The sequence below is a fragment of the Callithrix jacchus genome, chromosome 12, assembly GCF_049354715.1.
Source record: "Callithrix jacchus isolate 240 chromosome 12, calJac240_pri, whole genome shotgun sequence".
In the NCBI taxonomy this organism is placed as follows: domain Eukaryota; kingdom Metazoa; phylum Chordata; class Mammalia; order Primates; family Cebidae; genus Callithrix; species Callithrix jacchus.
In genome coordinates, this window is record NC_133513.1 from 61,613,643 (window position 1) to 61,719,230 (window position 105,588).

At 41.7% G+C, this 105,588-nt stretch overlaps 2 protein-coding genes, 1 non-coding gene and 1 pseudogene across 13 annotated transcripts; 2 read left to right on the forward strand and 2 right to left on the reverse strand.

The window, feature by feature from the left end:
• Positions 1–9,473: 9,473 nt before the first annotated feature.
• On the reverse strand, positions 9,474–90,389 carry CCAR1 (cell division cycle and apoptosis regulator 1). 11 transcript variants are annotated; one of them, XM_035268201.3, is made up of 25 exons: positions 90,342–90,389; positions 89,003–89,124; positions 67,314–67,486; positions 66,519–66,560; positions 62,716–62,748; positions 60,862–61,055; positions 57,950–58,064; positions 57,659–57,851; positions 53,790–53,919; positions 53,065–53,226; positions 49,940–50,165; positions 49,199–49,312; positions 48,486–48,652; positions 47,543–47,753; positions 46,649–46,732; positions 41,850–42,035; positions 37,723–37,914; positions 32,707–32,946; positions 30,675–30,786; positions 14,699–14,781; positions 13,918–14,064; positions 12,556–12,676; positions 12,276–12,461; positions 10,925–11,130; positions 9,474–9,821 (listed from the first exon to the last, which is right to left on the reverse strand). In XM_035268201.3, exons 2-25 carry the CDS (start codon positions 89,073–89,075, stop codon positions 9,762–9,764), a joined length of 3,450 nt encoding a protein of 1,149 aa, XP_035124092.2. In that variant the 5' UTR covers positions 89,076–89,124; positions 90,342–90,389; the 3' UTR covers positions 9,474–9,761. The 11 variants fall into 11 exon arrangements, with proteins under 11 accessions (XP_035124092.2, XP_002756348.3, XP_078201877.1 ...); XM_002756302.7 differs by having other exon boundaries at positions 66,519–66,563; XM_078345751.1 differs by having other exon boundaries at positions 90,313–90,389.
• Positions 48,784–48,850, reverse strand: LOC118146588 (small nucleolar RNA SNORD98). Its single transcript, XR_004732439.1, has one exon. It is a non-coding gene; the product is annotated as a small nucleolar RNA SNORD98 (small nucleolar RNA).
• On the forward strand, positions 83,297–83,898 carry LOC100390666 (UPF0729 protein C18orf32 homolog). Its single transcript, XM_009009824.5, has one exon. The coding sequence runs from the start codon at positions 83,356–83,358 to the stop codon at positions 83,584–83,586; it is 231 nt and encodes a 76-aa protein (XP_009008072.1). The 5' UTR covers positions 83,297–83,355; the 3' UTR covers positions 83,587–83,898.
• A 9,286-nt stretch (positions 90,390–99,675) lies between the features above and the next one.
• On the forward strand, positions 99,676–100,321 carry LOC108587809 (small ribosomal subunit protein uS14 pseudogene; annotated as a pseudogene).
• Positions 100,322–105,588: the final 5,267 nt, after the last annotated feature.

Genomic DNA, 105,588 nt, shown 5'->3' on the forward strand with positions numbered 1-105,588 from the left:
GACCAGCCTGACTAACATGGTGAAACCCCGGTCTCTACCAAAAATATAAAAATTAGCTGGGCATGGCGTCACACACCTGTAATCCCAACTACTAAGGAGGCTGAGGCAGGATAATTGCTTGAACCCAGGAGGCAGAGGTTGCAGTGAGCCAAGATCATGCCACTGCACTCCAGCCTGGGCAATACAGCAAGACTCCATCTCAAAAAAAAAAAAAAGACTTGTGGGAAAATAGGGCTCCCTTCTTTGGTACATAGTAAAGGTATTTATGAGAATGAGAGTAGAAGGAACTTTGACAAAATTTTTGCCTGAGAAAATAAGGCATATGGAAATTTCTGGGTGTGCCACGACATTCAGCTGATATGCAGTTTCAAAAGATCATACCAACTTTAAGAAATATTTCCCATCCCCCCTCCCCAAAAATAAGTATTTCCCATCCTGCATATTCCTAAAGAAGGTAAAATTAAATGACATATTTGGCCAGGTACAGTGGCTCATGCCTGTAATTCTAGCACTTTGGGAGGCACAGGCAGATTGACCACTTGAGTATAGGAGCTCAAGACCAGCCTGGGCAAGAGGGTGAAATTCCATCTCTACCAAGAGTGCTGGGATTATAGGCGTGAGCCACCACACCAGGTATAAACTCTTTTTTCAGAATGACCAGATCTCGCCTGTAATCCCAGCACTTTGGGAGGCCGAAGCGGGAGGATCACCTGAGGAATTCGAGACCAGCTTGGCCAACATGGTGAAACCCCATCTCTACTGAGAATACAAAAAGTAGCTGGGCATGATGGCAGGTGCCTATAATCCCAGCTACTGGGGAGGCTGAGGCAGGACAATCACTTGAACGCCAGAGGCAGAGGTTGCTGTGAGTCAAGATCGTGCCATTGCACTCCAGCTTATGCAACAGGAGTGAAACTCAATCTCAAAAAAAAAAAAAAGCTACTTTTAATCAAATTTTAATCAAATTTGCATTAATTAATTCATTCCTTCAATACATATTTTAGTGTCAATTATGGTTTATGCTATATATATATACACATATATATATATATATATTTTTTTTTTTTTTTGAGACAGGGTCTCACTTTGTTGCCCAGACTGGAGTGTGGTGGCATGATCATGGCTCACACACAGCCTCAGTTGCCCAGGCTCAAGTGATCCTGCCACTTCAGCCTCCTGAGTAGCTGGGACTACATGCATGTGCCACCACGCCTGGATAATTTTTGCATTTTTTTGTAAAGATGGGGCGTCACCATGCTTGAAGTCCTGAATTCAAGCATTCTGCATGCCTCAGCCTCCCAAAGTGCTGGGATTAGAGGTGTGAGCCACCATGCCCAGCCCCATGTCGAATTATCTATCCCTGAAGAAAAAGCCCTAATAGTGCAGTTAGTGTCTCCAAGGCAACTTACCCCTCTCTATTTAAAAAATCACACATTAGGCGGGGCATGGTGGCTCATGCCTGTAATCCAAGCACTTTGGAGGCCAAGGTGGGTGGATCACCTGAGGTCGGGAGTTGAAGACTAGCCTGACCAATATGGTGAAACACCATCTTAAAAAAAAAATTCACATACTAATTAGGGAAAACTGGTCTCTGAGAACACCTCAGTTAGGAGGTTCTCCAAATGTGTTCCCTTAGACCAGCAATAGCAGCAGCAGCACATGGGAACTTGTTAGGAATGCAATTCTGGCTGGGTGCGGTGGTTCACGTCTGTAATCTCAGCATTTTGGGAGGTCAAGGCAGGCAGATCACCTAAGGTCAGGAGTTCGAGACCAGCCTGGCCAATATGATGAAAGCCTGTCTCTGCTAAAAATACAAAAATTAGCCGGGCATGGTAGCAGGCCCCTGTAATCCCAGCTACTTGAGAGGCTGAGGCAGAATTCCTTGAACCCAGAAGGCAGAGGCTGCAGTGAGCCTAGATGGCGACATTGCACTCCAGCCTGGGTGACAGGAGACATGAGACTTCATCTCAAAAAAAAAAGGAATGCAAATTCTTAGGCCCTAACCCAGACCTGATTCAGATACAAACTCATTTGAGAACCTGCATTAGATTAGGCATAATGATCACTCCACCATTAATAAGGAGCTGACTCAGTGACTTGAGCAGTACCCCATCTTACTAGATGACATAATATGCTCTCTATACACACAAGAAAAACCAAGTGTATAATTTATGTCAAAACTACTCTGGGATTCTGAACTTAATCTTCATTCATGTCTAAGCCTGAGGCTGTTTTTTACTAGTGAACACAAAACCCAGGTCAATATTACCTAGAAGATAAATAGGCAGTAACCCTATGTTCCAGTTTGCCTCCTGGGTATATCTGGTGTTATGACATAATTATTCTTGGCACCTTTTTTTTCCTCTCAAAAGATTCCCAGTTTGACAATAAGTTATTGGCTACATGTTGGGAGGCCGAGTTGGGAGGATCACTAGATACAGGTCAAGCCTGCCATGAACCATGATTGTGCCACTGTACTCTAGCCCCGGCAACAGAGCAAGACCCTGATAGCTCTCTGCAGCCTCCACTCCACTTTTTTTTTTTTTGAGACAGAGTTTCACTCTTGTTACCCAGGCTGGAGTGCAATGGCACGATCTCGGCTCACCGCAACCTCCGACTCCTGGGTTCAGACAATTCTCCTGCCTCAGCCTAGTGGCTGGGATTACAGGCACGCGCCACCATGCCCAGCTAATTTTTTGTATTTTTAGTAGAGACGGGGTTTCACCATGTTGACCAGGATGGTCTCGATCTCTTGACCTCGTGATCCACGCGCCTTGGCCTCCCAAAGTGCTGGCATTACAGGCTTGAGCCACCGCGCCCAGCCCACTCCACTACACTTTTAAAAGGAGGTATCCAGCGATCCTCCCACCTCAGGCTCCAGAGTAGCACCTCAGCCACTGTGCCTGGCCCACCCATCCTATTAATAAAACATAAAATAGGGGCTTGGTGCAATGGCTCAAACCTGTAATCCCAGCACTTTGGGAGGCTGAGGCAGGCAAATTGCTTGAGCTCAGAAGTTCCAGACTAGCCTGGGCAACACAGGGTAACCCCGTCTCTACCAAAAATACAAAATTAGCCAGCCATGGGCCAGGTGTGGTGGCTCATGACTGTAATTCCAGCACTTTGGGAGGCCAAGGCAAGCGAAACACCTGAGCTCAGGGAGAGTTTGAGACCAGCCTGGGCAACATGGTGAAACCCAGTCTCTACTAAAATACAAAAAAATTAGCTAGGCATGGTGGCTCAGGCCTGTAATCCAAGCTACTCAGGAGGCTGAGGTGGGAGGATCACTTGAGCCCGGTGGAGGGGAGGTAGTTGCAGTGAACCGAGATTATGCCACTCACTGCACTCCAGCCTGGGTAACAGAGACAGATCCTGTCTTAAAAAAATAACAATTAGGAGCCAGGCGCAATGGCTCACGCCTGTAATCCCAGCACGTTGGGAGGCCGAGGCGCGTGGATCACGAGGTCAAGAGATTGAGACCATCCTGGTTAACATGGTGAAACCCCGTCTCTACTAAAAATACAAAAAATTAGCTGGGCATAGTGGCGCATGCCTGTAATCCCAGCTACTCTGGAGGCTGAGGCAGGAGAATTGCCTGAACCCAGGAGGCGGAGGTTGCGGTGAGCCGAGATCGTGCCATTTCACTCCAGCCTGGATAAATAAGAGCGAAACTCCGTCTCAAATAATAATAATAATAATAATAACAACAACAATTAAATAAAACAAGAGTAAATCACTCACAAATTTAGAGCTTTCTTTTATAAAAAGAAAAAATAAAAATTTAAAATAGGGCAGTAAAATGTATTAATACTGAATCATGAAAAAATTCTCACAGTTTCAATAAGCTTCATTTAACAAAAATAATTTGTGGGCTGGGTGCAGTGACTTATGTCTGTAATCCCAGCACTTTGGGAGGCCGAGGTGGGTGGATCACCTGAGGTCATGAGTTAGAGACCAGCCTGGCCAACACGGTGAAACCCCGTTTCTACTAAAAGTACCAAAATAGCTGGGTCTGGTGGTGCATGCCTGTAATACCAGCTACTTGGGAGGCTGAGGCAGGAGAATTGCTTGAACCTGGGAGGCAGAGGTTGTGGTGAGTCGAGATTGTGCCATTGCACTCCAGCCTGGGTAACAAGAGCAAAACTCCATCTCCACAACCAAAAAAAAAAAAAAAGAAAGAAATCTTTTTTTTTTTTTTTTTTGAGACACAGTCTTGCTCTGTGTCCCAGGCTGGAGTGCAACAGCAAGACCTTGGCTCACTTCAACCTCCACCTCCAATGCCCAAGCCATTCTCCTGCCTTAGCCTCCTAGGTAGCTGGAACTATAGGCATGCACCACCATGCCGGCTAATTTTTTTTCTTTTTAGTAGAGATAGAGTTTCACCATGCTGGCCAGGCTAGTCTCAAACTCCTGACCTCAAGTGATCTGCCCACGCTGGCCTCCCAAACTGCTGGGATTACAGCTGTGAGCCACTGTGCCTGGCCAGAAAAGGAAATTTTACTATTTGTCATACACAAACAGTATTACCTGATTTTATCAAGTGCTATAATGCCTGGTAGCCATGGATATCCATGAATAGATTCCCTAATACATTTACAATAAATTTCACCCATATCCTAAAGCAAACTCATTCATGTTTGACATACTCTATGGCCAGGTGCCGTGGCTCATGCCTATAATCCCAGCACTTTAGGAGGCCGAGGCGGACAGATCATGAGGTCAGGATATCAAGACCATCCTGGCGAACATGGTGAAACCCCATCTCTACTAAAAATACAAAAAAATTAGCTGGGCGTGGCAGTGCACGCCTGTAGTCCCACTTACTAGGGAGGCTGAGGTAGGAGAATTGCTTGAACCCAGCTGCAGTAAGCTGAGATCGTACCACGGTACTCCAACCTGGGCAAGAGAGGGAGACTTTGTCTCAAAAAAAAAAAAAAAAAAACAAAACTCAAGAGTAGAGAGTGCAGAAGTTGGCCAGGCACAGTGGCTCTCACCTGTAATTCCCGTACTTTGGGAGGCTGAGGCAAGCAGATGGCTTGAGCTCAGGAGTTCAAGACTAGCCTGAGCAACATGGTGAAACATTGATTGTCTCAATGAAAAATATAAAAATTAGTTGGGTGTGGTGGGCCATGCCTGTAGTCCCACGTACCTGGGAGCCTGAGATGGGAGATCACCTAGGAGGTAAAGGTTGCAGTGAGCCGAGATTGCACCACTCACTGCACTCCAGCCTGGGACATAGAGACTCCAAAAAAAAAAAAACAAAAAAGGTAGCAGAATTCTCTACTCCCTTAATAAAGACTGCTTCCTAAGTCAATGGAAGTCATTTCTAATTCCAAGTAGTTATACAACAGGCAAAATAAAAGAAAAACTAAAGAAAACAACAACAAAAAAAACAATAGGCAGCAGTTAGGAATCATGTACATATTGAAAAGTGTATTGAATATTATAGAAAATGCTGAGTAAAAAGTGTAAATGTAGCTTTTTAAAAAAATGTTTTTAGCATTACTTTTAGAAAAGAGTAATTTTCTCGGATTCAGGCTTTTTTTATTTTGAGATGGAGTCTCGCTGTCACTCATGCTGGAGTGCAGTGGCATGATCTTGGCTCACTGTAACCTCCACCACCTAGGTTCAAGCGATTCTCCTACTTCAGCCTCTCGAATAGCTGGGATTACAGGAGCCCACCACCACAGACAACTAATTTTTATATTTTTAATAGAGACAGGTTTTGGCATGTTGGCCAGGCTGGTCTCAAACTCCTGACCTCAGGTGATTCGCCTGCCTCCACCTCCTTAAGTGTTGAGATTATAGGTGAGAGCCATCACACCACATTTGTGTGTGTGTGTGTGTGTGTGTGTGTATTTTAAGACAGAATTTCACTCTTGTTGCCCAGGCTGGAGTGCAATGGGTGTGTTCTTGGCTCACTGTAACCTCTGCCTCCCGGGTTCAAGCAATTCTGCCTCAGCCTCCTGAGTAGCTGGCATTACAGGCGTGTGCCATCATACCCAGCTAATTTTTGTATTTTTAGTAGAGACAGGGTTTCTCCATGTTGGTCAGGCCGGTCTCAAACTCCCAACCTCAGATAATCTGCCTGCCTCGGCCTCCCAAAGTGCTAGGATTACAGGCACGATCCACCATGCCTGGCCAGAAATCCTATATTCTTATATTTCCTGCATTGGCCTACTACTATGACTAAACCAAGAATTAGAAATATAAAAGTAGGCATCCAGAACACTAAAAGGGTAGGAAAATTAGATGTTATGACAGATCTAGTTTATGATGTGATGAAATGTTTTGGCCTGGTCAATGCCAGATGAAAGAAGTAAAAAGAAACTATTTTTTACTTTGAATAAATACCCAAATTAGGAAAGGCAATTCTTCCCTTATATTCTCTAATATAAATTATTTCTTTTTCTTTTTTTGGAAACAGAGTTTCACTCTTGTTGCCCAGGCTGGAGTGCAATGGCACGATCTTGGCTCACTGCAATCTCTGCCTCCTGGGTTCAAGTGATTCGCCTGCCTCAGCCTCTTAAGTAGCTAGGATTACAGTCACCCGCCATCACGCCCGGCTAATTTTTTTTGTATTTTTAGTAGAGATGGGGTCCTGAACTCCTGACCTCAGGTGATCTACCCACCTTGGCCTCCCAAAGTGCTAGGATTACAGGTGTGAGCCACCGCACCTGGCCAAAATCTATTTTTCTTTTCTTTTCTTTTGAGACAGAGTCTAGCTCTCGCCCAGGCTGAAGTGCAGTGGCAGGATCATGGCTCACAGCAACCTCCGCCGCCCAGTTTCCAGCGATTCTCCTGCCTCAGCTTTCCGAGGAGCTGGGACTACAGGTGCATGCCACCATGTCTGGCTAATATTTGTATTTTGTAGTAGAGATGGGGTTTCATCACTTGGTCAGGCTGGTCTCAAACTCCTGACCTTGTGATCCACCCACCTCAGCCTCCCAAAGTGCTGGGATTATAGGCATGAGCCACTGTGTGCCACCAAAATCAATTTTTCTATAGGCAACTTACTTTTCTCCTTAGTCATCTCAATTTCTACTTCCAAAGATATAATTTCGTAAGGAATTTGCCTCTAAGTAACAATATAATAAAAAAGTTCAGTTTTTCTTTGTCTTCTCAATTTTACTCTGATTTAAATTTATCTGGAGAATAAAAGCCTCACAAATGTACTCTATATAATGTTTCTTATTAAAAACACACTCTTTTAAGGAATTCTATCATTACTGTCTTTTAGTTAAAAGTTTATCTTCAAGACTAATGCTTTTTTGTCCCTTGAAAAAAAGCACTTCGCAGGCCAGGCACAGTGGCTGACGCCTGTAATCCCAACATTTTGGGAGGCCATGCTGGGTGGATCACTTCAAGCTAAAAAGTTCAAGATCAACCTGGCCAACATGGTGAAACCCCATCTCTACTAAAAACACAAAAAACTTAGCTGGGTATGGTGGTACACGCCCGTATTCCCAGATACTCAGGAGGCTGAGGCACCAGAATTGTTTGAACTCGGGAGGTAAAGGTTGTAGTGAGCCAGGATGGCACCACTGCACTCCAGCCCAGGCAACAGAGCAAGACCCTATCTCAAAAAAAAGGAAGAAAAACATTTTGGACAACTGTTTCATCTCACCTTAAAGATGAAGGAAATATTTCTATCATAGCTATATAATAATTACAGATCAATCTCTAATCTGGTTTTGGAGAAGGTAAACAAGCCATATGACCAGAAACAGTAACTTAAGACAAAAACTGGTCTAAGAGAATTTAAGGTATTATAATCCATTTTTTAGTAAGAGCCATGTGAATTCTATTTAGCCTAAGTCACATATAACATGGCACTTTACATTTTCATATTCATCTATTTGGAACACCTAGCCATTACTCTAACAAAATTAAATAAAATAAACTCTAGGCCAGGTATAGTGCCTCATGCCTATAATCCCAGAACTTTGAGAGACCGAGGTGGGTGGATCACCTGAGGTCAGGAGTTTGAAACCAGCCAGGTCAACATGGCAAAACCTCATCCCTACTAAAAACACAAAATTAGCTGGGCATGGTGGTGGACACCTGTAATCCCAGCTACTTAGGAAGGTAAGACAGGGGAATCACTTGAACCCGGGAGGCAGAGGTTCAGTGAGCTGAGATCAAGCCACTGCATTCCAGCCTGGGCCACAGAGTAAGACTCCGTCTCAGAAAAACAAAACACTCTAATACAGCATATATTTACATGATAGTGAAATATTCTAGTAAGGGTTATTTAAATATAAAAACCTAATTATCTCTTATGGGTTCCATTAAGTTTTCACTGGTATAACTTGGAAGACAAAATGTCATTTAACCTTATATTCCTTTAGAGCAGGATTTCTGAAACTGGGCACTATTGACATTTTGGGTTGGATAATTCCTTGCTGAGGGGGTGGGCTGTCCTCTGCTACAAAGGATGTTTAGTGACATCTTGGCCTCTACCAACTAGATGCCAGCAGCACCCACCCACAATTGTAATACCAAAAAAACCTCACTAGACACTGCCAAATGTCTTCTGAGGGATAAATTCACCCTCTGTGGAGAACCACTCATATTTCCTACAGTTTTTACTCTACAGTTAAGTCAACTCATATATCCACTAAAATTGTGAAGGAAGTACACAGGTTAATTTAAAAAAATATCTTTAATTAAAGAAGACTTAAGGCATCATACTGATATCTACTGGCCTGGTACTAAACTGTACATTTGACATACACTGCATTTTTTTTTTTTAACCCTCAAAATTAAAAAGCAATATAGTGCTATTCTGGGAAAGTAGAAAAACTGAAAGCAGTAACATTGACATCAGGACAACTAATATTATGTAAAGTCTAACACATACAACAATAATACTAGTTCTCTATTGCTTCTCTTTTTCTGACATACTGTGTTTTGGAATTTTTTTTTTTTTTTTGAAACAGAGTTTCCCTCTTGTCTCCCAGGCTGGAGTGCAATTGCATGATACCAGCTCACTGCAATCTTCGCCTCCTGTTCCGTTCAAGTGATTTTCCTGCCTCAGCGCCTCCCAAGTAGCTGGGATTACAGGCACCCACCACCATGCCCAGCTAGTTTTTGCATTTTTAGTAGAGATGGGGTTTCACCATGATAGCAAGGCTGGTCTTGAACTCCTGACCTCAGGTGATCCACCCACCTTGGCCTCCCAAAGTGCTGGGATTACAGGTGTGAGTCACCGCACCCGGCCTAAACTGAATTTTTAATGAATGCTTTTAGAGACTGATCAAGAGGGGATTTTTTGGTGATAGAGTAAAAAAAAAAAAAAAAAAATTGCTTCAAAAAATTTGCAAAAATTAAGCATCATGCTATTTTATGATTTTGACTGCAATGTTAACAGATGAACTAAAAAATTTAAAACTTAATAATGATAATTCTATAAATAAAATTAAAGATTTCTAGGCATTTTAATAAAAGAAATTTGGTAATTAAATACTACAGTCAATTAAACTGATGAACTTTATTGGAGTTAAAACTATAACAAAGTTCATCCTAAAACACTTTGCAATGCAAAATTATTTCACTCAAGGAGTGTTTAATAATTTGAATGCTAGGAATTACAAGCAATTTTCAAAAGCAGAAACTCACATTCATAAAACTTTATACATCATTTGAACTAAAAGACATTTATACTACTAAAATCAAACATGCATCACCTTCAAACATTCTGATATGATTTTTATATATTACATTATTTAACACTATTCCTCATTACTACATGGATTTTATCATACACTTGCACCATTCTCCTTGGATTTTTGATCTTTGTCTTCATTTTTTACATTATCCTGTAAGACAATAGAGAAGGAAAAATACATTTTATTAGATTTTCTTAAATGTTACTTTGATATTAAGAGTACAATAGTATTCAGTTTGGTATATTTTTTTCTAGTGATAAAGAATGTATTAATTTTAATATCTTAAAATTAATGGTGACAAAGTGTTTCCCTTAATTCTGCCGACCAATAAATGGGGTCTCAAAAAGCAGTAAATGGGGCAGGTGTGGTGGCTCATGCCTATAATCTCAGCACTCTGAAAGGCCAAGATAAACAGGCTGCTTAGCCCAGAAATTGGAGATCAGCCTGGGCAAGATGGTGAAACCCCGTCTCTACAAAAAATTTAAAAATTAGCTGGGTGTGCTAGAGCACACTTGTAGTCCCGGCTACTCAGGAGGCTGAGGTGGGAGGATCACATGAGTCTGGGAGGCAGAGGTTGTAGTAAGCCAAGATAGAACCACTACAATCTAGCCCGGGCAAAAAAGCAAGACCCTGTCTCTAACAACAACAACAAAAAGAGAAGAGAAGTGAATGGTTTAGGTCAAACTTATACTCTGGATTGAAAAGAAATCTAAATGAAATTTTCTTCAAGTTTATACACTTAAATCATGTTGACATTCCAACTAAGTTTTTAGGAAAATAACATCTTTTGGGAATCACTTTTTTTTTTTTTAAGACAGGGTCTCACTCTGTTGCCCAGGCTAGATAGTGTAATGGCGTAATCTAGACTCACTTCAACCTCTGTTTTCTGGGTTCAAGTGATTCTCCTGCCTCAGCCTTCCAGGTAGCTAGGTTTACAGGTGCCTGCCACCATGTCTGGCTAATATTTTTGCATTTTTAGTAGAGACAGGGTTTTACCATGTTGGCCAGGCTGGTCTTGAACTCCTGACCTCAGGTGATCCACCCGCTTTGGCCTCCCACAGTGCTAGGATTACATGTGTGAGCCAGCGTGCCCAGCCTGGGAATCATTTTTGACTAATCTCAGGAAGGACAGAATGCCATCATTATTTGCTTTCAGAATAACCACTAAGAGCTTAGTAACATTAAAATACATTAAAAACACCAGAGTTAGATTTAAAAAACGATGAAAATGTTAAAAGTACAAAATTTCTCACCTTCTTGAGAACAGTGTGGATTTCATCCATTACTGTAGATAAGTTTCTGATTGTCTTATTCAGTTGGTTTTCAAATTGTAAATTCATGTTTTCTGAAATCTTTAAGCTTTCTTGTAATTGACTAAGGTCCTTTTTAACTTCTCTGAGTTCACCAGAGAGGCTTTTGTTGGAATTCTCCAAATTTAATATGGTTTTTTCATCTTCCTCTGTTTAAAAAAATCCAAAAATTAATACTTAAAGCTCCTTAAAATTTCCAATTTAACTTTGAAGTTAAAATATTTAAGCTGTGAAAATAAAAAGCTGATAAATTCCATAAAATGGCAATATTTCTCAATTTCATTAGTCATAAAGCACATTGCAATATTAATTTCATCTATTTATTTATTTATTTTTGAGACCAAGTCTAACTCTGTTGCACAGGCTTGAGTGAAGTGGCACAATCTCAGCTCACTGCAACCTCTGCCCTCCGTGTTCAAGTGATTCTTCTGCCTCAGCCTCCCATGTAGCTTGGATTCTAGGCACATGCCACTGCACCCAGCTAATTTTTGTGTTTTTAGTAAAGACAGGGTCTCACCATGTTGGTCAGAATGGTCTCAAACTTCTGACCTCGGGCAATCCGCCCACTCGGCCTCTAAAAGTGATAGTATTACAGGCGTGAGCCACCGTGCCTGGCCTGTTTCATTCAAATTAATTTTTAACTCGTATTATTTCAAAACCTGTGTGGTATTTTTAGATGACTGTATAAATTAGAGAACACAGACTGGTAAAAACTGAAAGTAGAAGATGATTAAAAGGATGCAACAGAATAACAATGAACCTGAGAAGAATGTACATGAAGACCTAAGATTCAGATAAAGCTAAGCAATTTTGTAACATGAACCAGAAATAAAAAGTAAAGTTCCTGGCAGGGTGCGGTGGCTCATGCCTGTAATGCCAGCACCATAGGAGGACAAGGCAGGTGATCACTTGAGGTCAGGACTTCGAGACTAGCCTGGCCAACAGGGCAAAACCCCATCTCTACTATAACTACAAAAAAATAACTAGGCCTGGTGGCACAAGCCTGTAATCTCAGCTACTTGGGAGGCTGACGTGGGAGAATCACTTGGACCCTGGAGGCAGTAGCTGCAGTAAGCCGAGATGCTCCACTGCACTCCAGCCTAGGCGACAGAGTGAGACCCTATCTCAAAATAAATAAAAAATTAAAAAATTTTAAAAAGCAAAGCTCCTTACAATCTCGATGAAAATATGTGATATACATATGCAAATGTGTATATAAGCATGTACATACATAAATATGTACATATCCCAGTAGGGTGCTAAAAGTATGAACATATCCAATGCTGACCCTTACCTGTTTTTTCTTCCAGTAACTGCAGCTTCTGTTCTACTTCAGCTCTTACTTTTTCGCTCTTTTCCAATTTTTGCAAGAGGCTTCCTACATCTACCATCGCACCATTGTACACGATGAGGCCAACATTTTGTTCCACATCCTTTGATTCCTGCTTTACTGTTGGTGTTGGAAGTAATAATCTGTTTCCTATAAAATGTACCATATTTTAGTAAGTTATTTTTCTTCTTTAATTACTAGTATATTTATTAAAAGGTAAAATCTTAAAATAATATGCTTAGACCTAGCATATCTTCCTGCAATGACTCAGACTCTTCACGGTTTTCATCATCTTTTGAGGTGTCTGTTAATTTCCGGTAAAAGCAAGATTCACGGAGCACTACTTTATTAAGAAGCTTCTTTACCTGTAATGCAAGCAAGTAAACAAAATAAAGAGATGAAAATACATTTTTTTATTCTCTTGGAATAGCTATGTTGTAATTTTCACTTTTTTTTTTTTTTTGAGACGGAGTCTTGCTCTATTGCCCAGGCTGGAGTGTGGTGTTGCGATCTTAGCTCACTACAACCTCCACCTCCCGGATTCAAGTGATTCTCCCGCCTCAGCCGCCAGAGTAGCTGGGATTACAGGCACCCACCATCATGCCCAGCTAATTTTTGTATTTTTGTAGAGACTGGGGTTTCATCATGTTGGACAGGCTGGTCTTGAACTCCTGACCTCAGGTGATCCACCTGTCTTGGCCTCCCAAAGTGTTGGGATTACAGGTGTGAGCCACCATGCCCGGCTGTAATTTTCACTTATGATGGTTATCCATGGAACTGAGTAAGATCCAAGTTACTTTTGAAAAACTGTTAAAAAGTATAACATTGATAAAAATATATGCACAAGAATGTTTATTACAGCATAGTTGGTAAATCCAAGAAATGAAAACCACCAGCAACAGAGACTAGGTAGGTCAATTATGGTACATGTATATAATGGGTACTATGCAGCTATAAAAAAAGCTATAAAAAGAATGAGGCAGGTCTCTATTTTCATGGTAGAATGTCTATAGTATACTGTGGAATGTAAAAAAAAAGCTAATCAAAATGATTCCATGTTTTGTTTCTAAAAATGGAACTGAACTGCTTACAAAAAGATCTAGAATTTTATATATTTTTAGTCCTAAGGAGCAGAAACAGATGGAGAGGGAGAGGAGAAGTGTTCTAAAATTGGCTTATGTTATATTGCTTTATTATTATTATTTTTGAGACAGAGTCTCGTACAGTCACCCAGGCTGGAGTGCAGTGGCGTGATCTTGGCTCACTGAAACACCCGCCTCCTGAGTTCAAGTGATTCTTCTGTCTCAGCTTCCCAAGTAGCTGGTATTACAGGCGCGTGCCACCACACTTGGCTAATTTTTGTATTTTTAGTAGAGACGGAATTTCACCATGTTGGCCAAACTGGAATTACTGGCCTCAAGTGATCTGCCCTCCTTGGCCATTCAAACTGCTGGGATTATAGGTGTGAGCCACCACACCTGGCTATTATATTGCTCTAATATATTAAAAAGTCAGTAGAGGTTCTATTAACTTTTCATTGGAAAAAGTAACCTTTTGAAAAGTTACTAAAAATGTTTTCATTTTAAATATTCACAAGATAGATTACCTGAGCCCGAGAAAGATGTAGTCCAAGAGTATAAAGTATTTCTTCCAAATCCTTTTCAAGAAGGTAACCACAATGACTTTGATCAAAATAAACAAAAGCCATTAACAGATCTCTGTTAATTGTTATCATTTGAGTCTTTTCTTTTTCCTAAGAAAATGCAGAAGTAGAACACATATATTCAATTTTTTCTTTTTTTGAGACGGAGTTTCGCTCTTGTTGTCCAGGCTAGAGTGCAATGGCATGATCTCGGCTCACTGTGACCTCCCTCTCCTGGGTTCAAATGATTCACATCCTGCCTTAGCCTCCAGAGTAACTGGGATTACAGGCATGCGCCACCATGCCTGGCTAATTTTATATTTTTAGTAGAGATGGGGTTTCACCATATTGGTCGGGCTGGTCCCGAACTGCTGACCTCAGGTCATCTGCCTGCCTCTGCCTTCCAAAGTGCTGGAATTATAGGTGTGAGCCATCACGCCCAGCATGGTATTCAAATTTTTTACCCCCCGAAAAGTGAGAAATGGAGACTGTGCATGTAATAGCAATAATCTAATAAGACATTTGCCTCATCCTAAATAAAATGAGTTAGTTTGGTATATGAATACGAGAGAAAGGAATCAGACATACTATTTATCTGACATAGCCACAAACACAAAAAACAACTGGCAAAAATTTTACTTAGTGGTAATATAGATGTATAGGACTAATAAACGTCATAACTGTGTTATGTTTAGATGATGTAAGACATCATCATATTATAAAGAATACAGTATTCAATAAATACCTTATCTTTAGAGGGCCTCTCCTTGCAGTATCTGTTGATATCTCTTTTGTCATCTCGTTTGGTCATTTCTTCCTCATCCCTATCTGTAAAAAATACATACAACAGTGGCAAGAAAGTCATTAATACACATGTTTTCAAGTTGGGCACGGTGGCCCATGACTGTCATCTCAGCTACTCAGGAGGTCAAAGCAGGAGGATAACTTAAGCCCAGGAGTTTGAGACTGTAGTGACCTATGACTGCACCACTGCATTCCAGCCTGGGTGACAGATCAAGACCCTTTTAAACAACAATAAAAATATGAAGAAAAATCTTATGATAAAACAGACATGAACCTTCATAACAAACTCAGTAAAAGAAGCCAGTCACAAATAAATCACTTATTATGTGATTCCATTTATATGAAATGTCCAGAATATCTACAGAAACAAAAAGCAGACTAATGGTTCCCTAGGACTGAAGAAGTTCAGGAGACGGGGAGTGACTTCTAATGAGTCTCTTTTGGGTTCTGGGTTTCTTTTGAGAGTGATAAAAATGTTCTAAAGTTAATCGTGGTGATGGTTGTACAACTCTGAATATAGTAAAAAAAACCACTGACATGTATACAGGTACAACTTGGAGTTATTAAAGGCTCTGGTTCCAGACCACCCCAATAAAGCAAGTATTGCAATAAAGCTGGTCAACAAACACATTTTTTGGTTTTCCAGTACACATAAAAGTTATGTTTACAGCCAGGCATGGTGGTTCATGCCTGTAATCCCAGTACCTTGAGAGGCTGAGGCAGGTAAAACACTTGGGCTCAGGAGTTTGAAACCAGCCAGTGCAACATGGCAAAACTCCATCTCAACAAAAAAATACAAAGATCAGCCAGGTATGGTAGCACACGCCTATAGTCTCAGTTGTTTGGAGGGCTGAGATGGGAGAATCACTTAAGCCTGGGATGTTGAGGCTTCAGTGATCCATGTTCACATTACTGTACCCTGGCCTGTCTCAAAAAAAAAAGTTATGTTCATTCTATACTCTAGTCTACTAAGTGTGCAATAGCATTATGCCTAAAAAGTACACACATTAAAAGATACTGTATTGCTAAAAGCACTAACAATCACCCCAGCCTTCGGAAAGTGGTAGGCTTTTTGCTAGTAAAGGGTCTTGCTTCAGCCTGAGCAACATGAGACCCCCAACTCTATAAAAATAATTTAAAATTAGAGTTAATCACTGGGTACGGTGGAGCACACCTATAATCCCAGCACTTTGGGAGGCTGAGGCGGGTAGATCACTTGAGGTAAGGAGTTCAAGACTAGCCTGGCCAACCTAGTGAAACTCAGTCTCTAGAAATACAAAAATTAGCTGTGTGTGGTGGCCTGTGCCTGTAGTCCCAGCTACTTGGGAGGCTGAGGCAGGAGAACCACTTGAACCCAGGAGGCAGAGGTTGCAGTGAGCTGAGATCACGCCATTGCACTCCAGCCTGGGTGACAAGAGCAAAACCGTATCGAAATAAAACAAAACACTTTCTGTGCTCATCCATAAGAAGCAAACAATCATCTGTTTAGTTTTACCCTGATATTGCAGCAGATCCATCCCATCTTCAGCCTGCATTTTTTTTTTTTTTTGAGACAGAGTTTCCCTCTTGTTACCCAGACTGGAGTGCTATGGCACAATCGCAATGCAACCTCCGCCATCCAGATTCAAGTGATTCTCCTGCCTCAGCCTCCCGAGTAGCTGGGATTACACACATGTGCCATTACGCCTGGCTAATTTTTTCTATTTTTAGTAGAGATGGGGTTTCTCCATGTTGGTCAGGCTGGTCTTGAACTCCTGACCTCAGGTGATCGGTCTGCCTTGGCCTCCCAAATTGTTGGAATTACAGGCCTGAGTCACCGCACCTGGCTTCAGGCTGCATTTCTAATTTTAGTTCTCTTGCTCTTTCTACCACAGCTGCAGTTATTCCCTCTACTGAATTCTTGAACCCTTCAAAGTCATCGATGAGAACTGAAATCGATTTTTTTTTTTTTTTGAGACAGTCTCACTCTGTCTCCAGGCTGAAATATAGTGGCATGATCTTGGCTCACTGTAATCTCTGTCTTCCGGGTTCAGGCAATTCAACTGCCTCAGCCTCCTGAGTACCTGGGACTACAGGCGTGCACCACCATATCCGGCTAATTTTTGCATTTTTAGAGACAGGGTTTCACCATCTTGGCCAGGCTGGTCTTGAACTCCGGGCCTTAAATTATCCGCCCGCCTCAGCCTCCCAAAGTGCTGGGATTTCAGGTGTGAGCCACTGCACAAGGCCAACAATTGAAATCAATATCATCCAAACTACTGTTTTTTTTTTTCCCTGAGATGGAGTTTTGCTCTTGCTGCCCAGGCTGGAGTGCAATGGCGCAATCTCGGCTCACTACAACCTCCACCTCCCAGGCTTAAGCGATTCTCCTGCCTCAGCCTTTCAAGTAGCTGGGTTTACAGGAGGAGCCCACTAGTATGCCTGGCTGATTTTTATGTTTTTTAGCAGAGACGGCGTTTCACCATGTTGGTCAGGCTAATCTCAAATTCCTGATTTTAGGTGATCTATCTGCCTCAACCTCCCAAAGTGCTGGGATTACAGGTGTGAGCAACCACGCCCAGCCCAAACTTCTGTTTTTTTGTGGTTTTGTTTGGGAGGGAGTCTGGCAGTTGCTAGACTGGAGTACAGTGGCAGAATCTAGGCTCACTGCAACCTCTGCTTCCTGGGTTCAAGCAATTGCCCCGCCTCAACCTCCCAAGTAGCTGGGACTACAGGTGTGTGCCACCACAACCAGCTAAATTTTGTATTTTTAATAGAGATGGGGTTTCACCATGTTGGCCAGGATGTTCTCTATCACCTGACCTCGTGATTCACTTGCCTCCTGAAGTGCTAGCATTACAGGCATGAGCCACCATACCCAGCACCAACTACGGTTAATGTTGATATTTTTACCTTCTTGTATGAATCACAAATGTTTCTAATGGCATCTAGAATGGTCAATCCTTTCCAGAAGGTTTTCAACTTACTTTCCCCAAACCCATCAGAGGAAATAATATATACTATGGTAGCAAGAGCCTTAGGAAATGCATTTCGTGGTTGGGTGTGGTGGCTCACACCTCTAATCCTAACACTTTGGGAGGCTGAGGCAGGAGGATCACTTGTGCCCAGGAGTTTACCACCAACCTGGGCAACACAGGAAGACCCTGTCTCTAAAAATAAAAAAAAACTAAATTTAAAAAGGAAATGTATTTCATAAAAAGTAGGATTTGAAAGCTGAGGCCAGGCACAGTGGCTCATACCTGTAATCCCAGTACTTTGGGAGTCCAAGGTGCTGGATCACTTGAGGTCAGGAGTTCAAGACCAGCCTGGCCAACATGGTAAAACCCTGCTTCTATTAAAAATACAAAAATTAGCTGGGCATGGCGATGCATGCCTGTAATCCCAGCTATCTGGATGAGGTGGGAGGATCACTTGAGGCCAGGAGGTCCAAGGCTAGACTAGACTGAGCCATGATCACGCCACTGCATTCCAGGGCAAGCCCGTCTTAAAAAAACTGGTGAGTTGAAATTACTTTTTGATCCAAGGGCTGCAGAATAGATGTTGCAGCCATGAAACATTAACCTCCTTTTACATTTCCATCAGAGCTCTGGGTGACTAGGTATGGTGTCAGTGAGAAGTAATATTTTCCTGAGAATCTCTTCTTCTGAGCAGTTGATCTCAACAGTGGGCCTAAAATATTTAGTAAAAACTTAGGTCACATGATAAGAGTGAAAAAAAAAAATCAGCCAAGCATTGCTTTAAGCAGGTGTGCTGTCATCCAGACTGTTGTTCAATTTCTAGAGCACAAGTACAACAGGTTTAGCATAATTCTTAAGGGGCTTAGGATTTTTGGAATGCTAAATAAATACTGGCTTCAGCTTAAAGTCACAAGCTGCATTAGCCCTAACAAGAGAGCCAACTTGGTCTTTGAAGCTGGGCAGTGACTGCTCCTCTCTTGCTATGAAAAGTCTTAGATGGCATCTTCACCCAATGGAAGATGGCTGTTTTGTCTCCATTGAAAATTTGTTTAGCATAGCCATTTTCATCAAGTATCTTAGCTTCGACATAAGCACTTGCTGTTTCAATGTGCCTTTCTTTTAACTGTCCCCCTCTAGAGTCAGGGTCTTGCTCTGTCAACCAGGCTTGAGTGCAGTGGCATTAAGCATAATCACTGCAGCCTTAAATGCCTGGGCTCAAGCAATCTTCCCACCTCAGCATCTACCTTGTACTTTTACCTTATGGAGATGGTTGCTTTCCTTAAACCTCATGAACTCACCACTGATAGCCTCAAATATTTCTCCACAGCTTCTTCACCTCTCTTAGCCTTCACAGTATTCAAGAGAGTCAGGGCCTTGTTCAGAATTAGGCTTTGCCTTAAGGGAACGCTGTGGCTGGTGTGACCTATTCTGACCCCTAAAACTTTCTCCTTATAGCAGTAAAGCTGTTTTATTTTCTTACCATTTGCATGTTTGCTGGAGTAGCATTTAATTTCCTTCAAGAACTTTTCCTTTGCATTCACAACATAGCTAACTAATGAAAAAACCTAGCTCTTGGCCTATCTCAATTTTCAACATGCCTTCTTCACTCACCTTAACTATTTTGATTTGAAGTTCACTTGAATACTTGAAGGCCATTTTAGGTTTCTTTTTTATTACCACTATTATTTTTGAGACAGAGACTTGCCCTGTTGCCCAGGCTAGAGTACAGTGACACAATCTTGACTCACTGCAGCCTCAACCTCATGGGCTCAACAAATCCTCTAGTACCTCAGCCTCTAAAAGTAGCTGGGACCACAGTGCATGCTACTACACCCGGGAACTAATTTCTCTTTTTGTAGAGATGGGGTATCACTATGTTGCTAATGCTGGTCTAAGTCCTGGCGTAAAGTGATCCTACCTCTTTAGCTTCCCAAAGTGCTGGTATTATAGGCATGAGCCACCGAGCCCAGTTCAAGGCTGCATAGGCTTGAGTGCAATGGTATAATCTCAGCTCACTGCAACATATGCCTCCCACGTTCAAGCGATTTTCCTGCCTCAGCCTCCTGAGTAGCTGAGATTACAGGCACCGACCACCACACCTGACTAATTTTTGTACTTAAGAGTAAAGATGGGGTTTCACCATGTTGGCCGGGCTAGTCTTGAACTCCTGACCTAAGGTGATCGGCCTCCCAAAGTGTTGGGATTACAGGCGTGAGTCACTGCACCTGTAACTGGTCTAATTTCTTTTCTTTTTTTTGAGACAGTCTCACTCTGTCACCCAGGCTGGAGTACAGCAGCATGACCTCAGCTCATTGCAACCTCCACTTCTTTGGTTCAAGCGATTCTCATGCCTTCAGCCTCCTGAGTAGCTGGGTTTACAAACATGCAACACCACAACCATCTATTTTTTTTCTATTTTTAGTAGAGCTGGGTTTTTGCCATGTTGGCCAAGTTGGTCTCAAACTCCTGACCTCAAGTGATATGCCCACCTTGGCCTCCCAAAGTGCTGGGATTCCAGGCCTGAGCCACCACGTCTGGCACAGTTGGCCTAATTTCAGTATTCTGTCTCAGGGAATAGGGAAGCCCAATAAGAGGGACAGAGATAGCGAGATGGCAGGTTGGTAGAGTGATCAGAACACAACAATATTTATAATTAAGCTCATCATCTTCTATGGGCACAGCTCAAGGTGCCCCAAAACATGTATAACAGTAATATCAAGACTGGGTGCAGTGGCTCACACCTGTAATCCCAGCACTTTGGCAGGCCAAGGTGGGCGGATCATAAATTCAAGACATTGAGACCATCCTGGCCAACATGATGAAACCTTGTCTCTACTAAAAATACAAAAATTAGCTGGGCATGTGGTGCGCCTGTAATCCCAGCTACTCAGGAGGCTGAAGCAGGAGAACTGCTTGAACCTGGGAATGGAGGCTGCAGTGAGCTGAGATTGTGCCACTGCATTCCAGCCTGGAGACAGAACGAGATTCCATCTCAAAAATAAATATATAAATAAATAGAAAATAGTAGTATCGAAGATCACTGATTGCAGATCACCAAAACAGAAATAATAAAGTTAGAAATACTGTAAGAATTACCAAAATATGACAGAAAGACAAAGTGGAACATGCTGTTGGAAAAGCGGTGCTAATAAGCTTGCTGGGCGTAAGGCACTATCTATGCAGCACAATAAAGTTCAGTGCAAAAAAAAAGCACACCTATACTTTAAAGGGCCTAATTGTATAGTATGTAAATTATATTTCAATAAAGGTGTTATTAAATAAAAAATTAAGCAAATGTTCTAATGGCTGGATGTGGTAGCTCATGACTATAATCCCATCATTTTGGGAGGCCAATGGCCACTCTGGGAGGGAAACAGGAGGATGGCTTAAGGCCAGGAGTTTGAGATCAGTCAGGGTGTAAGAATCGCTTGAACGCACAAGGTGGAGGTTACAAAAATACAAAAACATAGTTGAGTCCCCATCTCTATAAAAAATTCAAAAATTAGTCAGGTGTGGTGATACATGCCTGTTGTCTCTGCTACTCAGGGAACTAAGGTGGGAGGATCACTTGAGCCCGGGAATTCGAGGCTGCAATGAGCCATGAGCTTGCTACTGCACTCCAGCCATCAGCATGCTGCTGCCCAGACTGGGCAACAGACTGAGACTCTGTCTCAAAAAAGAAAGAATGAAAGGGAACTTGTCCTTGGAACCTAGTTATTTACTTACTTTTGATGACTGAAAATTGCTGTCACTTTCAAAACTATCTCATCCAAAACTTGTATTTTTGAAATAACTTAAAATATTCAAGTAGTATTTGTTCAACACAGAAAATAAATAAATCCCACCACACAAAATGACAAGTAGTGATCATGTCCTATTTTGTTCCCCACATATACACACTTATCAACATTAAGTTTATTTACAGGAACATGCTGCCTACAAAAACCCTTTAAAAAAATCTTTTTCCATGACAATAAACTTCTCCAACTTTTCTTCAATGGGTGCACAGAATTTTAACTGCATGACTATATTACCAAAGTGCAATTTAATAATTTTCTATTCCTATTCAGATTGATTCCAAATTTTTGTTTTATAATAAATTAAGGAATGATCATTCATGTTGATAGTTTAAAGGATATGGCTAATTCACATTTCCAAATTTCTGTTCAGAAAAGGTATAACAATGTACAGTCCAAAACAAGAGTGATGAAAACATACCTCCTTTTACCCTTGTTAAATGTTATTACCTTTCATTTAAAAATTTAATTTTCATTAACTCGGTAAGAAAAAACTAGGCAGGGCACGATGGCTCACCCCAGTAATCCCAGCACTTTGGGAGGCTGAAGTGGGCAGATCACCTAAGGTTAGGAGTTTGAGACCAGCCCGGCCAACATGGTGAAACCCTTGTCTCTACTAAAAATACAAAAATTAACTGGGCATGCATGTCTGTAATCTCAGCTACTCGGGAAGCTGAGGGAACAAGAACTGCTTGAACCCAGGAGGTGGAGGTTGTAGTGAGCTGAGATCGTGCCAGGGTGACAGAACAAGACTCTGTCTCAAAAAAAAAAGTATCTTATTGTTATCTACTCTTCTAATTACTAACAAAATTCATCACCACTTAATACATTTACTTGTACTGTATTTTCATTTTTTATTCCACTTTTCCATCATAAAAAGTGTAGTTTTGGCCAGGCCCAGTGGCTCATACCTGTAATACCAGCACTCTGGAAGGCCGAGGTGGGTGGATAACAAGGTCAGGAGTTCAAGACCAGCCTGACCAATATGGTAAAACCCCACCTCTAATAAAAATACAAAAAACTTAGCTGGGCATAGGCCTGTATCCCAGCTACTTAGGAGGCTGAGGCAGGAAAACTGCTTGAACTTGGAAGGTGGAGGTTGCAGTGGGCTGAGATTGCGCCACTGTACTCCAGCCTGGGTGACAGAGTGAGACTCCAACTCAAAAAAAAAAAAAAAAGTAGTCTCCAGGAAATTTAACAGGATAATGAGACGATGAGATATGAAATATGAAAAAACCATAGTAAAACAGAAGCAAGCAGCAACCGGAAACTCTAGGGAAACAAACAAAAACTATAATCATATCAACATATATTTGGAGCTTATTTAGATATTTAGACTATTTCAGGAACTTTGAATATATATAGTATTAACAAAGAACACAGAGGAAAATCTCTTTTTCTTACATACGCGCTTTTATTCAAGTGCAGGGGTCGGGGGAGACAGACAATGAGCAAATTAAACAGTATGTAATAAAATAGGTGATAAATTCTATGGGAAAAGAAATAGAGGAGAATAAGTAGAAACCAGAAATGTACAGTAAGGAAGGGCAGAAGACTGCAATTTTAAAGAAGGTAGGATGAGAGCAGGCTTCACTGAGAAAGTGATATTAAATACAGACTTCATATATGAGAAATTAAGGAAGGCAGATCTCTAGGAAAGACCCTGCTAGCAGAAAGAACTGCCCATGTAAACCTCCTAACATAGGAGCCTATGTGATAGGTCCACTCTTCTCCAGGAGAAGAGTAGTTAAGAGATGTAATTGGATTGAACATGTCTTCAAGAAAAAAAAGAGAGAGAGAGAGAGAAAACAAAAGAGATATAATTGGAGACATGATATGGTAGTCTTGTAAGTCTCTGTGAGCACCGACTTCTTTTCTTTTTCAGACAGGGTCTTTCTCTGTCATCCAGCTAGAGTGCAGTGGTGCAATCATTGCTCACTGCAACCTCCACCTCTCCTGAGCTCAAGTGATTCTACCAGCTCAGACTCCTGAGTAGCTGGGATTACAAGCATGCGCCACCCAAGCCCAGATAAATTTTGTATTTTCTGCAGAGACAGGGTGTTGCCATGCTGCCTAGGCTGCTCTTGAACTCCTAAGTGATTCTCACACCTCAACTTCTTGCGCAGCTGGGATTACAGGTGCACACCACCATGCCCAGCAAATTTTTTTTTTCTTTTGGTAGAAACAGGGTTCACCATATTGACCAGGCTAGTCTGGGACTCTTGGCCTCAAACGATCCACCCGCCTCAGCCTTCCAAAGTGCTGAGACTACAGTCATAAACCACTGTGCCCCGCCTGAACAGTGGCTTTCTCTATGAGTTGAAAATAATGGAAATATACTGGAAGAACTTGAATAAAAGAATAAAATGAATTCTAAATTTCGCAAAGATCATTCTGGCAATTGTATTGAGAAACTTTAGTGTAGATGGGAGGAAACACAGAAACAGCTTAGGAGTCTATAATATAATCTGTAATGTAGGCAAGAGATAATGTGGCTTGGTTATAGTCAAATTAGTGGAATTGATAAGAAGTGGTCTGATTCTGGACATTATGAAAATAGAGCCAATATGACTTCCTGATAGATTTGTAGGGTATGGCAGAAAGAAAGGAATCGACAATGACTCCTGGGTTTTAGCCTGGGCAACTAGAAAGATGGAGTTGCCATTAAATGAGCTGGCTGGCAAAGGCTAAGGCTGTAGGATTTGTGTATGTTTTCTTTCTGGTGAAGGGGTTAGCAGGAACTTAGCTTCAGACATACTGATTTTGAAATATGTCTGATATTCCAGCTAACTACGTGGAGGTGTCACGTAGACAGTTCAATATGGAGACTGAGAGAGAAGTATGACATGAGAAAAAAATTTGAGACTGGGCGCATCCCTGTAATCCCAGTACTTTGATAGGCCAAAGCACAAGGATTTCCTTGAAGCCAAGGAGTTCAAGAACAGCCTGGGCAACAAACTGAGATCTAATCTCTCTCTTTTTTTTTTTTTTTTTTACTGAGATCCAATCTCTACAAAAAATTAAACAGTTGGGTATAATAGCATGCACCTGTAGTTCCAGCCACTCAGGATGCTGAGGAAGGAGGACTGCTTGAACCCAGAAGTTTGAGGCTGCAGTGAGCTATGACCATACCACTATACTCCAGCCTGGGTGACAGACCAAGACTCTCTCTTAAAAAAGAAAAAAAGAAAGAGAAATAGAATAATCAGTATATAAACAGTATTTGAAGCTAGAAGAATGGATGAAAGTAGAAAATAAACACTGGGCCAGGCGTAGTTGCTCATGCCTGTAATCCCAGAACACTGGGAGGCTGAGGTGGGCGGATCACCTGAGGTCAGGAATTTGAGACTAGCCTAACCAACATGGGGAAACCCCGTCTCTACTAAAAAATACAAAAATTGGCCAGGCCCGCTGGTGGGCTCCTGTAATCCCAGCTATTTGGGAGGCTGAGGCAGGAGAATCACTTGAACCTGGGAGATGGAGGTTGCAGCGAGCAGAGATTGTGCCACTGCACTCCAACCTGGGTGACAGAGTGAAACTCTGTCTCAAAAAACAAAAACAAAAACAAAACAAAACAAAATACAAAAATTAGCTGGGTGTGGTGGCATAAGCCTATAGTTCCAGCTATTCAGGAGGCTAAGGCGGGAGAATTGCTTGAACCTGGGAGGCAAAGGTTGCAGTGAGCTGAGATCACATCACTGCACTCCTGCCTGGCCAACAGAGTGAGACGCCGTCTAAAAAAAAAAAAAATGACCAGTGGGGTCTGGTGGCTCACGCTTGTAATCCCAGCACTTTGGGAGGCCAAGGTGGGTAAACAGACAGGTCAGGTGTTCAAGACTAGCCTGGCCAACATGGTAAAACCCCGTTTCTACTAAAAATACAACAAGTTAGCTGGGCGTGGTGGTGGGTGCCTGTAATCCCAGCTACTTGGGATGCTGAGGCAGCAAGAATTGCTTGAACCCAGGAGGTGGAGGTTGCAGTGAGCTAAGCCACTGTACTCCAGCCTGGGCAACAGAGTGAGACTCTGTCTCAAAATAAATAAATAAATAAAATAAGGCTGACAGCTGGGACACTGACAAAATAATGGGAATACTATTTAATGATTTAACTAAAGCAGCAATAAAATAAATAATACTGGGCATACAGAGGAGAGAAAATGGAGCTGTAAAAAGGGCTAAGTCTTCATTAAGCAAAGCAAGTTATGAAGATGAATACTGCTATATGAATATTATGTCATTGCTACTGAGTTATTATATTAAGGCAAATAAGATTATCTATTACACAGTATTAATAGATGCTGTTATGACCTTATTTGCGTAGGTGTGATTATGGAATTGTGGTTATTTCAGGGCATGTTTTTTTCTTAGGCAAATTGAAGAATTCGTATGTTAAATTGGGTTATAAAAACATGAACATAGAGACAAAATAAGACTATATTTGTCTTATTTTTGAATTAAAGTTGAGGGAGACATGGGTGTTCACTGCACTATCCTTTCAACTCTTTGATGTTTGAATATTTTCATCAAACAATATTAAAAATGATATGATAGAAGAAAATGTAGAGGCAAACAAAAAATACCATAAGTAAAAATAATTGTCAGAGATACAAACTGTAAAACAACAAAAAACAAACTAATAATTTTCTACATCAGGAAAAGATAATTTTTTAAAAAGCCATGAATCTACCTGGAAAGAACAGATAAGATATTCAGAGGCAGGTACTTCACTGCTGAGGTCTATGGTCAGAGCATCTACTGTACAGTATTTTAAATGTCACTGCATGATACCAAAGTCTATTGCATAAAACGTAATCGAAAGGTATATGGGTAATTATTACTATTAGTCTTTAAGCTCTATATGTACTCTTTTGCATTATGATAGTGTATGATAAACGAAACACCCAAATTAATTTTTTTTTTTAATTTTTTTGAGACGGAGTTTCCCTCTGTTGCCCAGGCTGGAGTGCAATGGCACTATCTTGGGTGGCTGCGACCTCTGCCTCCTGAGTTCAAGCCATTCTCCTGCCTCAGCCTCCCCAGTAGCTGGATTACAGGAACATGCCACCACGCCCAGATACTATTTTGTATTTTTAGTAGAGATGGGGTTTTGCCACATTGGCCAGGCTGGTCTCGAACCCCTGACCTCAAGTGATCTGCCACCCTTGACCTTCCAAAGTGTTGAGATTACAGGCATGAGACACACGCTCCCCCAAAATTAATTTTCTAAAGAATACATTCAGGCTAGGCATGTAGCTTACAAGTATAATCCCTGCACTTTGGGAGGCTGAGGTGGGCAGATTTCTTAAACTCAGTAGTTCAAGATCAGCCTGGGCAACCAAGTGAGACCATGTCTAGAAAAAATGTATAAATTAGGCCAGGGCAGTGGATCATGCCTGTGATCCCAGCATTTTGGGAAGCCAAAGGAGGCACATCACAAGGTCAGAAGTTCAAGAACAGCCTGACCAACATGGTAAAACCCTGTCTCTACTAAAAATACAAAAATTAGCCGGGTGTGGTGGCATGCGCCTGTATTCCTAGCTACTTGGGAGGCTGAGGCAGGGGAACTGCTTGAACCTTAGAGGTAGACGTTGCAGTGAGCCGAGATCACACTATTCCACTCCAGCCTGGGGACAGAGAGATACTTTGTCTCAAAAAAAAAAAAAAAAAAAAGAACGATCCAAGATGGCCGATCGCTAACAACCCAGGATTGCAGCTCTCAGGGAAGGTGCAGAGAACTAGAGGACGCCACACTTTCAGACAAATTCTGGTCGTTCACGGAGCAGAAGATCCCCCAGTGGAGGAAACACACGGGTGGCCAGCGCGACTCTCGTGGCTGGCGCAGCGGTTCCGCCCGCACCTTGGCGCGGCAGCTCTCGGAGCAGAGTAAACAGGTTCGGAGGACCCGCACGGGTCCCCAGCAGGACACCAGAGCTCGGCGCAGCGGCTGTGACGGCACCTTGGCGCAGCAGCGCTCGGCACAGAGTAAACGGGACCGGTTCCCCTTCTGACCAAGGTTTGGAGCCCCAGGAAGGCAGAGTCGCCTACTACGGACACAAGAAGGAAGCCAGACAGGAGAATCCTGGGCAGAAAAGCACCATCAGTTTTAATGCCGCTGCTCTGGCCCTGGGAACTAACAACCTGGACGCCCACTCAAGAGACCTAATCCGAAAGTTGGTAATTTCAAAGACGACAGGAGGATAAATTTACAATGATGGGAAGAAACCAGCGTAAAAAAGCTGAGAATACTCAAAGTCAGAACGCCTCTCCCTCTAAAGATGATCACAGTTCCACATCAACAATGGAACAAGGCTTGATGGAAAACGAGCGCATCCTGATGACAGAATCACTCTTCAAGGAATGGATGATAACGAACTTTGGTGAGTTAAAAGAACATGTTGTAGCCCAACGTAAAGAAACTAGGAACTTTGAAAAAAAGTTTGATGAAATCCTATTGAGAACAGACAACTTAGAGAGGAGTATGAGTGAAATAATGGAACTGAAGCATACAATACAGGAACTCCGAGAAGTATGCACAGGTTTAAACACTCGAATTGTTCAAGCAGAAGAAGGGATATCAGAGGTCAAAGTCCAACTTAATGAAATAAAACGTGAAGAAAAGATTAGAGAAAAAAGGATAAGAAGGAATGAGCAAAGTCTCCAAGAAATGTGGGACTATGTGAAAAGACCAAATTTACGTTTGATAGGGGTACCTGAATGCGACGGAGAGAATGAATCCAAGCTGGAAAATACCCTTCAGGATATTATTCAGGAAAATTTTCCTAAACTAGCAAAGCAGGTCAACATTCAACCCCAGGTAATACAGAGAACACCACAAAGATATTCCTCAAGAAGAGCAACCCCAAGGCACATAATCGTTAGATTCACCAGGGTTGAAACGAAGGAGAAAATACTAAGGGCAGCCAGAGAGAGAGGTCAGGTTACCCACAAAGGCAAGCCTATCAGACTTACAGCAGATCTCTCAGCAGAAACTCTACAAGCCAGAAGAGAGTGGGGGCCAATATTCAACATCCTCAAAGAACAGAACCTTCAGCCCAGAATTTCATATCCAGCCAAACTAAGCTTCACAACTGAAGGAAAAATAAAATCTTTTATGAACAAGCAAGAACTCAGAGATTTTATTACCACCAGGCCTGCTTTACAAGAGCTTCTGAAAGAAGCATTACACACAGAAAGAAACAACCAGTATTAGCCTTTCTAAAAATACACCAAAAAGTAAAGAGCACCAACATAAAGAAGAATTTACACCAACGAATGGATAAAACAGCCAGTCAACATCAAATGGCAGTAACCCTAAATTTAAATTGACTAAATTCCCAATCAAAAGACACAGCCAAAACCCAATGGCATGTTACATCCAGACCTGTTTCCCATGCAAGGATACACAGACTCAAAACAAAGGGATGGAGAAAGATTTACCAACCAAATGGAGAGCAAAAATAAATAATAAATAAATAAAAAGCAGGAGTTGCAATTCTTGTATCAGATAAAATAGATTTTAAAGCAACAAAGATATAGTGGTAAAAGGATCAATGCAACAACAAGAGCTAATGATCCTAACACCCAGATAGGAGACTTAGATTCAATGAGACAGAAAATTAATAAGGATATCAAGGACTCGAACTCAGATCCGGAACAAGTAAACTTAATAAATATTTATAGAGCTCTCCACTTCAAATACACAAAATATACATTCTTGTCAATACCACATCACACCTACCCATAAGTTTAAATGAAACATTGATTGGCCATTATTAATACCCAATTTTTTTCAAAATAAAGCAATATTTCCATTTACTCTCCCTCTTTCTTCCTCTCCTTTACTTATTTTTTTTTTCTTTCCTTCTCTCGAAAAAAAAAAGAAATCAACTTGTAAACCTCTAGATCCAGGTCGGCAATGTCTCTCTCATTGCTTGATTTCCTTCCTTCCCTTCCCTCCCTCCCCTCCCTCCCTCCCCGCTTCCTCCCTTCCTTCCTTCCTTCCTCCCTACCGTCCTTCTTCCCGCCCTTCCTGCCTTCCTCCCCCCCCCAAAAAAAAAAGAAAGAAAAAGAAAAAGGAAAAACAAAAAATTTAAAAATTAGGCCAGCACAGTGGCTCACGCCTGTAATCCCAGCACTTTGGGAGGCTGAATCAGGTGGATCACCTGAGGTTGGGAGCTCAAGACCAGTCTGACCAACAAGAAGAAACCTCATCTCTACTAAAAATACAAAATTAGCCGGGTGTGGTGGTACGTTTGTAATCCCAGGTACTCGGGTGGCTGAGGCAGGAGAATCACTTGAGCCCAGGAGGCTGAGGTTGCAATGAGCTGAGATCATGCCACTGAATTACACTCCAGGCCTGGGCAACAGAGTGAGACAATGTCTCAAAAAAAAAAGAAAGAAAAATTAGCTGGGAATGGTGGCAAGCACTTGTAGTCCCAGCTACTCAGGAGGCTGAAGTGGGAGGATCGCACTGAGCCTGGGAGGTCGAGGTTGCAGACAGCAGTGAGCATGCCACAGTACTGTCACTTGGGTAACAGAGCAAGAACCCTGTCTCAGTGAAAAAATAAGAATATATTATATGAAACATCAGGGACTATTATACTTTTTTTTTTTTTTTTTTTGAGACAGGGTCTCACTCTGTCGCCCAGACTAGAGTGCAATAGCATGATCTCTGCTGACTGCAACCTCCACCTCCCATGCTCAAGTAATTCTCCTGCCTCAGCCTCCTAAGGAGCTAGGATTACAGGCACGTGCCATTACTGCCTGGCTAATTTTTGTATTTTTGATAGAGACAGGGTTTCACCATGTTGGCCAGGCTGGTCTTAAACTCCTGACCTCAAATGATCCACCTGACTCGACCATCCCAAAGTGCTGGGATTAGAGGTGTGAGCCACTGTGCCCGGTCTATTTTACCTTTTATGGCACAGCTTAATCACCATGTTGAGGGAAATTTGCTCTGTCAAGTTGATTATTAGTTATATATGGAACATAGGATAATCAGTAATAAATACGTTTTAAAACAATCTTCTCATCTAAAAATTAGAAAAATACTGTTTCTATTCTAAAGAAAAAATGTTATAAGTATAGATTTCAATGATACAATGTCACCAAACATAAAAATGTATTTTTAACCCTTAGAAATAATAAGTAAATTTCAATCATACCATCTTCTTCATCCTCAGCTTCTTCTGCTTCCATAGGATCATATTCATCTTGATTATTATCTTCTTCAGTTTCATCATCATCCTTAGAATCATCTTTTCTTTTATCTTCTTTCTGTAATTTAAAATGCCTTTATTATTTATTTACTTATTTTCTGAAGACGCGGTTTTGCCACATTACCCAGGAGGATCTCCATCCCCTGGGCTCAAGCGATCCACTGGCCTGAGCCTCTCGAAGAGCTGTGATTACAGTCGTGAGCCACCGCACTCAGCCTAAAATGCCTTTATTTTAATATTATTATTTTTTGAGATGAAGTCTCACTCTATCGCCCAGGCTAGAGTGTAGTAGGGCGATCTCCACTCACTGCCAACTCTTCCTCCCAAGTTCAAGTGGTCTACCCACCTCAGCTTCTCATCAAATGCTGGGATTACAGGCATGAGCCACTGTGCACAGCTTAAAATGCTTTTAAATTAAGCAAGCAATCTCACAAAACATAAAATTACTAAAACCGAAAAACAGAAAATCCATTAAAGTTGTTTAAAGTAGTTTTACATAGTAAATTACTAAATTTTTTTGTGTTTTTCTGAGACACAGTCTTACTCTTGCTCAGGCTGGAGTGCAGTGGCATGATCTGGGCTTACTGCAGTCTCCATCACCTGGGTTCAGGCAATCCTCATACCTCAGCCTCCCAAGTAGCCAGGACCACAGGAACATGCCACCATGTCCAGCTAATTTTTTAATTTTTTTGTAGAGAGGGGATTTCACCATGTTGTCTAGGGTGGTGTCAAACTACTGGAGTTTTGGTTCAATCTGGTTATCTCAGCCTTCCAGTGTGCTGGGATTACAGAAGCAAGCCACTGTGTCCATGCTATACATGTATAATAATAATTAGGCTGGGCATGGTGGCTCACGTCTGTAATCCCAGCACTTTGGGAAGCTGAGGCAGACAGATCATTTGAGGCCCGAAGTTCAAGACCAGCCTGGCCAACATGGTGAAACTCTACCTCTAAAAAAAACAAAACAATAAAAATTAGCTGGGCGAGGTGGTATGCACCTGTAGTCCCAGGTACTTGGAGGCTGAGGCAGGAGAATCGCTTGAACCAGGAAGAGAAAGGTTGTAGTGAGCCAAGATTATACCACGGCGCTACAGCCACTATGGTCAATGGAGCAAAGCAAGATTCCATCTCAAAAAACAGAAAAAAAAATGTTGATAGTCTAGATCTCCTGACCTCGTGATCCACCTGCCTCAGCCTCCCAAAGTGCTAGAATTACATGTGTAAGCCACCACACCTGGCTGCGAAAAAAAAAAATTTAATAATGTGTTGGCCGGGTACAGTGGCTCCAGCCTGTAACTCCAGCACTTTGGGAGGCCAAGGCAGTCAGATCACAAGGTCAAGAATTTGAGACCAGCCTGACTAACATGGTGAAACCCTGTCTCTACTAAAAATAAAAAAATTAGACGGACATGTTGGTGGGCACCTATAATCCCAGCTACCTGGGAGGCTGAGGCAGGAGAATTGCTTGAACCTGGGAGGCAGAGGTTGCAGTGAACTGAGATCGCAACACTGCACCCCAGCCTGGAAAACAGAGACTCCGTCTCAAAATAAAAAAAAAATGTAGATGCTCATATTGGCTTAATTTGAAGACCTAAATTTCTCTCTCTTTTTTTTTTTTTGAGACACAGTCTCACTATGTCACCCAGGCTCGAGTGTTTTGGCACTATCTTGGCTCACTGCAATCTCTTGGGAGGCTGAGGCAGGAGAATCACCTCCCAAGTTCAAGCGATTCTCCTGCCTCAGCCACCTGAGTAGCTGAGACTACAAGCACGTGCCACCACACCCTGCTATTTTTTGTATTTTTAGTAGAGACAGGGTTTCGTCGTGAGAGCTGTGAAGGTCTCGAAGACCTGAATTTCTAATATAGTAAAATCTTTCAGTTTGGCTTTTACATCTAATATTCTGACGAAAATCAACAACAACTTTCATAACCTAGAAGAGTAATTGAAAACTTCTAAACCAGGTGGTTATTACAGACCTTCCTTTCATCTCTATCTTCTTTTTTATCTTTATCATCGCCTGATTTTCTCCGTTTGGGTTTTGGCTCATCAGTTTCATCATCTCTTTCTTCTTTTTTATCTTTTCTCTCATCTTTTTTGCTTTTCTTATCCTTTTCTTTTTTGTCCTCTTTCTCAGGAAGAGACAGTAATGATTTGTATATACGGACACCAAAATCTCTTTGAAGCATTTCATTGAAAAGTTCTGCAAACAATGAAACCTATAAAAAGATACCAACATCAGCCCAACCAAATTTCAACAGAAATAATAAAGCTAGCACAGTCAACAATTTATCAAATAAAAACTTGCCACGTATAATAATTATGTATGCTTATCAAACATTGTAACACAACCATTAATCTTTTTCTTTTCCAAAATGGAGTCTTGCAGTGTCACTCAAACTGAAGTGCAGTGGCGTGACATTGGCTCACTGCCACCCCTGCCTCCTGAGTAGCTGAGATAACAGGCTTGTGCCACCAAGCCCAGCTAACGTTTGTATTTTTAGTAGAGATGGGGTTTGCCATGTTGGCCAGGCTGGTCTTGAACTCCTGACCTCGGGTGATCCACCTGCCTTGGCCTTCCAAAGTGCTGGGGATTACAGGTGTAAGCCACCATGCCCAGCTGACAACCATTAATCTTCATGATGATAAGTGTACCTTATTCATTTACCCAATAAGTTTTAAATCAAATGCCTGCAATGTACCAGGACCTATTTTAGGCATTAGGGATAGAGCACTGAAGAAAGCTATAAAAACCCCTCCTATCATCCAGATAGTGAAGTAAAGAATAACCAAATCGGGCCGGGCGCAGTGGCTCACACCTATAATCCCAGCACTTTGGGAGGCTGAGGCGGGTGGATCACAGGTCAAGAGATCGAGACCATCCTGGTCAACAAGGTGAAACCCCATCTATCCTAAAAATACAAAAATTAGCTGGGCATGGTGGTGCACACCGGTAGTCCCAGCTATTCGGGGGGCTGAGGCAGGAGAATTGCTTGAACCCAGAAGGCGGAGGTTGCAGTGAGCCGAGATCATGCCATTGCACTCCAGTCTGGGTAACAACAGCAAAACTCCGTCTCAAAAAAAAAAAAAGAATACCCAAATCATGAGGTCTCTTGTTAACCTATTCTGGTTCTGAAGCTGCCTGGTTTTTAAGAAAAGAAATGACCAAATCAACATCAAATTATATGAAAAACAAGCAGGATGAGCACCTAGAGAGTGACAAGAAAGAATAGTGAGATAAGGCCTCTTGGATAAGGTGACATTTAAAAAGTGACCAGAAGGCCATATTGGTATCTAGGAGAAAAGCATTCTGGATTATGGAACAATTAAAAATCCTGAATAGGGACCAGGTGCTGTGGCTCACTCCTGCAGTCCCAGCACATTGGGAGGCTGAGATGGGCAGATTACCAGAGCTTAGGAGTTTCAGACCAGCCTGACCAAGATGGAGAAACCCCATCTCTACTAAAAATACAAAATTAGCTGGGTGTGGTGTCGCACGCCTGTAATCCCAGCTACTCAGGAGGCTGAGGCAGGAGAATCGCTTGAACCTGGGAGGCAGAGGTTGCGGTGAGCCGAGACTGTGCGATTGATTGCACTCCAGCCTGGACAACAAGAGCAAAACTCTGTTTCAAAAAAAAAAAACCTGAATAGGGAGCATCTATTATTACTATGCAAGCATCCACAGATAATGGGCTCTAGCAAACTCCTAAGCCTAAAACTACATCTAATAAATTTTTTCTGTACCTATTTCTAAGGCTAAAAGTCCACTGCTTTCAACAGATCCTTAAAAAGGCCTAATACTTGAAATGATTGATCACAGCTCTTAAATGTGTAATCTTTGTAAATCTGGTATATTTGCTAAAATATTTTAATCAGATCATTTTCCTAATTGCAAAGGATAATGCAATTTACTATGACTACAATTTAATTTTAGCCTATTTTTCTTTTTTTTTTTTTTGAGACAAGAGTTTCGCTCTTGTTACCCAGGCTAGAGTGCAATGGCACAATCTCGGCTCACCACAACTTCCGCCTCCTGGGTTCAGGCAATTCTCCTGCCTCAGCCTCCTGAGTAGCTGGGATTACAGGCATGCGCCACCATGCCCAGCTAATTTTTTTGTATTTTTAGTAGAGACGGGGTTTCACCATGTTGACCAGGATGGTCTCGATCTATTGACCTCATGATTCACCCGCCTCGGCCTCCCAAAGTGCTGGGATTACAAGCGTGAACCACTGCACCCGGCCCTAGCCTATTTTTCAATAGTTGCCCAATCTTTTTTATTTCAAATTCAGATGGAGTCTCACTATGTTGCCCAGGCTAATCTTGAACTCCTGGGCTCAAGCAATCCTCCCACCTCAGCCCCTCAAAGTGCTGTAAGTAAGGACTGTGCCCAGCCTACTTATTTAATTAAGTGATTATTACAGGGATGGCACTATTAGGAATTATTTCAATTTATGGCAACTGCTTACTTTTTATTTTATTTTATTTTTTGAGACAGAGTCTCACTCTGCTGCCCAGGCTGCAGTGCGGTGGCAAAATCTTGGCTCACTGCAACCTCTGCCCACTGGGTTCAAGCGATTTTCCTGTCTCAGCTTCCTGAGTAGCTGGGGTTACAGGCACCTATCACCACGCCTGGCTAATTTTTTTGTATTTTCAGTAGAGACGGGGTTTCGCCATGTTGGTCAGGCTGGTTTCGAACTCCTGACCTCAGGTGATCCACCTGCCTCTGCCTCCCAAAGTGCTGGGATTAAGGTGTGAGCCACTGCACCCGGCCAGGTAACTGCTTAATAAAAGTAAAGTCACATACCATCTAATTTTAAGGACATCTGCTTATTGGAATAATTAACATTGAAAAAAAATCCCAAAATTTGAACATATTTTAATATTTACAACATGTTTTATATAAATACCAATAAGCACATACTTTATGTTTATAATTGCCTCAGTAATCCCCAAAGGTCTCTAGTCTTCCTTGATTTTCATCTTACCACTTGGTGGACAATGACCTTCTGGGTCAAAGAAGTGTGACTGATTTTTCCAATATAATTTAGAAAATGAAAGAACATATGTTGATAAGATACAATAATTAAACACAATAAAAATTTTAGATGTATCATGACTTTGTACAGGATACTACAAAATTAATATGTTGGGCCGGATGCAGTGGCTTACGCCTGTAATCCCAGCACTTTGGGAGGCACAGGTGGGTGGCTCACAAGATCAACAGATTGAGACGATCCTGGCCAGCATGGTGAAACCCTGTCTCTACTACAGATACAAAAATTAGCTGGGCATGGTGGCGCGCACCTGTAATCCCAGCTACTCGGGAGGCTGAGGCAGGAGGAGAATTGCTTGAACCCAGGAGGCGGAAGTTGCAGTGAGCCGAGATAGCACCACTGCACTGCAGCCTGGCAAGAGCAAGACTTCGTCTTAAAAAAATAATAATTAATATGTTGGAAATTCTATTTTTAAGAAGTGAAGTAATTACATTCTTAGAGATAAAAGTCTTCAATTGTTTTGAAAACAAACAATCATATAAGTACATGTTGTAAAGCTGCTCTAAATTATACAGGCCAGGTGAAGTGGCTCATGGCTGAAACTCCAGCTCTTTGGGAGGCTAAGGCAAGTGCATCACCTGAGGTCAGGAGTTTGAGATCAGACTGGCCAACGTGGCAAAACCCCAACTCTACTAAAAATACAAAGATTAGCTGGGCTTGGTGGCATGCACCTGTAATTGCAGCTACTCAGGAGGCTGAGGGAGGAGAACTGCTCAAACCTGGGAGGCAGAGATTGCAGTGAGCCAAGATCATGTCACTGTGTTCCAGCCTGGGTAACAGAGGGAGACTGTCTCAATAAATAAATAAATAGGCTCATACCTGTAATCCCAACATTCTGAGGGGAGGCTGAGGCAGGTGGACCACATGAGGTCAGGAGTTTGAGACCAGCCTGGCCAACATTGTGAAACCTCATCTCTACTAAAAATACAAAAAAATTAGCTGGGTGTGGTGGTAGACGCCTGTAATCCCGGCTACCCAGGAGGCTGAGGCGGGAGAACTGCTTGGGCCTGAGAGGCAGAGGTTGCAGTGAGCCAAGATCAAGACACTGTATTCCAGCCTGGGTGACAAAGTGAGACCCAGTCTCAAGAATAAATAAATAAGTAATAAATAAAATAATGATACAAAAAATAGCTTAACAATGAAAAGTTAAACAACAATTATTTTCTCCTACAACTCAAACACAAGTTAAAATTTTAATCTCTTTAAATGGTATTAAATGTTATTTTAATTCTAGAGAAAAAAATAAAACATGATCTCATCCCCAAAAGAGACAACTAGACATTATAGATATCCTGAAGAAAGAACACACCACACTACTTATGAAAGTGTCTTAGGAAAAAATAGAACTGAACGTAATTAAGAATTTAAATCCAACTATCCATTTACATGAAATACAGAGGATAGAGGAAGAACACATAAACCATACGAAAGAAATGCAATCAACAAAATGAGTCTGTAAGAAAACTTGAGAGGAGAAATCATCTGTTGTTTCCTAAGAATTAGAATACATGACAAAAACAAGAAAAACTCAAAACAGAAGCAACGAAAGCGGCATTCAAAGAGATTTCAGAGATACGGCCTTGGTGGCTCATCCCTGTAATCCCTGATCTTTGGGAGGCTGAGATGGGCAGGTCATCTGAGGCCAGGAGTTTGAAACCAGCCTGGTTAACATGGTGAACCCTGTCTCTACTAAAAATATAAAACTTAGCTGGGCATGGTGCCAGGTGCCTGTAATCCCAGCTACCTGGGAGGCTAAGACAGGATAACTGCTTGAACCCAGGAGACGGAGGACGCAGTGAGCCCCACTGCACCCCTGCACTCCAGTCTTGGTAGTAAGAGTGAAACTCTGTCTCAAAACAAACAAAGAGATTTCAGAGATATATTAACTAGTCATAATGTGAGGACCTCATATAGATCTTATTTCAAACTTAAAACATTACCTCAAATGAATGTTCTTTATTATCCTCTAATCTGTAGTCCAAAAGAACACTCAAAGACATGATGCTACAATCAAATTTGCCACTTTTTGCAGCCCAATTTGGATGTACAATGATGGCTGGTTCATCAGGCAAAATATATCTTCTTTCTCGACGCTGGCGTTCCATTTCCTCTTGACGTTTCCTTTCTTCTTCCTAAATATTTGAAATTTCAAAGTCAAAGTTAAATCTGCATGTGTGATATACATGGAAGATGAATATCTATCAAACATATACCACATAAAGAAAAGGAACAAAATTCCCATGACTCTTCATGGTGCTTATATTAACCGTAAGAGTTAAGAAGAGAGAAAAGCTCAAATTGACTAAAGGCAGTAAACTTTGATGGCTCCTAACTTTCTTTTGGATCTCCCAGCATAAGAAATGCCTCGTAAAGAACGGGGGGAATTACCTATATTGAGATTATATAAATTAGAAAATTCTGGGAAAACAGTGAAGGTAGAGTAAGTTTAGATCTTCCTGAAACCCTACACTAAAGAGACAAAGCAATATAGATATCAAAAAAAAAAAAAAAAAAAAAAAGATGGCATTCACAATAAAAGTTAAGTGACAAGGTATCCCCACAAACCAATATACGAATAGGTGGGAAAAGGCCAAAAGACCTATGTGTTACTGATGAATATGTCTGAAGAAAGCATAAGGAAGCAATGGGAGAACAAGAAAACCAAAAAACAGCCAGTAGGTATCTACTGGAAAGTGCACCAGCTGAAACTAGGCAAAATTTTACTCCCAACAAGAGTGAGTGGAGAATTCATTTTAAGATCTAAAGTGGCATAGACCACTCCAGCCTTACAAACTTGCAAATCTCATTTACCAGGGCCCTACACTGAGGAGAAACTGCTGGGAGTAGGACAGGGATAACGAAGACATAGAAGGCCCAGATTAAAAGTGATAAAGGGCAAAAGAGACAAAAAGCTTCAGAAAGCAATCCATATGTTTTTGACAAAAGAAGAAAACAACAGAACATAAGAGCAGAGCTCAATGAAGTCAGAAAAGCTATCTGAAACAAACTACTTTGATAAAGTTCAGGCAAACTAAATGCACATAAAAATGAATACAAAAGTATTGAGGTCAAATCCCATACAAATTTAGGATTTTAAAAAAAGGGTGAGAAGCAGCAGCAGAAATACATCCCTGAAGATGATGAAAGTGGGCCAGAAAGACACCACCACATGGCAGATGAAAATTTTAACTATTTTTAAAGTGTGCTAAAAGAAAATGTTACAAAAGACACAAGCATTCTTCTGCATCATGCTGTTAACATTCAAAATTCATCAAGTGAGTATATGATTCGTAGACAGGTCATGTATCTGACCCTATCTGTAGCAATTCTTCAGCTTCTCTAATAGAAGTGGTCCTGGGAAGGGGAACTGGGCCTGCTAAAAGTCAATCCAAAAAGGGACTGGATGGAAGATGGAAATGATCTACAATTTGGTAGGGTTTGTGCATTTCATTATATGCAATCTTTTTTTTTTTTTCACTTTGTAACAGGGTCTCACTCTGTCACCCTAGCCAGAGTGTAGTGGTGTGATCACACCTCACTACAGCATTGATCTCCTGGGTTCAAGTAATCCTCCCATGTCAGCCCTTTTAGTAGCTGATACTACAGACACGTGACCATTTTTTTTTTTTTTTTTTTTTTTGTAGAGACAGGGTATCACGATGTTGTCTCCATCTGTTCTTAACAATTCAGTTCTACAGACATCCTCTTTTCAAGGAAGGTAGATGTCTATACAGGAGATGGAGGCTTGCAGGGTAGTGGAGCTGCAACTACCCAGTGATACGAGCCACTTTATTACTAGGTATTGAAACCCAAATGGAGCAAGGAGAGTAATCCATGCAGAGATAGCACAGCATAGAGTCAGGTCTCTGGAAGAACTGGAGGTACCTGTGTAAATTCATAGCTTCCAATATATATAAGATATAGAAATACAAAGATGTAAATATTTGTGTCATCAATCAATCAATCATCTTTCATATCTCCATTCAATGAAGGGGGTTGGGAGCAGCAACCTAATTGCAATGAGCACATCTTGGCTTCCAAATATCATTCTTTACTAAAAAGAAACCAGGGCTTCCTGGTGAAATGACTGATTCCTGAACTAGGACAAGGATAGCACAAAGTAAAACTGAAATGCTTTATCAAGCTAGTAAGTAAAGAAAGCCTCACAAAGTGATAAAAAAAAAAAAAAGGGGGGGGGCACATAACAAAAGAACTCTCTCTCATTGGCCAACTCGGGGACAATTTCATCATGAAAATAACTCATAGAGGGCCAGGCATGGTAGCTCACACCTGGGGTAGCTAATCCCAGCTCTTCAGGAGGCCAAGGTGGGCGGATCATCTGAGGTCAGAATTTGAGATCAGCCTGGCTAACATGGCAAAACCCCATCTCTACTAAAAATACAAAAATTAGCCAGGTATGGCATGGGCGCCTGTAATCCCTATTAGTCAGGAGACTGAGGTACAAGAATCGCTTGAACCCGGGAAGCAGAAGTTGCAGTGAGCCGAGATCACGCCACCGCACTGCAGCCTGGGCAACAGAGCAAGACTCCATCTCAAAAAATAAAAATAAAGAAATCACAAGGTAATTATCCTACACAATTACAAAACTATTATCACATTCAAGAAATTTAACACTGCTTTAATATTATCTAATGCCACATCCATATCTATAATCAAATTTCTTGAACTGTCCCAAATACTCTTTATGAAAATTTTCTCATATCCAAGATCTAGTCAGGTTTCACTTAGTTCATTTATTTGGTTGATATGTCTCATTAGCCTCCTTTAATCTAAGACATCCCTTTAACCATTTCTTATTTTAATCTTTCATTATATGGACCACTTTTTGAAAAGTTTAGGAAAACTTCTTTGAGAATTTTTCACATTCTATATATTTTTTTAAATTTTTCACATTTTAGACTTATCTGATTATTTTCTCACAATTAGATTTAAACATATCTGGCAGGAATTCTAGATAAATTATAATATGTACTTTACAATGCATAAGATTTAGAAACAGATTATGTGGCTTATCCAATTACTGGTGCTAAAACACACTTCTCAAATCCCCATATTCAAATTCAGAAAACAAGTTAACAGGCTTCTGCATTCAGGAGTTATTCTACTGGACATAAAACAGAAGCGTAAAACAGGTTGAATAAATAGTCTGAGTCTCAAGGTTTGATTCAATCAAACACATTGTTTTAGAAGCGGCCAAATTATGGGATAAGCACTTCACTAGACAGAACTCAGTCTCTGAGCCATTTACCTAGAATTGTTTTGTATCTTCATTGTGATGGTGGTGGTTACACAACTATATGCATTTGTAAAAACTCACAGAATAGTTCACAAAAAGGTTGACTTTTATTACAAGTAAACTACACCTTAATAAAAGCATACATGCCAGGCATGGTGGCTCACACCTGTAATCACAAAACTTTGGGAGGCCGAGGCAGGCAGAAGGCCTGAGGTTGGGAGTTTGAGACCAGCTGAACAACATGGAGAAACCCCATCTCTACTAAAAATACAAAATTAGCCAGCATGGTAGCGCATGCCTGTAATCCCAGCTACTCAGGAGACTGAGGCAGAATTGCTTGAATCTGGGAAGCAGAGGTTGCGGTGAGCCAAGATTGCACCATTGCACTCCAGCCTGGACAACAAGAGCAAAACTCCGTCTCAAAAATATGAATAAAAAAATAAAAGTACAGAAACACATCATCTTTTTTTTTTTTTTTTTTGAGATGGAGTCTCACTGTATTGCCAGTCTGGAGTGCAGTGGCAAGATCTTGGCTCACTGCAACCTCCACCTCCCAGGAGATCAAGGAGTCTCCTGCCTCAGCCTACTGAGTAGCTGGGACTATAGGTGCACACCACCATGCCCAGCTATTTTTTTTTTTTTGTATTTTTAGTAGAGACAGACTTTCACCATGTCGGCCAGGATGGTCTCAATCTCCTGACCTTGTGATCCGCCTGCTTCAGCCACACAAATTATCTTAATTCACATATTCCATCCTATACACCAATATTAATACCATAGAGTACAATGATAGACTGAGTACATACATACCTCTTTATCGTCTTCAGATTTCCTATCATCCTCCTCATCCTCTTCTTTTTCAGATTTCTCTAACTCCTTCTGTTCTTCTTTTTGTTCCTCTACTTTAAGCTGTTTTGTCAACCGGGCTATTAACTGAGATTTTAATCCTTTGGAACTAAGAGCTCGACTTTCTAATTCTTTTCGGAGATCATTTACCTGAAGATATGGAGCATAAAAACACAGGAAAAAAAGGGACATTGAAATAGGAAACAAACTAGCTACAACTATCTTTCGTGTGATTTTTTTTTTTGAAATGGAGTCTGTGTCATGCAGGCTGCAGTTGCAGTGGCAACCGCAACCTCTGACTCCCAGGTTCCGATTCTCCTGTCTCAGCCCCCAAGTTGATTCTCCTGTCTCAGCTCCTCAAGTAGCTGGGATTACTGGTACATGTCACCATGCCCAGCTAATTTTTGTACTTATAGTAGAGATGGGGTTTCACCATGTTGATCAAGCTGGTCTCAAACTCCTGACCTTGTGATCTGCCCTCCTTGGCCTCCCAAAATGCTAGGATTACACTGCGCCAGGTCTTCTGTGTAATTTTTTAAAAATCTAGTGAAAAGAACATTTGTACAGCTCACATAATGCTTGTGGAAATGCAAAATGATAAGAGTATTTTTTGGAAAATAAAACATTTTAAGGCCAGGTGCAGTGGCTCAAGCCTGTAATCCCAGCAGTTTGGGAGGCCGAGGCGGATGGATCACGAGGTCAAGAGATCGAGACCATCCTGGTCAACATGGTGAAACCCCGTCTCTACTAAAAATACAAAAAATTAGCTGGGCATGGTGGCGCATGCCTGTAATCCCAACTACTCAGGAGTCTGAGGCAGAAGAATTGCCTAAACCCAGGAGGCGGAGGTTGCAGTGAGCCGAGATTGTGCCATTGCACTCCAGCCTGGGTAACAAGAGCGAAACTCAGTCTCAAAAAAAAAAAAAAAACCTTTTAAAATGCGTAAAACTTTTTTTTCAAATGCGCTTTGACCCCGAAGTTCTTATTTCTGGGAGTCTACCCTAAGGAAACATCCTAAATAGAGGGGGGTAAAAACCCACAAACCTTATAGATTTAATTATTCCCTCCCTTCAAAACAGTGAGGTGTCTAAATGTCTCATAAATTAGCCAGGTGTGGCCAGGTGTGGTGGTGAATGCATGTAGTCCTAACTACTTAGGAAGCTAAGATGGGAAGACTGCATGAGCCAAGGAATTTTAGGTTCCAGTGAACTAGGCACTGCACTCCAACCACGGCAACAGAGACCTTGTCTCTCAAAGTAAGTAAATAAACAAACGTCTAATAGAAGAGAAATACCAGCCGGGAATGGCAGCTCGTGCTGGTAATCTGAGCACTTTTAGAGTCCAAAGTGGGAGGATCGCTTGAGGCTAGGAGTTTAAAATCAGTCTGGGGAACATAGCAAAACCCCATCTCTTAAAAGGAAAAAAAAAATTAGCCAGGCATGATGGAGCATCCATTTAGCCAAGCTGCTTGACAGGTTTAGGTGGGAAGACCACTTGACCCTAGGAGTTTGAAGCTGCAGTAAACTCTAATCACACCATTGTACTCTACCCCGTAAAAAAAAAAGTAACACCTAAGAAAAAAATCTGTGTATCAATTAAATTGAATAGTATAAAATATTTTAAAATATGGACAAAATTAATGTTAATGCAAGAGGATGAGTCATTTTTCTTTTTTTTTTTTTTTTTGAGGCAGGGTCTTGCTCTGTCACCCAGGCTGAAGTGCAGTGGCACAATCACAGCTTATTGCAGCCTTGACCTTCTAAGCTCAAGTGATCCTCCCACCTGAGGCTCCTGAGTAGCTAGGACTATAGGCATGCATCACCAGGCTTGGCAAATTATTATTAATATTATTTTTGGTAGAGACAGTCTCAGTATGTTGCCAGGGCTGATCTTGAACTACTGGGCTGAAGCAATCTACCCATCTGGGCCTCCCAAAGTACTGGGATTATAGGCATAAAGTATATATACCCAGCTGCAACCTTACACACACACACACACACACACACACACACACACACACACTCTCTCTCTCTCTCTTCTAGATAGGATTTCACTTTGTTGCCTGGGCTGGAGTGTAGCAGCACAATCATAGTTCACTGTAGGCTCCACCTTCCAGGTTCAAACAATCCTCCCACCTTAGCTTTCTAAGTAGCTGGGACTACAGGCATGTGCCACTATACCCAAATAATTTTTTTAATTTTTGTGGCCGGGCGCGGTGGCTCACGCCTGTAATCCCAGCACTTTGGGAGGCCGAGGCGGGTGGATCACGAGGTCAAGAGATCCAGACCATCCTGGTCAACATAGTGAAACCCTGTCTCTACTAAAAATACAAAAAATTAGCTGGGCACGGTGGTGTGTGCCTGTAATCCCAGCTACTCAGGAGGCTGAGGCAGGAGAATTGCCTGAACCCAGGAGGCGGAGGCTGCGGTGAGCCGAGATCGCGCCATTGCACTCCAGCCAAGGTAACAAGAGCGAAACTCTGTCTAAAAAAAAATAATAATAAAATAAAAAATAAAACAAAATAAAATAAAATTTTTGTAAAGACAAGACCTCACTATGTTGCAGAACCTGGTCTTGAACTCCTAGGCTAAAGCAATCTTCCTGCTTAAGCCTCCAAAAGTGCTGGGATCACAGACATGAGCCACTTTACTTGGCTTATTATTTTATGGTTGTGTTTTTTTTTTCTACTCAATATTCTCAGATTGAAGTGATTCTAACTTTTACATAAAATAACCAACCAACCAATCACAAAGCTTGTACCTAGAAAAATACAAATGGATAAAACATGTAACAATGTTAAAAATGATAGCAGGCCAGGCACAGCTGATCACTTGAGGTCAGGAGTCTGAAACTGGCCTGGCCAACATGATGAAACCCCGTCTCTACTAAAAATACAGAAATTAGCCAGGTATGGTGGCACAGGCCTGTAGTTCCAGATACCTGAGAGGCTGAGGCACAAGAATTGCTTGAACCCGGAAGGCAAAGGTTGAGATTGTGCCACTGCACTTCAGTCTGGGCAACAAAGCAAGACACTGTCTCAAAAAAAAAATATATATATATATATGTATATTGCCCACGGTGGTCTATATATGTATATTGCCCAAGGTGGTCTTAAACTCCTGGGCTCAAGCAATCCGCCCACCTGTACCTTTCAAAGTGCTGCGATTAGAGGTGTGAGCCACCACTCCCAGCCTGTTCCCAGTTCAGATGTGTATCAATGTTTTACCTGGCATGGTTGCTCACCCCTGTAATCCTAATACTCTGGGAGGCGGAGGTGGGCTGATCACTTGAGGCCAGGAGTGTGAGACCAGCCAGACCAATACGGCAAAATCCCATCTCTACTAAAAATACAGAAATTAGCCTGGCATGGTTGTGCATGCCTGTAATCCAAGCTACTTAAGAGGCTGAGGCACAAGAATCGCTTGAACTCAGGAGACCAAACATGCAGTGAGCCAAGATCACTCCATTGCACTCCAGCCTGGGAAACACAGCCAAGACTTTGTCTCAAAAAAAAAAAAAAAATTTTTGTTTTAAAAACAAAATTGTATTTTTCATGTGTTTCTTCCCATCCCCTTGAATTGAAGTTCCTTAGTGCAGAAATCCTACCTTCTTGGTCAGTTCTCAAAGTTACTATAGTTACATTACATACCCTTGTATATTATAGGCATTCAATGGATATTGGCTGCACTGATTTATAAAACTTCCTTTTAACTTATACACATATAAATACAATTGGCTGGGCACGGGGCAGCACTTTGAGAGGCCGAGGTGGGTGGATAATCTGAGGTCACCAGACTGGCTGAACCCCATCTCTACTAAAACCATAAAAATTAGCCGGGTGTGGTGGCAGGGCACCTGTAATCCCAGCTACGAGGGAGGCTGAGGCAAGAGAATCACTTAAACTCAGGAGGAAGAGGTCGCAGTAAGCTGAGATTGTGCCATTGCACTCCACCCTGGGTGACAGAGTGAAACTCTATTTTAAAAAAATAAAATAAAGTAAAATAATACAATATATGCTATACATATAAAATCAGTGGAATTCATCCTGAATAGCTTTTGTCTGAAAAAACTCTGTCATTATTATTATGAATATTACTCTTACTTCTGTTGAGAGATTTCAAATTAAAAAGCATCCTTAGGCTAGCTGCGGTGATCCAGGCCTGTAACCCCAATACTTTGGGCGGCCAAGTTGGGCTGATCACCTGAGGTCAGGAGTTCGCGACGAGCCTGACTAACATGAAGACACCTCGTCTCTACTAAAAATACAAATTAGCTAGGCGTGGTAGCACATGCCTATAATCCAGCTACTTAGTAGTCTGAGTTCAAGATAAGCATGGCAAACAATGGCAAAACCCTATCTCTGCTAAAAAAGTACAAAAATAGCCGGGCACAGTAGCTCATGGCTGTAAACCCAGCACTTTGAAAGGCCGAGGCAGGTGGATCACCTGAGGTCAGGAGTTCAAGACCAGTCTGGCTAACATGTGAAACCCAAGTCTCTACATAAAACACACACACGCGCGCGCACACACACACACACACACACACACACACACACACAAGCCAGGTATAGTGGAACATGCCTGTAATCCGAGCTATTCAGGAGGCTAAAGCAGGAGAATCGCTTGAACCCAGAAGGTGGACGTGCCGTGAGCTGAGATCATGCCACTGCACTCCAGCCTGAACAACAGAGCAAGACTCCATCTCAAAAAAAAAACGTTTTTTAATTGAAAAAATTAAATAAAATCCATCCTTATCAAAGTTACCTTCATTGTTTTTGGATCAAGTTTAGACCAATGGGTAGGTGTAGAAATTTCTTTAGCTTCACCATCATCCTTCTCTTCTTCATCCTGACATACAAAGTTAAGAATGTAATTACCATTATGAAACCTTAAATTAAAAATAATTTATTTTTAAAAGTCTGTTGCTGATCTGTGCAAGGTCACAAATGTTTCAGATTGTCTTCTCCTAAAGTTATTATTTAGGCAAGTCCACGTACATACATTCTACCACTTTTAACTGATCACAAAGACACTCATCAGCCAATCAAAGCCAGATCTGTGAAACACAAAAGGGTGATAAATTACAACACAAAGGATATCAGGGATACACAAACACTGCCGGTCTCCACAAACCACACAGTGTGTGATCTTGCCCCAATTTTCAAGCCACCCAAAGACTGATTTAGTCAGACCTTTGAAATGTACCCAAGACGTTGCCACATAGCCTGAAATTTCAAATCTCTCAGACTTGTGGTTGTCCAATTTCAAATATCCATGACTAGAACTGATGACCATGAAAAAGAAAATTTTTTAAATTTTAGAAAATGGCAAAATGTTTAAAATGGCTTAATACTGAATCTTGTTCAACAACTGGGTCCCAGATTCCAGCAACTAGACTTATGATAAAAACAAAATTCTGTGCAATTTAAGCACAACTTATTTTCCTTTGAGGTCTCAGCACTCTTAAAGTTAGGATAATAGACAGAATTTTTAAAAGAAAACAACATACAACTATACTGCTGAAAGCTGGATTACCAGTCGCTGTTACCAGTTATGTTCCTCCATGTGTGTTTGTTATGTAGTGTGTGGTGTGCATTTGTGCCTGTGTTCCTGTGCCTGTGAGAAGCGGAAATAGAAAAAGGGATTAGCGTTCAGTGCCTGTTCTCCATCAGCCTCCTTGCGTTCACCCTGAAGCTTCTCGACCAGCTGCTGCTTGTATCCTCGGGAGAGGGTTTCCCACTCTGAGCGGGTGGGAAGGCAATGCCAAACATCCGGGAAAAATAAAACCACTGTCTCCACATGAGCTGGAACTGTACGCCCCTTGTGGGTCTCCTCAGGGCGATGGTAGCGAATCTCTGCAAAACGGTACCTGTTGCAAGGGAAGAAGCATGTTGGAAAAAAAATTCTAAAATACATTTTAAAGACCCTAGTTCACTTGTAGCACATCAAGTAAAGAAATTTTGCTGCAAGAACTTGAGGTTGGTCTAAAGAAAAAAAAATTATAGAAGCCATAGTTCCTCTTTTGGTACATTTGTACAACATTTAATTGGTTAAAGGAAGAATATGTTCCCCCAAGGCATTTTCAAGTTTGATTACAGAGCTACCCATATTTTAGAGAATACCTGAAGAAGCTGGATAGCTGTTCAGATTTCATGTGCTAAAAAAGAATATTCTCAAATTAAGTCACAAGAGATACACTAAAATACACAGGACAAATAAGCCTCAAGAGAAAATATGGCTGAACAAAAATAATCAGCAGCTACATCATTTTATAACAAAAGAATTATAATGAAATGAAGTTCTCTCTTGACGATCTTCTCCAGCTATGCATGAAATGAAAAGTATTTTCAACATACATCCAACTTCCAAAGTACAGCATAACAAAACATTTAAATGTTCAGTTTATTTGATTAGTCTTAATTCTTTTTCCCCCAAAACATTTTGGCACCAAATAAACTTTAGCTACAAATGGGGATTTTCCTTTGAGATTACCTGCATGACCAGGGTTGCTAAAATAAGCAGGGGGAAGAGGCTGATTGACAAGAAAACTAAATAAACTATTAGTAAAACACTTCTAATCCAGAAATAAGTTGGTACTTACCATTGTGTGCACACACTTAGATCAATGCCTGTCAGAGCCTTACAACAACGAATAGCAGTCTTAATCAACACAGAGGGATCTTTTTCTGGGTCTGGTCCATCCAACGAAGGAGACCAGTGGCCTCCAATGGCCATAGCTTCATCCTTGCCTTTCATGCCCACTAAAAACTAATTCAAAACAAAGAATCATTTACATATATTATGCACACTGTCAAATTACAAATAAGATACTTGAGAAGGAAAGGTACGAACCTTTCCAATATCATTTTTACTACCTCTGGTATCTGTCAGTCAAGGAAGAGTTCAGTTCATTGTGTTCCACACTGCATTTCAGCAATGGAATAGGATTTACACACATCATAACTCATCCTTCTAAAATATTTCTTCAGATAGAGTTCTTTTAAAGAAACAAGCTACAATTCAAACTTCAACAACATACAAAGACACTCTGAATCCAATTACCACTAAGATTTTACTATGTTATAAATGTAAAACATCAAAATGACAGATGAACTAATAGCAAAAAGGTAAGACATAGACATAATCTGCAATGAGAAAAACATCTACATCATTAAATTCTGAGTGCCTTAATAACGAAATTAGTCATTAAACCTATCAACAAAAATTAAAATGTAAGGTTTTAAGTTGTATGTGTACAAAATTACAGCTTACCAAGTGAATACATCTAAAGTTAAAACAAATGTGTCCTTTTACCTTAACAAGTCTAGCAGGATGTTGAAATCCATCTCGAAGTTCTTGTGGGTCTTCAGCAAGCGCACATGACTTATGATACAAATCTTCCATACTAGGGCTAGCCATCAGCATTACCTATTATAGTCAAATAATTCAATCCTGTCAAAAGTCTAAAGTAATGTGAAAAAATGAGAAGCACTACTAATTATCTTTAAATATTAGATATCTGAAATTTTTCAATAAAAATAGGAAGTAAAATACTGTAGCAAAAACAGTATCAGATACCTCAGCCTCCCAAAGTGCTGGGATTACAGGCGCAAGCCACCGCGCCAGGCCTACATACCTTAAATTACATAGTTTTAACTTTTGAAAGGATGCTTTTTCAGTCAATGCTTTAAACAGAAGAAAACTATTACTGAATGTTTCCCTTGAAACTGATATTTAGTGCATTCATCTAACATTAAGTTTTATCTGAGGCTACCAGAAGTCATACAATATTCCAAATGTCTCATTAACATCAATTTTATCTTCACATTTTTTATGAGGTTTAAAATGTTAGAATAATAACCAGTTTTACAGCTTAAGACATGAGGCAAAGAGAGCTTAAATTAAATTTTTAACCAAAATATGATTAAGCAGTCAAGAAAAAAACAGGTATTCAGGTCTACCTAACAACCACTTTCTAAAGGTTAATTCTACATACCCTTTTATTATGAATAACTGCAAAGAAATTTAAGCTGTATAACACAGTGGAATACAAACCTTTGCACTGTATAAGTGGTCAGCATCTGGTGGATCAAGAATGGCCATATTTTTTTCTAAGGACTCTACTTCTCTGTGCATTACATAAAAATTGCAGTAATTTCCCAGCTGAAATGGTCTTGACAAAGGGAAAGCATCCACCCATGTAAACTGAGCATCAAAAAAGTCACTAGGTATATACAAATTCTGATAACGGCGCCTTAGTTCCATCATGTCACAACTGGGACTGAAAAACAGACATGAGTAGTGAATAAATAGCCTTAATAAAAAGGTTACACAAACATTCACTCAATTCTGAAGCAAATATAACTGGACATAGTAAAATGTAAGCTCAAAGACAAAGTCAGTTACTAATGAGCTATAGATTTGAATAGAGACATATGAAAATATTACTTTCAAATTTGTATACTCAAAGGTTTGAATAAATAGTATCTCAGTGTTATCTTTCTTTTTTTTAAGACAGAGTCTTGCTCTATCGCCAAGCTGGGGTACAGTGGCGTGATCTTGGCTCACTGCAACCTCCACCTCCTGGGTTCAAATGATTCTCCTGCCTCAGCCTCCTGAGTAGCTAGGACTACAGGCACGTGCCACCATGCCCAGCTAATTTTTTTATATTTTTAGTAGAGACAGGGTTTCACCATATTAGCCAGGATGGTCTTGATCTCTTGACCTCATGATCCAACCACCTTGTCCTCCCAAAGTACTGGGATTACAGGCATGAGCCAACGCACCTGGCCGATTTCTTGACTTTTTGTTACAGAAGACCCTTTGAAATAACTTGAATCTCAGCTCTAAAAAATATCTGTACAAGAGCAGGTTTTCCTCATTTGGAACTGTGGATTACTTGAAACTTAGGGTTCATGCAAAATGGATACAAAACAGCAATGAGAGTGGTACCAAATTAGTAGTTCTATGTGCCCCTCAATCAGGTTTTTTGAGTGTAGAAAAGTAAAACTTGTATTTTACTATAGTAAGTTCCTAGATCAAGCATACTTACATTTAAAATTAAATACAAAAATCCACACAAAAGCAAAACTCATATATTCCTTGAATTATCTGCACCTCCACACCCCTTTCTCTGTGAATGATTAAGAGCCATACCTGATTATTATGTACAGAGGGGATAAATTTGTCTTTTAAATCTCGCAATGATTTTTTTAAAAGATCATTTCCTTTTTCCTAAGAAGTAGAGCTTTTAAAACAGAGGAACTGAAAGGTCAATATGGTAAAAGATTAAGAAATATCTGTTAAAAGTATAATGTAAGATGAAAAGACAACCTCTGTCTTTTTAAAGACAACTATAGAGAGAAGTATGAAAGATGAAGTAATCTACATGTAGGGATGTCTTTATTTGAAGGATAAAAATAAATACAAAGCAATAAACTTGTCAGTTAATATACTATTATCTATCCAACCTATCTACAGACAGAATCTTGCTCTGTCACCAAGGCCAGAGTGCAGTGTGGCACATTCATAGCTTGCTGTAACCTGAATTCCTGGGCTCAAGTAATCCTTCCATCTCAGCCTCCCAAGTATTATAGCTAGGACTACAGGTGCACTACCACATGTGGCTAACTTCTACTTTTTGTAGAGGTGAGGTCTCACTATTCCCCTGCCTCAGACTCCTGAGAAGCTGGAATTAGTGGTGCACACCACCATGTGTGCCTTGGGAGGCAGAGGCAGGAGAATCACTTGAGCCCAGGAGGCAGAGGTTGCAGTGAGCCAAGATTGCACCACTGTACTCCAGCCTGGGCGACAGAGCGAGACTCCATCTCAAAAAAAAAAAAAAAAAAAAAGTAAACATCGATAAGAAGAAAACTAGTAAATTAATAGTTGCTGATTTGATCATAAACAAGAGTAAATGAACATCAACTATGTAACATAATTAAGAAAAGTTACCAAGCCAACTTTTCTTGGCATTAAGTAGCTGGGCTAAAATATACTGGTTTACTAAATCTCGAACTGGATATATAAGAATTTTAGCCTCTGATAGGCCAGTATTATGAATAGTAATTATTATTCTGTTTAAATGTATTAATATCCTATCAGGCCACTGAAGTGCATACAGCTATTTGCTTTTAGGCTAAACAGCCTTGAACACTGCTTTTAATTATTTTATTATTTTACTGCCAATTTGTTTTGTTCCATCTATTAATCTATTAACCAAGTTGCTAGAACAATCCACCATTAATTATCGAGAATATACAACTGCCATACACTGGATTAAGTGCTTTGGATACATCAACTAACCCTCACCATTATTTTGATAGTGTTACCTTTGTTTTGCATGTGAACCTCAGAAACTTCTAGCAACTTGGCCAGGTGCAGTGGCTCACACCTGTAACATGGCACTTCGGGAGGCCGAGGCAGGCGGATCACTTGAGGTCAGTAGTTCCCCAGACTAGCCTGGCCAACATGGTGAAATCCCATAGCTACTAAAAATAAAAAAATTAGCTGGGCGTGGTGCTAACCACCTGTAATCCCAGATGCTCGGGAGGCTGAGGCAGGGGAATCACTTAAACCCGGGAGGTGGAGGCTGCAGTGAGCCAAAATCATGCCACTGCATTCCAGCGTGGGTCACAGAATAAGACTCAGTCTCAAAAAAAAAAAAAAATTCCTGGTAATTTGCCATGACTTCTGCTTCCAAAAGATAAGATATTTATGTACATATATATGCATATACCATACACATGTATAAATTATGTATGTCTGTGAGTATATATATTTAGATCTAGAGTTTCTATTATACTACATTGCCGCAGCTAAACTTGAAATACTTTTAACTACTATATTATTGAATCATTGTATACAACAGAGTATACATGTTTTCAAGTTATCAATAAGTCTAGATCTTAACTGATTGTAACTTTAGGGAATAACTTTATGACAGAGGAATTTCCTTGAAGACCTGCCTTTTTCAATACCAGTTGATATCCTTCATGGGGGTTTAAAAATAATGCAGCCTTGTAGAGAACTAAGTTACTTCAAATTGTATTTCTGCCCTTATATGAAGAACACTTAACTGTCAGCAAATCAGTGTTGCAAGAAAAATACCTCTGTAACATATTCTCTCAAATTATATGAAATTGGTAATTCAAGAAAACAATGGCAGGGGAATAACCTACCAATCTAAAGAAAACTTTGAAAACTGAACTGTGTAACGTGGAACAACACGTCGAACTCTCCGAGGTGATCTTTCTCGCTCTCTTCGTGGAGATCTTTCCCGGGAACGTTTCCTCTGAGGTGATCTTTCTCTCGATCTACGTCTTTCTCTCTCTCTTTCACGACTGAAAGCAAATTTTTCTAAGATTACTAAAAAATATTTCTAATATTGGGCCGGGCGCGGTGGCTCACGCCTGTAATCCCAGCACTTTGGGAGGCTGAGGCGGGTGAATCACGAGGTCAAGAGATCGAGACCATCCTGGTCAACATGGTGAAACCCCGTCTCTACTAAAAATACAAAAAATTAGCTGGGCACGGTGGCGCATGCCCGTAATCCCAGCTACTCAGGAGGCTGAGGCAGGAGAATTGCCTGAACCCAGGAGGCGGAGGTTGCAGTGAGCTGAGATCGCGCCATTGCACTCCAGCCTGGGTAACAAGAGCGAAACTCCGTCTCAAGAAAAAAAAAATTTTTTTCTAATATTATAGAAAAGCTCTTCAATGAATAAATAGGGTAGGTAATATAAGCAAGATTCCACAGTATACTTGTTTAACTTTTGTAAATTTGTAGTAAAATAAACATAACATAGAGTTTACCATTTTAAAAATTTATAAGCATATACTTCAGTGGCATTAAGTATGTTTACACTGTTGTATTGCCACCATCCACAGTATACTTTAAAAAATATACCTTCGGTCATCTTTTCTGTTAGGCACTTGATCCCCTCTGTCATTCCTTCCTGAAAATCGGGATGGTGGATCTAATCTTCGTGCTGGCTGTGGCTGTGAAACTATACGAACAGGAGGCTGCAATAAGCCAGCTTTAAAAGATAAAGAAAAAAATCTTTAGCATGTCTAAACAAAGTTCAAAAGCATTACCTGATTAGACTAGATGAACAAAGTTAAATAACTGAGAGTCAAAAAAATCGTTTTTTCAAAGTTGGCCTAATTTATATATATTTTCAAAAAATAGGTACTGTCAAGCCAGGCGCAGCGGCTCGTCCCTGTCCCAGCACTTTGGGAGGCTGAGGGGAGTGAATCACCTGAAGGTCAAGAGTTCAAGACCAGCCTGGCAAACATGGTAAAACCAAATCTATACTAAAAGGTACAAAAATCAGCTGAGTGTTGTGGCAGGCTACTCAGGAGCAATCTCAGCTACTCAGGAGGCTGAGGCAGGAGAATTGAGGCAGGTGAGACTCCATCTCAAAAAAAAAAAAAAAAAAGGAAATTATTGGCTAGATGTGGTTACCACCACTCAATATGAGTTTTGCCCCCAAACTCCTTACTCTGCACAATGATACAGGGAACTTCCCCAATAGATAAGAAAGAGCTCACCCCCGGAGAATAAGGACAACTATTAGTGACCATAAGCAGAATGACTGAATAGAAAAATCAACCATGTGCAGTGGCTCACACCTACAATCTCAACACTTTAGTAGGGTGAGGTGGTAGGAGTGCCTGCAACCAACAGTTCAAGACCAGCTTGGGCAACCATAGCAAGACCTCATTGCTACTAAAAATCAAAAAAGGCCAGGTATGGTGGCTAACGCCTGTAATCCCAGCACTTTGGGAGGCTGAGGTGGGCGGATCACAAGGTCAGGAGTTCAACTAGCCTGGCCAATATGGTGAAACTCCATCTCTACTAAAAATACAAAAATTAGCCAGGAGTGGTGGCAGATGCCTGTAATCCCAGCTAGTCAGGAGGCTAAGGCAGGAGAATCACTTGAACCATGGAGGCAGAGTTTGCAGTGAGCTGAGATCGCGCCACTGCACTCCAGCCTTAGCAACAGAGCAAGACTGTCTCAAAAAAATAAAAATAAAATGGGCCAGGCATGGCGGTTCATGTAATCCCAAAACTTTGGGAGTCAAGGTGGGCAGATCATTTGAGGTCAGGAGTTTGAAACCACCCTGGCCAACATGGTGAAACTCCATCTCTACTAAAAATACCAAAAATACTGGCCAGGAGTGGTGGTGCATGCCTATAATCCCAGCTATTCAGGAGCCTGAGGCAGGAGAAGTGCTTCAACCCAGAAAGCAGGGGATGCAGTGAGCTCCAGCCTGGGGGAAAGAGCGAGACTCAGTCTCAAAAAAAAAAAAAACAGTCTTACACAAAAGGTCATAAAAGTGGAATCACACATTATGTTCAAAACCAAACAAGGATGCATACTTATAGAATAAAACTATTATTAAAGAAAAAGAGTTACAAATAGCTTTCTTTTTTTTGAGACAGGGACTTCCTCTGTTACCCAGGCTGGAGCGCAGCTGCGCAATCTTGGCTTGCTGCAACTTCCACCTCTGGGCTCAAGTGGCCTTCCCACCTCAGCCTCCCAAGTAGCTGGAACTACAGGTGCACATCACCACGCCTGGCTACTTCTTTGAATTTTTAGTAAAGATGGGGTCTCACCAAGTTTCCCAGGCTGATGTCGAACTCCTGAGCTCAAGCAATTCGTCCAACTCAGCCTCCCAAAATGCTGGGATTAAAGGCGTTAGGCACCGCCCTGCTATCAGCCACATTGTCGTATTTTTTTTGACCTTAGTAGTGATTACACAGGTGTTCATTTACATTGTAATCTGTCATCATTTTGCTATGTGTCATCATTTACAATAACAAAAAAAAATGCAGGCTGGGAGCAGTGGCTCACACCTGTAATCCCAGCACTTTGGGAGGGCAAGGCAGGCCAATTACTTGACTTTAGGGGTTCAAGACCAGCTTGGGCAACATGGCAAAACCCGGTCTCTACAAAAAGATATAAAAATTAGAGGACGGCTGGGATGAGAGGATTGCTTAAGCCCAAGAGGTTGAGGCTACAGTGAGCTGAGATCACACCACTGCATCTATGCCTGAGAAACTTTGTCTCAAAAAAAAGAAAATGCAGCCTGGGTATCATGGTGAAACCCTGTCTATACAAAAGATATAAAATTTAGGCTGGCAGAGTGGCATGAACCTGCAGTCCCAGCTACTCAGTGAAACTGAGGCAGTAGGATCACTTGAGCCGGGGAGGCGGAAGTTGCAGTGAGTCAAGATTATACCACAGCACTCTAGCCCTGGCAACAGAGAGAAGCCCTGTCTCAAAAGAAGCAACAAAAGGGCCCGGCACGGTGGCTCACGCCTGCAATTGTAGCACTCTGGGAGGCCAAGGAAGGTAGATCACGAGGTCAGGAGTTCAAGACCAGCATGGCCACGATGGTGAAACCTCGTCTCTAATAAAAATACAAAAATTAGCAGACTGTGGTGGCACCCACAGCTACTCAGTGGGCTACTCAGTAGTCCCAGCTACTCAGTGGGCTGAGTCAAGGGAATCAATTGACCCCAAGAGGCACAGGTTACAGTGAGCCAAGATTGTGCCACTGCACTCCTGCCTGGGTTCCGTCTCAAAAAAAAAAGAAAACAACAACAAAAGAACATGTCATAATACGACATTTTTTAAATGCCAATTAAGTAGGCTTCTATAAGCTAAGGCTACCTATTATCTTTTTCTCTTTTTTTTGAGACAGAGTTTCGCTCTTAATACCCAGAGTAGAGGGCAATGGTGCAATCTGGGCTTGCTGCAACCTCCACCTCCTGGGTTCAAGCAATTTTCCTGCCTCAGCCTCCCGAGTAGCTGGGATTACAGGTGCCCGCCACCATGCTTAGCTAATATTTGCATTTTTAGTAGAGATGGGGTTTCACCATGTTGGCCAGGATGGTCTCAAACTCCAGACATCAGGTGATCCGCCTGCCTTGGTCTCCCCTGAAGTGCTGGGATTACAGCATAAGCCACTGCGCTCGGCCCTACCTACCATCTTAAACACTGTTTTCATAAGAGCATGTCTGGACTGGGTGCAGTGGCTCACACCTATAATCCTAGCACTTTGGAAGGCCAAAGAGAGCAGATCACTAGAAGTCAGGAGTTCGGGACCAGCCTGGCCAGCATGGTGAAACCCCATCTCTACTCAAAATACATAAATTAGCTGGGCATGGTGGCAGGTGCCTGTAATCTCAGCTACTTGGGAGGCTGAGATAGGAGAATTGCTTGAACCTGGGAGGCTGAGGTTGCCGTGAGCCAAGATCAGGTCCTTGCACTGCAGCCTGGGCAACACAGTGAGACACTGTCTCAAAAGCAAACAAGAGGCCGGGCGTGGTGGCTCACGCCTGTAATCCAAGCACTTTGGAGGCCAAGGCAGGAGGATCACCTGAGGTTGGGAGTTCAAGACCGTCCTGACCAACATGGTGAAACCCTGCCTTAAAAAAATAAAAATAAAAAAAAAAACAAGAACATGTCTTGAGTTCAATCAGTTTTCAAAGAAAAATTTAAAACTCAGCAAATTCATTTGATGTGGTATGATTCAATAAGTAATTTAATAGTTTGGATATTTAAGTCCACAAAAGCATATCTCTGAATTTCTTATCAATAAGAGCAATAAAAAAAGTTTCATACAGCTCTGGAAGTAGAAGTGTCCTATTCAGGATTTTTAAGCTTCAAGTTTTCTTGAAATCCCTGCCTTTTTGTAATTAAAAGTATATTTATATTATTAACAACTAAAAAGCTATATATTAGTCTGAAACGAAATCAAAGATACCTTTCTGCTGAGGCTGCTGTAATAAGGGCTGTGGTTGAGTCTGCAATAGTGGTGTAATAGAAGCTGCTGAAATCTGTGCCTGTAGCAGTGACTGGGGCTGGGGCTGAGTCTGAACACCAAATGTTGACTGTGGTGCAATTGGCTGAAGCACAGCAGGAGGAGTCTTTAATAATGGCTGGGTTTGCGACTGATTCTTAAATTAAAAAATTGAAGAATAAGAAAGAAAATCTTTGTGAATTAGAAGACTCATTTGCCAAGTTTCTATAATACCTAATTCAATATTTTATGTACCTGATTTGGTAGTGTTTGAATTCTCTGTGCGTTCCATTTAAAAGGCATATTAGGATTATAAGTAGCTTCAACCAATACTCTGTCACCTACTTGGGGGGTTTTCCCTTTGACAGCACTGTAAAAAAAGGGAAAAAAAGTAAGTTAAATATAAATACAATTAAAAGAGATTTCTCCCCAAAATGATTTACATACATTGTACGTTAAAGTAAACCGTATCTCAAAAATAATAAATAAATAAATAAATAACAGTAAACTATATCAGAAACAGAAGCCTGAAAAGCTCTTTAAAATATAGATGGGGCCTGGTGCAGTGGTTCATGCCTGTAATCCTAGCATTTTGGGAGGCCAAGGTGAGCGAATCACTTGAGGTGAGGAGTTCAAGACCAGCCTGACCACTGTGGTAAAACCCCATTTCTAGTAAAAATACAAAAATTAGCCCGGCATGGTAACATACACCTGTAATCCTAGCTACTCAGGAGGCTGAGGCAGGAGAATGACTTGAACCTAGGAGGTTGCAGTGAGCTGAGATCATGCCACTACACGCTAGGCTAGATGACAGATAGGACTCGATCTCAAACAAAAATAAATAAAATAACAATTTTTAAAAAGTAGCTGTGGTAGGGGCGCAGTGGCTCACGCCTGTAATCCCAGAACTTTGGGAGGCCAAGACAGGCAAATCACTTAAGGAGTATGACACCAGCCTGGCTAACATGGTAAAGCCCCATCTCGACTAAAAATACAAAAATTAGCACGGTGAGAATTACTGGTACCTGAGAGGTGGAGGTCACAGTGAGCCAAAATCGTACCACTGCAACTCCAGCCTGGGTGACAGAGTGAGACTCCATCTCAAAAACATAATAATAAAAAAAGAAAAACTTTAAAAACCAAAAGGATTGTCTGAGGTCAGGAGTTTAAGACCAGCCTGGGCAACATTGTGAAAACACGTTTCTATAACAAAATTTTAAAATTAGCTTTTAGGTCTAAATCTGAAGAAAAAAAAAAAATAGCTGGGTATGGTGGCATGTGCCTACAGTCCCAGTTACTTGAGAAGCTGAAGCAGCAGGATTCCTTGAACACAGGAATTTGAGGCTGTAGTGAGCTATGACTGCACCTCTGGACCCCAACCTGGGTGAAAGACCAAGACCCCACCTCAAAAAATAAAATAAAATAGCCAGAAGTGGTGGTACACGCCTGACGGCCCAGAGACATGGGAGGCTGAGGTGGGAGATTACTTGGGCCCAGGAATTCAACACTGCAGTTCACTATGATTGCACCACTGCACTCCAGCCTAGGTGATAAAGCAAGACCCTGTCTCAAATACAAAAAAAAACCAGGTAAGTAGATATACTCCCTAGACTCATTTCAAAACGGGTATTTCATCCTTATAATATAAACACGAGTTTAAAGTGAAATTAATAATTTACCACCCCATATTTCCCTAATATTACCTCTCTCTCTACATTATTTACTTTTATAACCCAACACTAACATTTGCTTTGGGCTTTCAAATGATGAAACAAATGCAGAAAAGACAAAAAACAGGAATCCCCTTTACAGAAAAACATAATACAGTATTTCCTACAAATACTACAAAGCTATAAAAGTACTAAATGTCAAAAAAGAATTTTTTAAAGAAATAAATATTTTTAATGTCAGTTCATCAATCATTTGATCCTATTCACTTTTTCAATGTTAATATTTTTGTTTTTAGAGATAGGATCTCACCATTATGTTGCCCAGGCTGGTCTGGACCTCCTAGCCTCAAGTTATCTACCTACTTCGGCCTCCCGAGAAACTGAGATTATAAGGACAAGTCACCATGCCTGGCTAAAAAACAATTTTAAAATCTGTATTATGTCATTAGACATGTCAAATGAAAGATTCTGTTTCAGAATTAGATTTCAACACCCCACACACAGTTATGTCTACCCAGGTATATTGTTAGAACTGCCACTTAACTCTTATAAAACATTTACGAAGAATTCTCAATAAGTAGGTTGTTCAATAATCGAGATATCTTTTATCACAATCTCCACCACAAAAGGCCTAAAGTACAATATAATACAAGCTGGACGATTAAAATAAAAAATTCCACACTTGAGTTTCTTTAGGAAAAAATACAGAATTATAGCTAAACTGGCTAGGTGTGATGGCTCATGCCTATAATCCTAGCACTTTGGGGGACTGAGGCATACAAACCACCCCAGGTCAGGAGTTTGAGACTGGCTTGGCCAACATGGTGAATCCCCATTTTACTAAAAAATACAAAAATTAGCTGGACATGGTGGCACAGGTCTGTTGTTTCAGCTACTTGGGAGGCTAAGCAGGAGAATCACTTAAACCCAGCGGGCAGAAGTTACAGTGAGCTGAGATCGCACCACTGCACTCCAGCCTGGGTGACAGAATGAGACTCTGTCTTAAAAAAAAAAAAAAAGGAAGAAAACAAAATTTCACACTTGAGTTTCTTCAGGGAAAAATAAAATAGAAACTTATAGCTAAACTGGATGGGCGCAGTGGCTCAAGTCTGTAATTCCAGCACTTCGGAAGGCCAAGACAGGTAGATCACTTGAGGTCAGGAGTTTGAGACCAGACTGGCTGACATGGTGAAATCCCCTGTTCTCTACTAAAGATACAAAAGTTAGCTGACTATGGTGGTGCACGCCAGTCATCCCAGCTATTCTGAAGAAAATTGCTTGAACCCAGGAGGCAGAGACTGCAGTGAGCCAACCAAGATTGCGCAACTGTGTCCGGCCTGGGCTAAATAGCAAGACTCTGTCTCAAAAAAGAAAAGAAAACTATAGTTAAATTATAATCTTTGCCACAACTAAACAAGTGTTTTATGATAAACACAAGAGCCATATATTTGTTATAAAATAAATATGTTCCATGTGACAAGATCTAATTAAGTTTACCTAAGCTGAAAGAATACATCTTCATCCACAAATCCAAATGTGTCATGTAGTTTTGTAACCACCCCTGTGAAAACACGCTGCTTCTGAGGCTGGGTTTGCTGCTGACTGGACCTTGGTGTTGGATATGATACAGTTATTTGTGCTGTAGGCTGAGGAGTAGACAGGCTAAGGCTTGTAGGCAGTGCAACAGCTGGCTATAAAGCAAAAATCAACATCAAATTAAGGTAATGATTTGAAATCATATAAAAACTGAAATTAACCCAGAATGTTCAAAATTTTATATTATGTTAGAAAATATACATGTACATCTTGAAAGTGTGAGTCAAGTCTAAAACTAAACTATAAATTATTTTTAACCTATTTCATCAAGCTCCCTTAGATAAGTATTCTTACTAATTCAAAATCCATACTAGCATAACAAAGGCTAAGGAAAGTCCTTAGTAAAGGAACTCAGCATTCCTTAAACTTTGACCACAAAATTATTTTCTCATGAAATTTCTTTAATATCTTAAGACACTAATAATGTGTTATGAGTACACTTAGGGAAACAGCATTTAAACAAAAGAAATTCTAAAGTTTTTCTACTTAATTGGAAATTCTACTTTGTTGATGACTGAAAATATGAGTTAGGTGCTGACTGACTGTAGTTCTTTAATAAAAACAGGTTGATTTCTCAAGTGAAGTGTACTTTATTTTTAAGACAAGAGATTCAGGATTAAAAAGGTACAAAAGGTTATACAGTGGGCAGAGCACAGTGGCTCATGCCTGTAATCCCAGCACTTTGGGAGGCTGAGGCAGGCGGATCACCTGAGGTCAAGAGTTCAAGACCAGCCTGACCAATATGGTAAAACCCTGTCTCTACCAAAAACACAAAAATTAGCTGGGCATGATGGCAGGTACCTGTGTCCAAGCTACTCGGGAGGCTGAGGCAGAACTGCTTGAACCCAGGAGGTGGAGGCTGCAGTGAGCCAAGATTGTGCCATTGCACTCCAGCCTGGATGACAGACCAAGACTCTGTCTCAAAAAAAAACAAACGAAAAGGATATACAGTGAAAAGCTTCTCTGCTATCCCTGCTCCTCAGCTATGCAGTTCCCTAAACATGAAACAATCACTGTTCTAGTTATTACTATAAAGCCTACTAGAAATGTTTGATTCAAATATGCATACAGATAAATGGAAGCATATAAGACATACTGGACTGTACCTTTACTTCTATCTTAGATTATCTGTAATATCATTCCATATCAGTACATATACAGTTTTGTTTTAACCGCTGCATAGTATTTCACTCTAAGTATTAACAAGGGATCCGCAAACTATGACACGATGGAAAAGACCGCCTATAGGCTGTTTTTGCATAATTGTAAGCTAAGAATGCTTTTTACACTTTCAAAAGGTTGTAAAAATAGAAAAATAATATGTGAAAGATACTATAGTCTGTAAAGCCTAAGGTAGCACTACATATCGAAAGTTCAAAACTGTTCAAAGTCGCTAAAAAATTAAGCAGATAATGTCACACAATAACTTGCCCTGCTAAAGTGGAGCTAAAAAAGAAATAATATGCAGAAATTTTCCAAAAGAAAAACGGCTACAAAAATCAGTATTAACAAAATATCAGTATTAAGTTTAAAATAAAATCTCATATATATTCAAACTACATCACAGCTGAACCTACAATCAGAAACCATCAAAGATAAAATAGCACACTTTCACCTTTATTTAGCATTATATTCCTAAACCAGTAATGTGAATCTAACAAGTAACTAAACACTGAAAGAAAAAGTAGAATAGGAACAAAGCTTTAGTTACTGTTCATTCAGACATCCAAAACAAATAAAGTAATACCAACTAACCTGTGTTAAAAGGGTTTGCTGGGGTTGCTGTAACTGGAAATAGAAAAATACACACACACAGAAAAGGATCAATTAGAATAGTTTCATAGATACTTTATAAAAGAAATAATTCCTGTAAAAGTTATTCTACTTATTTTTTAAACAGAAACAAAGTTTTGCTATGTTGCCCAGGCTAGTCTTGAACTCCTGAGCTCCAGCAATCCTTTTGCCTCGGCCTCCCGAAGTGGTAGGATTGCAGACATGAGCCACTGCACCCAGCCCAGTTATTTCTTTTATCTTTAAGAAAAATGTGAAAAGTAACAGAGATCACTAAGAGTATAAAGTTTTCTACAACTATTTCTAACAACTGCAGACCTCATATATACGTAACTCATTCAATGATAGGCACTTAACTACTTTTAATAAAAATACAGAAACTGATTTTTTTGTTGTTATTATTTCCTAGGAATAGCACCCACAGTAAAACCCCACTTATCTCTAAAAGGAAAGATTACCATGCTACAGAAATAACTCAGTATCATCAGTATGCTACTTGTATCAAAAAAATATCACTGGCCATCAATCCACTTCATAGATATATTCCCTAATATGAGAAGCACTGTCGATGGGACAATTTGCCTTAGGCACAGAGATCATGAAGGTCCAAATACTCTGACATATGGATTTTCTGGTAATAGCAAAGTGTACTATTACCAAAAAGTAAAAAGAATTAATATGAAGGGAGAAATTTTTAAATTCTGAAATATAAACTTGACTTAGGCCAAGTTAAAATAATCCGTATGAGGTTGTAATTCAAAAGTCACTTTACTTGGAGTCACCATGTATTTGAGACTAAATCATGTCAAAATACTATTTTTCTCTAAGTCAAGAACAGTTGAGTAGTCCCATTTTTTAAAGGCAGAATAACTGAGGATTATAATTTTTGCAAGGTTCGACCTCATTTATTAAGACCTTTAATAGTGTATTTCATAAGAACAATAAAATAAGTTAGAAGGGGCCGGGGGCGGTGGCTCACACCTGTAATCCCAGCACTTTGGGAGGCCAAGGTGGGTGGATCACCTGAGGTCAGGAGTTCAAGTTCAGCCTGACCAACACTGTGAAACCCGGTCTCTACTAAAAATACAAAAATTAGCCGGGTGTGGTGGCACACACCTGTAATTCCAGCTGTGCAAGAGGCTGAGGCAGGAGAATCGCTTGAACCTGGGAGACAGAGGTTGCAGTGAGCTGAGATCGCACCACTGCACTCCAGCCTGGGGGACAGGGCAAGACTCCATTTCAAAAAAATAAAATAAAAGTTGGAAGGTATTCTGAAAACAAGATAGCTGATTTGAGACCCATCTTTTATCAGTTAAGAAGTTTAAAGCAGGCCAGGCACGGTGGCTCAAGCCTGTAATACCAGCACTTTGGGAGGCTGAGGCAGGTGGATCATGAGGTCAAGAGATCAAGACCATCCTGGTCAACATGGTGAAACCCCGTCTCTACTAAAAATATAAAAAATTAGCTGGGCATGGTGGCGTGAGGCTGAGGCAGGAGAATTGCCTGAACCCAGGAGGCGGAAGTTGCGGTGAGCCGAGATCACGCCATTGCACTCCAGCCTGGGTAACAAGAGCGAAACTCCATCTCAAAGGAAAAAAAAAAAGTTCAAAGCAATTACTAGTGGAATACTGCAGTCTTCCAGGAAAATGCAATGCTTGTGAAGCCTCAAGGGGTTTAAGCCAAGGATCAAACTGGGCCATGGATCTAGGGACAAAGAAGTTATGAACTGAGAAACCTCTGCAGCCATAAAAAAGAATGAGACCAGGTCCTCTGCAAAGACATGGATGGAGGCCATTATCCTCAGCTAACTAATGGAGGAACAGAAAACCAAATACCACATCTTCTCACAAGGGAACTAAATGATGAGTACTTAGGAACACAAAGGAAACAACAGACACTGAGGTCTGCTTGAGGGTGGAGGATAGAAGGAGGGAAGAGCAGAAAAAGTAACTATCAGGTACTGGGCTTAATTCCTGAGTGATGAAATAATCTGTACAACAAACCACCATGACATGAGTTTACCTATGTAAAAAACCCTCACATGTACCCCAGAAGCTAAACTGAAAGTTTTAAAAAAGAAGATAAAAGAGTGAGAGAAGCCTCATGTTCTTCCATATGGTCTTTTTTGTTTTTTCTTGAGACAAAGTCTTGCTCTGTTGCCCAGGCTGGAATGCAATGGCACAATCTCGACTCACTGCAACCTCTGCCTATTGGGTTCAAGCAATTCTCATGCCTCAGCCTCCCAACTAGCTGAATTACAGGCACCTGCCACCATACCTGGCTGATTTTTATATTTGTAGTAGAGATGGGGTTTCCCCATGTTGGCCAGACTGGTTTCGAACTCTTGACCTCAGGTGATCCGCCCACTTTGGCCTCCCAAAGTGTTAGGATTACAGGCATGAGCCACCTCGCCCAAACTCCATATGGTCTTTAAATTAATTTTTTGATATCTTTCTCTTGTATTCTCCTGGCTGCTAATGTTCTTACAACTTCCTAATGGTGATGAAAAGGACTGAAGACTACACCCTAGCCCTGGACACGCCTAGAATGGGTGCTTGGGCTAAAGCATATCTACAATTCATCAGGGCAAACTCTCTTTCCTTGATAATTCCTATAGAATGTATCTAAGGAAAAAGAGGCCAATGAAACTTGCTTTTAGTCTAAATCAGGAATTTCCATATCATTCAAATATGCCTAAGGAATAGGTGTGTGAACTATAAGGGGAGGCTTTCTCCCACATTGTGTTCTTTTAATTTTTCACAGGTATGTGCCACCATGCCCAGCTAATTTTTGTATTTCAAGTAAAGGTGGGGTTTTACCATGTTGGCCAGGCTGGTATCAAACTCCTGATCCTCAAGTGATCTGCCTGCCTTAGCCTCCCAAAGTGCTCGGATTACAGGTGTGAACCACTGTGCCTGGCCGGCTTTCTCCCATTTTGAACAGTTCTATTTTAATATTTTGTATATTTAATTTCCACATACAATTTGATTAATAAAAAGGGGGCTGGGGGTCCTACTCCTTTAAAGAAATAAAGGCTGTAGCAGGTGTTAGTTAATGTGACAAAAATTTGAAGAAAAAAAAAAGAAATAAAATCTGAAAGCCTATATAGCGTTTGGGCTTCAAGTAGGAAAAGGAGCTTTCATTTTCACATGTGGTCTAGTTCAGCAGAGCTGGCCCAAATGTTCCAGACAGGAGCACAACAGGTCAAAGGGTGGTTCTTTCCAGATTATTCTCTGCATACTTTCTTTTTTTTCTGAGACGGAGTTTCACTCTTGTTGCCCAGGCTGCATGCAGTACAATGATGCGACCTTGGCTCACTGCAACCTCTGCCTCCCAGGTTCAAGCGATTCTCCTGCCTTAGCCTCCTGTGCAGCTGGGACTACAGGCATGTGCCACCACATTTGGCTAATTTTTGTGTTTTTAGTAGAGATGGGGTTTCACCATGTTAGCCAGGCTGGTCTCAAACTCCCGACCTCTTGATCGGCCCATCTCGGCCTCCCAGAGTGTTGGGATTACAGGCGTGAGTCACCACGCCCAGTTTCCATATACTTTCTTAGAAACATGTGACAAAGGCTGGCTGAGGATTTTGGTTGTTAGGACCGCCCTCCCATCTCTCTCGCCCTTTTTTCCTACCTGATTTACTCCAGCCCCTCCCAAAAAATTTGTATCACACATTAAGGCGATAGAAATTAAAATCTCTATCAATTGAACTTTGGAGCAAATGGCTATTTTAAAATCAGTTTTTAACATGGAAAATATAAACTAACCTGTTGTTGCACACTATACAAGGCCTGCTGAGGTTGTGAATACTGCTGAAACATTAAAAAAATATATTTTTCAAAGAAAAATACAGACACTGAATTTACTCATTCTCAAAAAGTGATATACATAGAAATACATACAAATACACTAAAAATAAACATTCTGTTCTGGCATGGTATTGATTCAAAGAAAAAACAAAAAATAAAATAAAATAAATTTTCATCTAAAGTAAATAAAACTGTGATTACTTATACTCCAGGATCCAAAAAGAAGTAAATTTTATTCACATAATTAAGGTATAAGAACTGCCCAACTTAAGGACTTAAAATTTTTGACTATTCAACTACTCCTTTTTTTTGGACACAGGTTTCTGCTGTTTCCCAGAATGCAGTGGTGCAATCTCAGCTCACTGTACCCTCAACCTCCCAATGCTCAAGCAATTCTCCCACCTCAACCTCCCAAGCAGGTGGGACCACACACGTGCTTCACCATGCTCTAATTCTCTTATTTTCTATAGACGTTGTCTCACCACGTTGCCCAGGCTGGTCTCAAATTCCTGGGCTCAGACGATCCTCCCACCTCAGCCTCCTAAAATGCTGGCATTATAGGCATGAGCCACTGTGCCTGGCCCAACTATTCTTCCCTTTATGTGTGGGGCAGATATAATATTCATCACCAGAAAAATAAGCATAATAAAAACACATAATTCTTTACTACCTATAAAATGAAGGTAGCAATGCTAGCTACTCAGATTTCATAAAGTTTTCGATATCAAATAATAAAACCTACTCAAGAGTTACCTGTTGTAATGCAGCTGCTGCAGCTGCAGCTTGTTGCTGCAATGCGGCAGTCTGTGTTAACTGATAGTTTGCTGGAGTCTGTGTGGTAAGGCCTGCTGCCGCCAATGCAGTTTGCTGTGTATAAATGGTAGGAGATGCTCCAAGGAGTGATGGCTGTTGAACACCCAGTGCAGCTAAAATGAAATAAAAAAGGAAAAAATAAAAATCAAGATTATGAAAAATATAAAAAATATTAAATCAGTCCATAGTAGAGATATCTGCACCTCCCTGTTCACTGAAGCACTATTCACAATAGTCAAGATACGGAATCAACCTAAGAATCCATCAATGAATAACTGGATAAAGAAAAAGTGGTATATATACACGAAAGAATATTATTCAGCCTTAAGAAGGATATCCTGGAATTTGCCACATGTATGAACCTTAAAAAAATTACGTTAAGTGAAATAAGCAGGGCATAGAAAGAGTATTGCATGATCTCATAACATGGAATGTAACAAAGTAAAACTAACAGAGTAAAACGATGGCTATGAGAGGCTTTGGGGCCTAGGGCAGGATTGGGCAGACATTGGTCAAAGGTTTCAGTTAGGAGGAATGTTCAAGATACCCACTGTACATCACGTTGACTAGTTAAAAACAGTATGTTACATATTTAAACGTCGAGGCTAGGCACAGTGGCTCACTCCTGTAATCCCAGCGCTTTGGGAGGCTGATGTGGGCAGGTCACCTGAGGTCAGGAGTCTAGACCAGCCTGGCTAACACGGCGAAACCCTGTTTCTACTAAAAATACAAAAAATTGCCGGGCACAGTGGCTCACACCTATATCCCAGCACTTTGGGAGGCCGAGGCGGGTGGATCATGAGGTCAAGAGATTGAGACCATCCTGGTCAACATGGTGAAACCCCGTCTCTACTAAAAATACAAAAATTAGCTGGGCATGGTAGCTACAGGTGGGCCTGTAGTCCCAGCTACCTGGGAGGCTGAGGCAGGTGAATTGCTTGAACCCAGAAGGCGGAGGTTGCGGTGAGCCGAGATCGTGCCATTGCACTCCAGTCTGGGTAACAATAGCGAAACTCCATCTCAAAAAAAAAAAAACACACACAAAAAAAATTAGCCAGCCGCTGTGGCGTGTGCCTATAATCCCAGCTACTTGGGAGGCTGAGGCAGGAGAATCGCTTGAATCTAGGAGGCGGAGGATCTGGTGAGCCGAGATCATGCCACTGCACTCCAGCTTGGGCAACAAGAGTGAAACTCCATCTCAAAAAAAAGAGAAAAGAGACAAAAACAACACTTAAGCCTGGTCCAAAGGTAATCAGTTATCTAAACTGGTTGTTCAGTTACTGATTCAACTCCTTGTTCCATCCTTTTCCCCTTCTCACTACAATACTTGACTAGTCTTCAAAGAAAAAAAATGTAGTCTGGACAAGGTGGCTCACGCCTATAATCCCAACCCTTTGGGAGGCTGAAGTGGGAGCATCTCTTGGACCCATGAGTTTGAGACTAACCTGGGCAACAAAGTGAGATCTTACCTCTACAAAGATTAGAAAAAAAAAAGATGAGCCACACACAGTGGCAGGTACCTATACTCAGGGGTCTGAGATAGGAGGATCACTCTAATCAGGATGCTAAAATGAGAGGATCACTTGAGCCCAGTCACTCCAGCCTGAGGAAAAGAGTGAAACTCTACCTCTCAATATATTTAAATTAAAAAAATAGCATAAAAAAGATTTGCGTTTTTGAGATAGAATCTCACTCTCTCACTAAGGCTAAAGTGCAGTTGGTGCCATAACAGGTTATGAAAGCCCCAACCTCCCCAAGTTCGAGTGATCCTCCCACCTCAGCCTTCCAAGGTGGGACTACAGGCGCAAGCCACCACATCCTAATTTTTATATTTTTTGTAGAGAAGCAGTCCCCTTATGTTTCCCAGGCTGGTCTCGAACTCCTAGGCTCAAGCAATCCACTTGCTTCAGCCTCCCAAAGTACTGGAATTACAGGCATGAGCCACCACAACGAGCCACAAAAAGGTTTTAGTTAGTGTTCACTACAATACTGAGAAATTACAAAATATTTCACCAAGTAGTGACTTCAAATAAAAATTTGCTAAGGCCAAATAATTGGGGAGAGGGGCTCAAAATGATGGACTTTGGTACTTAAATGTTTAATGTATGCTTAGAGACAGCTACACACTGAAGATAACATGATAAAGGTTTTACTTGATCCTTTTACCCAATTCCATTAAATTCAGAAAATTTAAGTATAAATTATGCTCTAGCACTGCACTTCCCAAAACTGCATTTCCTAGAAAAATGACCACTAGCTCCCCAGGGCAATAAATTTTGAAAAAAATGGGATCTAAGGCTAAGTTCAAGAAACCGAATTAAGCATACATTTTACTGTAGGATGGCAAAGAATCTGCAGTATATGACGCTAAGCCTTATCAGTCTCAAAAAGATGGCCATACAATTTTCTTTCTTTTTTTTTTTGAGACAGAGTTTTGCTCTTGTTACCCAGGCTGGAGTGCAATGGCACAATCTCGGCTCACTGCAACCTCCGCCTCCTGGGTTCAGGCAATTCTCCTGCCTCAGCCTCCTGAGTAGCTGGGGTTACAGGCACGTGCCACCATGCCCAGCTAATTTTTTGTATTTTTAGTAGAGACGGGCTTTCACCATGTTGACCAGGATGGTCTCGATCTCTTGACCTCGTGATCCACCCTCCTCGGCCTCCCAAAGTGCTGGGATTACAGGCTTGAGCCACCGCACCTGGCTCTTTTTTTTTTTGAGATGGAGTTTCTCTGTTGTCCCCCAGACTGGAGTACAGTGGCACTATCTCAGCTCACTGCAACCTCTGCCTCCTGGGTTTAAGCGATCCTGCCTCAGTCTCCTTAGTAGCTGAAACTACAGGTGCACACCACTACATCTGGCTAGTTTTTTAATATTTTTAGTAGAGATGGGATTTCACCATGTTGGCCAGGCTGGTTTTAAACTCCTGACCTCATGATCCACCCACCTTGGCCTCCCAAACTGCTGGGATTATAAGTATTAGCCATCGCGCCTGGACTTTTTCTTTTTATTTATACGAGTCTTACTATGCTGCCCATGCAGGAGTGCAGTGGCAGGATCATGACTCCACCTCCTGGGCTCAAGAGATCCTCTCTACTGAGCATCTCCAGGAGTTAGGACTACAGGTGTGTACCACCATGTCCTGGGCTCAAGCGATCCTCCCACCTGAGCCTCTCAGTAGTTAGGACTACAGGTGTGAACCACCATGTCTGGCTAGTTTTCGAAAAACATTTTTAAAATATTTTTTTTATTTATTTTTTTTAGAGATGGGGTTTTACCATGTTGGCCAGGCTGGTCTTGATCTCCTGACCTGGTGATCTGCCTGCCTCAGCCTCCCAAAGTGCTGGGACTGCAGACATGAACCACCACACCAGGCCTGAAAATTTTTTTTATATAAATGGGATCTCATTCATCCTGGCCAACATGCGGAAACCCCAACCCTATTAAAAATACAACAATTAATGCCGGGCACAGTGGCTCATGCCTATAATCCCAGCACTTTGGGAGGCCGAGGTGGGCAGATCACCTGAGGTCAAGAGTTTGAGACCAGCTTGACCAACACACAGAAAGCCTATCTCTACTAAAAATACAAAAAGAAAAAAAGGCTAGGCATGGTGGTACATGCCTGTACTCCCAGCTACTCAAAAGGCTGAGGCAGGAGAAGTGCTTGAACCTGGGAGGCAGAGGTTGCAGTGAGTCGAGATCGTGCCACTGCACTCCAACCTTGGCAACAAGAGCAAAACTCTGTCTCAAAAAAAAAAAAAAAAACACACACAAAAATTAGCCAGTCATAGTAGCGCATACCTGCAGTCTCAGCAACTGGGGAGGCTGATCAATAAGAATCACTTGAACCCGGAAGGCAGAGATTGCAGTAAGCCATGACTGTACCACTGTGCTCTAGCCTGGGTGACACAGTGAGGGAGGGAGGGAGGGAGGGAGGGAGGGAGGGAGGGAGGGAGGGAGGGAGGGAAGGAAGGAAGGAAGGAAGGAAGGAAGGAAGGAAGGAAGGAAGGAAGGAAGGAAGGGGGTTCTCATTAATGTTGCCCAAGCTGGTCTTGAAGTCCTGCGTTCAAGTGATCCTCCTTCCTTGGGCCACCAAAGTGTTGGGATTACAGGCATCAGCCCAACTTTCTCAATGGTATCTAGAGGGGTAAAACCAAAAGGCCATAAAAACCAGTATTTGCTCATAGAACACTCCCTTCCCCAAACTATCTTGCTTGTATCTGGGAACAATCTAAAAAAATGATGTTTTATAACTGTTACTAACTCTATAGAAAGAACAATTTGTGCTTTATAAAAACAGAATAAAGAGCATTAATGAACGGCCAGGCACGGTGGCTCAAGCCTGTAATCCCAGCACTTTGGGAGGCCGAGGCAGGTGGATCACGATGTCAAGAGATCAAGACCATCCTGGTCAACATGGTGAAACCCCGTCTCTACTAAAAATACAAAAAATTAGCTGGGCATGGTGGCACGTGCCTATAATCCCAGCTACTCAGGAGGGCTGAGGCAGGAGAATTGCCTGAACCCAGGAGGCGGAGGTTGCGGTGAGCCTAGATTGCGCCATTGCACTCCAGCCTGGGTAACAAGAGCGAAACTCTGTCTCAAAAAAAAAAAAAAGAGCATTAATGAACTGACCAAAGGAAGGTACCCTACTTTTGAACATCACAAAAATTCATTCAAAGTTTGAGGTTTATCGTCAAGTAACTATTTTAAAAGACTAATTTAAAATAAAACAAAAAACAGCAAAATAAGAAACAAAATTCCAAGAATCATATTTAAAATTTTTTCTTTTTTTGAGACAAAGTCTCATTCTGTCACCAGGCTGGAGTGCAGTGGTGCAATCTCGGCTCACTGTGACCTCTGTCTCCCAGGTTCAAGCAATTCTCCTACCTCAGCCTCCTAAGTGACTGGGAATACAGGTGTGCACCACCATGTCCAGCTAATTTTTATATTTTTAGTAGAGACGGGGTTTTACCACGTTGGCCAGGATGGTCTCAATCTCTTGACCTCGGGATCTGCCCACCTCAGCCCCCTAAAGTGCTGGGATTACAAGCATGAGCCACCACACCTGATATGTTTAGAATTTTTAAAAATTCAAAGTTACCATCTGCAACAACAATATATATATTTTTAAGTGAGACAGATTCTTGCTCTGTTGCTAGGCTGGAGTCGGGTGGCACGATCTTGGCTTACTATAACCTTTGCCTCCTGAGTAGTTGGGATTACAGGCACCTGCCACCTCACCTGGCTAATTTTTGTTATTTTTAGTAGAGACGGGGTTTCACCATGTTGGCCAGGATGGTCTCAATCTCTTGACCTCATGATCCACCCTCCTTGGCCTCCCAAAGTGCTGGAAAAACAGGCGTGAGCCACTGCACCCAGCCAACAATAATTTTTTAGAATGTTTTTTGGAAAAGCCCAGCTCAGTGACTCACTTCTGTAATACAAGCCCTCTGGGAGGCTGAGGGGGATGGATCACCTGAGGTCAGGAGTTAGACCAGCATGGCTAATGTGGTGAAACCTTGTCTCTACCAAAAATACAAAAATTAGCCAGGTGTGGTGGTGTGAACCTGTCGTCCCAGCTACTCAGGAGTCTGAGACAGGATAATTACTTGAACCCAGGAGGTAGAGACTATAGTGAGCTAAGATTGTGCCACTGTACTCCAACTTGGTGACAGAGTGAGACTCGGTTTCAAAAAAATATTTTTTAATTATAGTAAAAATGGGATCTTGCTATGTTGCCCAGGCTGGTCTCAAGTGACCTGGCCTCAAGTGATCCTTCTGCCTGTGCCTCCCAAAGTGCTGGGATTTCAGGCCAAACCCAGATTTTTTAAAATTAAAGAGAGAAATCTACAGTGGAAAAAAAAAACTTTACAAATGTCCTAAATACACAGTGCTAATCGTTACAAATACCGTATTTTTCACTTTCTCTTTTTTTTTCTGAGACAGGGTCTCTGTCACACAGGCTCAAGTGCACTGGCAGAATTTTGGCTTACTGCAGCCTCGACCTCCCAAGCTCAGGTGATCTCCCTCAGACTCCTGAGTAGCTGGGACTACAGGCATATTCTATCATGCCTAGCTAATTTTTTATATTTTATGTAGAGACAGGGTCCCACTATGCTGCCCAGGCTGGTCTCAAATTCCTGGGCTCAAGCAATCCATCCAACTAGGCCTCCCAAAATGCTGATATTACAGGTATGAGCCACTGTGCCTGGCCTATTTTCTCTTTAAACCATTTTTAAGGTAAGTCAGATGTCATAGGTAGGGTGAAAGGATAAAACAAGGACCAACAAAATGAATTTAAATAGAAATATGTGGGGAATATATTAACACCAATATTAATTCAAAATGAGGTTAACTGCAATGAGAACACAGAAAAAAATAGTGTATCAAAATGTAGGGCACAGGTGCTATTGTTACTATGTTTTTCAGAGATGTAATCACACTATTACCCAGACTGGAATGTGGTGGTGCAATCTTAGCTCACTACAGCCTTGAACTTCTGGGTTCAAGCAATCCTCTCACCTCAGTCTCCCTAGCAACTGGGACTATAGTCACACATGACCATGCCTGGATAGGGCATAGGTTCTAAAAGGTGGGCCGTGATAATTTCCTGAAACTGTGCAAAATGGAAGATAAATCCATAGCTGTCATCCAATTTTCAAAAGGATTATATATAGACCCAAGAAAGGTTAAGAACAACTGTTCTGGCCAGGCACCGTGGTTTACACCTGTTATCCCAGCACTTTGGTAGGCTGAGGCAGGCAGATCACCTGGGGTCAGGAGGTTGAGACCAGCCTGGCCAACAAGGTGAAATACTGTCTTTACTACAAATACAAGTTAGCCAAGCATGGTAGTCTCAGCTACTCAGGAGGCTGAGGCAGGAGAATCCCCTCAACTCGGGAGTCAGAGGTTGCAGTCAGCTGAGATCATGCCACTGCACTCCAGCCTGGGCAACAGAGCAAGATTATGTCTTCAAAAAAAAAAAAAAAACTGTTCTGGTAATAGAAGAAAAAGTATCGTGTAAATAGGAACAAGACCCTATGACAAATTATTAGTATTTTAAAATCTAGTAATCAAAATTGGCATGTTAATAAATTAAGATTGGCATGTTCTGCATTTGACATGTTAAAATCAGTGATTCAAGTATAAGTATCATACCATCTCCTTCATCCACCTGAACCATGGCTTTAGAGTTGCTGTTTCACACTGCTGGTACCAATTCCCATACCCTGGGAAGTAACTATGACAGTTGCCACAGCAGAAGTGCTCAGAGCCAAAATCTCAGAATGCCTATTTTTTCTAATTTTTCTGGTGGTTCTATATTCTGGCAGCATACAACCGTCTAGTACCAGTGTAGGTGAGATAACATCCAATACCCACACATCCCTTTTCTACACCTGACAGTTCATGTGATGAGTCAGAAACAAGACAGTTGCAGCTAGGCAGTGCAGCTCACGCCTAAAATCCCAGCACTTTGGGAGGCCAAGGTGGGTGAATTGCTTGAGGCCAGGAGTCCAAGACCAGCCTAGCCAACATGGCGAAATCCCATCTCTATTCAAAACACAAAAATAAGACAGGTATGGTGGCCCATGCCTATAATCCTAGCTTCCTTTTTTTTTTTTTTGAGACTGAGTCTTACCAGGCTGGAGCCCAGTGGTGCAGTCTCCACTAACTGCAACCTTCGCCTCCCAGGTTCAAGCAATTCTTCCGCCTCAACCTCCGAAGTAGCTGGGACTACAGGGGCATGCCAAACACCCAGCTAATTTTTGTATTTTTAGAGACGGGGTTTCACCATGTTGGCCAGGATGGTCTCAATCTTTTGACCTTGTGATCCACCCGCCTTGGCCTCCCAAAGTACTGGGATTACAGGCGTGAGCCACCGCACCCGGCCAATCCCAGCTTCTTGGAGGCTGAAGCAGGAAACTTGCTTGAATCCAGGAGGCAGAGGTTACAGTGAGCCAAGACTATGCCACTGCACTCCAGTCTGGGTGACAGAGCAAGACTCTACCAAAAAAAAAAAAAAAGAAGAAACAAGACAGTGTAACGGGTAATGAAGAGTTTGATGGGAAGGTAATTTACATTGCAGTAGAGTAGTTGCTTCACACCACTAGGTACTTATTCAGATTTTGTGAAATTACTGTGCATATGATGGTATCTTTTATAAATATGTAATAGTGCTTTGCTAAACTACTTATATTTGATACTTTAATTTTAATAAAGTATGTTTCATTAAATATTTATTAATGCTCCCCTTTGTGGTCATCTGAGAAGCTATCCTTGAATATTTGTATATGTGCATTTTGCACTCAATGTGAAGTATTAGAGTCAATATTCTATAAGCAATTTGCAAAGTACAAAGGTATTAATCTCTGATTTAATCTCTCCCACACACATAAATAGCAAACACTTGTCATTTGAAGATCTTTTCCAATTACATACATATTAAAGCAGTTTATTTATTCATAATTTTTTTTTTTAAGACGGGGTTTCACCATCTTGGTCAGGCTGGTCTTGAACTCCCAACCTCAGGTGATCCGCCCACCTTGGCCTCCAAAATGCTTGGACTACAGGCATGAGCCACCACGCCTGGCCGTATAATTTATTTTTGAGACAGAGTTTCACTCTCCTTGCCCAGGCTGGAGTGCAATAGCACAATCTCAGCCCACCACAACCTCCACCTCCCAGATTCAAGCAATTCTCCCGCCTCAGCCTCCTAAATAGCTGGGATTACAGGTGCCTCCTAAATAGCTGGGATTATCACACCCACTAATTTTTTTTGTATTTTTAGTAGAGGCAGGATTTCACCATGTTGGTCAGGCTGGTCTCACACTCTTGACATCATGATCTGCCCATCTTGGCCTCTCAAAGTGCTGGGATTACAGGCATGAGCCACCGCACCCTGCCTAATTTTGTATTTTTAGTAGAGACAGAGAATTTCTCCTTGTTGGTCAGGCTGGTCTCCCAACCTCAGGTGATCCGCTTGCCTCGGCCTCCTAGCAGGCATGAGCCACCACGCTCAGCCTGTTCCTTTAGTTTTACCTCATTGAACAAGATGATCAAAGGTCCCATGCCACAATCCCAATAGATACTTTTCGCTATGTATTTGTGTCACAAATAACCAAATGAAATGAGATTTCAATGACCACAGGCTATCTGCTAAGTAAAATTTAGGCTGAACACAGTGGCTCACACCTGTCATTCCAGCACTTTGGGAGGCTAGGGTGGGCAGACTGCTTGAGCCCAGGAATTTGAGAACAACGTGGGCAACAACACAAAACCCTGTCTCTACAAAAATATTAAAAAATTAGTGGGGCATGGTCGTGCACACCTGTAGTCCCAGAAGGCTGAAGTGAGTGGATCACTTGAGCCCAGCACATCAAGGTTACAGTGAGCCATGATTGCACCACTGCACTCCAGCCTATGTGACTGAGTAAAACCCTGTCTCAAAAAATTAAATCAAAAAAAATATGGGCTAAGTTTTCTTAAACCACCTTTAAGGATAAAAACATATTCTTTTTAAAAACTACTATCCGGAGCCACAGTGGCTCAGGCCAGTTGTCCTGGCACTTGAGGAGACAAAGCTATGCTTTTGAGCCCAGCCTGGGCAACCTAAGAACCTGTCATTCATTTAAAAAAAAAAAAAATTGTAGGCCAAAGTGGCTCATGCCTGTAATCCCAGGACTTTGGGAGACTGAGGCTGGCGGATCACAAGGTTACGAGATCAAGACCATCGTGGAGGCGGGGTGTGGTGGTTCATGCCGTAATCCTAGCACTTTGGGAGGCCGAGATGGGTGGATCACCTGAGGTCAGGAGTTCAACTCCAGCCTGGCTAGCATGGTGAAACCCCATCTTTAAAAAGAAAAAAAAAAAGGCCATCCTGGATAACACAGTGAAACTCTGTTCTGTACTAAAAATCCAAAAATATCCAAAAACAAAAAAAAATTACTATTGGTTTCATACAACTGAAATAGTCATGCAACAAGATACTATGGGCTGAGTGTCGTACCTCACACCTGTATCACAGCACTTTGGGAGGCCAAGGTGGGTGGATCATGAGGTCAAGAGATCGAGACCATCCTGGCAAACATGGTGAAACCCCATCTCTACTAAAAATACAAAAATTAGCTGGGTGTGGTGGCGGATGCCTGTAGTCCCAGCTACTTGGGAGGCTGAGGCAGAAGAATTGCTTGAACCCAGGAGGCAGAGGTTGCAGTGAGCCTCAATCACACCACTGCACTATAGCCTGGTGACAGAGCAAGACTCCACCTCAAAAAAAAAAAAAGAATTCAAAACCTAGTTGAACATGGTGGTGCTCACAGTTGCCTAAGGCAGGACAACTGCTTCCACCCAAAAATTCAAATCCAGCCTAAGCAACATAGCAACAGCTCACTGTAAAAAAACAAACTTTTAAAGACTTTAAAGTTCAAAAAAATTGAACTAAAAAAATTTTTTAAACTTTAAAATTCAAAAATAAATAAATAAATAAAGACTTTAAAATTCAAAATTTCAAACTGACCCAAGAAATGTCTTTTTCTATCTTTTTATTTAAGCAGTGGTCAAGCAATGTTTTATCCTTTGAAATTTCCACATAACAATATATGATATACTCAAAAAGCAATCTCAGCCAGCTGTGGTACTTCATACCTATTATCCCAACTCTCTCGGAGATCAGGGCAAAAGGATGGCTTGAAGCCACAAGTGCTAGACCAGCCTACACAACAAAGCAAGACCCCTATCTCTACATAAAATAAAGAATAAATAAGCCCAGCATGTTGCTGCATGCCTATAGTACCAGCTTACCAGCTACTAATAAGCAAGCTGAGGCAAGTGAGGATCGCTTGAGTTCAGGAGTTTGAAGTTACAGTGAGCTCTGATCATGCCTCTGCACTCTAGCCTGGACAACAAAGCAAGACCCTGTCTCTAAAAAGAAATAAACAGCTATAAATGAGCTGAAAAACTAATAAATAGGAAAAAAAAAAAATCAGTGTGAAGCTATTTGGAGACAAATACAACATAATGATGTAGGGAATTCTTTTTTTTTTTTTTTTTGCTTTCCCCCTGAGATATTTCAGGAAATGTGGGGAATTCTCTTAAGACAAATCAATTCTTCTTAGGCTTACAACAGACCCTGAAATATTAAGTCACTAAAAAAAAGTTTAGAGGCCAGGTGCAGTGGCTCATGCCTGTAATTCCAGCACCCTAGGGGGCCAACTCAAGACTGCATTCAAGATCAGCCTGGGCAATATAGTGAGACCTCCGTTTCTACCAAAAAAAAATTTTTTTTGAGACAGTGTTTCACTCTTGTTGCCCAGGCTAGAGTGCAGTGGTGAGTTCTCGGCTCATTGCAACCTCCCACTCCTGGGTTCAAGCAATTCTCCTGCCTCAGCTTCCCAAGTAGCTGGGATTACAGGCACATGCCACCATACCCAGCTAATTTTTTATTTTTAGTAGATAGAAACAGGGGTTTTACCATGTTGGTCAGGCTGGTCTCGAACTCCTGACTTCAGGTGATCCACCCACCTCGGCCTCCCAAAGTGCTGAGATTATAGGCGTGACCCACCATGCCCGACCAAAAGAAATTTTGTTTTAAAGTTAAATATCAGGCCCGGAGTGGTGGCTCACGCCTGTAATCCCAGCACTTTGGGAGGCCAAGGCGGGGGGATCATGAGGTCAAGAGATCGAGACCATCCTGGTCAACATGGTGAAACCCCATCTCTACTAAAAATACAAAAAATTAGCTGGGCATGGTGGCGCGTGCCTGTAATCCCAGCTACTCAGGAGGCTGAGGCAGGAGAATTGCCTGAACCCAGGAGGCAAAGGTTGCGGTGACCTGAGATCGCGCCATTCACTGCACTCCAGCCTGGGTAACAAGAGCAAAACTCAGCCTCAAAAAAAATAAAATAAAATAAAATAAAATAAATAAATAAATAAAGTTTAATATCATTATTGCTTTTCCAATTCTATCAAATTTTAAAAATATCAATTTTATCAATTATTTGATTTTTGTCAATTTTTTAAAACTTGTGAATTTAGGGCTGGGCGCAGTGGTTCATGCCTGTTATCCCAGCACTTTGGGGGGCCAAGACAGTTGAACCTCTAAGATCAGGAGTTCGAGACCAGCCTGGGTAACTTGGTGAAACTGTCTCTACTAAAAATACAAAAATTAGCCACAAGGTGTGGCAGGTGCCTATAATCCCATCAACTTGAGAGACTGAGGCAGGAGAATTGCTTAAACTCATGAGGCAGAGGTTGCAGTGAGCTGAGATCATGCCACTGCACTCCAGCCTGGGTAACAGAGTGAGACTCCATCTCAAAAAAAAAAAAAAAAAAAACCCAGCTGGGCACAGTGGTTCACTCCTATAATCCCAGCACGTTGGGAGACTGAGGCAGGTGGATCACAGGTCAAGCTATCAAGACCATCCTGGTCAACAAGGTGAAACCCCATCTCTACTAAAAAAACATATATACAGGCCGGGCGCGGTGGCTCAAGCCTGTAATCCCAGCACTTTGGGAGGCCGAGGCGGATGGATCACGAGGTCAAGAGACCATCCTGGTCAACATGGTGAAACCCCATCTCTACTAAAAATACAAAAAATTAGCTGAGGCAGGAGAATTGCTTGAACCCAGGAGGCGGAGGTTGCGGTGAGCGGAGATCGCGCCATTGCACTCCAGCCTGGGAAACAAGAGCAAAACTCGGTCTCAAAAAAAAAAAAAACCCAACTTGTGAATTTACTAAAATACTTATGAACCCAGATTTAATTTAAATCAAGTGAACAAAACTCTTCTAAACAAACTTTCTATTCAGTATCCTTCCTAAGATGTGGTATTTAAAGACTAGATTTCACAAGTACAAAATCTCTGATGACCCTATACCCAGTAACTTTCTTCAAATTAGCCAAGTCATTGGTCAATCCATGGTTGGGGCCTTCGAGGTTCTATTCTCAGCCCATACTGTACTCAATGACTGGATATTATCAATTAATTAAGACTAAGAAATTAAGGCACAGGGCTGGATACAGTGGCTCACACCTGTAATCCCAGCACTTTGGGAGGCCGAGTTGGGCGGATCATGAGGTCAGGAGTTTGAGACCAACTTGGCCAACATGGTGAAACCCCATCTTTACTAAAAATACTGGCTGGGCACGGTGGCTCACACCTGTAATCCACGCGCTTTGGAGACCAAGGTAGGTGCATCACCTGAGTTTGCGGGTTCGAGACCAGCCTGACCAACATGGTGAAACCCCGTCTTTAAAACAAAAACAAAAATTAGGTTGGGCTCGGCAGCTCACACCTGTAATCCTAGCACTTTGAAGGGCCAGGCACGGTGGCTCACACCTATAATCCCAGCACTTTGGGAGGCCAAGGAAGGTGGATCACAAGGTCAAGAGATCAAGACCATCCTGGTCAACAAGGTGAAACCCCGTCTTTACTAAAAATACAAAAATTAGCTGGGCGTGGTGATGCGCGCCTGTCATCCCAGCTACTCGGGAGGCTGAGGCAGGAGAATTGCTTGAACCCAGATGGTGGAGGTTGCGGTGAGCCAAGATCGTGCCATTGCACTCCAGTCTGGGTAACAACAGCGAAACTCCATCTCAAAAAAAATAAATAAATAAAAATACAAAAAATTAGCCAGGTATGGTGGTGCAAACCTGTAATCCCAGCTTCTCAGAATGCTGAGGCAAGAAAATCACTTGAACTCAGGAGGCGGAGATTGCAGTGAGCCACGATTGCCCCATTGCACTCCAGCCTGAGTAACAGAGACTCTGTCTCAAAAAGGAAAAAAGAAATTAAGACACAAAATAGTATTTTTGAGACAGGGTCTCATTCTATCACCCAAGCTGTGATATGGTAGCACAATCACAGCTCACTGTAGTCTTAACCTCCATGCTCAATCCTCCTGACTCAGACTCCAGAGGGACTACCAACATGTGCCACCACATCTGGCTAATTTTGTGTTTTCTGTAGAAACAGTATCTCACTATGCTGCCCAGGTTGGTCTTAAACTACTAGAAACAAACAACCCCTTCAAAGTGCTGGGATTACAGGAGTGAGTCATCATCATGCCTGGCTACAAAATAATATTTTAAATATCATCTTTTCCAAGCATTATCATCTTATATAACTGTATTGTCCAATTCACTAACCACCAAATACACGGTATTTCATTTAAATTAATAAAAATTAACATAAAATTACAAATTCAGTTCCCCAGTCACACTAAGTATATTTCAGGGGCTTAACAGTCACATGTAGTTAGTGGGTATCATATCCTACAATGCAAATATAGCACATGCTCATTATCACAGAAAGTTCTACATATTGGACAGTGCTGTTCTATAAGGGAAAGGAAAAGCCTTATTGCTATATGAGCTTCTTATACTGTCTATAATGTCCCAGCAGATTCTGCTCTCTGAAGTCCTTTGAAGTGATTACTAGTGCTCCTGGCAATCGCCTCTTCTTACTACAATTCAAATAACTGTTGGTTAATCCCCCTAGGCAGTTGAAGACAACATTCATAGGCTGAGTGATCCCTAAAGCGAAGGAATCTGAGACCAGCCTGGGCAACAGTGAGACCCTGTCTCGAAAACCTAACAAAAACAACAAAAAACAAATTCCAGGTTTACTTTTGGATGTCTTTTTTCCTTAGCTAAAAATATTTTAAAAATGAAATCAAAAAATGAAGCGGTGCTACGCTTTTCAGAGAACAAAAGAATAAATGAAATGGATATTTTTAAAAAAATATATAAGGCCGGGCACGGTGGCTCAAGCCTGTAATCCCAGCACTTTGGGAGGCCAAGGTGGGTGGATCACGAGGTCAAGAGATCAAGACCATCCTGGCCAACATGGTGAAACCCCATCTCTACTAAAAATACAAAAATTAGCTGGGTGTGGTGGCATGCACCTGTAGTCCCAGCTACTCCGAAGGCTGAGGCAGGAGAATTGCTTGAACCCGGGAGGCAGAGGTTGCGGTGAGCCGAGATTGTGCCACTGCACTCCAGCCTGGCACCTGGTGACAAAGTGAGACTCTGTCTCAAAAAAAAGAAAAAAGAAATGGGTGAGAGAATGGGTCTGAACTGAATCTGGCAAATCCACCTCCATATTTTAATAGTTTAAATACAGATATGCATGTAAATATTTTTCATCGAATATACTGAAGGTACCTCTCTCTATATATATATATTTCATCAAATATACTTAAGGAGGTGGAGATTGCAGTGAGCCCAGATCACAACACTGCACTCCAGCCTGGGTGACAGAACAAGACTCTCTAAAGAAAAAAAAAAAAATCTAGTTTAGGCCTGATCCAGCTCTGAAAAAATTCTGTGATTTTGACAGAAACTATGTTTTAGAAATATCACATCTGACAGATGAACTGAAGCTGGAGGAAAAAGAAGAAGTAGCATATTTAGTAACCAAGAGTAAAGCAAATAAAAGCAAGCAGTTAGAATTTAAAATAATAATACTAGGGCCAGGCGCGATGGCTCAAGCCTGTAATCCCAGCACTTTCGGAGGCTGAGGCAGGTGGATCACGAGGTCAAGAGATTGAGACTATCCTGGTCAACATGGTGAAACCCCATCTCTACTAAAAATATAAAAAATTAGCTGGGCACGGTGGTGCGTGCCTGTAATCCCAGCTACTCGGGAGGCTGAGGCAGGAGAATTGCCTGAACCCAGGAGGCAGAGGTTGCAGTGAGCCGAGATCACACCATTGCACTCCAGTCTCGGTAACAAGAGCGAAACTTTGTCTCAAGAAAAAAAAAAAAAAATAATAATAATAATAATAATACTAAAGACATGGTATCACCAGCAAGTCAGAGATAGGAGGAAAAAAGCTTACTCAGGGAAGTGAGGATCTATGATAAGCACTGTGTATTAGGATATAAAGGTTTAAGAAAGGTGCTCTCTGGAAGTGCCGACATTGTCAGCTCCGCTTCCGCGGTCGCGTATCAACAGTTGAGGAGCTCAAGCCCAGGACAATGGTGTGCATTCCTTGTATTGTCATTCCAGTTCTGCTCTGGATCTACAAAAAATTCCTGGAGCCATACATATACCCTCTGATTTCCCCCTTCGTTGGTCGTATATGGCCTAAAAAAGCTGTACAAGAAACCAATGATACAAACAAAGGCAAAGTAGACTGTAAGGGTGCAGACATGAATGGATTACCAACAAAAGGACCAACAGAGATCTCTGATAAAAAGAAAGACTAAAGCAATTTCCTAGAGGACCTCATCATTAAAAAAATGGACCTGATAATATGAAGCATCTTCCTTGTAACTGTCTTTGACCTTTTTATCTGAGACCAGAATTCAGGATAGAAGTCTAGATACTTGCCGGATACTAATCAGGAAATACATAATATCTGTATTTAAAATGTAGTTAGTTATATTTAATGACCTCATTCCTAAGTTTCTTTTTCATTAATGTAGCTTTCATTTCTGTTGTTGTTGTTGTTTTAATAATATGATGAAATAGAAAGTCTGTGCCAGTAGACACTATGTTACTAAATCAGCACTTTAAAATCTTTGGTTCTCTATCATTCATTCATATGAATTTGACTGCTGTTTGCCATCATTTGTTTCGGCGCTTCTAATTTGAGTGGAGTACAGTTTTATTGTGAAACTGTGCAGGGAAATGAAGGTAGAATTTTGGGAGGTAATAATGATGTGAAACGTAAAGATATAATAATTACTGTCCAATACAGTAGAGCAGCTTGTCCATAAATGTAGTAATGACTATTTATTGCTCTGAGGAAGATAAAAAAAAAAAAAAGATAGGGAAAAGGGGGAAACTTCTTTGAAAAATGAAACATCTTTTACAAATATGTCAAATGTAATTATAAGATTTTAATCCTTACTACATTTCTTCTGTTCCTACAAATGTATTAAACATTCAGTTTAACTGGTAAAAAAAAAAAAAAAAAAAAAAAAAAAAAAAAAAGGTAAGAATGGGCCTGAAAGTTAAGTGAGATAATTTGGCATGGTAGCTGGAAGCAAGAGATAACTACTGATGCAGTTATCTAAATATGAAGTACAAACTGGGTGCAGTGGCTCATCCCTGTAATCCCAACAGGTCAAGGTGGGAGGATCACTTGAGTACAGTTCAGCTTGGGCCACAAAGGGAGACCCTGTCTCTATAGAGGGAGGCATAGTGGCAGGCACCTAGAGTCCTAGCTACTTAGGAGGCTGAAGCAGGAGGATCGCTTGGGTCTGGGAGGTTGAAGCTGCAGTGATCCATGATCACACCACACCACTATACTCCAGCCTGGCAGGTAAGATGCTATCTCAAAAAAAAAAAACGCAACCAAACAACAACAACAGAATACTAATATATCATATCTGCCTTACTGCCTTATTTCAAGTGCTTTTTTTTTTTTTTTTTTTTTTTTTTTGAGACAGAGTCTCAACTCTGTCTCCTGGGCTGGAGGGCAGTGGTATAATCAAGGCTCACAGCAGAGTCAACCTCCCTGGGCTCAGGTAATCCTCCCACCTCAACCTCTCAATATTTATATTTGAAATTTCTATTGCCAAATACGTAAAGGAGAGACCTATATTTACTATTGACTTTGCCTTTGACAAGTTTTATAAACCTTCAATGTCTCAAGGATTATAACATATATTTAAATAGTAACACAAATGTTAAGAAATACAAGCAATATAATTCTACTATAATAGCTATTTTATTGGCAGAATACACATATGAATTTCAGACAAATCATATGCAGTAATGGTAAACTAAAACACGCTTAATTTGCCAAAGTATGAGTACACAGTACTTGCTGCCAGACACAGTAGTTACTAATAATTACTGTTTCATCAAAATTAAGTCAATTCCTGTTTTTCCATGATTTAACACAGAAAAGAAATATGTGGGCTGGCTGTGACAAGAGGATATTTGAGCCCAGTTCGAGATTAGCCTGAACAACTTAGTGAAACCCCATCTCTATAATTTAAAAAAAAAAAAAAAAAGAAAGAAAGAAATATTTGGATCTGAATATATCCATAATAATTATTTCATATATTTTTTGAGGTGGAGTCTCGCTCTGTCACTCAGGCTGGAGTGCCGTGGCACAATCTTGGCTCACTGCAATCTCCGCCCCTCGGGTTCAAGCAGTTCTCCTCCCTCAGCCTCCTGCGTACAGGTGTATGCCACCACACCCAGCTAATTTTTTTGTATTTTTAGTAGAGACAAGGTTTCACCATGTTGCTTGGGCTGGTCTCAAACTCCTGACCTTGTGATCCGCCCGCCTCAAAGTGCTGAAATTACAGGCATAAACCACTGCGTCCGACCTATTTCATATAAATTTCATTTGCATGCAGATATAACTGTTGACCTTCAATCTCCCAAATCAGGATTAACTAAAATCAAAACCCAGGCTGGGCACGGTGGCTCATGCCTGTAATCCCAGCACTTTGGGAGGCCGAGGAGGGTGGATCACAAGGTCAAGAGATTGAGACCATCCTGGCCAATATGGTGAAACCTCATCTCTACTAAAAATACAAAAAATTAGCTGGGCATGGTGGCGCATGCCTGTAGTCCCAGCTACTCAGGAGGCTGAGGCAGGAGAATTGCCTGAACCCAGGAGGTGGAGGTTGCGGTGAGCCGAGATGGCACCATTGCACACCAGCCTGGGTAACAAGAGCGAAACTCTGTCTCAAATAAAATAAAATAAAAACTCTGAAATACTCATTTCTTTTTTTCCTTTTTTTTTTGAGACAGGGTCTCATTCTGTCACCGAGGCTGGAGTAGAACTATCACAGCTCACTGCATCCTAGACCTCCCAAGGTTTAAGCAATCCTCATGCCTCAGCCTCCTCAACAGCTGGGACTATAGGCATGCTCTACCACACCTGGCTAATTTTTGAGTTTTTGCAGATGGGGATTTGCTATATTGCCCAGGCTGGTCTTGAACTCCTGGAGGCAACTGATACTCCTGCCTCAGCCTCCCAAAGTACTGGGATTATATACATGAGTCACTGTGCCTGGCCTCCACATCTTTAAGGAAAAAGGTCACCTAGATAATTAATCATTTCCATCAAATTTTAGAACACTGAAGTTACATCAGTGTCTCTGAAATTAACTTTGAATTAAAAAACCGGTATTTTAAGCAAGTAAAATGCAACAAAGAACAAGTAGGAGACAGGCCAGGCACGGTGGCTCATGCCTGTAATCCCAGCACTTTGAGAGGCTAAGGTGGGTAAATTCCAAGGTTAAGAGATAGAGACCATCCTGGCCAACATGATGAAACCCATCTCTACTAAAAGAAATACAAAAATTAGCTGGACATGGTGACACACACCTGTAGTCCCAGCTACTTGGGAGGCTGAGGCACGAGAATCACTGGAACCCAGGAGGTGGAGGTTGCAGTGGACCCAGATCACGCCACTGTACTCCAGCCAGGGCAACAAGAGCTAAACTCTGTCTCAAAAAAAAAAAAAAAAAAAAAAGAACAAGTAGGAGATGTATTATAAATAAAAATATATTCAAATTAAAAGGCAATCAAAATCTCATTCTGTAGAATTCTTGGGAAACTTGTTTGAAATGCCTAAACACAACTGGTTTAAGTAAGAAAATGTGAAGCTACAGAAGGACTTAAAGCTTTTTTTTTGAGACAGTTTCACTCTTGTTACCCAGGCTGGAGTACAATGGCACGATCTCGGCTCACCGCAACCTCCACCTCCTGGGTTCAGGCAATTCTCCTGCCTCAGCCTCCTGAGTAGCAGGGATTACAGGCACGCGTCACCATGCCCAGCTAATTTTTTGTACTTTTAGTAGAGACGGGGGTTTCACCATGTTGACCAGGATAGTCTCGATCTCTTGACCTTGTGATCCACCCACCTCAGTCTCCCAAAGTGCTGGGATTACAGGCTTGAGCCACCCGGCCCAGGCTGGTCTTGAATTCCCAACCTCAGGTGATGTACCCATCTCTGCCTCTCAAAGTGCTGGGATAGAGGCGTGAGCCACCACACCAGGTCTTGTTGACTTTATTTTGAAAATGCAGATGTTCTTCCACTGCTTTTACAACTATCTTTTTCCTTTGCCTACTAACTAAATTCTTTATAGCTGGTTTTCTTTCATTTTTTTCCTTTACTTTTTTTTTTTTTTTTTTTTGAGACGGAGTTTCGCTCTTGTTACCCAGGCTGGAGTGCAATGGCACGATCTCGGCTCACTGCAACCTCCGCCTCCTGGGTTCAGGCAATTCTCCTGCCTCAGCCTCCTTTTTTAAGACAGGGTCTCACTCAGACTGAGGCACCATCATGGCTCACTGCAACCTCGACCTCCCTGGCTCAAACAATGCTCCTACACCAACCTCCCTGAATTGCTAGCAATCCTCCTACCTCAACCTCCCTGAATTGCTAGAACCACAAGTGCATATCACCAGGCCAAGTAATTTTTATTTTTAAATGTAGAGTTTTTCTACTTTAAATTCAAACAACTGGGTAGTTCTGGTGGTTCACACCTGTAATCTCAGCACTTTAGGAGGCCAAGGTAGGAGGATCACTTAAGCCCAAAAGTTCACGACCCACCTGGGCTACAGAGTAATACCTCCGTCTCCATTTTATGGACACAGATTCCCTTTATCACCCAGGCTGCAGTGTAGTATCGTGATCTCAGCTCACTCAACCTCTGCCTCCCCGGTTCAAGTGATTCTTCTGCTTCAGCCTCCTGACTAGCTGAGAATACAGAAATGCACTACCACACCCTGCTAATTTTTGTATTTCTTTAGTAGAAACAGGATTTCACCATGTTGGCCAGGCTGGTCTCAAACTCCTGACCTCAGGTGATCCACCCACCCTAATGCTGGGATTACAGGCATGAGGCACCTCACCTGGCCTAAATACTTACTTTTTAAAAATATAACTCATGAATACTGACAACTTAACATGCCAAATACACTATACTCTAATGAATGAATGGCTAGCCACTAACATAACTGAATCAATTAAAAGTTAATCACTGCCAGGCACGGTGGCTCACGCCTGTAATCCAAGCACTTCGGAGGCCAAGGCGTGCGGATCACCTGAGGTGGGGAGTTCAAGACCAGCCTGACCAACATGGTGAAACCCCGTCTTTATAAAAAAATAAATAAATAAAAATTAAAAAATAAAAATAAAAGTTAATCAATTTAAAGTATTTAACAAGTACAAAACTGTCTAAACTGCTGTGTAAAACAGCTTTTCTGTTAGTTGATCTATGGATTTTTAAATGGAGTTTCTCAGAGAAAGTTAATGAATTCACAATTTGCAAACACTTAATATCAGGACAGCCTACTTCATGTAGTTTTGTTTTTGTTTTTTTTAAGACGGAGTCTCACTCTGTCACCCAGGCTGGAGTGCAGCGGCACCATCTCGGCTCACTGCAACCTCCCCCTCCCGAGTTCAAGCAATTCTCCTGCCTCAGCCTCCTCAATAGCTAGGATTACAGGTGTTCACTACCACACCCAGATAATTTTTGTATTTTTAGTAGAGGTGGGTTTTCACTATGTGGGCTAGGCTGGTCTCGAACTCCAGACCTCGTGATCCGCCCGCCTCAGCCTCCCAAAGTACTGGGATTACAGGTGTGAGCCACGACGCTCCGCCCGGGGTCCCCCACAAACATTTACAGTACATGTATTTAGTAGCCTGACCTGGCTGTGATACCGCAGTGGCTGTAAACTGAGTAGCCCATGGTGGATTCTTCTGTCCTCCAAACTGAGCCATGATGCAAAAGGAAAAAAACCTTCCCTTGTTTGTCTTCTATATCATCGATCTATCAAAAAAAGGATCCACATTTTAAAATCCAACCAAGCTACATATATCACAAAAGGATATAATAGAAAAAAATGTTTACTGTGTCAAGGACATTTTCGTAGATTTCAGTAGAAATAACAACTGTAAGTAGAAAAAGGTCAAATGAACATCCAAAATGCAGCAAAAACGTTTAACAGCAAGTAGATCACCAAGGGTGCCCTATTTTACCAGATAACATTAGGGCATACTCACAAAAAGCACTCCTTTTCCCGACTACAAATTGTTACAGTGAAATTGAAGACCATCTGCTGTATCTACCCAATTGTTAACAAAAAGTTCATAACTTTATATTTATAGGAAATACAGAGTGTTTCTTCTGTCAATGGGTCGGGGAGTGAGGCCGGAATAAGGTTAAAACCAATAAGGATAATTGAGACAAAACCCCCATCACAGGTATGTAAAGATATCATTTAAATAACGAACATCTCTTTACTTTCCAGAGTAGAGAATTAACTGGGGGGAGGGGGGAGACTTATTCTCCATCCCTGACCTCAAGGGAAAACGCCGTTGAGATAACGGTTGTCCCTTAAAGAACCACTGCGAAGACCCCCTCCCCACAAGCAAACCAGAAAAGGCCACAAGCAAACCAGAAGAGGCCAAGATTCTCCCCCCTGCTCACTCCCTCCCCTGCAGCCGCGACTCGCAAGGGCCAGAGCCGGGTCGTCCATCTTCCTCAAGTCCCAGCTCTGTGCGGGCCACAGGGGACGGAAGGCAGAACTCACCGCCCCACGACACCTTAAGAAGCGCCCACCACAGGGGGATCCCGAGAGCCCTGGGCTGGTTTACCCCGCACGGAGAAAGCCTCTATTCCTAAAGACCCACGCCGCCGCAAGCCACCACGATGCCCGAGGCCGGGGAACCAGGAGGCTAAAACCGCAGCGGCTCGAGAGCAATGGGCGGTGGACGGCAGCACCGCCAGGCCGAGGCTGAGGGGCGCTGGGGGCACCTGAGAAGCCGTGGGGTGGGGGGAGGGGCTGGCCGCGCCGGGCCTGCTCCGATCCGCACAAAAGGGACCTCGTCCCTACTGTCCCAGTCCCACAAGAGCCCCACCGTAGCCGCCTCGGGCCGCCGCGCTACCCAAACGATATAGCTCCTGGCCCTTCCACGGATCCGACAGGATGTCAAGAGCCCCGGCTTGGCCGCCCACCTCTCCAACCGCCCGGACCAGTCCTTCACCTGAATCGGATCCCGGCTAACATCGAAGCCATTTCAAACCCATCAGCCTTAGGCGCATGCGCCAACTTCCCCTCTTCCTCCACGCCGCTCCCCTCCTCCACATCTCCCAGAGGAACGGCGCTTACTGGCCGACGTTCTGCGTGCGCGCTCCCGTGACCGCTCAATACGCCCGACCCTTTAGCTACGAAGCGAGAAATAGAGCGCGCCTAAGGGTTGCCTTGGTCTCGCTTAACAATAAGCGGGGCTATACGTCTTGTGCTGCTCTGAAGGAAGGGCTTTCCTGTGGGTGGGAAGGAAAGAAAAGGCGGTCACGTGATCCAATTCGGGCCGCCGCCATTTTATGTTTTCCATTTTTTTTCTCCTTCGTTTAATTATTTGGGAGAAAGGATATACCCTGTAACATTCTTAACTCACCTTAAAAATTGAGATAAAATTTACTTAACGTACAACTCACTATTTAAAATGTACAATTCAGTGGCTTTTAGTATAGTCGTAAGGTTGTGCAACCATCTCTACCAGTACTTCAAGAACCTTTACATCACCCGGAAAAAAAACCCCATACCTGTTAAGCTGTCGCCCCCAACCCCTGATTTTCGCATTCTCTGGCAACCACTAACATTTCTGTCTATTCTATACTAGACATTTCCTAGAAATAGGATCATACAATATAGGGCCTTTTATGTGTTGTATTTATTTGATTTAGCGTATTGATTTCAGGGTTCATCCATGTTATAGCATGTATCAGAACTCATTCCACTTTATGGCCAACATTGCGCATTCTTTAACATGTTTCCCAAATTTAAGGAATGTTTTTATTGTCTCTTAAGCTCTGTATAGCTTACAGCAATTTGGTAAAATATACCTTTGTGAACAAAGATAAAACTTAATTTTTTCAGGCCGGGCGTGGCGGCTCATGCCTATAATCCCAGCACTTTGGGAGGCCAAGGCGGGTGAATCACAAGGTCAGGAGATCGAGACCATCCAGGTCAACAAGGTGAAACCACGTCTCTACTAAAAATACAAAAAATTAGCTGGTCATGGTGGTGTGTGCCTGTAGTCCCAGCTACTCGGGAGGCTGAGGCAGAAGAATTGCTTGAACCCAGGAGGCGGAGGTTGCGGTGAGCCGAGATCGTGCCATTGCACTCCAGTCTGGGTAACAATAGCGAAACTCCGTCTCAAAAAAAAAAACAACTTAATTTTTTCTCCCTATGTGATCCCTCCAGAATTCAGAAACTATTAATAGGCTTATTTTCATGACAATATAGTAAATTATGCATAAATTAATTATGAATTTGATCATCTTGTAACTACACAATTAGAGACATTGGTTTTATTGCCAAGATTTTAACACATATGTAAGGAATTAAGCTGGCCGGGCGCGGGGGTCACTCCTGTAATCCCTTTGGGAGGCCAAGGCGGGCGGATCAGGAGGTCAGGAGAGCGAGACCATCCTGCCCAATATGGTGAAACCTTGTCTCTACTAAAATATAAAAAATAAGCTGGGCGGGGTGGCAAGTGCCTGTAGTCCCAGCTACTCTGGAGGCTGAGGCAGGAGAATCACTTAAACCCGGGAGGAAGAAGTATCAATGAGCCAAGATCTCACCACTACACTCCAGTCTGGCGACAGAGTAAGACTCTGTCTCAACAAAACAAAAAACCTAAAAAAAAAAAAAAGAATTAAGCCTAATTTATGGAGCCATTGAAGTCTGGCTTATAACTAAGTAAGGAATGTCACTTTCTGGCAGGCTCAGAAACCTTAAGACACTTTGGGGCTTAAGATAGTTTATCCTCTTAAGAAAAGAAGAATTCACCTAAATCCACAGGTATTGCAGGCAAAATCTGATGGCAAGTCCTTGGGTTGGCCTCATAGCCCTAAAGAGTTTTTGAAAGTCCAATCTGCAAGATATGTTCCTTCGTTTATTCCCTTCCCTATGAATCTGCTGAGGAAGAATCCTGAACGTCTGTCTTCTGGACAGGCACAATGGATCACACCTGTAATCTCAACACTTTGAGTGGCTAAGATGGGAGGATTGCTTGAAGCCAAAAGTTCGAGACCAGCTTAGGCAACATAGTAACACCCTGTCCCTATTTTTAAAATTAAAATTAAAGTCTCTCTTTTTGTTGCATTATGAGCCTGAACAGCTATGGATCAAGCTCTCCAGCAGAGGACTGGTCTTTGAAACAACTGATGAAATTAGCAGAGGGTGATGGCACACACCTGTAATCCCAGATACTTGGGAGACTGAGGCAGAAAAATAGCTTGAACCCAAGAGGTGGAGGTGCTGCATTATTGCACTCCAGCCTGGGTGACAGGGCTAGACTCCGTCTCAAAAGAAAAGAAAGGGGCCGGGCATGGTGGCTCAAGCCTGTAATCCCAGCACTCTGGGAGTCCGAGGCGGGTGGATCGCGAGGTCGAGGGATCGAGACCATCCTGGTCAACATGGTGAAACCCTGTCTCTACTAAAGATACAAAAATTTAGCTGGGCATGGTGGTGCGTGGCTGTAATCCCAGCTACTCAGGAGACTGAGGCAGGAGAATTGCTTGAACCCAGGAGGCGGAGGTTGCAGTGAGCCGAGATCGCGCCATTGCCCTCCAGCCTGGGTAACGAGCGAAACTCTGTCTCAAAAAAAAAAAAAAGAAAGAAAGAAAGCAAATAAAAAAACTGATGAGCGTCTGAGGAGCCATTTTAAACAATGGGGAACACTCATAGATTGTGTAGTAATGAGAGCTCCAAACACCAAGCAGTCAAGGGGCTTTCAGTTTTTCATGGATGCCATTGTGGGGACCGTGGATACAGCATGAATGCAAGGCCATGCAAGGAGGATGGAAGAATTGTGGAACCAAAGAACTTCTTAAGATTCTCAGATTCTTTTTTGTTTTTTGTTTTTAAGATGGGGGTTTCACTATGATGGCCAGGCTGGTCTTGAACTCCTGACCTCAGGTGATCCACCCACCTCGGCCTCCCAAAGTGCTAGGACTAACAAGCGTGAGCCACCACGCCCGGCCAGATTCTCAGATTCTTAAGATTCTGGCCAGGGGCAGTGACTCACACCTGTAATTTCAACACTTTGGGAGGCCGAGGTGGGTAGATCATCTGAAGTTGGGAGTTGGAGACCAGCCTGGCCAATATGGCAAAACCCTGTCTCTACTAAAAATACAAAAAAATTAACTAGGTGTGGTAGTGGGTGCATGTAATCCCAGCTACTTGGGAGGCTGAGGCAAGAGAATTGCTTGAACCCAGGAGGCAGAGGTTGCAGTGAGCTGATTTGCACTCCAGCCTGGGTAACAGAGTGAGACTCTGTCAAAAAAAAAAAAAAAGCCTAGGCTCAGTGCCACACCTGTAATCCCAGCACTTTGGGAGGCTGAGGGGGGCTGATCATGAGGTCAGGAGTTTGAGACCAGCATGGCCAACATGGTGAAAACCCATCTCTACTAAAAATACAAAATTAGCCTGGTGCAGTGGACGGCACCTGTAATCCCAGCTACTCAGGAGGCTGAAGCAGAAGAATCGCTTGAACCGAGGAGGTGGAGGTTGCAGTGAGCAGCAAGGTTGCAGTGAGTGGAGGTTGCACCACTGCACTCCAGCCTGGGCAAAAAGAGAGACTCCATCTCAAAGAAAAAAAAAAAGCCTAAGATCAAGGTCAATCACTATTCTTGCTATACGTATGAAAATAATCAGGCCAAGTGTAATGACTAGTCTTACTTTGCAAACAAGTCAGTCTTACTTTGATCATTTTTTAATCAAAATAAAGGTGATTTTAGAGACAAAGTAGTTTCAGTGGAAAACTATAGAACACCCTTTTGATTTTCTTTTTTTTTTTTGAGACGGAGTTTTGCTCTTGTTACCCAGGCTGGAGTGCAATGGCGCGATCTTGGCTCACCGCAACCTCTGCCTCCTGGGTTCAGGCAATTCTCCCGCCTCAGCCACCTGAGTAGCTGGGATTACAGGCACGCGCCACCATGCCCAGCTAATTTTTTGTATTTTTAGTAGAGACGGGGTTTCACCATGTTGACCAGGATGGTCTCGATCTCTTGACCTCGTGATCCACCCGCCCCAGCCTCCCAAAGTGCTGGGATTACAGGCTTGAGCCACCGCGCCCGGCCTTGATTTTCAAATTCTAGTCTTGTTTATCGTCTTTGAGGTCTATCTGCAAACTGACCTGGATCCTGAATTCTTCTAGTTTCCTTCAGTATCTGGCTATGACTCTCCAAACTATTATTTCCAATTTTTCTTCCACCTTTATTGCTGAGAGTCACAAAATATTAAAACTGCTCATTTTCCCAGAGCCTTGCTAGTTGAAGATGGAAAATGTGATATAAACTTAAAATAAATGAGCTTTGTACTTGCTACTGGGTGAACCAATCAGGAACTTCATCAGAAATACCAGATGTCATTATCAGAGACATCCATACTATAAACCGGGAAATCCATTCGGTTGCTATCCTCAAGCCCAACATCTGCAAATCTTATTGGCTCACTACCCTCCAAATTCAGAAACTGGGTTTCTAACTACTAATCGCTGTTTTTCTTTATTTTCATGGAAATTCCGTCTTATTAAATTCTTGACTGCTAACACTATCTAGCGAATATTCTCTGCTACCAAGGCCCAACAGATGATTCAGCTGTTCCTCAAAGAATAAAAGGTGACTGAGTGAAAAAAATGAACTTAAATTGTGCAAAGGAAAGAAAAGAGAGGCGACTAGCCTGAGCAATGTGCCAAAACCCTGTCTCTACAAAAAAACAAAACAAAACCAAAACAAAAATTAGCCAGGCATGGTGGCATGCACCCTGTAGTCCCAGCTACTCTGGAAGCTGACGTGGGAGGATCACTTGAGCCTGGGAGGCGGAGGTTGCAGTGAACCTACATGGCATCACTGCACTCTAGTCTGGGTGACAGAGTGAGACCCTGTCTCAAAACATGGGAAGGAAAGAAGGAAAAAAATAGGTGAATAATGGTGCTTTATGGCATAACAAACATCACAAAATTTAGTGGCTTAAAATAATATCTGCTGGCTCTGTGGAATTACTAGACTCAGCTAGACTCATATTCTATTTTTTGTTTGTTTTAAGATGGAATTTCACTTTTGTTGCCTAGGCTGGAGTGCATTAGCATGCTCTCGGCTCACCGCAACCTCCACCTCCCAGGTTCAAGCGATTCTCCTGCCTCAGCCTCCCGAGTAGGTGGGATTACAGGCATGTGCCACCATGCCCAGCTAATTTTGTATTTTTAGTAGAGACAGGGTTTCTCTATGTTGGTCATGCTGGTCTTGAACTGCCAACATCATGTGATCCGCCCGCCTCAGCCTCCAAAGTGCTGGGATTACAGGCATGAGCCAACACGCCTGGCTAGAACTGATACTTTTATACCCAGGATTAAATATTTCTGTAAATACTTGGCTAGTTTAATCTCTGATAACAAAATACGGTAGACTTTGGTTTTCTTTTTGTTTTTTTTGAAATGGAGTCTCTCTGCTGCCCAGGCTGGAGTGCAGTGGCACAGTCTTAGCTCACTGCAACCTCTGCCTCTTGGTTGCAAGTGATTCACCAGCCTCAGCCTCTCCAGTAGCTGGGACTACAGGAATGTACCACCATACCCGGCTAACTTCATTTATTTGTTTGTTTGTTTGTTTATTTATTTAGTGTGTGGAGGCAGAATTTCACCATGTTGGCCAGGCTGTTCTAAAACCCCTGATCTCGCATAATCCACCCACCTTGGCCTTTCAAAGTGCTAGGATTACAGGTGTAAACCACTGCACCTGACTGAAAAGGTAGGTATTTATTGTAGTCTTTGTATTCTGGGCTTGTTTTAACCCGTCTTTCGTTTTTGTTTTGTTTTGTTTTAATTTTATTGTATTTTTTTTTTTTGTCTTTTTTCTAACCCGTCTTTCTTAGGAAGGCTTTCCAAGCATTTGAAGGGACTAGGGTGTTATGATTTGTTTAGGTCACTGTAGCCATATCTATCTACATTAGGGAGCTCCCAATCCCAGTGATGCTGGGTTCTTACAGACTCTTAGAGGTACTCCCTTGGAGGTCTTGGACAAACTCCAAAAGAATTCTGGGGAATACTAGGCAGAGACCTTGTTCTTTTCCCTTACTTGCTTCCAAAGAAAAGTAGTCTCTCTGTCTGTGCTGAGCTGTCTGGAGCTGGGGGAGAGGTGACACAAGCACTCCTGTGTGGCCGCCAGCACTGCCACTGCACTGGGTCAGATCTAAAGCCAAGACAGTGCTGCGTCTTGCCCAAGGCTTGCTGTAACCACCACTTGGCTATGGCCTATGTTTGCTCAAGGCCCCAGGGCTCTACAATCAGCAAGTGGCAAAGCCAGCCTGGCCTGTGTCCTACCCTTCAGGACAGTGAGTTCCTCCAGGTAGATCCAGAGGTGTTGTCCAGAAGACAGGGCCTAGAGTCAGAAACCTTAGGAATCTCCCTGGTGCTCTGTTCTGCCACAGCTGAGCGTGCCCCCAAGCCACGAGACAGTCCTTCCCACTCTTCCCTCCCCTTTCCCTAGGCAGAGGAGTCTCTCGCTGTGTTCACCACCACCACAGGCCCACAGTGAGTACTGCCAGGGTGCCACCGATGTTCACTTAAGACCCTAGGGCTCAGGCCGTGCGCGGTGGCTCACGCCTATAATCCCAGCACTTTGGGTGGCCGAGGCGGGTGGATCACGAGGTCAAGAGATTGAGACCATCCTGGTCAACAAGGTGAAACCCCGTCTCTACCAAAAATACAAAAATTAGCTGGGCATGGTGGCTCGCGCCTGTAGTCCCAGCTACTCGGGAGGCTGAGGCAGGAGAATTGCTTGAACCCAGGAGGCGGAGGTTGCAGTGAGCCGAGATCGTACCATTGCACTCCAGTCTGGGTAACAACGGCGAAACTGTCTCAAAAAAAATAGACCCTAGGGCTCTTCAGTTAGCAGGTGATGAATCCTGCCATAACTGGGTCCTTCCCTTCAAGGCAGCAGGTTCCCTTCTGATGGAGGGTGTGTCTGGAAACTCGGTCAGGTAGCTAGGGCCTGGAATGGGGGGGCCTCTCGATTCTGCCACCTCTCATTTCTGCCCAGTGTCCAATTCTACTGTGGCTGATCTGTTATCCAAGTTGCTTCATTGTCATGGGAAGCAGGAAAAGATCGGTACAGTTGGAGGTAGATGTATATGTTACAGAGGGGAATTAAAAAAGAATTTTTAGTAGGTGGTTTTTACTTCCTCTCTGAGGAAAAAGCAGTCAACATTTGAGACCAAATTAGCTTCAAAAGTATACAAAGATGGGATGTATTAGAGAAATAGTATTGCAGATCCAGTTGACCCTGAGAATTGTGACTTTGTGATTGTCTTTTTGGATTCTTTTGTTTGTTTGTTTGTTTTGAGACAGAGTCTCACTCTGTCACCCAAGCTGAAATGCAGTGGCGCAATCTCGGCTCACTGCAACCTCCGCCTCCCAGATTCAAGTGATTCTCCTGCCTCAGCCTCCTGAGTAGCTAGGATTACAGGCCCGCACCACCAAGCCTGGCTAATTTTTGTATTTTTAGTAGAGACAGGGTTTTACCATGTTGATCAGGCTGATCTCGAATTCCTGACCTCGTGATGCATCCATCTCAGCCTGCCAAAGTGCTGAGATAATAGGCTTGAGCCATTGTTCCTGCCGACTGTCTTTTCTTATGAGAGTTGGGATTCTGGATCACACCTGTAATCCCAGGATTTTGGGAGGCTGAGGTGGGCAGATCACGAGGTCAGAAGTTTGAGAGCAGCCTGATCAACATGGTGAAACCTCATCTCTACTAAAAATGCAGAAAGATTAGCCAGGCATGGTGCTATGTGCCTGTAATCCCAGCTGCTTGGGAGGCTGGGCAGGGGAATTGCTTGAACCAGGCAGGTGGAGGTTGTGGTGAGCGGGGATCACGTCACTGCACTCCAGCCTGGGTGATGCAGTGAGACTCTGCCTCAAAAAAAAAAAAAAAAAACAGTTGGGATCCTGCCAGCATGCCATGGGACCTTTGGACATCCCAGCCTCAGTAAGTAGAAAACATTGGCCATATGCCATATGCCTGTGCTTTTTTTCACCTAGGAACATATGGAATCAATAACGTGTCTCTAGGTGAGCATGGACTAGCAAAGCTTAAGCTAGTCCATTCTCATGAAATAATTTATGTGCAATAACCATGGAAAGAGAAAATACATAACATTTTACTCAGACTTTATTATTTTTATGTATGTGATGAAACAGAAAAATTTCTTTTTCCAGGCCGGGCGTGGCGTCTCACACCTGTAATTGTAGCACTTTGTGAGGTCGAGGTGGGTGGATCACTTGAAGTCAGGACTTTGAGACCAACCTGGCCAACATGGTGAAACCCTGTCTCTACAAAAAAATATTTAAAAATCAGCTGGGTTTGGTGGTGCATGCCTGTAATCCCAGCTACTTGGGAGGCTGAGGGATGAGAATCACTTGAACCCAGGAGGCTGGGGTTGCAGTGAGCCGAGATCACGCCACTGCACTCCAGCCTGGTCAACAGTGTGAGACTCTGACTCAAAAAAAAATTTCTTTTTCCATAATACAAACACGTAAATCTTTCCCTTTGGCTAATTCTTCCAATCATCTTCACCATGCTGAAGAGATACTGAGTTCCAGATTTTTCCTTAGCTAGGTGATTTTCAAACTCAATGGACAGGTAGGTAGTTCCCAGACAGCATTTTCTTATCACTGGATCTGTGACTTTTCCAACATTGAAAACAATCTCAGCCAGTTCATGTTTCACATGCTTTGTTCGTGGAACAGGTAAAGCTTTGAGAAGCACACTGTCCCCAACTGTGCACTGCTGAAGGGCATTGTGAGCAAAGTAGGTTTTTTGCCTATCGTAATACTTCAAGGCCAGGCACAGTGGCTCATGCCTGTAATCCCAGCACTTTGGAAGGCCAAGGGGAGTGGATCACCTGAGATCAGTTCAAGACCAGCCTGGCCAACCTGGTGAAACCCCGTCTCTACAAAAATACAAAAAATTAGCTGGGCATGGTGGCAGGCACCTGTAATCCCAGCTACTCTGGAGGCTGAGGCAGGAGAATCACTTGAACCTGGGAGGCAGAGGTTGCAGTGAGCCGAGACTGTGCCACTGCACTCCAGGTTGGGTGTAAGGATCCAGAACAAGCCTGGTCACTCTCACTTTAGCAACTTTTTTCGTTGTTGTTGTTCCAATCACCTTCCCCACAGTCCATTTGGCATGGACAAATTAGCGAACTACTGATATTCTGTGACTTTAGTCACCTCCACTGCTATTGTACCTACTCAGACTTTATATTATATACTATGTCATGAAATTTTTGGCAAGTTCACTATTTTGTATTACATGATAATATGCTTTGTGGCACAGAGTAATCTATTAAAATCTTTCTTCCAAGGCTGGGCTCGGTGGTGCACGCCTGTAATCCCAGCACTTTGGGAGGCCGAGGCGGATGGATCACGAGGTCAAGAGATCAAGACCATCTTGGTCAACATGGTGAAACCCCGTCTCTACTAAAAATACAAAAAATTAGCTGGGCACGGTGGCGCATGCCTGTAATCCCAGCTACTCAGGAGGCTGAGGCAGGAGAATTGCTTGAACCCAGGAGGCAGAGGTTGCGGTGAGCCAAGATCGTGCCATCTCAAAAAAAAAAAAAAAAAAGGAAATAAAAGGCCTTTATTGAAAAGTGTTTCTAAATAATGTCTGTCTCTTGAAGTGCTGAACTTTTCATTCACAGCTTATAAAATAACCTAGGAGCTTTTACCTCGTTGCCTTTCTGAGAGCAGGATGGACTGTACTGGAGCACCAGCAGCTGTACTGGAGCCACTTGCGAAAATGCGGCCAGGGTTCTCGCTCTTGTCGAGTCTGTTCAAACCGGCACAGTTTGATCCGGAAATATGGTCTCAATATGAGCTGCCAGTGTTTCCGTCAGTATGCGAAGGATATAGGTTTCATTAAGTTGGACTAAATGAACTTCAAAGGATTATCCAAGACATCTAACATGAAAAACCATGATAGTTCTTTGTACATACAATAAACATTTTAAAAAACCAAAAAAATAATAAATAAATAAATAAATAAATAAATAACATAACCTAGGAATTAATTTGGCACCTGGCAAGGAGGAGGGATTGTCATTGATCTTTGACCAAATATTTTTCCTTAAATAGCAGAGAGGGCTGATTAGAAAGAGAATGTGGACTGTCAAGACAAAAAAAAGATTAACATGAGGAAATAAGTTAGCTAGAAAGGAAGAAAGGAGAGAAGTCAATGGAAGTGATAGGTAGAAAAATCATCCTGGTGGAAAGAGCTGAGAAGCAAACAGGAGAGGCAGGAGGTTGAGGCCATCATGTAAGATGTTTGAACTAATGATTTTGGAAAATGGTAACATACATTATCTTGTGACTGTGGGAGTAGAAGTCTCCAGTGAAGTAGGGGAGAAGGTGACCAGAAAACATCAAGCAACTAAGATGGGAGGGTGTTAGATGAAGTATCCGCTTGATAATGAAACTACCCAGAACGTTACCAATAAATAGGGCAGGGAGAAATAACATGTGCCAAAGGCAAAGTCATTAATGAATGAGGAGTGCTTAGGCAGGTGACAGAGGAAGGCAGATGTGGTAGTGCTAGTTGCTCTCAATCTAAATGAGGGAACAGTTGGCAACAAGGAGAACATTCCCCCATCACCCTCATCCAGAGACTGGGGCAGCGTAAGAGAGAAGCATCCTCATTTGTAAGGCTACAGGTACAATGGTGTCTTCAGGAGACAGTCAGATTCCATTTTATTTATTTATTTATTTTGAGATGGAGTCTTACTCCAACGCCCAGGCTGGAGTGCAGTGGTGCAATCTCAACTCACTGCAACCTCCGCATCCCAGTTTCAAGTGATTTTCCTGCCTTAGCCTCCTAAGTAGCTGGGACTACAGGTGTGTGCCACCGTGCCTGGCTAAGTTTTTTTTAATTTTTAGTCCAGATGGGGTTTTACCATGTTGGTCAGACTGGTCTCAAACTCCTGACCTCGTGATCCACCCACTTCAGCCTCCCAAAGTGCTGAGATTACAGATGAGAGCCACCTAGGCTGGCCAGCCCACGTTTTATCTATATAATTTTTAGATTTAATTAGACGTACTTATTTATTTAAGTTTTTAGAGACAAGGTCTCACTCTGTTACTGAGGCTGGAGTGCAGTGGTGCAATCATAGCTCACTACAGCCTCTAACTCCAGGGCTCAGGCACTCCCCCCGCTTCAGCCTCCTGAGTATCTGGGACTACAGAGACTCTCAACCATGCCAAGCTCCACGTTTTATTCTGATTTGATCTCAGGAGAAGCAGGACTCTCTAGCTTTCAGAGGTAAACACTGATTAGTATAAGGCCGGGAGGAGGACTTCCATCTCAAAAAAAAAATACTGATTAGTGTAAGCCAATTATGGGAATTAATTTTCCTTGCTGGTGATTTGTTTAGACATGAGCATATGACAACATCTTGGTCAGTGAGGCAGAGGGAGAAATATATTCCTGGGCTCTGAGTTTTGTCCCTGATTAGAGACTGGAGGAGGAGGAACTGTTCTTCAGTACTTTTAGATGTTGGGGAAGGCCATGATTCTTTGAGTTGCTACAGCCATTTTGAGAACATGAGAATTACAGAGAAATATTTCTGAAATTCTGTCGACGAAGTTTCCATTTGAGAGACTCCATCTCAAAAAAAAATTAAAAAGTAAAATTAAATAAATTTAATTAAATAAAAAATTAAAATAAGTAAAATACTACTGGAAAACTGCATTCAGAATTAAATTTAGCAGACTTAAGAACAAGTATTAAGTTTATTGAAGTAATGATAAAGCCAAGTAAGGACCTGAGTAGAGTAACAGCTCTGCCAATTGCTAGGGCTGTGAACTTCATAACCTCAAGCTTCAGAATTGATCTATGTAATGAGATTGATAAGCGTCCTTAATAGAATTGCCATGGGAATTAAATAATTTACATAAAATGTAAGGTTTCGGCCAGGCAGGGTGGCTCACACCTCTAATACTAGCACTTTGGGAGGCCAAGGAGGGCGGATTGCCTGAACTTGGGAGTTCAAGACCAGCCTGGGCAACATGGTGAAACCCTGTCTCTACTAAAACACAAAAAAATTAGCCGGGGTAGCAGTGTGCGCCTGCATAGTCCCAGCTACTTGGGAGGCTAAGGCAGGAGAATCACTTGAACCTGTGAGGCAGAGGTTGCAGTGAGCCAAGATCATGCCAGTGCACTCCAGCCTGAGTGACAGAGACTCCATCTCCATTAAAAAAAAAAATAAATAAGGCCAGGTGTGGTGGCTCACGCCTATAATCCCAGCACTTTGGGAGGCCGAGGAGGGTGGATCACGAGGTCAAGAGATCGAGACCATCCTGGTCAACAAAGTGAAACCCCGTCCCTAAAAATACAAAAATTAGCTGGGCATGGTGGTGTGCACCTGTAGTCCCAGCTACTCGGGAGGCTGAGGCAGGAGAATTGCTTGAACCCAGGAGGCGGAGGTTGTGGTGAGCCGAGATCGTGCCATTGCACTCCAGTCTGGGTGATAACAGTGAAACTCTGTCTCAAAAAAAAAATAAATAAATAAATAAAATGTAAAGTTTCTGAAACATAATAAGGTTTTCATAAATGCTAGCCATTTTGGTTTTATGGTGAACCCATGCATATATTTATAGTTATCTCCAAATATTATAGTCCTTTGTAGTTAAAATGTGTGAATTTTATTGAATATTAAAACTTTTAAATGTGATTTTTAGGAGAAAAGAAAAATTACACAATCAGGTGCAAAATAGAAGTATAAAATTTATTTAAAACCACCCACAAAGTTCTGTATAATCAGGAATGATACAATTTGCAATAGTTTTTTTTTTTAAAAACTCATGACAAAGATTTAAAATATATTTTCAATTACAGTATTCATTTAGCCTTATTCAGTTAGAACAATTTAAAAAAACCTTTATGCTCTAAACAAATGAGACACACAAGGAAAATATAACAATTTCCACAACTACCTTTACATGTATGTTTCAATACTAATACATTTCAATGAATTTTGCTACATAAACATGAAATCATGTACAACTACTGTGCACCAAAATTTAGCTTAATTAGATCTTTCAAGTAACATGCAATTCCAACTCACAAGTCTTCAAGTACTGCTAGTAAGTGTTCCCTTGTTTGCAGAGGATTAAATGTTGATCATGAATTGAAATTATCTTAAGATTATCCCTTTCCCTTCTACACGATGAAGTGCCATTTCTTTAAACTGCTTCCCCCATGTTAAGAATGAAAACCAGTTATTTGTGAAGTTTCTTTTTTTTTTTTTTTTGTTTAAAACTCTGCTGAAGTGAAGTTTTAAAAGTGTTTCCTTGCTAAGACATTTCATTGTACAGGATACTTAATGCAGTGGGACAGCAATAGGTAAAAATCCCCCAAAGCAAAAATTCAAAGGTAAATAGTCAATATATCCTGGAGAAATAAGTCAGCTAAAAGACAGAAATATTAGCTTATGAAATTAATATTTCTGAATTGGGAATTCAGTATTACTCTATTTCACCATGGTAAAGAATCTGTGTATATTTTACTCCCACCAGTGATAAACATTCTTTCTGGCTTCTCCTTTGAATTAAGGTAATGGTATTCAAGTGAATTTACTTGGTAGTTAAGCATATAGCATGAGAAAAATAAATAAACTAGAAGTTGATTATTTTCTTCCTGCCAAATAGTTTTGCAAGTTTTTTGTTAGGGAACACTTCATGATATCTTAAACTAAATATGACCATCCACCCACACACCACAATGTAAAAACTGCCCTTAGTTTTTACTATAAATCATTTCTGGAAAAATATTTTTCTTAAAGCACCTATCACAACATTATCCCATAAAAGTTAAAAAAAAATAGATGAACATACATTGCAATAAAATATTAAATTTTTTTTTAGGAGCTATTTTTGTAAAGTCCCGGTTGTCAAACATTTTATCATCACAAACAGGCATTGATGAGGATAGGCAGTTACTAAACTGAATCACTAAAAGGGGAATTTATCTGAGTATCTAGAGTTGTTTGGCCTATTTGTGTGTGTGTGTGTGTGTGTGTGTGTGTGTATGACCCAGTATGTGCTAATTAGATAGCCAGAACATCCTACCTCTTTATTCAAATAAGGAGGTTATTTTAAAAATTTACAAAGACATCTCATTATTTTTCATTATTTTAAAATTTACCGCTGGGTGCGGTGGCTCATGCCTGTAATCCCAGCACTTTGGGAGGACAAGGCAGGTGGATCACCTGAGGTCAGGAATTTGAGATCAGCTTGACCAACATGGTGAAACTCTATTTCAATTAAAAAAAAATTACAACTACATCTCATTATTTTTCTTAAGTCTCTGAGCAAATCTCTGGGTCAATCTTTGACTCACAGATTTTATGCGGCTGGAATCAAAGCAAAACAAACAAAAGAAAACAAATTCAATTAAGTGGGAGACAATAGTATCTCTTAGAGATGCCAACAATTTTGATTTTTTTTTTTTTTTGAGACAGAGTCTCGCTCTGTCACCTAGGCTGGAGTGCAGTGGCATAATCTCAGCTCACCACAATCTCCGCCTCCCCGGTTCAACCAATTCTCTGCCTCAGCCTCTCAAGTAGCTGGGATTACAGGTGTCCACCATCACGCCTGGCTAATTTTTGTATTTTTAGTAGCAACAGGGTTTCACCATCTTGGCCAGGCTGGTCTTGAACTCCTGACCTCATGATCCACCCACCTTGGCCTCCCAAAGTGCTGGGATTATAGGCATGAGCCACCACACCTGGCCTAATTTAGCATTTTTACCATCAGGAGTTGGGAACTAAAATGTTTACCTACCATGTTTCCCTCAAAAAACCTGCGTTTCAATATAACAAATACATTAAATTTTGATTGTGAGGTGGTTACTCTAGCTTTTTAAAAAAAGTAATATTTAAAAATATATTATTTAGGAGATTTTCCCTTGTTTTAGTACCACAGGGATATTCTTTATAAAAAGAGGTTTTTATAAGGAGGAAAAAATATAAAACTTCATACATCTAAGCCCTATTGCGGAATTTAAGGAATTCAGGAGACTTTCTTTAGTCCGCATAAGAAACTAGCTGGCTAAATAAATAAAGGAAACAAAATACTTCAGAAGTATGTTTTATGAATGATAAGATTTTATATTCTCAGATCAGGTGGGACAAAATTTCTACTCAGCAACATTCTCTCCAAGTCATTGTTT

Excerpts from the sequence above, each read along its gene's own strand:
- LOC100390666 (XM_009009824.5), top strand. The coding sequence starts at position 83,356 with ATGGTGTGCATTCCTTGTATTGTCATTCCAGTTCTGCTCTGGATCTAC.
- CCAR1 (XM_002756302.7), bottom strand. The coding sequence starts at position 89,075 with ATGGCTCAGTTTGGAGGACAGAAGAATCCACCATGGGCTACTCAGTTT. Across the intron at positions 62,749-66,518 it reads TGTATAGTGTGCAACAACAG|TTACAGCAACCCCAGCAAAC; the intron begins GTTAGTTTATAT and ends TTCTATTTCCAG. Across the intron at positions 37,915-41,849 it reads AATCTGAAGACGATAAAGAG|GAAGAAGAAAGGAAACGTCA; the intron begins GTATGTATGTAC and ends TCAAATATTTAG.